General features: G+C 39.1%; 1 protein-coding gene across 1 annotated transcript; it reads right to left on the bottom strand.

Annotated features, from left to right (window-relative positions):
- Positions 1-14,747: 14,747 nt before the first annotated feature.
- On the bottom strand, positions 14,748-107,394 carry hfm1 (helicase for meiosis 1). The gene is made up of 37 exons (XM_052013230.1): positions 107,391-107,394; positions 95,732-96,062; positions 92,803-93,038; positions 90,804-90,851; positions 90,218-90,288; positions 83,503-83,635; positions 82,938-83,089; positions 78,885-78,962; positions 77,651-77,809; positions 77,337-77,537; positions 77,161-77,249; positions 76,431-76,474; positions 76,251-76,352; positions 74,559-74,704; positions 69,846-69,940; positions 64,675-64,808; positions 63,913-63,960; positions 62,930-63,010; positions 62,746-62,837; positions 55,236-55,342; positions 52,520-52,567; positions 49,843-49,940; positions 49,310-49,444; positions 46,291-46,376; positions 45,185-45,268; positions 44,762-44,919; positions 42,540-42,643; positions 40,617-40,766; positions 39,374-39,436; positions 38,377-38,504; positions 38,215-38,297; positions 38,013-38,116; positions 35,130-35,366; positions 32,796-32,898; positions 28,636-28,702; positions 21,693-21,853; positions 14,748-14,871 (listed from the first exon to the last, which is right to left on the bottom strand). Exons 1-37 carry the CDS (start codon positions 107,392-107,394, stop codon positions 14,748-14,750), a joined length of 4,284 nt encoding a protein of 1,427 aa, XP_051869190.1.
- Between the last annotated feature and the right edge of the window lie 1,226 nt (positions 107,395-108,620).

Raw genomic sequence — 108,620 nt, 5'->3', positions numbered from 1 at the left:
ATAGTAGAATTCTGAGTGGAACAAGGAAACCATCAAGCAAAGACAAAAGGATCATAAGAAAATAGAACAGGAATAATTCATGTAGCTCAGCCATGTGGCCTCAAGATTCGGGGAAGTAGATTTAGGATGGAGTTGAGGAGAAACTGCTTTTCCCAGAGGTTAGTGGATCTGTGGAATGCTCTGCCCAGGGAAGCAGTAGAGGCTACCTCATTAAATATATTTAAGATACAGTTAAATAGATTTTTGCATAGTAGAGGAGTTAAGGGTTATGGGGAAAAGGCCTGAGTTTGAGTCCACGACCAGATCAGCCATGATCTTATTGAATGGTGGAGCAGGCTCAATGGCCCAGATGGCCTACTCCTTCTTCTATTTCTTTTGTTATGTTTTTATTCAACGAGATCATTGGTGATTTTCTAGTACCACACCATTTTCTTGCCTTTTCCCCATTTTTTTCTGTCCATCACCTGCCTGAATATACTCAACAACTGAGCATTTACAGTCCCTGAAGTTAAGAATTCCAAGAATTTTAATCCCCTGTGTAGAGTAATTTCTCCATATCTCAGTTTTAAATGGCCTACCAGGCAATCTTCAGGCATGGGAAATAATTTCTCAGAATCTACCCTGTCAAATCCATTATATACAAAAATTTGTTAACATTTTCTGTTTCTATTTAACATTTTTATACACTTCATTGCGATAACCTCTCATTCTACAAAACTCCAGAAACTTCTCCATTCTTTTTTACCTTGCCAAAAAGCACAATCCTCTCTGTTCTCAAATGCTACTAAACTTACATTGCATCCCTCTAAGCTAGAAGTATGTCCTTCCTTTGGAAGGAAGATAACCAATCAAATTTAATTTAAAAAATTGTTAAATGAACAAATATCTTACTTTTCCCATTTGAACTGGAAACCCACTGCAGAGTTTAATGAATATAATTTTAAATTTAGCAGTGTGGTAATAAAATCAAAGTACAGGTGATTATAAAATGATTTTTTTTCACTTTAGTAATTAAATGTATGAAAGACTAACAATTAAAAGTTAGATCATATATTTGTTTACTACCATTAGTAAAATGGTGAACAGTAATTAAAACCTGCAGTTTAACAATGCCTTAGAGTAGAGAAAGATGAAAATCTAATTAACTAATTGGATTAATACTAAACTAGCATGTGGTTTAACCATTTTAACCATGTCTCATTTAAATTCTGATTTCTCAAAGCCTGGTTTTCAGCCTCTCGAGGAGAAACTGAATAAAAACATGGAAAATAAACCTCCTGGCCCCTTGAAGGCAGTGAAATAATATAACCTAGTATGAAACAGGAAAAGCTCACTGTTTCCAACAGTTTTTATAATTCATTTCATTTCCTGAGGAAAATGGGTAACTAAAGGTAACATTTCCCACAAAGCATTGACTCTGAAGTGACCCTGACCCATAATGCAAATTGAAAGCAAAATCAAAACAGATCTGGAAAAAAAACTATTTAACGTATTGAATCTCATTCAATAAAGGTTATATACAAATGTTCAACTTGCTTGTGTAATATGTATTTCACTGTGGTGCATACTGATTTTAAACATGGATTAACTTGTGTTAAAAAAATACAAATAGGAATATTGTGGATCAAATTATGCATTTTTATATTAATATCACCACCTGGAAATTCTATTCATGCTCTGTCAGCTGGTTATCTGTACTGAGCTTATAAACTATTTATTTGTCAGTTTATGTCCTACTCTTTGATTGAAAAGCAGTCACTCTTGGGTGGGGTAAAATGTTTGACTGCAATTGAGTTATAACTTATTTAGATACTGTGCAATAACTCAATTTAATATAGTGAGATATATAAATTCCCCACCCAAATTCAAATTATTTGCTTTGGTCATAGAAATCTGTACGTCAATAGTTACCAATAATTTCAATTAAGGTGAACTAACTGGCTTAAGCTCTGCATAACAAGATATCTCTATTAACTAGATTGCAACAGCACATCTATTGAAACCAATTATGAAGAATTGATTGTAATATACTCCCAATAATATTGTCTTATTGGTTCCACTATAATATTGCAAATCAAATTTTACTTTTGCTCCAATTAATTAGGATAGTTTAAGTTTATTCACTTTATAATATGCATCATATTTAAATATCAGGAAGTGCTGGAAACACTCAGCAGGCCAGGCAGCACCTGTAGAAAGAAAACAGTTTGAAGATCCTTCATCAGAATAGGAGATCTCTTCCCTCAGGCAGAGATGCTTTTTCTCTTCCAGCAATAAGCTAATACAATTCACCCATGCCAAACCTTAATCCAAGTAATTTATATGTGAGATTGAAAATCACAACACTGCCTTTGCCAGAAATCTGGAATAAAAACAGAAAATGCTGATAGAACAGGAAAGGTTGATTTGCTGAAAATGTCGCATTCATAATTGAGTTAGAATATGAGTGAAGTGTGGAAATGAGTCCTTGTAGGTTTGCACTGAGATAGCAGTGGCAGCAATTGAACGCCACTTCCAAAATACAGTTCCATGGAATTTAATTACAAAAGTGGGTCACTATGTGCAGCTGATGCTTTAATGTCCATCCACTAAAGTCACATATCTTCCTTTTGATGGGTAAAGTGCAAAGCTCAGGAGATGCCACAGTAAAATCCTGAACCATGCATGGACTGTCATTGCACAGTCAACAGACCAAAAGATGCTGCACGTCCTCACACTGCAGCTGCAGACCACAGGTATGGTAGTACAACCACATTTTACCAGTTACTGAAAAGCAAAAACTTTCGATGCTGTAAATCTGAAGCAAAAATAGAAACTGCCAGAGACACACAGGTCAGGCAGCACGTGTGGAGAGAAAAACAGAGTCAACATTTCAGGGCAAAAATACTTTAATCATTTCACCATGTTGGTTCTTAACCAACTGATTTGGGTGTGGAGGCAGGTTATGACCTTCCCAGTATTCATTTCTCCTCTGCCCCTCAGGAAGGTGTTCTGTAACCTTTATGCTTATGCTGATGCCACTGTCAAGGTTATGCTTATGCTGACCCTACTGTCGCGGTCTGCTCGTCGCATCTTCGACGGCTCCTGATGGGTGGTTGCAGCAGAAGTACTGACTACCTTGGGTCTTGGGAAGCTCCTGCACAACTTCAGGTGTTCATAGAGTTATACAGCATGCAAGCAGCTCCTTCAGCTCATCAAGTCTGCACTGAGCATCAAGCACCAATCTATACTTGCCAGCTCTTGCCCCACTCTCCCCTCACCTCCACACTAGTTATCTCCCCTCCACTCTTTCAATCCAGATGAAGAATCTTGACCTGAAATGTCAACTGTCAATTTCCCTCCATAGATGCTGCTTGACCTGCTGAGTTCCTCCACCAGCTTCAAATTCCAGCATCAGCAGTCTCTTGTGTCACTAATCAATACTTGCTGACGAAGGGTCCCAGACATGCTGTCTAATCTGCTGAAAACCTTCCAAAATGTTCTGTTTTTATTTCGGGTTTTCAGTGTCTGCAGTTTTTTAGATCCCCATCTACGAGAGGGCATAGCTTTAAGGTGAGGGGGGGAAAGTTTAAAGGAATTTTAAGAGGTAAGTTTTTTTTTAACACAGAGTGGTAGGTGCCTGGAATGTGCTGCCAGAGGAGATGGCAGAAGCAGGTACTATAGCAACAATTAAAAGGCACTTAGGCGGGCACATGAACAGGCTAGGGAGTGGAAGGATAGGGATCATATGTAGGCAGATGGAATAAGTTTAAACTGGCGTCATGGTCGGCACAGACATCATGGGCCAAAGGGCCTGTTCTATGCTCGACACTAATCCCACTTTTTTCTCCCCACATTCCAATCTACATGCCCAAGATTCTACCTATCACTGGGACAATTTACAGTGGCCAATTAACCTACCAATCCACATATCTTTGGGATGTGGTCTCCAATCCACATGATCACAGGGAGAATGTGCAATGACTATACTGACAGCACTGGAGATCAGGATTGAAGCCGGGTCACTGGAGTAGTGAGGCAGCAACTCTACTGTGTCACTGTGCTGCTCAAGTGGTGGGGAACTAATTTCTGCCCCATGGGAGTGAATGGATAAATAGCAAAATGGATAACAAACTGGCTATATAAAGCAGGAAATATAGATGGGAGGTTCAAGACTGTTACTCAAATGGCAGAAGGTGAGAAGTGGTATTCCACAAGGGTCGCTGCTGGGATCACTGTTCTTTATCAATTACATAAAAGATCTGGATTTGGGTATTGGACATATTATTTACATATTCACAGCAATATATTGCACTGCACGTTCTCTGTAGCTGTGACACTTTACTCTGTACTGTTATTGTTTTTACCTGTACTACCTCAATGCACTCTGTACTAACTCAATGTAACTGCACTGTGTAGTGAATTGACCTGTACGATCGGTATGCAAGACAAGTTTTTCACTGTACCTCGGTACAAGTGACAATAATAAACCAATACCAATATTGAGGAAGATATTAAAAAACAAAGAATGTGTAAATTATTGGCAAATGAATATCAACATAAGATTAGCATAGGTGCATTTAAAACTAAGTTAGATAAATACTTATGGAAGGAAAGGAAAATAAATGAAGAAGGGTATGTGCCTGTGAGCTGAATAGCCTGATTCTGTGCTGAAAAGTAATAATTCACTAAGGCCAAGATGTTGTTTTTGTGGGCTGTACTGGCTTGCTGCTGGTACAAAATAATTACCATCTCTGCTGGAACTAATTTCCCTTTGCAGAGAGAGGCTTGCTATCAACACTACCAATTAAAAGAAAGTTACAACTCAGTTCTGGCCCAATGAAAAATCTAGAAGGAATTTCTGTCTTCCAAATTTGTCATTCAAATATAAAATTGGAGTTAGGGTTCAATGAAAACATAACTCCAGCTGTTTCCACTACAAAAACATAATTTTCTAAAAAACGTAATATAAACTTCCTGGTTGTTATCCTCATGGGTAATCAAAACATCACCACTCTCTGCATGCCTTCTACAAACAAAGTGCGAGCTAAAAATGATGTTGAATGGTGCAAAAACAAGGTTGTGAAACAACAAACATGGAAAAAGCTGGAACTGCAAAGCAAACCTGTCAGCATTGGGGGATAAAAAATTATGCTAACGTTTTGACTGCAGCCTTCAGTCATGGCTTGTCGTTGAAAAATTAACTCACCCTGCTGTTTAAAATGCTGTATGATCTGCTCTGTTTCAGATTTCCAGTATTTGTGGTTCACTTTTTTCTTTGATATTATACAATGTTTTAAGTGGTAACTGAAGTTTGAAGTTTCACGGGTCTTACTCCTTAAAGGATTACAGCCCAACTTAAGAAAAATGTTTTGGGTGGATAACACTGTTAAGATGCACTTTGGATAATGTTCTTTTTGTACAGCAGTTTTTCCAAAACCTAAATTACCAAAGATTGCAGATGTGAAACTGACTGAATTATATGACCTCAGCTTTCTTTATTCCTCACCATTCAGGTTGCCCTCAATGGTATTTATTGTTTCTTACACAGAGGATTGAAATAATGATCTCCTATGATGGAATGGGACTAAAATTCAGCCCTAGCATTTATAAGACACAGCTCAAATTCAAGCTTTAGGCTCTATGCCAAAATATTTTTCTGTGCTTTATTTATATGTGTTTTGAGCGCAAGTATGGGTTTAATAAAAGAAACCTATAAATAGTTAAACATAGTTTATTTTTATTCATCTATGTTAATTATTTTATTGTATGTAGGCCTGCCTATCTCTCCTAGTAAATTTTAACTGATTTTCATAACATTTTCAAACAAAACAATACAAACAGAGCAGTAGAACAGTCTGCATTGCATTACTGGTTGTTTTTTTTTAACCTGACATTTCTTTACCACCTGTTCTCGCTTGCTTGCTTCAACATTAACACTTATCTCTTGCTGATCATTTTGTGTTTTGGGAGCTTTTTTCTTCAGCAGATGTACTCATTTTTCTAGGCCCAGGAACATCTTCGGCGAGTGTGCTCTCTGTAGCCTAACTTTGATGCGGTGAATGAGGAAACACATTTCACACATTTAGTGACATTGCTCTCTGGGGTCTTTTTTTTGTTGCTTCCCTTTTTGTCTTCTGGGTGGTTTACTGTCTCTATTTGTGACAGCTACTTGAGGTTTATCCACTTTTTCCCATCACCAGACAACTAATTAGGCCATTCAATGAAAATCACAGGTGAGGCTTGAAAGATGAGGCTTTGCATGATTTTTAGCAACACAGCAACGTCATGAATAATGTATAAAATAGGAGTGAATAAAAATAACTAAAAACAAAGAGTGGACAGAGTATTTGCTGTTTTGACATTGATTACATGTGCTGTTTCATTTAAGTTTTACAGAAAGATCAGTCCACCAGCCCCTCTGGCATTTGCCAAGATGGCCAGATGACCTTGTATGGACACAGTGCATGCATTTTTCCCTCCTCAGGAACGGCTAGCTCTCATCAGCTGTCTTTCTAAAATGTAAACAAGATTCTTACATTGGAATGAACCAATTACCTAAAAACCCAAACTTCAGATTAGATGGTCTGTCTTTTACTACTGGACAATGTTTTCTCTCTCGAACATGGAGGTACATTATATGGATTTACTTTTTATTTACTAGTATTTTAAATGTTGCTAGTGTCTTATTCCGATCTTGCCAATGAAAAATAAAAAAAACCTGCAGATGCTGGAAATCTGAAACAGAAAAGGCTGGAAACATTCAGCAAGTCAACCAACATCTATAGAAAAAGAAACAGTTAATGTTTCAGGTCTGAGACCCCTCATCAGAACTGGGAAACTTTGCCAGTTCTGACGAAGATCCTGAACTGTAAATATTAACTGTTCTTCTTTACACAGATGCTGCCTGACCTGCTGAATGTTTACAGCCTTTGCTGTTTTGAGATCCTGCCAACCTTGATTCCATGATTACCTCCTCAGCTTAAATTTCTAGCATTTTAGGTCTTTAACATTATGCTTGGTTCCAATGCTGTGAAATTAATCATGTCATGTTTTTTTTTGCTTTGGTATACAATAAAAACCTGAGTGCTTATGTTTGGAAAAATCTTGTTCTATTTTAAAGGTTATTGTTAAAATTCTTTCCGAGCATATTACTTGACAAGCCAGTTGAAACATTAGTGAAGAAATGCTCAAATTGTAAGTGAATTAAAAATTTATTCAACAAATTAAATGATTAAATGCAGGCAACCAAGCTAATGCATCAATTTAACCATTACATGTTTGTCAGTACTTGAACAACTTAAACCAGAGGTGCGGGTTTTAACAAAGTAAACAAAATCCAACAAGACTTTAAACTGAAGTCCCATTTTCTTTTTCTGGTGGATGTAATAGATTTCCTAGAGAAACACATAGGTTTCCACTGTGTTTGCTGGTTTCCTCCTACATTTCAAAGACAAGCTGGGGTTAATTGGCTGCTGTAACCTGCCCCTTGTGTAAGTGAGTGGCAGGAGCAGTGGGGAGAGTTGATGAGCATCTGAGAGAGATTAGGTTGGAGGGAGATAAGTAGGGGAATACGACTGAAGGGAATGCTCTGGGAGCTGGCGTTGACTCCTTAAATGGCCTCCTTCTATGTCATAAGGAAATATTAAATATATGAATTATTTCTAAGGAGATTGGGGAATTTTTCCAGTTTCCTAGTCAGTTTTTATTCCATAATTATCATTACTAAGAACAGATTATTTTGGCATTACCACCTTGCATTTGTTCCATCCTTTCTGCATGTAATTTTGCTGCTCTATTTCCTTAATTACTGCACTTCAATGTCCCGAAAGGTACTTTATGAAAGTAAGTCTATTTTTCCTTTAAGCAACCCAAGGCATTAAGACACATTGACAGAAGAATTTGGAGATATGCTTAATGTAAGGGGAAGAAGCTATTTTGTTTTATGTATGTACTCATTCTCAGGGTGTGGACATCACAATGTCAGCATTTATTGTCCTGAACTGAGGAGGCAATTAAGAGTCAACCACATTGATAGGTCTGGAGTTACATATAGGTCACATTAATAGGGATGGCAGATTTCCTTTCATGAAGTACACTAGGGAGACAGATGAGTTTTTACAACAATGAGGTGGTATCATAGAGTCACCCTCCTGAGATTAGCATTTTTTTAAGTTCTGAATTAGTTCATAAAAAGTTATGAAACAGAAGGAAGCTGGTCAAAAAAAGAGCTAAAGTCTTCTAGTGATCAGTGCATACCTATAGAGGTCGTGGCTCTCAGGTGCACATCCAAGTACTTTTTAAATGTGATGAGGATTTCTGCCTCCATCACCCTTTTGAAGAGTGAATTGCAGATATCCATTACCTTCTGGATGAAAAACCTTTTGGTCATCTCTCCTGAAATCCTTCTACCAATTACTTTAAAGGTATGCCTTCTGGTTTTTGACTCCATTGCCAAGTGGAATAGATCATAAGAACATGGGAAACAGAAGCAGGAGTAGGCTTCTTCAGAGTTAGAGTTGAGTTTATTGTCATATGCACAAATATATGTGTGCACAGGTGCAATGAAAAACTTGCTTCAGCAGCATCACAGCCACAAAGTTTCATATAAGCAGCATTCACAAGAAAAACAAACTAAACATAACTCATGCGCAGTTTTTATGAGAAAGAACACAATTAGAACTGAAATAAAAACAAAGTCCATTTTAGTGCAAAGTGATCAAAGTGGTCATAGCGTTGCTAAACTGTAGTGATTAGGGTTTTGCCGGTTATTTCAAGAACTGAATGGTTGAAGGGAAGTGGCTTTTCTTGAACCTGGTGGTGTGGGACTTCAGGCTTCTGTACCTCCTGCCCGATGGTAGCTGCGAGCAGATGGCACGGCCCAGATAGTGGGGATCTTTGATGATGGATGTTGTCTTCTTGCGGCAGCGCCTCCTGTAAATACTACCAATGGTGGGGAGGGATGTGCCCGTGATGTATTGGCAGAGTCCACTACTCCCTGCAGCTTCTTATGCATGCTCCAACATTCAATGAATCAAGGTAGTTCTTCTCCCTCAATACCATTCCCTGCCCTATCCACCTATCCATTGATTCCTCTAACAACCAGGTCAATTTACCTCTGTTTCTTGTGAACTTAATGACTGAGCCTCTAGTGCCCTCCAGGGATACAGACTTCCAAAGATTCACCTCCTGAGTGAAGACATTTTCTCTTCATTTCAGCACTAAATGGCCCATACCTTATTTTGTGACTGTGATGCCAAGTTCAGATTTCTCAGCCAGGGGAAACATCCTCCCTGTATCTACCCTGTTGAGCCCGCTAAGAATTTTCAGTGTTTCAAAGTGGTCTTCTCTCATCTCTCTAACCTCCAGAGTATAGAGAACTAGCCTCTAGCCTACTCAATCTCTCCTCATATTACAGACCTGCCATCTTAGAAACCAGTTTCTCTATGGCAAGTATCTTTTTTTAAGGAGAGCAAAATTGTACATACTATTCCAGATGTGGTCTCGCCAAGATTCTGCAATTGTAGTAAGATTTCTTTACTCTTGTACTCAAATAAGCCCAACATACCTTCCTAAACATCCCTCCCCACCATCGGTAGTATCTACAGGAGGCATTGCCTCAAGAAGGCAACATCCATCATCAAAGATCCCCACCATCTGGGCCATGCCATCTTCTCACAGCTACCATTGGGCAGGAGGTACAGAAGCCTAAGGTCCCACACCACTAGGTTCAAGAACAGCTACTTCCCTTCAACCACTTGGTTCTTGAAATAACCTGCAAAACCCTGATCACTACAGTTTAGCAACACTATGACCACTTTGACCTTAGGAAGATCTGTATGTTATATCTGTATGCTACCTTTCAGGGACTTGTGTACAAGGACATCCAGGTCTCCTTGAACATCAATATTTCCCGATCCTCATTTAAAAAAAATCACTATTTCTGTGTTTTTTTTACTGAAGTGGATAACTTCACATTTTTTCCAGCTCAACTATATGCTCCTGAAGCCTCTTTGGATCCTCATTCACTATTCTCTCACGTTCTCACTTAGTTTTGAGTCATGAGTAAACTTGGGAATGTTACATTTGGTTCCATCAGCCAAATTGTTGACATAAGATTGTGAAACATTGGAGCCAAAGCACTGATCCCTGTGGTACCCCACTGGTCACAGCCTAGCACACTGAGAAGGTCATGTTTATTTGTTTTCCATCTGTTAATCAACTCTCAATCCAAGCTAATATATTACCCCCTATCGTTCGTACTGTAATTTGTTCAGCGACCTCTTATCTGGGATCTATTTGAAAATCTTCCAATAGATTAATCAAACATAATTTCATTTTCATAAATCCATGTTGATTTTGCACAATCATGTTATTATTAGTGTCCTGATATCATATCTTTTATTATAAATTCCAGTATTTTTCCCAACTACCAAATTCACTGTTTCCCTGTTTTCTTAGTCCCTCGTTTCTTAAATAGTGGGGTCACATATGGTAGCCTCCAACCTGCAGAAATCATTCCAGTATTTGGAAGATGATAACCAGTGCATCTCCTAACTCCATAGATATCACTCATTTCAAAATTCTGGGATGTAGATAATCAGTCTTTAGGATTTGTAAGCTTTTAAAGCTCAATAACTTTCTAGTAGTATTTCTTTACTATTTTTTCCTTCCTTGTTTGCATTGAACCCTCTATTTTCCAGTATTTCTTGGAGGTTATATGCATCATCTCCCATGAATTCATACACAAAGTATTTGTTTAATTCCTCTATCATTTTCTTATTACCATTATACATTAGGGCAATTAGAAAGAAGACAAAAAAACATGTAAAACCGGTGAGACGCAGTTCAGTATAGGAAATATTCAGCAGATCAGGCATTGTTGATGGTGAGAAAAAAACTTACTTAATATTAAAAATCGATAACCTTCAGTAGAACTGGCCAGTTCTGACATAAACAGAAAAGGAGAGTCATCTGAGACTGTTGAATTCTGTGTTTCTTTCCAATGATGCTGCCTGATAGAACCTGCAGTTTTTAATTTTCATTAATCTATAGTTGGACCTCTTTCTTTGTTGTGTTTTTGTGACTGAGAGGAATGTATATTTCTTTAAATGCGATCCATTGCCTATCCGCTGTCACAACTTTTAACAGAGATTTCCAGTCTCTCAGAGCCAACCTGTCCTTCATACTTAAAATTTTTCTTTGTCTAGATTGAAAACCCTGGAACTACATTATTTCTAAACAAATTAATATACTATCATTTTAGTTCAGTCTTTCATAGGGGCCCCTTCTTAACAAGATTATTAATCCTTTCTCATTGCACAATACTAGATATAAGATAGTCTGTTCTCGAGTCTGCTACTCAACATACTGATCTAGAAATCCATCTTTTGTACATTCCAGGAATTAATCCTTTACATTGTTAGTACTAATTTGATCTGCTGGCTCTCTATGATTACTACATTGGCCTTATTACATGCACTTCTAATTTCGTTATTTGTATCACCATTGATCCTTCCTATGAAGTCTGTCTAAGCCCCTTATAATTACTTGTATTTAAATTTGCTAGCTGCTATGATGGGATTTAAACTTACGTTTCTGGATATATATTCCAGACTGCTATCAGCCAGTCCAATATTTTTAACCATGACAACACTGTCAGAGAAATTCAATAGAGTAGGACCAAGGCAGCTAAAGGCTCTGCCCTCAGTGAGGTCTGGATGAAGTTGGTGAGCAGGTTACTGTGGGAGAATTGAATGACAGAAGTGAGATGGGGCAAATATTGTAGGTAAGGACAACATGTCTTCATGTTGGGCAGAGAACCAATACAAGCCAGCGATGACAGTGTTATGGGGTGATTGAGGATAATGGAGGTTGGAACAACAAATCAAGCACCAGAGAAGGTATTGGTATTGGTATTAGTTTATTATTGTCACTTGTACCGAGGCACAGTGAAAAGCTTGTCTTACAAACCGATCGTACAGGTCAATTCATTACACAGTGCAGTTACATTGAGTTAGTACAGAATGCATTGAAGTAGTACAGATAAAAACAATAACAGTACAGAGTAAAGTGTCACAGCTACAGAGAAGGTGCAGTGCAATAAGGTGCAAGGTCACAACAAGATAGATCGTGAGGTCATAGTCCATCTCATTCTATAAGGGAACCATTCAATAGTCTTATCACAGTGGGGTAGAAGCTGTCCCTAAGTCTGGTGGTACGTGCCCTCAGGCACCTGTATCTTCTACCTGATGGAAGAGGAGAGAAGAAAGAATGACTCAGCTGGGTGGGGTCTTTGATTATGCTGGCTGCTACACCAAGACAACGAGAGTAAAGACAGAGACCAAGGAGGGGAGGCTGGTGTCCGTGATGCACTGGGCTGTGTCCACAACTCTCTGCAGCTTCTTGCGGTCCTAGGCAGAGCAGTTGCCATACCAAGCCGTGATACATCCAGATAGGATGCTTTCTATGGTGCATCGGTAAAAGTTCGTGAGAGTCAAAGGGGACAAACCAAATTTCTTTAGCCTCCTGAGGAAGTAGAGGTGCTGATGAACTTTCTTGGCCGTGGCACCTACGTGATTTGTCCAGGACAGGCTGTTGGTGATGTTCACTCCCAGGAACCAGAAGCTCTCAACCCTCTCGACCTCAGCACCATTGATGTAGACAGGTGCATGTACACCACCCCCTTTCCTGAAGTCAATGACCAGCTCTTTAGTTTTGTTGACATTGAGGGAAAGGTTGTTGTCATGACAGCATTCCACTAAGCTCTCTATCTCCTTCCTGTACTCTGACTCATCGCTGTTTGAGATACAGCCTACAATGGTGGTATCATCTGCAAACTTGTAGATGGAGTTAGAGCAGAATCTGGCCACACAGTCATGAGTGTATACTCTACGTAGAGGGCTGAGGACGCAGCCTTGTGGGGCACCAGTGTTGAGAATAATCGTGCCGGAGGTATTGCTGCCTATCCTCACTGATTGTGGTCTGTTTGTTAGAAAGTCAAGGATCCAGTTACAGAGGCAGGTGTTGAGTCCTAGGTCTCGAAGTTTGGTGACAAGCTTGCTTGGAATTATTGTATTGAAGGCAGAGCTGTAGTCAATAAACAATAGTCTAACATATACGTCTTTACTGTCCAGATGCTCCAGAGCTGAGTGTAGGGCCAGGCAGGTGGCATCCGCTGTAGGCCTGTTTCCGCGATAGGTGAATTGCAATGGGTCCAGGTTGTCTGGTATGCTGGAGTTGATGTGTGCCATGACCAACCTCTCAAAGCACTTCATGATGGTGGATGTCAGAGCCACTGGTTGGAAGTCATTGAGGCATGTTACCTTGCTTTCTTTTGGTACCAGAATGATAGTGGTCTTCTTAAAACAGGAGGGAACCCGAGATTGAAGCAGGGAGAGGTTGAATATGTCCGGAAATACTCCTGCCAGCTGATCAGTACAAGATCTGAGCACGTGGCCCGGGACACCATCTGGGCCAGGTGCTTTCCTCATGTTCACTCTCCGGAAGACTGACCTTACGTCCTCCACTGTGATCACAGGTTCAGCTGCATTGGTGGCTGTCAAGGTGGATGGTGACAATCCACTTCCCTTCTGTTCAAAACGCGCATAGAATGCATTAATTTCATCAGGAAGGGATGCGCTGTTGTTAGCTATGCAGCCCGACTTTGTCTTGTAGCCTGTTATGGCATGTAAGCCATAACTGGCGGCCGGTCAGGGACTCTATTTTGAGTTGGTATTGCCTCTTGGCATCCCTGATAGCTTTCCAAAGGTCATACCTTGATTTCTTGTACAGATCATGATCGCCAGGTTTGTGTGCAGCAGTCCTCTCCTTCAGTAGGGAGTGGATCTCCCGGTTCATCCACTGTTTCCTGTTTGGGAACACCCGGATTGTCTTCTTTGGTACACAGTCGTCCACACACTTGCTGATAAAGTCTGTGATGGTGGTGGCATACTCATCAAGGCTGGCAGCTGAGTCTTTGAACATGGACCAGTTCACTGACTCAAAGCAGTCACGTAGGAGCTCATCTGCTTCCTCAGACCGGCACTGCACGACTCTCCGTACCGGATCCTCCCATTTCAGTTTCTGTTTGTATGCAGGGAGAAGGATTGCAGCCTGGTGGTCTGATTTCCCAAAATGAGGATGAGGGGTGGCTCGGAAGGCATCTTTGATGGTTGTATAGCAGTGGTTGAGGGTGTTGGTGCCCTGGTGGAGCATGAGATGTGCTGATAGTATTTTGGTAACACATTCTTGAGGTTGGCGTGATTGAAATCCCCTGCGATGATGAAGAGGGCCTCAGGGTATCCTGTCTCAAGGTTGTTGACCACGGAGTATAGCTCATTGAGTGCAGGCTTCATGTCCATCTGTGGTGGGATGTAGACTGCCATCACGATAGCTGAAGCGAACTCCCTTGGCAGATAGAATGGTCGACAGTTCACCGTTAGATATTCCAGGCTGGGTGAGCAGGAGCTCGCCAGGACCGTCATGTCTGAGCACCACAAGTTATTGATTAAGAAGCAGACCCCTCCACCTTTAACTTTGCCTGAGGACTCTGTGCGGTCCATTTGATGAATTGAGAAGCCGTCAGGTTGAATAGCAAGGTCAGGTGAGGCAGGTGTGAGCCACGTTTCAGTGAGACATAGTACACAAAAGTCCCTCAGTTCTCTTTGGTAGGTCAGTCTTGCCCTTAGTTCATCAACTTTGTTCTCAATGGACTGGATGTTAGCTAGTAGTATGCTGGGGAGGGGGGGGTCTTGTAACCACGCTGTTTAAGCCTCATCTGCAGCCCAGCCCTCTTGCCATGTTTCCGAGATACGCGGCGGCGACTCTTCGTTCTTGAAGGCAGTGGTGGAGAGCTTGTAGAAACTGGTACTAAAAACTTCAGCATAGTAGCTTGTAGAGAAAGAGAAATGTTTATGCTCCGACATCAGAGATTCTGAGGAACAGTCTTTACTGTGGAAAATGTCCCATAACTCACATGTATTTCAAATGATACAAATGGAATTCTCAAAAGCTTCCACTCCCAGTGATTTGATTCCCTAGTCTGTGCCGAGTTGTCTGATAGTAATGCAATTAGCCTCAATACTCCTAGACTGTGGAGATTAAATACAAGATCCAGGGTTTTTGCTACTGATCATTGTTCAATGACAATTCCCTGCACATCATTAATCCTCTCCCAACCTCACCCTTGGTCCTCCCATCTTCCCATCCGGTACAGAAAGTCATACAGTGCTGGACTAAGGAAAGAGATGTGCTTCTATGCAACTACTTCAAGTTGGTGGACTGGTCCATATTCAAGGACTCAGTGTTCAATCTAAATGATTATGCCATGGCCATCACAAACTTCATCAACAAGTGTGTAGAGGACTACATACCAAAGAAGTCAATCTGAGTGTTCCCCTACCAGAAACCATGGATGAACCGAGAGATCCATTCCCTACTGAAGTCCTGGTCTGAGGCATTCAAATTGGGTGACCCTGACCTATACAGGAAATCTAGGTACGACCTTTGTAAAGCTATGAGGGATGCCAAGAGACAATACCAGACCAAACTACAGTCCCAGACCAAATGTCAGTTGTGGCACGGCTTGAACACTATAACAGGCTACAAAACTAAGTCCGGCAGTATCGATGGCAGCAACGCATCCTTCCCCAATGAGCTCAATGCATTCTATACACAATTCGAACAGAAGGTTAATGAAATGACACCATCCGCCCTGTACCTGAGATGTACATGTGACTAATAAAGATATCTTAGCCTCCAATGCATCTGTACCCATGGTCACTGTCGCAAACGTTAGATCAGTCTTCCTGAGAGTGAACCCACTGAAAGTGACTGGCCCAGATGAAGTCCTGGGGCATATCCTCAGATCCTGTGTGGATCAGATGGTGGGAGTATTCACAGACATCTTTACCTACTTCAATTTGAGGTTCCCACCTGCTTTAAGAAAACCACTATCATCCTGGTGCCAAAGAAAAATAAGATAGCATGGTGGATCTGACATCTATCATTTGAGAGGCTGTCTATGGCACACACCAAATCCAGCTCCTAGACAACCTTGACCCTCTGCAATTCACCTACTGCCCTAACAGGTCCACGGCAGATGCCATCTCCCTGCCCCTACACTCATCTCTGGAACACCTGGATAACAAAGACACCCATGTCAGACTCCTATTTATTGACGACAGCTCTGCCTTCAATACTATAATCCCAAACAAACTCATCTCCAAACTCCTAGACTCCAAAGCACCTCATCTCCAAACAAACTCATCTCCAAAGCACCTACCACTGCAACTGGATTCTTGATTTCCTGACCAACAGACCACAATCAGTAGGAATAGGCAGCAACACCTCTGCCATGATTACCCTCATTATTGGTGCCCCACAAGGCTGCATCCTCAGCCCTTTACTCCCTATACACACAAGACTGTGTGGCCAGATTCTGCTCTAATTTGATTTACAAGTTTGCAGGTGACACCACCATATTGGGCCAGATCTGAAACAGTGACAATAGCATAGGAAGTCCATAAAGAGCCCAGTGCCATGGTGTCAAGAAAACTACCTCTACCTCAATGTTAGCAAAACAAAAGAGTGTGCGGAATACACGCCCCTGTCTGAGTCAATGGTGCTGAGGTGGAGATGGTTGACAGCTTCAAGTTCCTAGGTGTAAATATCATCAACAAGTTGTCCTTGTCCAGCCACGTGGAAGCTATGGCCAAGAAAGCACACCAGCACCTCTAACCGGAAGGCTAAGGAAATTCAGCATGTCTCGGATAACCCTCACCAATTTTTACAGATGCACCATAGAAAGCATCCTATCCAGATACATCACACAAGACCACAAGAAATTGCAAAGAGTTGTGAATGTAGCCCTGTCTATCAGGAAAACGAGCCTCCCCTCCATTGACTCTGTCTACACTTCCCGATGTCTTGGGAAAGCAGCCAACATAGTCAAGGACCACTCCCACCCCAGGTCATTCTCTTTTCTCCCCCCTCCCAACAGGCAGAAGATACAAAAGCTTGAGAATACGTACCACCAGGCTCAAGGACAGCTTCTACCCAGCTATTATATGACCCATGAATGGACCTCTTCTATGATACAGATGAACTCTTGATCTTTCAGTCTACCTCATCATGACCCTTGCACTTTGTTTTTTTTACCTGCACTGCACTTTCTCCATAACCTTAACACTATATTCTGCATTTTGGGTTTTTTTTCCCCACTTTTGTACTACTTCGATGTACTTATGTATGGAATGATCAGTCCAGATGGCACACAAAGAAAAGTTTTTCACTGTATCTTGGTACACGTGACAATAATAAACCAATTACGATCGGCCCTCCAGAAAGTGTACACATGTGGATGTTGGATGAGAACAGTATTTGGCTCAGCTTTGCTGTTCCCAGTTGAAATATAGCTAGTTGGCAGTCTCTAATTTCATATGTGGAAAAGCACCAACTTGTGCAATCAATACCCATAGGACAAGAATGGAACTAGAAACTGGAAAAGTAGAAAAAAAGGTGGATTTATAACAAAGAAATCCTTTTGCCAGTAAGCAGGCAAAATAGAAATCCAACAATCATTTCTCCCAACCATAGAAAATATTAGAACATAGAACATTGCAGCACAGTTCAGGCCCTTCGGCCCATGATGTTGTGCTGACATTTTATCCTGCTCCAAGATCTATCTAACCCTTCCCTCCCACATAAGCCCCCATTTCTCTATCATTCATGTGGCTATCTAAGAGTCTCTCAGATGACCCTAATGCACTTGCCCCCACAACCTCTGCCGGCAGTGCATTCCACGCACCCACCACTCTCTGTGTAAAAAACTTACCTCTGACATCCCCCTTATACCTTCCTTCAATCATCTTAAAATTATGTCCCCTCGTATTAGCCATTTTCGCCCTGGGAATAAGTCTCTGACTGTCCACTCGACCTATGCCTCTTATCATCTTGTACACCTCTATCAAGTCACCTTTCATCCTCCTTCTCTCCAAAGAGAAAAGCCCAAGCTCACTCAGCCTATCCTCATAAGACATGTTCTCCAATCCAGGCAGCCTTGTGGTAAATCTCCTCTGCACCCTCTCCAAAGCTTCCACATCCTTCCTGTAATGAGGGGACCATAACTGAACACAATACTCCAAGTGTGGTCAAACCAGAGTTCTACAGAGCTGCAAAATTACCTCGCAGCTCTTCAGCTCAATACCCTGACTAATGAAGCCCAACACACCATATGCCTTATTAACAACCCTATCGACCTGTGCGGCAACCTTGAGGGATCTATGGACATGGACCCCAAGATCCCTCTGTTCCGCCACACTGCTGAGAGGCCTACCATTATCCTTGTATTCTGCTTTCAAATTCAATCTATCGAAGTATATCACTTCACACTTTTCTGGGTTGGACTCCATCTGCCACTTCTCAGCTCAGGTCTGCATTCTATCAATATCCTGTTGTAATCTACAGCAACCTTCTATACTATCTACAACACCACCAACCTTTGTATCATCAGCAAACTTACTAACCCCCCCCCCTTCCACATCTTCATCCAAGTCATTTATAAAAATCACAAACAGGAGGGGTCCCAGAACAGATCCCTGTGGAACACCACTGGTAATGGACCTCCAGGCAGAATATGATCAATCTACCACCACCCTCTGTCTTCTATGGGTGAGCCAATTCTGAATCCACACAGCCAAGTTTCCCTGGATCCCATGCCTCCTGACTTTCTGAATGAACCTTCCATGAAGAACCTATCAAACGCCTTACTAAAATCCATGTACACCACAACCACTGCTCTACCTTCATCAATGTGCTTTGTCACATCCTCAAAGAATTCAATCAGGCTCGTGAGGCATGACCTGCCTCTCACAAATCCATGCTGACTGTCCCTAATCAGCCTATGCTTCTCCAAAAGCCCATAAATCCTGTGTCTAAGAATCTTCTCCAGTAACTTGCCCCCCACTGAAGTAAGACTCACTGGTCTGTAATTCCCAGGGTTATCCCTACTCCCTTTCTTAAACAAAGGAATAACATTCGCCACCCTCCAATCATCTGGCACTACTCCTCTGGCCAGTGAGGACGCAAAGATCATCGCCAAAGGCTCAGCAATCTCTTCCCTCGCTTCCCATAATAACCTTAGATATACCCCATCCGGCCCTGGTGAGTTATCTATCCTAATGTTTTTCAAAAGTTCCCGCATATCCTCTTTCCTCACATTGACATGCTCTAGTGTATCAGTCTGTCGTATGCCATCCTCACAAACCTCAAGGTCTCTCTCACTGGTGAGTACTGAAGCAAAGTATTCATTAAGGACCCCCGCTACCTCTTCTGACTCCAGGCACATGTTTCCTCTTTTATTCCTGATCAGTCCTACCCTCACTCGAGTCATCCTCCAATCCTTCACAGACATGTAGAACGCCTTGGGGTTTTCTTTAATCCTACTCGCCAAGGCCTTCTCATGCCCCCTTCTAGCTCTCCTAAATCCATTCTTAAGTTCCCTCCTGGCTACCTTGTAACTCTTCAGAGCCCTGTCTGATCCATGCTTTCTAAACCTTAGGTAAACTTATTTCTTCCTCTTGAAAAGATATTCTACATCTCATCAACCACGGTTCTTTCACTCTACTATCCTTACCCTGCCTCAATGGGACAAATCAATCCAGAACCCCATGCAAGTACTCCCTAAACAACCTCCACATTTCCACTGTGCACTTCCCCAAGAACATCTGTTCCCAATTTACTGTCCCAAGTTCCTGCCTAATAGCATCATAATTCCCCCTCTCCTAATTAAATACTTTCCCATATCATCTGCTCATATCCCTCTCCAAGGCTATGGTAAAAGTGAAGGAGTTATGGTCACTATCTCCAAAATGCCATCCCACTGAGAGATCTGAAACCCTTCCTGTTCCTGACTTCTACCCACACTGGCTCAGTAGATGATACCTCCAGGACGTCCTCCATTTCTACAGCTGTGACACTGTCCCTGAGCAACAAAACCACTCCCCCACCTCTTTTACCTCCGTTCCTGTCCCTTTTGAAACATCTAAACCCCGGAACATCCAGCAGCCATTCCTGCCCTTGCAACAGCCAAGTCTCTGTAATGGCCACCATGTCATAGTTCCAAAGTACTTACCCATGCTCTAAGTTCATCACCCTTGTTCCTGATACTTCTCACATTAAAGTAGACACACTTCAGCCCATCCAACTGACTACAATTTTGCCCTTTCAACTGCCTATCCTTCCTCACAGTCTTTCTACATTCTGCATCCACTTGTACACTAAATGCACCAACCTCTGACCTATCACTCTGGTTCCCATCCCCCTACCAAGCTAGTTTAAACCCTGCCCACAAGAATATTGATCCCCCTCCAGTTCAGGTGTAACACGTCCCTTTTGTACAGGTCTCACCTTCCCCAGAAGAGATTCCAATGATCAACAAATCTGAAACCCTGCCCCCTGCACCAATCCTCAGCCATGCATTCATCTGCCAAATTTTCCTATCCTTACTCTCACTGGCACGTGGCACTTGCAGCAATCCAGAGATTACTACCCTTGAGGTCCTGCTTTTCATACTGAATAGAAAATATTGTATTATGTTGAATACAGGTCTTCAATAAACTGGACTGACACTTGAAGGAACAAACAACTTTATTCATGCAATTAGCTTTCCTGGAGTTAAATTTGAACAATTTTCAATACAATAAGGTGACCTCAATGGTAGGACTCTAATTATTAAATCATTAACTTAGTTTACATTTGTCAACATTTATGTTTACAAGTAATTATTTTGGTATTTAAACCCTCAAAATGCAGGTCAGGTCTTGAGCTCCCAGGTTTCTGCTAGTTACATCTCAACTAGTCAGTAAGTGCCGCACAAAAGCAGCCTAGTCCACCAGTTCCCAAGTGGAATTAGAACATCTCTACACCTGACATAAATTAACTGTCATTAAGGTTTGAGAATGAAAGGAAATATTTAACACTTTACATTCAGTTACAAGTGTAGGGAAGATCACAGATGTCAACTCTCCTTCATACAAACATAACAGTCATTATTTAATAATAAAGGAATGTAATCTCATGGTTTGACCACAAACTTCAGGAAACTTGCAAAAATAACACTTTCACTTGAAAATCTTTTCCGTTTTTTTTAAACTAGAAATACCAATCAGTCAAATTAAATAGAACAACACCTCTGCTAAATAATAAAGGGGAATTTCAGGCGCACAATTTAGTTTTTGTTCAGTAGTATCTTACAGTATTTATCTTTTCAGGTTAGAAATATAATACTTAAAATATTTGATCTGTTGACCAAATAAAACACCAAGTTTAATGTGAAAAGTGACAACGAAAGCAGATAACATTTTTTGTCTTATTTAGCTTTCTCAATTTGTATTCTAGTTAGCACATACCAGTAGCAATTAACAAATTGAAAGCTTTTGTAATTTGTTGATATAACAAGAACATATTTACAACTCCCCAAATTTTAAGTGCTGTTCTAAAATATGCCATCAAAAATGCTAAGCAGAGCATCGTACTCTTCTTCTGAAGCATATCTGAAATATATAAAACCACAGTGACAGAAAATAGTCTAAAATACACAATAAAATAAATCTGATAGTGATTATCATGAAGTATCCTAGATTTTCACAAATTTAATTCACTAACTGATTTCTGTCCTAAGGAGCGCACACAAATGAAATACAGGCTCCTACCTGGGTTTTCTTGCAGTAGTTGTTCCAAAGTGATGGAAGCAGTCCAAGGGCCCACTATTTTTGGAATATTTCAGTGCATTCACTTTGGATGATGCAGAACTCAATTCTTCCTCTGAACCTTGGTTAAAGGTTGTGTGGTGAGTAGTTCCAAGGATTTTAGGCTGCAATATAAGATTAACATTTTTGTTAAAAATAAAATCACTGAAAATGTCTTACTTTTATTCTAATTAACTATGTGCTTTAGAAGCCTTTACATATTGCAATTATTTAGCATAATTCTATTAGTTTCAAGATAGTTATGAAAAAAGATAGGACTGGTTCATGTTAAAGTCATATATTAGGAAAAGGCTAATTTTGATGGCATTAGTCAGGAACTAGGTTTATTGGGAGAGGTTGTTAGCAGGTGAAGGGATTCCTGGCAAGTGGGAGGCCATTAAAAATGAGATAGGAAGAGTTCAGGGCCAGCATGTTCCTGTTAGAATGAAAAGCAAGCCTGGAAGGGTTAGGGAACCTTGGATGATGAGGGATAGGAAAAAGGAAGCATATGTCACGTAACGGGGTAGCTGAGGTCAAGCATGTCCCTTGTGGAGTATAGGGGAGGTAGAAGTACATTTAAGAAAGAAAACAAGAGGACAAAAGTGGTCTGAAGGACCTGTTCCTGTGCTGTACTGTTCTAAAAAAGGGGCCATGAGATATCCCTGGCAGGTGAGGTAAAGGAGATTCCTAACTGATTCTACAAGTATATTAAACAAAAGGGGAACTAGGGAGAGAGTAGATCCCCTTAAGGATCAATGTCGTAATCTATATGTGGAGCCATGGGAGATGGGTGATGTCTTAACTAAATACTTCTTGTTCGTATTTACTGTAGAGAAGGACATGGAAGCTAGTGAGTTCAGGGAATATAAAATATCTTTATTAGTCACATGTACATCGAAACACGCAGTGAAATGCATCTTTTTTGCGTAGAGTGTTCTGGGGCAGCCCGCAAGTGTCGCCACGCTTCTGGCACCAACATAGCATGCCCACAACTTCCTAACCCGTACATCTTTGGAATGTGGGAGGAAACCAGAGCACCCGGAGGAAACCCACGCAGTCATGGTAAGAACATACAAACTCTTTACAGACAGCGGCCGGAATTGAACCCGGGTCATTGGCGCTGTAATAGCGTTGTGCTAACTGCTACACTACCGTGCAGTGCTATCCTAAAGTATATCAACATGAAAAGGAGAAGGTGTTGTGGTCTTGGAGTGCGTAAAGGTGGATAATCACTGGAGCTTAACCAGGTGTACCCTAGGATGTTGTGGGAAGCAGGGAAAGAGATTTCTGGGGCCCTGTCAGAAACTTTTGTATTTTTGTTCGTCTCTGACGAGGTACTGGAAGACTGGAGGATGGTTAAAGTTAGACCTTTATTTAAGAAGGGCTGCCAGACCAAGCTAGGGAACCACAGGCCAGTGAGCCTAACAACAGTGGTGGGAAAGTTACTGGAAAGGATTCTGAGAGACAGGATTTATTTGCGTGTGGAAAGGCTAGGGCTAATTAGGGATAGTCAGCATGGCTTTGTTTGTGTGAGACCATGTCTCACTAATTTGTCTGAAGAGGTGCCATGAGGATTGAAGAGGACAGGGCACTGGATGTTGTCTATATGAGCTTTAACAAGGCCTTTGACAAGGTCCTGCATAGTAAGCTGGTCCAGAAGATGAGAATACTTGGGATCCAGGGTGAGATAGCAAATTGGATACAAAATTGGCTTGGTAATAGTAGGCAGGTGGTTGTAGTGGAGGGTTGCCTTTTTAGATAGGACACCTGTCGTCAGTGGTGTGCCACAGGGATTGGTGCTGGATCCTTTATTGTTCATCATATATATTCGTGATTTGGAAAAGAATGAAGGTGGCATGATTAGTAAGTTTGCAGATGACACCAACACTGGTGGTACAGTGGACAGTGAAGAAGGTTGTCTAAGGTTACAATAGGATCTAGGTCAACCAGGAAAGTGGGCAAGGGAATGGCAAATAGAATTTAACCAGACAAGTGTGAAGTGATGCATTTTAGGAAGTTAAACCAGGCCAGGAAATACACAATGAGTGGCAGGACCCTCAGTAATCAGAAGTTTACATGTCATAGACATCTTGTTAAGTTTTTCCAATGTACTTCTCCAACACTCTCTTTAACACTCTTTGCCACTGAAATTGCATAATGTGATTCTAATGTATAAAGAATGTATTCATACGAAGATTATTTCCATATTATTGTAAGCACTTTGGCTTTTGTTAAAGTGATTAATCAATTAGGTCCTGCATGAAAGCAACCTTGGTTAATTCACTAATTCTCTTGGAGAAATTACAATACTCACTATCTACATGAAGAATGAGTGGGAGGGGAGGTGGGGTTGGGGAGGAAGGCTGAGGTGGGAATTATCATTGGACTTTGATCAGAATCAGAAACACTGAACGATCAACTCAAAACATAATTTCAAATCAGAAATTCAAACATAATTTTAAATTTCATGTTATGGAAATAGAACATAGAACAGTACAGCACAGGAACAAGCTCTTCAGCCCAGAATTTTGTGCCGAACCAATTATATTAGTAATAAAATACCCAACTAAACTAATCCTTTCTGCCTACCCAATGTCCATATCCTACCATTTCTCTCACATTCATGTGCCTATCTAAGAGCTTCTTGAACGCTCCTACCGTACTTGCCTCCACCACCACCCCAGGCAGTGCATTCCAGGCACCCACCACTCTCTGTGTAGAAAAACTTGCCCCACACATCTCCTTTGAACTTACCCCCATCACCTGAAAGGAATGCCCTCTGGTATTAAACATTTCAACCCTGGGAAAAAGGTACTGGCTGTCTATTCTATCTATGCCTCTCATAGTCTTATAAACCTCTATCAGATCTCCCCTCAGCTTATGCCGCTCCAGAGATAACGACCCAAGCTTGTCCAACCTATCCTCATAGCATATGCCCTCTAATCCAGGCAGCATCTTAGTAAACTTCTTCTGCATCCTCTCCAAAGCCTCGACATCCTTCCTATAATGGGGTGACCAGAACTGAATGCAATACTCCAGATGCAGCCTAACTAAGGTTTGATAAACATAGAACATTACAGCACAGTACGGGCACTTCGGCCCACGATATTGTGCCAACATTTTATCCTGTTCTAAGATCTATCTATCTAACCCTTCCCTCTCACATAGCCCTCCATTTCTCTATCATTCATGTGGCTATCTAAGAACCTCTTAAATGTCCATACGGTATCTGCCCTCATAATCTCTGCAGGCAGTGTGTTCCACGCACCCACCACTTTCTGTGTAAAAAAAACTTACCTCTGACATCCCCCTTATACCTTCCTCCAATCATCTTAAAATTATGGCCCCTTGTGTTAGCCATTTTCAGACTGTCCACTCAATCTATGCCTCTTGTACACCTCTATCAGGTCACCTCTCATCCTCCTTCTCTCCAAAGAGAAAAGCCCTAGCTCACTCAGCCTATCCTCATAAGACATGCTCTCCAATCCAGGCAGCATCCTGGTAATTTTCCTCAGCACCCTCTCTAAAGCTTCCACATCCTTCCTATAATGAGGCGACCAGAACTGAACGCAATACTCCAAGTGTGGTCTAACCAGAGTTCCATGGAGCTGCATCATTACCTTGTGGTTCGTGAACTAATGAAGGCCAACACTCCATATGCCTTCTTAACAACCCTATCAACCTGCGTGACAACCTTGAGGGATCTATGGACGTGGACCCCTCAATCCCTCTGTTCCTCCACACTGCTAAGAGTCCTGCCATTACCCTTGTATTCTGCCTTCAAATTCGATCTCCCAAAGTGTTTCACTTCACACTTTGCTGGGTTGAACTCCATCTGCCACTTCTCAGCTCAGGTCTGCATTCTATCAATGTCCTGTTGTAACCTACAGCAACCTTCTACGCTATCTACAACACCACCAACCTTAGTATCATCAGCAAACTTACAGACCAACCTTCCACATCCTCATCAAAGTCATTTATAAAAGTCACAAAGAGTAGAGGTCCCAGAACAGATCCCTGCAGAACACCACTGGTCACTGACCTCCAGGCAGAATACGTTCCATACACCACCACCCTCTGTCTTCTATGGGCAAGCCAATTCTGAAAATAAACATCGCCAGGTTTCCCTGGAATCCCATGCCTCCTTACTTTCTGACTGAGCCTTCCATGAGGACCTTTATCAAACACCTTACTGAAATCCATGTACACCACACTCACTGCTCTACCTTCATCAATGTGCTTTGTCACATCCTCAAAGAATTTAATCAGGCTCCTGAGGCTCGACCTGCTTCTCACAAAGCCATGCTGACTGTTCGTAATCAGCCTATGCTTCTCCAAATGCCCATAAATCCTGTCACTAAGAATCTTCTCCAGTAATTTGCCCACCACTGAAGAAAGACTCACTGGTCTATAATTCCCAGAGGTGTCCCTACTCCCTTTCTTCAACAAAGGAACAACATTTGCCACCCTCCAATCATCTGGCACTACTCCTGTAGCCAGTGAGGACACAAAGATCATCGCCAAAGGTGCAACAATTTCTTCCCTCGCTTCCCGTAAAAATATTGGATATATCCCATCTGGCCCTGGTGACTTATCTATGCTAATCTTTTTCAAAAGTTTCAGCACATCATCCTTCCTCATGTTGACATGCCCTAGCGTATCAGCTTGTCATACGCCATCCTCAGAAACGTCAAGGTCTCGTTCACTGGTGAATACTGAAGCAAAGTATTCATTAAGGACCGCCCCTACCTTGGGGTTTTCCTTAATCCTACTCGCCGAGGCCTTCTCATGCCCCCTTGTAGCTCTCCTAAGTCCATTCTTAAGCTCCCTCTTAGCTCCCTTGTAATTATCCAGAGCTCTGTCTGTTACATGCTTTCTAAACGCTAGGTAAGCTTCTTTCTTCCTTTTCTACATCTCTTGTCAACTACGGTTCCTTCACTCTACCATCCTTACCCTGCCTCCATGGGACAAACCTATCCAGAACCCATGCAAGTACTCCCTAAACGTCAGCCACATTTCCGCTGTGCACTTCCCTAAGAACATCTGTTCCCAATTTACACTCCCAAGTTCCTGCCTAATAGCATCATAATTCCCCCTCCCCCAGTTAAATACTTTCCCATATTGTCTGCTCCTATCCTCCCGATCCGCTCCTCAGTGTCTCTGCTGCTAATAGGGGGGGGGGGGGGGGTTCTGTAGAATACTACCAATAGAGTGATTGCTCCCTTCCTGTTCCTGACTTCCACCCACACTGGCTCAGTAGACGATACCTCCAGGAGGTCCTCCCTTTCTACAGCTGTGACACTGTCCCTGATCAACAAAACCACTCCCCCACCTCTTTTACCTCTGTCTCTGTTCCCTTTGAAACATCTAAACCCCGGAATATCCAGCAGCCATTCCTGCCCTTGCAACAGCCAAGTCTCTGCAATGGCCACCACATCATAGTTCCATGTACTTACCCATGCTCTAAGTTCATCACCCTTGTTCCTGATACTTCTCACATTAAAGTAGACACACTTCAGCCCATCCAACTGACTGCAATTTTGCTCTTTCAAAATGCCTGTCCTTCCTCACAGTCTTTCTACACTCTGCATCTACTTGTACACTAAATGCACCAACCTCTGACCTATCACTCTGGTTCCCATCCTCCTGCCAAACTGGTTTAAACCCTCCCCAATAGCTCTAGCAAACCTGCCCACAAGAATATTGGTTCCCCTCCAGTTCAGGTGCAACCTGTCCCTTTCGTACAGGTCGTACCTTCCCCAGAAGAGATCCCAGTGATCAACAAATCTGAAACCCTGCCCTCTGCACCAACTCCTCAGCCACGCATTCATCTGCCAAATCATCCTATTCTTACCCTCACTGGCATGTTGTACAGGCAGCAAACCAGAGATTACTACCCTTGAGGTCCTGCTTTTCAGCTTCCTACTTAACTCCCTATATTCCCTCTTCAGGACCTCATCTCTTTTCATATATATGTCGTTGGTTCCAATATGTACCATGACCTCTGGCTGTTCACCCTCCCCCTTCAGAATGGTTCCTGATTCTTGAACTCAGTGCCTCGACTAATGAAGGCAAGCATGCCATATGCCTTCTTTACTGCCCTATCAACCTGTGTAGCCACTTTCAGGGAGCTATGAACTTGGACCCCAAGATCCCTCTACTCATCAACACTGTTAAGGGTATTGCCATTAACAGTGTACTGTCTCTTTACATTTGATTTCCCAAGGTGCAACACTTCAAATTTGGCCTTTTCTGCACCCATTTCAGCAACTGATCTATATCTCGTTATATCCTTTGCCAGTCTTCTACACTATCCACAACACCACCAATCTTCGTATCATCTGCAAACTTACTAATGCACTCATGTACGTTTTCATCCATGTCATTTATATACATCACAAACAGCAGAGGTCCCAATATGGATCCCTTAGGAACACTACTAGTCACACACCTCCAGCTAGAATAAGTCCCATTGACCACTGTCTTCTACAAGCAAGCCATTCTGAATCCAAATGGCCAATTCACTGTGGATCCCATGCACCTTAATCTTCTGGGTGAGCCTTACTAAAATCCATGTAGACAACATAACAAAATAACATGTTATTTTATCATATTTGAAGATATATAAATATTTTTCACTCCATATATTCTTAAAAAGTACCAATTCAATGCTAAACCTCTGCAAGTACTGGTATAAATTCAACAATGAATAAGCAGCAGACTTTCTCTTTGTTCGCAAACTGGAGTGTGCCAACACTGTGGCAAGTCAGTTCATCAAGTGAAAAAGACACTGGCAAGTTTGAGCGGTATTTGGGATTCAAACTACAAACTAGGCTGAAAAAGCTGAATTGTTTGTTATACAATGAGATGGTTCAATGTGTTTAATCTCTTTTAAATTGTAACTTACTGTTTCGTTAACTGTTGAGTCAACTGCTAAGGAGCAGGACTGTTCCATTGTTGGCAGGTGTCTATGCCTAAAAGCATCAATGACAAATATGTTTAGAAAAACATAATCATTATATACATTAGAAGTATCACATTTTAAGAATACATTTGAAGCTGGAAATCTGAAACAAAGTCATAAAATATCAGAAATATTCAACAGGTCATACAGCATCTGTGGCGTGAGAAACAGAAACAACATTAATGTTTCAGGTCAATGATCATCAGAATTGGAAAAATGAGAAAACAGGTGTGTTTTACATTGTAGAGAGGGGTAGGAATGGGGACCGCCAGTGAGAGAATGGACATCAAGGTTGTCCAGGTAGCAATTACTTTTGATGCCAGCAGTTAGAGAAAGAGAGAGAAAAGAAACAAAAGAATATGTTGGGATGCACAACAGTTGCTGAAAATCTGGAATGAAGAAGGAATGCTAGAGATCTGTAGAAAGGGAAAAACAGAGTTAATGTTGCAGATGCATGACTTCACATCAGAGCCAGCCAGCTTTGCCACAAACCAGATAGGCTTCCTCCCTGAAATTATTCTCCTCTGTAGTGGAGAATCCAAACCCAGATTGGACGACTGCTTTGCTGAGCACCTCCATTCAGTTTTAGGGTGACCTGGAAATTACGGATTCACGTTAATTATCCATCCCACTCTGAGCTCTGTGCTTTTATCCTCATACAAGTTTGCAACAAAGCCCAATGTAAGCTTGAGGAACAGCACCTCATATTCTGTCTGGGCACACTGAAGCCCTCAGGACTCACAGTGGAATTCAGGAATTTCAGGCAGCCAGCATTTGTGTTGTATCCACCCTCCCCTTCTCTACAACTTAACACATACTTGTTTTTCTACAACTTAACACATAATTGTTTTCTCAATTTTCCAGTACTGATGAAAGGTCATTGACCTGAAACATTGACTCTGTTTCTCTTTCCATTCCCTGAAATACTTAGTATATCTGTTGCTTGTTTCAGAATACAGTACTACTTAAAACACAATTATAGGAGTATTTCTTGAGTAAAATTGCACAATACCCCCCCCCCCCCAAAGTATCATGTAGTTCTTGGGAGCCGCAATTTTTATCTCTTATGCAAATATACTCACAATAATGTGTTTTGAAATCTTGGTTTTGATCATCAGCCTCACTGCAACAAATTCAAGAACTATAGTCTCTACATTCCAATCCGGAAAATTTACATAAAATATGTAAAATGATATTATTAACTGTGCACTTCTTTTATGGTGGCATTAATTCTTTCAATTTAAATTCTGCTGATTATAACAAATCCTTATTGTTTAAACCTTCTAATGTTCTGCCATCTGAATACGTAATTCCTAAATGGGTTATGCAAACAAGAACCTAGTTACTAAACTGGTGATGCACCCTTTTAATCCAGACAACAGGAGTTCAAATCCCACCATAATAGTTTGAGAATTGGAAGTCAGATAAAAAGACAAATCTGGAAATAAAAAGCTGACATCACAAACATGAGCCCAAAACTATCAGACTGACATAACAACCTGATGGTTTGACTATTTTCCTTGGGGATAGAAACCTGCAGTCAATAGCCAATCTGGCCTATTTGTTGTTTCAATCCAATTTATGTAGTTAACTCTCAGCTTTGCTATGAAATTGATTTGCAAATTGTATCTCTTTTTTTTTCTGGGCAAACAAGGACAGACAATAAATACTTATTTGGCAATGAAACCTACATCCCAGGAATAAGTGGCCCTGATTCTATAAACTGGGAGTTGTGCTCAGACAAGCTAGGCTTTACCCATCTAACTGGGTGGCAGCTCAGGACTCTTGAGCAGGGACTGAAATCCAGCCTTCTACTCTGGTTAACTGCCAGCAGACTTCCTTGGATTTTCTAGTACTTAGGCTGGGAAATCTGTCTGCTGAGTCCATGCCAGCTCCAGTGGGTCCATTTAAATCAATGGGGAAAAAAATACCTGTGGTGGGAATGGTAAGTAAAATGTTAATATGCTTCTTATTTGATCTAATTCACTTTAATTAAAAAGTATTTATTTGCCTTCAAGAGCATTTTAATTTTTCAAAAATTTAACAAATTTTAATATTATTTTATCTACATTTGTCCGAGTATTTCTGGATGCTTGTGAATGAAAGTCAATCACATGCATTCAATTTAAGCATCAGCTTTGACTCTGATGAGCTAAAGTGGGGCCTCACCAGCAGTCAAAACCACTATGGTGCCTTTGCTGGGCCTCTCTGATTTTGTAGTGTGGCTCCAGTCACAGTGTTAAGCCAGGATATCTCTGATATTCCAGCCTAACGCTATGACTGGAGCCACACCACAAAAAAGACTCATTGGTCAGAAAAAGATTCTTCCTATTATTTTTTTTCTTTCCTAAACCAAGATTAAAAATCAGTCCAGGCTGATTGAATTATCTGTGAACTTCCTTTGCAATTTGCTATATTCACAAGAATTCTTTTCAGCAATCTGCAACTAAATCCTGTTTTTGACCTAATTATTTAATACTAAACACTATTAAATAGTTAGATCAAAAATTGGATTTTATGTTTTGATGTAGAGTAGCAAAAATATGACACTATTTGAAACAATATGCAGTGTTGAATGAAAACAAGATGTTTAATTCACAAGAAATAGTCATCTTCATCTTAATAAACACAATGTTTACTGGATATTTATTTTTATATGAGGTGGTAATATCTTTAATTATATATTTCTTGGAATTAAAATCTACGATTATTCATTTTTTTCTGTTCTGTATACATTAATCTGGAATCTTATGTATTAATGTACCCTGTAAAATAACAATGAGGCGAAGTTAATGTGAGAATGTTTTGTATTTGTCGTGTAACATTCCTAAGATGTGTATATATCCTAAGGTGTGTGTGTGTGTGTATGTACATATATATATATGTACCCTGTGAAATATATATACACTGACTTTTAATATATCATTCCAGTACGAGATATTGCAAGAAATGGGTTTATTGAATTTTTTAAAAATTGCTTTCACGGGATGTGGGGATCACTACAAGTCCAGCATTTAACGCCCATCCCTCACTGCTCTTGAACTATGAGGCTTGTTTGGGTATCTCAGAAAGTATTTAAGAATAAATCACTTTATTGTGGGTCTGAAGGCCAGAATTGGCAAATTTGGCAGATGTTCTTCATAAAGGCCATTACTGAATTAGACCTTAAACAATCTGGTAGTTTAACAGTTACTATTAGTGAGACTATCCTTCTATTTCAGATGAAGTAATTGGATGTGGTGTGGTGGGATTCAACTCATGTCCATTAGTCTAAGCTTCTAAATTGTTTGTCCAGTAAATTACCCACTACCATTATCCGACATCCAATATATAACATACATTGACGGAGCTTTTGATGCTGTCTGTTGGTGAATGCACAACATTCATGAAGTTTCTTGCCTCTTCTCTCAATAGTGTAGACATTGGCACTTTGAACAGGAATTCAAAACCGGCTATTCAAAACTGTCCACACACTGAGAATTGACACCTCCTCTTCCCCTCTGAGCTACCTTCTTCTGGGCTCAGAGAGAGAAGCTTGGCCACCAGTAAAACTCAGACAATCCCACTATTCAACCATTTGGATATCCCAGCAGCTCAGTACCTTGCTCACCAGGTGATATTTGTCACGCTTTCTTTCAATTAACTGGAGTTCCAGTTCCCACACTTCCTTTCTACTCACCAGAACTCTGGTTTTTGCACTCCCTTTAAACTTAACTGGTTCACAGGAAATTTATTACAATACCATGTAACACTTAAATAGAAATAACATCCAATAGTCTGGAAAATCTGCTAGTCTGATGCCACCAAAGTCCCAAACATGCTGCATTATCGAAGTTTTACCGACTGAATCTGCAGCCTGCTAATTCCTTGTCAACAAGGGACAGACCTCAAACTGGATCACACTTCCTATTGCTACTATTTTCCAGCTCCTTCAGTCTGCCTACCAGCTGCATGGTGTAAATATTTACACTATTTAGATCAGAAAAAAAGGAGAATGAATCTGATGTAAATGTGTTAAGCATTCATACAATAATGTCATTTTTATTTACAGACTACAGAAAACTAGACAACTAATCAATAGGCTTTTACTTTGTAAATCTTACCGATTGCGTTCACCGTTTACTGTTTGGTTCTCAAACTTTTTGTATGGACGTTCAGGCAGTCGGTTATATTCTGTAAAATTTGGATATGTACTACAGGAAGAATCTGTATAAATAATATGAAGATATCATTATATATTCAATTGACAATGGCAAAAAGACTACTACTCCTAGCAAAAAATGTTGAAATACTAATTTTTTTTACTCTTGGACAGTTAAGCAACGTGTACTTTACTGTCGAGGGAGACTCAGCAAGGTAAAAACATTCAAACATGGCTCAGTATGAAACCAAACTTTCTAAAGCTGACTTCAAAACCCACTAAGTAATCCTTGACTTATGAATTCTTGCTATAGTTCCATTGATTCTTTAGTGTATATTTCTTCCATTTCTTGCCATCATGAGTTGTGCATCACTCTCTGCCCAGATGAATACATGTGCCCAGGTACCCATAATGCTTTTCACCCAGCCTTTTCGATTTATGAAATTTCACTAGACAAACTGTTTTCCAGGAACATATCTTTGTTCTAAATCAAGGATAAATATAAAGTCATTGCGTTTTTAATAGCTATATAATAACATGACAGAGTGAAACTGAGAATGTTTCACCTACAGTATTTTCTGAGCATTACATCTTTCTAAGCAGAGTAGATAAATATATTTTTAGTATGGCAGAGTATAATGACACAGGCAGGAATAAATTCTGGAGACCAAACTGTTTCCAGGTTTAAGCTTCTTATGACTATTGAGGAAGAAATGCAGGTGTAAAATGGATGCTGCTCTGCTGCTTACTTGTTTTAGACACTAAAAATTCAATAAATTGATCCTGCAGGGGGTGAACTGGATCCCAGTAGGGCAAGCTCGAACACCCTGATCCTTTTGTCACTAAGAAATTTTAGAAAACCTAATATTTTAGACCTGCCTCCAATTATCTCTTTTATGATCAGTAGTTTAATCTCTCAACACCTAAAGAAAGTGGGATGTCAATTTGTTTCTTTTGCTTTTCTTACTGTGCCATGACAATCACAATCAGAATTCTACAACTCTATAATATCCTTATTTATGTGCTTAAACAGCAGAAGAACTGAAGGCCTGCTTGAAGGGCTAACTGAAAATTGAATCAGACAGGCACACAGAGTGTCCTTCAAACTCTCTTCTGCCAATTGCCAGTTTTTTTCCCCCACAAGAAATGATGGCAGGGAGTTGAATATGCCCATCATGTGGAGATTTCTCAATCTAAGTACATTGGTAAGTGTAATTCAGACTCTCTTCATCTTCACTCTATCATTGGTAAGGTGTAGCACAGTCTCTCTCTTCCTTCCCTTTCTACTCGACTTAAAACTTATTTAATTTCTGATTTTTCTCACAGCCAGGTCCTCTTGGCAGTAAGTTATCAGGAAGGCATCTGTGAAGACATGAGCGAAGGCTATGAATGCCCAGGTTTGGGGGAAGACTGCAATAACAGAAAATCCTGTCACCAGTTTGGCTACTCCTGGGAGTTGACAGAGAAGTAAATGAAGTCTAGTCTTGTAGAGCAAATAATGTCAATGCCCTCCCAAATATAGTGGTGATTAGGAAACTGAGACATGGCATAAATCAGCATAAAAGGGCTGGATTACGGAAGTTGAGTCAGAGTGAACTTGACTTACATGCAGTCTAGGCAGATGTATGAGACAACATGGTCAAATTTGAGTGCGGAATATCTTGTGGAAGTGTAGTCAGCATGGACATTGCTTTTCCAAGGTGAGACAAGACAGCCTGGGTGGAAAAGGTTTTGTGAACTGAGGGTTTGTGTGTTTTCAGCAACGAGGTCCACATGTATGCCTGTGGTGCCTGAAGAGTATTTTTGGGACCTCCATGTTATCCATGAAGAGGAATTTTTGATCCAGATAAATGGGCATTAGAAGATGGTATTGGCTACAGCAAAGTGTTGAAGATGCAAGGAAGGGTCAATGCTTCGTGTGGTCAGTCTGCAGAGTGACAGTGAATATGAATATGAATACAAGTTTAGTGTGCTTTAGCCTTCAAATAATATTATTTTTCAACCTCAATATTAGGAAAAGCATGTTCTTCTGTGACTGAACAATAATTGTCAATTTTCAAACCAATGTGAATTTTGGGTATCATACCACTGTTGTCATGATTTAGGTGAGTTTGATGGCATTATAACAGTGCTAGTGAACAGGAAGTCTTACCCAAAACAGAACATACAAATGGTACTGACTGGCATCAAGATACTCAGAAAAGTGTGCAAACTTGCTTCATTCTAAAATAGCTCTATTTTCAACTTTCACACACTATTTTTCTGGGTGTTGCACAGGCAAACAGTGCCATATTACCTTTTTGGTAATTAATGTTGGTTTCCTCTGAACTGACCAAATTGCTAGCTTGTACAAGTTTCTCATCATCAAAGTCACCCCATAAGTCATCTCCTAGGTCAAAAGTCACATTTATGCCTCCTGATGACCAGTAGCCACTTTCATTTGCATCAGAATTGCAGTTGAAAGCACTCGGCATATTCTGGTGTGGCAGAATCACAGATGAACTGGGTTTTGATGAAGTCAAAGAGTATTTTCCTAACAAAAAAAGGTAAACTAAACTTTAATTATTTTGACAAAAGTATATCCACACCAAAAATCAATCAGCAACAATAATAAATGGAAGATTCTCCTAGACCTCTTTTAGATCTTGATCCGTTTGCTTGATCCCGAGGGACCACTTAGCAAGAAAGAATATGCATGAAAGCTAAAGTCCTATCTGACTTGCAGGTTGAACTTCAAATATTTGGAGCTATGTGGCAGACAAGATAGACAAAATTGTGGAAAAGAGATGTTTACTTCTATTAATTACGCTAATTTGCAAAGGTCAGTTGACTTTCTTGAGGAAGTGGAAACAGCATAAATACATTTCATACTTCTTTGATGCATTTAAATCATGCCATTAAATCATGTCCATGGAGTGTTTAACCCAGTAATTATTGTTTTTTGCCCCCAGTATACATCCCTTGCTGCACTGCAGTTCATTGTTTCAATCTATGGGATCTGGGATTGATGGGTAGTAGCATGCCCCAGGAGAAGGCAAGAATGAGGTCAGAAACTTTGAGAGTGTCTGAGATAGAGGCCAGGCATCCTGGAAATAGAACCGAGTCAGACAATCCAGCTCATTGTGGTGGAAGCCTGATAATAGTAAATCTGCAATTTCCATAATGTAGACAGGGCCTTGTCGAAGGGATGGGGGTGGGGGGGACGGAGGGGTTGCATTCCTAGAAAACGTTCCACATCGCAATCTTCCGTAAATCGAAGCCATAACATCTGCACGTACATAAAGAAACATGGGTTGAAAAAAAAACTTTTGTTTATTTATTTACTTTTTTGTCCACATAATTTCTCTCAGAGCGAATTTTATTCCATATCTCAAATTTTTGGGTAATGTTTTGTGAATCCTGTAAGGGCGAATTTCTGTTACCCGAACAGCGTAATGAGGGGTTTGCCTGTGTATCTTTCTCTTGTTGTCTACCATCCACATTTAATTTCTGTAAAGTAACTCCAATATAAACCGATTCAACTGACTTGTTTCTGTACCATATTGACTCAATGTATGGATGACTCTCTTTGTAATATGGAAGATTTCCTATTAAGGCAATGCGTAAAGGGCTATATGTGGGCTAGAAATCCATAAAGTCGTAAAATTATGCAGCATGTGGGACCCTTCTCAGCATATACAGGTGCCAGGAATTTGTGATTTCTGTGCACACATCTTATGCAAGCATTTGTGTGCTTCAGAGGTGCCATTAATGTCTGTTAGACATGAGTAATTTCAGAAGTCCTGCTCTGCTATTAAGATTAACCACTGATGGCTGACATCTTGTTGCACCACTTAAAAGGAGGAAATAACACAGTCCAACACTGTTGGAAGTCAGAAGGCAGCTTGGGTGGTCTTGAGGGAACTGTGATAGCACAGGTATAAAAGGGGCATCTTGATTCACCAATGCCAACCTCATAACTATATTGGAAGAGGTAGATATCTGCAGGTAGGTCCTGCACGTTAAGGAGGCCCCAAGGGAAGAATTAAAGCTTCTTATAGGTAAATGTACTCTTACTGGGCAGTAAATTAAAATGTTTCTAACTAAATTATAACAAACAAATCAATGCCTTTGTTAAAATAATGCAAAAGGAATCTTCATACAATTGTGTTAATTCCAAGCAAAAGCTTCAAAATTAAAGTGCATTATATTCCAGGCCTGTGTGATTGCTTTCTGCCATTTTAAAACAAAGATGATCTTGACAGTGTATAAAGCTGTGCAGTTCACTGTCAATAACATTATATTGTGGAAAGTGAGGAAGGTTGTCAAAAGATAGAACAGGATATAGATCAGGAAGAATATAATAAATGGCAATGACCCTTAGGAGAATTGATGTACTGAGGGACCTTGAGCTGCAAGTCCATAACTTCCTGAAAGTGGCAATGTAAGTGGATAGTGTGGTAAAGAAGGTGTACAACATGCTTGCCTTCATCAGTCAGGGCATTGAGTATAAAAGTTGCACTTGTACAAATATTTAGGCCACATTTGGAGTATTGTGTGCAGTTCTGATCACACACTATAGGAAGGATGTGGAGGCTTTGGAGAGGGTGTAGAAGAGGTTCACCAGCATGTTGTCTGAGCTGAAGTGTATTAGCTATAAGGAGAGGTTGGACAAACTTGGATTGTATTCTCCGGAGCATCAGAGGCTAAGGGACGACCTGATAGAAGTATATAAAATTATGGAAGGCATAGTGGGTAGATTGTCAGAGTCAGGATGGAAATGTCAAATCCCATAGGGCATAGGTTTAAGGTGAGAGGGGAAAAGTTTAAAGGAGATTTGTGAGGCAAGTTTTTTTTGCATAGAGTGGTAGGTGCCCGGAACGCCCTGCCAGGAAAGGTTGTGTTAGCAGCTTCAATAGCAACATTCAAGAGGCATTTAAATAGGCACATGGATAAGGCAGGGAATAGAGGGATATGGACCATGTGCAAGCAGAGGGATTAGCTTAAGTTGGCATCATGGACAGTGCATACATGGTGGGCTATAGAGCCTGTTCCTATTTTGTATTCTTCTATGTTTCAACTTGAAAATAGTACTGTTGATAAGCCAAAACTTAACTCTCTCTCTTTGGCATACAAAATGGCATAGATGGTATGACTACCAGCATAAGTAAAAGAAAATTCTTCCTTTTCACTAATATACCTTCATCATCATGTGTCTGCTGTTGTTGATAATTGCTTTTACAGATGTCTAATTGATCCCAGTTCTGTGCTTGAGCTGTTGGAGCAGGTTTTGTTTCATAGTACCTTGAAAATGATTGCACATGAAAAGTATAATGTGATAAAATTTAACCTTAATGTCAAATGTATAAACTTCTTTTTCTTTACAAGATGAATCTTATTACCTTGGTAATGTTGACAATGGATGTTTGGGCATGTAAGCAAACTGTTGAAGATTTACTGATCCTAATTCATTTAGCATCTCTACCTATTATAAGAAAATGCAATTTTTAAAACTATTTGAACCTTGTAGTTTGTTGAAACTTCACCATGCACAGAAAAGTTACCTTTAGTCGCTTAACTGATGGAGCGGAGGAAGTCTCACTTCTACTTTTAAGGTCACTGAGATAGGAAGAAAGTTTTGTTGTTGCCTGTGGTGTAATACCACCCTGCACAACTGATACACCAACTTTACCTGCAAGCAAAACAAACATCACAGGAATGGCAAATCACACCAAAAATTAGGAATTAATCAAGCTAAAGCGATAAGACCTTCTGGGATATATCCCAGAGCATTGAAAAAAATGTGGAGAATGGAAGTTAGTTATGATATTAATTTGGAGTGAGGTTGAAGAAACTGGCAGGATCTCAGGTAGCGGGAAACTATCCTAACAATGGTGGTATGAGGCCCGAAGGGTTTAACTCCTGGGCTCTATCTCAACAATCCTGGACAGGTTCCTAACCAGAACTGACGGCAAATGACAACTGGCCCAACAGGAATGCAGATTCATGCAGCAGGATACTATATACAGAAGGAGCAAATAAGTTGTAAATAAGGGTTGCCAAACTTCCTCTTAGGCTAGAAGCATAAATTTTCTGCTGCTCCCAGGTTTCACAAGGGAAATTTAAAAATATAAAAAGACTAATCTTTTTTAGCTTCTTTCTTCAAACAGATTGTTCTGATAGAAAAGGCCCAACCCCTTTCTGTGCAAGATTGCCATTAAAACAGAAGTCTGTTCCCAAGATTTCATTTGAATCTTGTTACATACTTAAAGGACCCCAATGGTATCCACAATGCATTCTTCTTGCCTGCTCATAAAAGAAGCTTAAGGTGAAGACTGTGGGAAGACAGTAGGATCGTGGCAAGCAAGCCCCACCCCCACCATGAGAATGGAGATGAAATACCTCTTTGCAGTTCAGGCCTGTGTGTGTGTGTGTGTGTGTGTGTGTGTGTGTGTGTGTGTGTGTGTGTGTGTGTGTGTGTGTGTGTGTGTGTGTGTGTGTGTGTGTGTGTGCGTATGCGCGCAATAAAAAAACTAACAGTGTCTATATTTCAGCACTTACAACATTCATGACCACATTTGTCTTTATTCTTGCAGTAATGATTACATAGTCTTTTTCGAGGTTCTACGCAGTTGACCTCATTGGTAGATCCTGTATTTATAATTAAGATACAATGAAGATAAGAAAGTTTAATGCAAAATTTATCTTCAAATGTCAGATTGTCTCAGAATTATTTAAAAATGCCACCTTAGAGATATTGATACCATATTGATTTGAAGATTATTGTTTAGTATTGTTTCTAAATGGCCCCTCAAGCCCTGACTGAACTGATCAAAGGCTCAACTCCATTCTCCTGTCCAAACTCTATAGAGTCAAAAAATGTATCTCAGCCTTTAAATGTACTTAGTGACAATATATCTCAGCTTCTAAGGGTAAAAATTCCAAAGATTCATAACCCTAGAGTAGAACTTTCTCCTTATTTCTGTCTTAAGTGACCAATTCTTATCCTGAGACTCTGCCCCAAATTCTAGACCCCCTGACCAGCACCTGCCTTATCAAGCCTCATCAAAATCTTATGCATCAATAAGGTCAACCTCTCTTTCTTATAAATGTCCTTTCAATCTTCCCTATAAGATAACTCCCTTATTCTGAGAATCAGTCAAGTGACTCTAATTGCTGCAATGCCTTTAAAGCGAAGTATGTCCTTCCTTAAAAAATGACCAAAATCATAGACAGTACTCTACTGGGGTCTCACCAAAGCCCTGCATAGCTGTAGCAAGATTTGTATTCCATTGTCCTTGCAATAAAGGCCTAAATACTATTTGTCTTCTTAACTATTTGCTGTGACCACATTTTAACTTTGTCTCTGTGTTATGAAACAGTCTATGTGCAAACTTTTTCATGCCTCTTAGACTCTAAGTATCTGATACCAGCTGTTCTGCATCTCAAACATTAACTCCTAGTTAACAAGGCTAACAGTAAAAGTTTTTACAAATATATATTGTGAAGGGAAATGTAACCTTATTAAATTCACATATAGGAACAATCATAGCTGACAATAAAGGAAAAATTGTATCCTGAGAAAAGCAGCAGAAAAAAATTATTTGTGTGTTAGACTTAATTTTCGAAGTAGGAAATGCTTCCTGGAAGGCCTTGGAACAAAACATCCTGCACTCAGCTGCCTCACTCTCTCCAACACAAATGAATAAACATAAATAGCTATCCTGTAAAAAAAAACTTCTGTGATTTAAATCATTTTCTACATGACCTTAAGAATTAATGAAAAAAGTACCTTTAATTGCACGGGTAGAGGGAACTGTTGATGAATTCTCTATGCTGTTTTGTTTTGCTAATTGAGTGTTTTGCACATCTGATTTTCCACGAATAATGTGTGTTCCAAACCTCTTTGGTCCTGAGTAAAAGACGGTATATTTTTGCTGAATATCCAATCCAACTAGGTGGAAAACGTAAAAACAAAATATTGTTAACAACCTTCTCCTAAAGTATGTACAAGTGAAAACAGCTAAAAGTCAATGCATTCCTGTAAATTCAAGTATAGGAACCTCAAGATAGCTTAAGTGAATTTGCTGGTGGGTTGGATGGCATTTGCAGGCCAGGTGAATGGCAGGGCCAATGCTGCCTTAACCCCACTATGCAAAGGCAAGTGCCAGTGATACTACCTGCAAGGAGCTGTGCTTGCAACAGCCTTAACTGTGCAAATTAGGTACATTCTGGTCCTTTTTATATGGATCTAGTCATTACATCAGCACTGTATCTACTAAGACTCTGCAAACTTAGTAGATTTTGTGTGTTTGTGTTGGAGCGGGCGAGGGTGCTGAGAGCAGGGGGTTTTGTAGTCAGGGCCAGCATATAGGGAGAATGTGGAATTGATATTGAATGTCAGCCAAGATCTTACTGAATGGAAGAGAATCCTTAAATCACAGTATGGGTTAATCCATTTCTTCATTAATCCTGTGGCAATATGGCAAACTGCTCTAATTCTTTTATTTACACGAGATTCTTATATATTGATTTTTTTCATTAAGAAAGGATGAACTACACTCATATGAAACTCAATGATAAATTAGAACTGTAATTTTTTAATATCAGATTTATCACTGCTTCTATATAATTGTGCTATTTAATAAAAATAAAACCTGGGTGTTTAGCTTATCTTTTCCCAACTACCCTAGCCGATCTGGAACATACAAGAGACACATGAGACTGCAAATGCTGGAATCTGGTGCAAAAAAACAAATGCATGGAAGGACTCAGTGGTCAACTATGGAGACAAAGGGGTGGTCAACATTTTGGGTTGAGAGTCCATCTTCCTTCAATGTTTTTCCCCCATTCTTTCATATTCTATATTCTGCACAAGGATAGTGTTTCCCTTGTCCTCACCTTTCATCCCACCACCCCCTAATGTAGCATTTTTACAAATGGTCTGGAATACTAAGTTTGCACCAACAACTTTGAGACTCAATATGTGAATCTTAAGTAGGTTATCTTGTAAATAAATTACTGCTTTTTTGGATATATATGCTGTATCTACATGTATTCATGAAACCATGGTATGAATCTTCACACACCTGCAGCATACCACCACAAAATCTAAAACATAATTCACATTAATTTACAAACCCTTTTTGTTTCATAAAAAAGTAAACATTATACAAAAGGTTTCAGTCTATACAAATTATCTACTATTTTTGACAGTTTAAAAAAAAATAAATTCTGCAGGGACTGGAGGGTATCAGAATATTATCCCAATTTATAACTGCAAATGTATGGAATGGATTTCCATCAAAGGAAGCTAATTCTATCTCAAATGAAGAACTGGCTTATCATTTAACAATGAAGCTGGATGAATACAAGTGGTGAAATACAACACAGAGAGTCACTGAGTCAGAATGTGCAGCAAAGGAATATGCCCTTTGACGTACCACCTCCCACACCTAATGTTGCACCATTTTAATTAAATTATCCATTTATGCGCATTAGGTCTATAGCCTTCTATGCCTTGGTAGTGATGTGCAGTCTCAGAGTTCTGATGCTTTGTAATGATTCACAATGGTGGGTTTGTAGAAACATCAACTTTTTAAAGAAATAGATCGCAATAGTGTTTAGATAGAAATTCTCATAAAGGAATTGGTGTCCTCTAATTTCATCAGGCTAGCAAAATTGCCGTTCTTGAATACAAGGTATAAAAATATAAAACTCGACTTACCATAGTCTGAACTGATAAGATTAATACTTAGTTCTTCACCTTTAAGAGGTCTTTTAACTTCAATTTTTTTTGACCAACTTCCAGTTTTAAGTAGAGCTAAATCTCTATTTTGAAAGAAAATAATGTCAGCACCTTTTGAGACTAGTGGGTGTGGTTCTGAGTTAAATGGAAGATAAATTGTAAATCACAATATTCTTTGGTGCCTAGAAAGGTCATTAAATTGACAATGCATGGCAGGGAAATAACACTTCATTCATGGGGTTGCCACTGAGAAGTTTTATAGGGCACAAAGTCCATTACTTCACATGCTATAGATTGGCTTTCACACCATTAATGCATTCAAATGGTGTAAGACCTAATCCTCTATGAGGGCTGTCATTGTGGAGTGTACGGAGAAAAACAGGTGGGTTGTGGACTGGGAGAGAGAAATCAGGACCTCAGAGTTCATTATCAGAGGATCATTAGGGAAGAGGGAGTTGTGGTCACCATTAGATACTTGGATGTGGGTTGCGATCAGGTTGTGGGTAAAGAGTTGGGTCATGAGTGGATTATGGGTGGCTTGACTGAAAGCTGCCAAGAGAGATCAAGTTTTTAGCTTAGTGGACAAATCTATAATGGATTCCCAGCATTAGAACCCACAGTTTAAGACCTATTCCAGAAAGTTTCCTTCACGAACACCAATCATGCCACACATATGGTGTGAAACCCTGCTTCTGTTGTATGGCCTGCAGGATATACCACTGAAAATCACAGAACCCGCATCCAGCTATAAATTGCTCACTACTGAATACCACTGCTCATCCTGCTTTCCTCTGTATGTTGCTCCATCAGACTGATGGAGGTAATGGAAGGAAAATCAATTACCTGTGATTCACGCAGTGTATCCTTACTTTCTTTAACAAACAAAAATATTTTCATAGTATTTCATTTTGCTAGACAAAAATAACATTGAACTTTTGATAGAATATATGGGCCTGCATCTTTCATCTCTGAGCTTGAACTTTCCTTCATAATCTTCTGAATATTAGGTGAGATAGCCCAGGAGATTGAAGGGTACTCAGATGGCAAGGCCTACTGCCACCTCAATGACTGACAGAAAAATTCTTTCCCCTGCCAAGACTGCCACTGGCAGTTCTTTCCTCATTTGCTGCAAAAAAAAGGTACAGGTGGAGCATGAAGCCCAGTTACTGCTGCTTCTGAAGGCTACCACTGGCTACCTCAGAATCACAGGATAAAATGGCACTAAGCAAAGAACAAAAGGACTTTCAGAGAGCCTACTCTCACTCTATTCCATCCCTAAAAATTATTGGAAAAAGACCCAACCTTTTTCATGCTCGTCATTGCATATCTATTTACTTCGTTTCATTTTCAGCTCTTCTGTAGAGATGATAGAATTTTTCTCTCTCCTACAGGATAGCTTGACTCCAGACACTGGTAATCCCAAGAGCAGCCTGTCTCGCAAATCAACTGGTCTGCAGCCCAGAGAAGTGCGTTGGGTTCACATGGTGCTGACACAACCACATCAGTACACTGCCAGTGTTTTCTGTTTATTCAATTAATATTAGCTGGATCTGCAGGATGGTTCTAAGTTTGGCCTCAGTCTTCCATGGAAAGAAATCATTTTTATTTTATTTTTTGAAACCACTTCAACATTTTATCCCCTTCCCCTTTCTAAATTCCATCAACTCCATGTACAGTATCTAAACTGGGCCATCCAGTTCATCATCATTCATCTGCAGAGAAACACAGCAATGTGAACATAAAAACAGATAATTGTCAGAATATTTTATCTGAGATAGTTGTTTGGGAACAGCATGCAGTCTTAGAGCACATTTCCTTGTGGCTTTTTCCCCACAATTTCAACAAAAGCTATCCTCTTGTAGCATTGCAGATTTTCACTGTCGTCTGATGAACCTCAGGCTCTGGAGAAAATATTATATTGAGTTGTCAGCTGTACTATAGATTGAGTTTAAATAATTTTAAATCCTTGTTAATGTCACCAGGAATTAATATCATAAACAGGCAAAAACTGGATTCAATGTGGAATCTATAGAGGTTGCTCGGATATGTATCAGATAGCTTGGGAGAGGTCTTTAGCAAATTTAAGATTTTTTAAATACTTAATGTTGATTGAACACAGACACTGGATTGAGACTTTAAACATCAAAAATTCACTACTTTCATAGTCTGTATTAGGTATTTTAATAAATTTAGATACTTGCGTGATTTTTTGTTTGTAAGTAACTTGGTTGTCTGCATCTCCTATGATGAGAGAGGTGTGGTGATTGTCAGATGCTGTTCTCTTTTTCTGCAGTTGCTGATAATTTGTTAAGGTAATTGTCACAACAATTTCTGCCACTGAAGCATGGTATTTTGCAAGCTTCAAAAGAAAAATACTCCAAATGAATGAATGAATTAAAAATCATTACAATCAAACACATAAGTACAGCTGAACTAATTTCAATGGGGCAAATTTTATGCTGTTTGCTATTTATTGCAAAGTTATAAATATATAAGAATCACATTTCACTGTATATACTGAATAATTAAAAACTCCTATGGAGGGAATTTAAAACATAAATAATTGTCAAAACATTTGCCAAAAGGGAGTGATTCCTTAATAAGCAAACTAAAAGAAGTATCACCTGTTCAACACTGAGTTCGTACTTTGGGAGATGAATAACAGATTCTCTTATCTGGTTTCCAAAAGGAGGGTGTCTGTTCACAATCTACAGAACAATAATGACTGTGATTCTCTTTTTAATATTCTTCATACATTTAATTACATTATAATCAAGGTAAGCAAAGTCAAACAGAACCAGTGTGCAGAAGTGTCAGTACTTTTATAATGTCTCTAAGGTAAAATGCATTTAAATTCTAACATCTTTCACATCTGCAGTATGTAGTTGTTAGTGCTTTACTAGTATTGTGAAGAAATGTAAATAGATAAATTCAGCAACAGATAAGTTGCAAAGAAAAATGTTCATTATGTGTTCCTGATAGAAGCAGTCAATATCAGGTGCAGAAGTTTGCAAGTTTATCCCACAATATTCACTTTACAAGATATTGTTTAATCAATTAAGTAGAAAAACAACTGTAGGAAAAATAACAAAACAAAGTTCTTCAATCTAACATTCATTTCATCCTATTTCTGCCAAATTCAGACGTTGGGGTAAAACATGATTCTGTGGTCTGATATTAAATTCACAGGTCCAAGCTCTCTAAAGGTCCAAGTAAACTGAAATTTATAGAACTTTTCTTAAGTGTACAATGCAAAAGCATTGATTATAGCCAGGACAATAAGAAAGCTGCTGTAATGATAATCTTGGTGGACTACCAATTTAAAGGCCATAAAATTCAATCCTACACCACAGAATTGTATTCTATGTCATATGATCTGAGCAAGAAATGGCAAAAGTAACAGTGGAAGCTGTTGGACTATAATCAGAACCTTTCATGGAAATGGGTTTCTCATTCCTGCTTTGTCAGCCTAAACATGACCCTGTCCACATTAATTGGGCAACCATAAGTTGTCCTTTGGGAAGCTACTTTGAGGTATAAATATAGCCTTGCCAAATATGGCCTCACATCCTTCAAGCTAAAATGACACATCAATCTTACTACCCAAGCAATACTAGAGAAATAGAATGGTTGGAGAAAAAAAGGTGAGATAGTGGGTACATAGGACACCATGGGAAACATCAGGGACGATCTATTAAGATATACAAATATTTGAAGAAAAAATGGATACCAATTCTAACTCTCTTGAATTTGTATCTTCTATCTTCTGAAATGTGGAGAGACCTGCATTTACCATAGCACAGGACAAAGTAGCACCTGTAAATACAAAAACAGTGGTAATTGCATTGTGCATTTTTTTACCAAATACTTCAGAAATGTTTATTTATGTCTATATGAAAGCCGACAGCTAGTCCTGCACATAATGGGCCTTTGAAAGTAGCGGGCTATCATTACTTCCAGGTTTGCTGAGCTTTATGGACTCACAGTTAGGTAATCCCTTACTCTTAAAATTCTCATCTTTTTTTTCAAGTTCCTCCATAGTCTCCTTCCTACCTACCTCTGGACTTTCCTCAGTTGTGTAATACCCAGAGATATCTGTATTTCTCTAATTCTAGCCTCTTAAGCAGTCCTGATTTTAAATGCATCATCATTGGTGATAGTGCTTTCAGCAGATAAGGCTCTAGGCATTGGAGTTCTCTTCCTTGGCTTCTTAAAAGTTATGGCCCATGATTTTTGTTTTATTTTGCACTGCACAAATACATTTGATCAAAAGTTCACTCTCTGAACATGGTTAGGCTCACTTCTGCATAACTTAGAGTGGAATGATCTGATCTGGTTTGGGGCAGCGGAACCCGGCAAATGGATATTCCTACAGTTAGATTCTGTTTAAACTTTGTACTTATCCCTTGCAAGAAATGTCCGTCAGGCCCCTTAACAACCCTCATCCTTAGCCCATCAAATCCCCAAGCCCATATCTGACCAAGTGCAAAGTCTAATCTAACGGTTCTTAGGCTTCATGTACAATGAAACACTGCTGTGGTGAATGGGCTTATACATAAAACATATTTTGGTTGGCCCAACCTCACCACTGCACACTTCCCTTCTGAGGCTTGGAACAATCTGTAGAGTCATAGAAGGAAACTATATGCAGTACTTCAGGTGGAAACTCATCAACGTAGAACTTCTCAGCATGTTCTTAAATATATAGTTTTCTTGCATTGTATTTGCCAACAACAACTTCCATTTTAATAGTGTCTTTAGAAAAAAAGTCCCAAGAATCCTCACACATTATGAAACAAAAAAATGACACCAAATCACAGAAGTTATTAAGCTTGATCAAAGACTTAATATTTTACTTTTATAATATATAGGACAAAGCAAAATGTTTCTGGGACTACTGGAGAGTCAGGGGTTATGGAGAACAGGCAGCAAAGTGTAACTGAGGCCAAGATTAGATCAACCATGATCCCATGATCTTATTTAATGGCAGACTGGCTCAGGAGGCCCTGCTCCTATTTTTTATGTTAAGTTCTTATGAGAAATGGCTAAACTAACACGTGACATTAATGAACCTTGGATGTAATATTCTGTCTGTTTGTCTGTCTGCAGGGCAAACTAAATAGCTTGCAATAGTTTACCATCTTGAATTTCTCCTTGAGAAATATATCTGCAAATGGCATCACTCATAGACTAGGCCCTGAAACACATGAACTCCACGAGTATGGAGTAGTTGATTTTTGCCTTAGGGATAAGGAATTGGAACAGTTCCTGGGCTACTCTGGGAATTTTGCCATTTACTGCTTAAAGGCCTCAGATCACTTGCCAATTTCCCCAGTGGGAACTGATTATTTTCCCCAATGGGTGTTGCATGCTCCATTGGGGGTAGAAAATTGTGGAAATGACATTTATATTGTACCCTTTCCAGGCCTCTTTTCCAATGTTAAGCTAGCATGGTGTTGGCTGGAACCAACTTTTGGAATGCCTAAACAAGCTGATTTAGTGCACAAAACACTAATCCTCCATGTGTCAGCATGGTTCAGTGGTAGTACTCTTGCCGCAGACCTAGACAAGGTGGGCTGAGGCCCCATTGCTAAGACTTAACCATATAATCTAAACTGATTTTTCAGTGCAGTATTGATTCAGTCCTGTGTTTTCATTAACATATTTCAGCCGGGATGGTAAATTGACACTCCACCCGCTCCTTTCATTCCCCTGCAACACATACCTATGCACATAGAAGGGCTCTATTGATGTCTGGAAAAACATTTACCCTCAAAAAATACCACCAAAATAGACTACCTGGTCAATTATTCCATATCTTATATGGGACCTTGAGCTTATGATATGTTCAAAACAGCTGCTGCTTTGACTACATAACAACACTTGGTGATGAACAGAAAAGTTATTTCAGTGGGAAGTTATTTTAACAATAGCTTGACGATATTTGGCACAAAGTACATAGTTCTTGTTTACATATTGTGCAAAGAATATAGATGCATGAGAAGCTGCAAAACAGCTCATGAACATTACAAGAAAACTTAGAAATTGTAAATATCAAAAAAAAAGAATGGACAGATTGAGTTTCTTTTCTTCAGAAAGAGAAGGGCGACATAATGATCTTCACAACAAGAGGGTTTAATAGACTAGACAAAAGAAAATATTCCACTTCTGGGATGTCCACAACCAGAGGCTATTAAATACAAGATAGTCAATAATAAGTCTAATAGAGAATACAGGATGAATTTCTTTACCCAGAGAATAGTCAGAATATGAAACTCATTACCATTGAGAATAATCAAAATGTTAAGAATTTAAAAGGAAGCCTGTGAGTGAGAAAGAGCATGCTGAATGGATGCTCTTTCTCACTCACAGGCTTCCTTTTAAATACTTGTGTGAAACAGAAACAGTTGCATTGGCCGTATGGGTCATATGCTTGATATCTGGGGTGTTGTTGAGAAATGTATTCTTGTCTGTTAGCAGCTGTGCATTCTAGTCTGTTTCCAAAATTTGATTCCATTCTGGGACAGAGTTTCAAAAACATTGGGGAACATACAGTCGGTCCTAAACACTGTGTTTAGCGCTACTGACTGGAGATGATTTTAGATCCAACATGATTTATAGTCAATCAAAGAAATGTAATGTAGAGTTTACTACCGGTAACTTTAATTAATTTATGAAATATAAATGATAAGAAAGTAAAAGAATAAATGCTTAACCTTTCTAACAACATTATTTTGATATAAACATACCGATTTTTTCAAGTTGTCTTGATACATAGGAGGAGTTCTCCCAAAGTTTAGCCCTAAAACATTTGGCTAATATCAGTGAGTTCAACAATGCTGAAAAGTTCTTCTTTTCTTGTTGCATGAGCAATTCTGAAAGGCCTATTGATTAAGCATTTACACAAGATACTTAATTAGGAGGCACAGTATATGTTTCACTCTTTAATGTTCCTTCAAACTTTGATTTTTAAGTATTAAGGATGCAACTAAACAAACATGGATGCATTTCCAGTTTCAATATCTAATTTCCATTCATACTTTTTAAATGTTTATAGACAGTAATTAAACTGGGAGAAAAAACAAATTTAGGAAAATTGGGGTGAAAAGGTAATTTTGTGATAGCACCACTAACCTGTTTGTATTCATAATTAATATTATAACACCAGTACTCCTGATTAATATTTAAAATTTAAGTGATCATGCAACTTCATTTTTTTTGTTCAGTCAGCAATTAGGAAAGAACAGCAAATAATAAAAGGTAACATTTGGTTTTTGCTTACATTTGGTGACTCTTATACCACACTTAAATATCTTGGCTATGTCTTGAGTTAATGCAAATTCTTGAACTGGAATACATCCTAACTGGGCTTGTATTAGACTGTAAAAAAAAATGAAATAGATTATATTTAGAGCAAAAGTATTATTTTAAAAGACTAAAGGAATAAAAGTAATAGCAATCCAATGACCAGAAGAAAGGTACAGTCCGATGAAGTGGTTACCAGACCAGGAATTCAGACATCTGGACTAAAGAACCAGAAATATGAGTTCAGATCACAGCATGGTAACTGTGAAATTTAAATTCAGTTAATAGTCTGGAATTTAAAAACAAGTCTGAGGAACAGTGACCACAAAATTACTCAATGTTGTAAAAACCAAATGATTCACAAATGTTATGCGGAGAAGGAAATCTGCCACTCTTCGTGGCAAGTTTGGCCCATACTTACTGGACTTCAGTCTTGGATGATCTCCAAACTTAAATGGCTCAGCACTAAGTTTCATCAATCTGCTGCATTAAAGCATTGACTAAGGCAAGTTTGCTCCAGCCCAGTTAATCCCTGAGGCCCTCATAAGAAAACTCAGTAGAACTTTATCTCTTGGTTGGACATGTGGCACGGTCCTTGTTACCGTCCTATTTCGGGCGCCTCCCTCAATTCTTCTTCCATTACATTGGTGCTGCTTTCTTTACTTGCACAGAACTCAAAAATTTCATTACTTTTGCTCACAATTTTCATCATGCTCTCAAGTTCACATAGTCCATTTCTGACACTTCCTTTTCATTTCTTGAGATCTCTACCTCCACCTCAGGGATAAGTAAGCCACCAACATCCATTATAAGCCCACCATCTCTGACTGCCAGCTCTACTAAACCTCCTCCCAACCTGTCTCCTCTCAGGACTCCATTCTTTTCTCTCAGTTTCCCTGTACATCTCTTCTGAATTGAGCCTTTGCTCACAGGTGTCTTTAAAATGTCTTCCCTTCTCCTTAATTAGGGCTTTTACTCTACAATGGCTAACTGGGTTCTCAATCCAGATTTCCCACTCTTCTGCACTCAACCTCCCTTCTCCTAGCCAGAACAAATATAGGATTCTCCTTATCCTCACTTTCCATCCCATCAGCCTCCATATTCAATGGATCACGCTGCATGATTTCTGCCACCTTCAATGAGATTCCCCCATCAGACTCACCTTCCCCTACCCTCCGGTTTCAGCATTCTGAAGGGACTGGTCCCTCTGTGACTCTCTCCTCCACAATTCCATCTCCACCAATCTCACAGCACTTCTTCATGCAACCACTGGAGATGCAACACCTATTCTTTTACCTCTTTTCTTCCCACCTTCCAAGGAACCAAATAGCCCTTCCTGATGAAGCGGCAATTTACTTGCATTTCTTCCAATTCAGTGCATGGTATTTGGTGCTTACAATGTTGCTGGAGAAACCATCACAGATTGGGTGACTGCTTTGCAGAACACCTCCAATAAATCCACAAAGGCGACCCTGAGCTTCCAGTCACCTATCAGTTAAATTCTTCTCCCACTCTGATCCTTCTGACTTCACCGTCTTGTATCGCCCCTATGATGCCCAGCACAAACCCATAACAGCAACTCAACTTCTGAGGAGCATGTTGCAACCCTTATACAGATTAATAATTTCAGGTAAATCACCCCCTACCTTTATTCCCCCATAGATATTGGTCTACCTGTCTGTCTCAATTATGCTATTTCTTTATCACTTGGTTCTAACTGCCAATTTTTAAAACAAATGTTACCTTGATAACTTTGTTCTGCACCCTAACACAGATATTGCCTCTGTTCCTACCACCTTCCCCTCTTTGTAATTTAAAACAAGCTTATCTTCTTACTGTTTTATTTCTGATGTAGCTCCTTGACCTGAAACATCAACTCTGTTTTTCTCCCCATTAATGATGTCTGACCTCCTGACAGCTTCCAACATTTTGTGTTTTTGTTTCAGAGTTCCAGCATCTGCAGTTTTTTTTAAACTCTGCACATGCTGGCTTTTGTGGCAGAGAATCACGAAGGGTTGGGGTGGACAGTGTATGGGAGGTGCAAGGATATGTTTGGGAATAAATCTTGATTTCACTCCAAACACATGACTAGAAATCTGCTGAAGGGCTAGTAGGAAGTAAGAGATGTCACATGCTTGCCATCCAGCAGAAAGTATCCTCACTTGAGTTTTAGCCTGGTCCCATAAAGACCTTAGAAATTGTTTTTATTTATTTTGTCACCCTTATACAAATATAAGGCACCAATATTTGGGAGAGGGTGTGACAGCATTCTGAAAGGGTCAGCAGACACAATAATTAAGAACCTCCCCTTGCGATGGCATAGCTGCAGCTTAATGAGCTGTCTTGAACTTGTTCACCCTAGTGTGTTTTGGCTACTTCTACTGATAGTAATATCCTGTGCTGGGCTGAAGAACTATTAACTGATCTATTTAATTCAACTCCAGAAACAGTCTTGAAGTTAATATCCACCTGGATTTATCGCCTGGAATTAAACAAATCTGATACTTTGCATTTGCTAATGCTATACTGAACAGCTTATCCAGTAATTTATAGATTGTGAAGTTTGTATTCTTATCTTTTAGACACTAGCAATCTGGAGAAATGTGAGCATCTAAATCTAAACAATATATTAAATAATTGCAAAATTTTCTTACCAATTAACTTTCATTTCATTTGTTTTAATCTTTCCTTCTATAGGAAACCTATATTAAAGATTGATGGAACATTAAGACAGTCAATGTTTAACTATTCAAAAGAAGTAACTCTATCATGGAGAAAATATGGTGATAAACTTTTCTGAAAATAATTATTTTTCTGTTACTACCTTTATGAAACACTTCCAATGGCTGATCTTCTATCTAAACTCCAGTTTTATGCAATATCCCCACATCCCTCAAATTTTTTTTTAACATCCAGGAATGTATTGATCTCTGTTTTGAATGAAAAAAATTGAACCTCTGGGGGAAGAGAATTCCAAAGACTCACCATACTCCTTAATGTCCCACCCCTAATTCTGAGATTGTGACTCTTGCTTCCAGGCTCCTCAGTCAAAGGAAACATCCTCCCTGATTCTAACCTGTCAAGCCCTGTAAGAATTCAGGAAGTTTCATTTAAATCTCCATTCATTCTCCCAATCTCTTACCATTTAAAAAGCACGCTAGTTTTCTATTTTGTGAAAACCAAAGTGAATAACTTCACGTTTTTAAACATTATATTCTACCCCATTTACTCAGCTTGCCTATATTCCCTTAAAATCTCTTTATATTGCCTTCCACACTCACAATTCCATGTTGTTTTATATTATCAGCAAACATGGAAACATAACATTTGGTTCCCTTGGCTAAATTGTTGATACATGTTGCCTCTAGAAGGGGCCCAAGTACTGATTTCTGCGGTACAGGACTTGTCATAGCCTGCCATCCTGAGAATTGTTGGTTTATTCCCACTGTTTGCTTTCTGTTTGATAATCAGTTTTCCATCCATGTTCACAGAGTGTTCAGAGAGTTCACAACCACCTCTTGCCATAGCCACTTCTTTCAAAAATTTAGAATATAGATAATCGAGTCCATAGGATTTATCAGCTTTTATTCTCACCCACTTTGCTTGCACTTTTTAAAAAAAAATTTCCTTCAGTTCCTTTTTCTCTTTAGATCCTTGGTTCTCTGGTATTTCTGCCAAGATGTTTGTGTCTTCTTCTGTGAAGACAGACATAAAATAGTCATTCAATGTCTCTGCCATCTCCTGATTTCCCATTACTAATTATCCTGTCTGTCTGTAAAGGACTTGCATTTGTCCTTGTTTTTCTGTTTTTATATATGTACAGACAAGAGGCCACACAGCAATGTGTACTGGATCTATTTTCAAGCCCGTTTCTAAAGTTGGTTGATAATTGTTATTTCATGCATGCTATGATGAGTTTTCTCACCAAACCACTGAGCTTTAAAGAGTTTGTTGGGAACTGCCATCAAGAGGTTAAGTAAAAAATCTTTACTTACCTCGATGTACAACTAAAATGATTAAGTGGGTTGCTTTTGTCTCACATACATCAGCAATTGCTTACCCAAATGTCCTGATCACACAACATGCCAACCTTTTCCTATTGTCATGATGTGTTCTATGTTGATTTCCTATTCTACTCATTTCTTGCTACCTGCAGAAATCCTTTCTAAAAAGAATCCCACATAAATCCATCAGACTTTAGAAAGGCAATGTTTCTGAAATGGCAGGAGATTGAATGGTGTTGGAGTCCTCATACACAAATCAATGGGTTAATATTCAGCAAGTAATTAGTAAAGCAAGTAGCATATTGGCTTTTATTACTAAAGGATTTGAGTAAAAGAATGATGACATCTTGCTTCAATTATATACATCTATAAATACTCTGTAGAGATCTAGTCTCCCTATCTGAGGAAAGATATAATTTTGCTATAGGGAGTGCAGCAAAGATTCACCAGATTAATTCCTAGTATGATATGTTTGTAGTATGCGGAGAATCCTGTACTTTCTTAAATTTGGAAGAATGAGAGGTGATCTTATTGAAATGCACAAAATTCTTAAGGGGCTTGAGAGGATAGATATGGAGTTGATGTGGAGATTCCCCTGGCTTTAGTGTCTTGAAGTAGGGGTTACAGACTCAGAATAAGGAGTCAGCTGTTCAGGACTGAGACAGAGATAAGAAATTTCTTCATCCAGAGGGTGGTGAATCTTTGGAATTAGCTACTCAAGAGGGCTGTGGAGACTCAATCATTGAGTATTTTCATGACAGAGATACATTTCCAAATATTACAGGAATCAAGGAATATGGGGTTTGGGCAGGAAAGTGATGTTGAGATAAATGATTAGCCATTATTTTGTTGAATAGTGCAGCAAGCATAAGAAGCCAAATAGGTCATTCTCGTTACCATTTATTATGTTCGTATGTGTTGCTTCTCTTCATTCTTCTGCCAAAATGCATTATTTCACACTTTTCTATGTTAAATTGTATCTGCTATGTATCTGCCCATTTCATTAACTATCTATATCCTCCTGAAGTTCACTGATATCCTCCTCATGGGTTGCCAAATTTCCATGTTTTGTGTCCTTTGCACATTTCAAAATTGAAGATGGCAAACTCTATGTAGACATTTCAAAACCGGTAAAGCTAAATTCACCATTGAAGGAGCTCTAAACCAATCACTTACAGAATACTTTCTTAAATTGTTAAGGTTGTTTGGTAGTGCAAAGGCAATTCACATGTCAAAGCATCTCACAAGTAGACTTGTCAACATCATCTGATGGTAATTCCCATCTTCGTTTAGTGTATGTTTATCTGAGATACTGTTGTCAGAGCGTCTGTAAACACCTTGGAGTTGCAAATATGTCTCGCATTACCTGATGGTGATTCTATTTTTGTCTTTATTCAGAGTATTAAGAACCTTCTTCTCATTGATTCTTAGTTGAATATCTGCAAACTCTTTGCATCTGGAGATTATTGTGACCTATTATATAAAATATAATGCAAGATTTAAAATATCACAAAAGATAAACTTTGATTACTATATCATACCAAATTCTCAATTGCAGCTGAAAGATATTAATTTTTACAGGCCATTCATTGACAGGGGAACTACTTTGACTTATTATTTCAAATACATTAAAGGATATTGCCACCTTAAATCCATTCTGATGTATAGATGCAACACATAGATGTAAATAAATAGAGTAGGAGATCAGCCGTGATCTAATTAAATGGCAGAATAGACATGAGAGAATTAATAGCCTATTGCTATCCCTCTTATACTATCTGTGCAATTTCAAAATAATTTTACAGCTTTCGTATCTGAGTAACCCTACTAGCATACATATTGTTTTCCTGTAAGAGGTCATTTTAGACAAAGTGAGCAATGAATAAATTGTAAATATTTCCAAAAATATTGAAGTTTTGGGCACATTTTAACCTTGAACTGCAATATCAGTAACAACGAAGTGGATATAATTGCTCTCTACTTAAGCATTAGCCCAGAATTTCTGCAAAGCTGCCTGTCAGCTATGGCTGCAGGTTGTCTATCTGCTGCACCTCTCAGACCTGAAACAAGTCCCTTTCATGAACCTCTGCAAAGAAGCCTTCTCTGAGCTGACCAGTAAGATTCTGATCATAACTGGACCTCAGCAACTGAAAATTTTTTGAGAGATGGTCAATGATGCCCAGGGTGAACCACCTGTCACAGACCTTGATTGATTGCGAATATTTTTGACAATTTCCATTAATTCCATTATTCAGAAGTTATCAGAAAGTAAGTGTTACTAAGAATGTAAAACATTGTTTAATATTAAAAAGTGATGACACTTAAAAGCACCAGAAAACACTTGAAAATAATTGAATATATTTGAATACTTTTAATTAAATAAAACATGTAATTTGCTTCTAACCCTTACAACCATTCCTTTCTGCAGAAATGAACATTGTCAGTTCTAATCTGGCACTGGTTCATCAGGCAGATAACCCGATGCAAGTACTGGGAACTGTAAAAGTTCATGTTGCAGCACAGTTGGTGCATTTCCCCAATTATCAGTGTTATAGAAGTTTGGGACTTGTATTCATACTCAGCTGCCAGCCTTGATGAATATGTCACCACCATCACGGACTTTATCAGCAAGTGTGTTGAGGACTGTGTAACAAAGAGGACAACATGAATGTTCCCAAACCAGAAACCATGGATGAACTGGGAGATCCACGCCTTACTGAAGTCGAGGACTGCTGCATCCCAATCACGTGACCCTGACCTTTACAAGGAATCGAGATACGATTATCAGGAATGCCAAGACTCAAGACCGGTTCAAAATAGAGTCCCAGACCAGCCATCAGTTGTGGCAGGGCTTACATGCTATAACATGCTATGACAGGCTACAAAACAAAGTCGGGCAGCATAGTCAACAACAGTGCATCACTTCCTGATGAGTTTAATGCATTCTATGTGCATTTTGAACAGAAGGGGAGTGGATTATCACCACCCACCCTGACAGCCTCCAATGCAACTGAACCTGTAGTCACCATCAAGGACACAAGATCAATCTTCTGGAGAGTGAACCCAAGGAAAGCATCTGGCCCGGATGGTGTCCCTGGACGTGTGCTCAGATATTGTGCAGATCAGCTGGCGGCAGTATTTGCAGACAAATTTAACCTCTCCCTGCTTCAATCTGAAGTTCCCACCTGTTTTAAGAAGACCACTATCATCCCGTTACCTAAGAAAAACAAGTGAACATGCCTTAATGATTACTGACCGGTGGCTCTGACATCCACTATCATGAAGTGCTTCGAGAGGCTGGTCATGACACGCATTAACTCCAGCCTCACAGACAACCTCGACCCACTGCAATTTGCCTACCACCAAAACAGGCCTACAGTGGATGACATCTCCCTGGAGCATCTGGACAGTAAAGACACCTATGTTAGATTATTGTTTATTGACCACAGCTCCACCTTCAATACTATAATTACAAGCAAACTCATCACCAAACTCCGAGACCTGGGACTCAACACCTCCCTCTGCAAGTGGATCCTTGACCTTCTGACCATCAGACCGCAATCAGTGAAGATAGGCAGCAACACCTCCAGAACAATTATTCTCAACACTGGTGCCCCACAAGGCTGCATCCTCAGCCATCTACTCTACTCCCTATATACTCATGACTGCATGGTCAGATTCTGCTCTAATTCCATCTACAAGTTTGTAGATGACATCACCGTAGTAGGCCATATCTCAAATAATAATAGGATAAGATATCTTTATTAGTCACATGTACATCTAAACACACTGTGAAATGCATCTTTTGCGTAGAGTGTTCTGTGGACAGCCCGCAAGTGTCGCCACGCTTCCGGCGCCAACATAGTATGCGCAGAACTTCCTAATCCGTATGTCTTTGGAATGTGGGAGGAAAGCGGAGCACCTGGAGGAAACCCACGCAGACACAGGGAGAACGTACAAACTCCTTACAGACAACGGCTGGAATTAAACCTGTGTCGCTGACACTGTAAAGCATTATGTTAACCGCTACACTACTGTGAGTCAGAGTACAGAAAGGAGATAGAGAGCTTAGTGACATGGTGTCATGAAAACAACCTTTCCCTCAATATCAGCAAAACAAAAGAGCTGGTCATTGACTTCAGGAAAGGGGGCGGTGTACATGCACCTGTCTACATCAATGGTGCTGAGGTCGAGAGGGTTGAGAGCTTCACATTCTTAGGAGTAAACATCACCAATAGCCTGTCCTGGTTCAACCACGTAGACACCACGACCAAGAAAGCTCACCAGCGCCTCTACTTCGTCAGGAGGCTAAAGAAATTCAGTATGTCCCCTTTGACACTCACCAACTTTTATCGATGCACCATAGAAAGTATCCTGTCTGGATGCATCACAGCTTGGTATGGCAACTGCTCTGCCCAGGACCACAAGAAACTGCAGAGAGTTGTGGACACAGCCCAGCTTATCACGGAAACCAGCCTCTCCTCCATGGACTCTACCTCTTTACCTCTCACTGCCATGGTGAAGCAGCCAGCATAATCAAAGACCCCACCCACCCGGGTCATTCTCTCTTCTCTCCCCTCCCATCTGGCAGAAGATACAGCAGCTTGAGAGCACATACTACCAGGCTCAAGGACTGCTTCTATCCCACCATGATAAGACTATTGAACGGTTCCCTCATACAATGAGATGGACTATGACCCTGCGATCTACCTTGTTGTGGCCTTGCACCTTATTGCACTGCACTTTCTCTGTAGCTGTGACACTTTACTCTGTACTGTTATTGTTTTTACCCGTACTACCTCAATGCACTTTGTACTAACTCAGTGTAACTGCACTGTGTAATGAATTGACCTGTACGATTGGTATGCAAGACAGGTTTTTCGCTGTACCTCAGTACAAGTGACAATAATAAACCAATACCAATACCAGTTACAGAGGGAATTCTGCACAGAACTGTCAGCTTTTTTGCAGAAATTCTGGGCCAATGTATTGTTGTCTTCTGTTGCCTCATTATTTGTTATCCCTTTGCTAAACCGAAGACTTTGGCCACTGAGTCCGCACCAACCATCGAGCACCTATTTATGCTAATCTTACATTAATCCCATTTTATTCTCCTTACATTCCTGTCACCTTCAGTGGTCAATCTTTCCACCTGAATCTTTCAGGGCTTTTGGCTACTTTATTAATACTGATGGACTCAAAATCCTCTAAAATTTCCTCTCTTATTTGTACATACCAAATATGAGAAGTTGGACATATGGGATAGGATGTTGTAACTGATTATGGACTTCAGGAAGAGGAAGTCGGGAGAACACACATCAGTCCCCACTGAGGGGTCAGCGGTGGAAAGGGTGAGCAGCTTCAAGTCAACATCTCAGAGGAGCTATCCTGGGCCAAATACATTGATGCAATAACAAAGAAGGCATGCCAGCGGCTCTACTTTATTAGGAATTTGAGGAGATTTCAGGAGATTTGGTATGTCACCAAAGACTCTTAATAATTTCTATAGATGTATGGTGGCGAGCATTCTGACTGGTTGCATCACAGCCTGGTATGGAGCCTCCAATGCACAGGATTGCAAGAGGCTGCAGAGGGTTGTAGACTCAGCCAGCTCCATCACGGGCACAACCCTCCCCACCATCGAGGGCATCTTCAGGAGGCGGTGCCTCAAGAAGTCGGCATCCATCATTAAGGACCCTTGCCATCTGGGACATGCCTTCTTCTCATTACTACCATCAGAGAGGAGGGACAGGAGACTAAAGACTCAAACTCAACAATTCAGGAACAGCTTCTTCCCCTCCACCATCAGATTTCCAAATGATCCATGAACCCGTGAACACTACCTCATTATTCCTATTTTTTGCACTATTTATTTACTTTTGTAATTTATAGATGTCTTTGCACAGTACTGCTGCCACATAACAATAAATTTCACATCATATGTCAGTGATAATAAATCTGATTCTGAAATACAAACAGTCAGTTATTATATGTAACGGGAAGAGATGGGATTTTGATACCGAAGGCGTTTAACCCTTGAAAAGATAAAAAGCCAAAGAGAAATAAGAACATTCAACCACAATCACAGAGGTGAATTGGAAGGGTGGCACAAATTTAAATAAAACCAGCAGAAAACACACATAACAGGTCAGGCAAAGAGTAGAATATGCAGTGATGAGAGACGGAGATAAGACATACATCAGCAAAGGAAAGACATAGCAGTTGAATGTAGGAGCAGCAAAACCACATAAGTATTAATGCTGATAAAACATGGACACAGACTTACATGCCAAACTCAAATGAATCCATATCCATGTCCTCTGGGCAAATATTTTGTAAAAGACATAAAAAATAACAAAAAATGCATTTTTGCTAATTTTGTTTTGATATGATGAGGAAGTTGCAAGGACCTACTGATCTGTTAACTTCCCTCAGCAAAAACTATCCAAGTATGTTAAACTCAACTGCTCATTTTCAGTAAACATGTAGGACACAATACAGTATTTTAGCTGCTGTAACAAAAAGTAATATTGCCCAACTTCAGTACTTAATGTCACAGAGAACTTGCTAAATTTCTTTATTAATTTTTCCGTACATTAGAAAAATCCCAGAAGTCAGTAATATGGTCCAAATTAGATTTTTCTAAACACTCACTTGGGAATCAATCCTATCCCTATCCCAACCAGAAAAAAGCTAGCAGTAGATGGTGCATCTCTCCTTCACAGTGGTCAGAAAAATTATTTAGATTTTCAAGATCTATATAGTCCTCAAATATTTTCTCATAATACAGGAGGCCATTTGGCCTATCAAGTCTATGCCAGCAATCCCATAGAATTCCATTCACCTACTTATTTCCCTGTAATATTCCCCAGAATATTCCCCAGGCTGCTTTGTGAGGCGAGGGAGGAGATTGCTAAACCGTTGGCTAGGTCCTCGTTGTCCACGAGAATGGTACTAGAGGATTGGAGGGTTGCAAATGTTGTCCCCTTATTCAAAAAAGGTAGTAGGGATAGTCCAGGGAATTACAGACCAGTGAGCCTTACGTCTGTGGTGGGCAAGCTGTTGGAAAGGATTCTAAGAGATAGGATCTATGAACATTTAGAGAATCATGGACTGATTAGGGACAGCCAGCATGGCTTTGTGCAGGGAAGATCTTGTCTCTCAAGCCTGATAGGGTTCTTTGAGGAGGTGACCAGGAAGATCGATAAGGGTAGTGCAGTAGATGTGATCTACATGGGTTTTAGTAAGGTGTTTGACAAGGTTCCACATGGTAGGCTTCTTCAGAAGGTTTGAGGGCAAGGGATCCAGGGAGGCTTGGCTGTGTGGATTCAGAATTAGCTTGCCTGTAGAAAGCAGAGGGTTGTGGTGGAGGGAGTGCATTCAGATTGGAGGGCTGTGACTAGTGGTGTCCCACAAGGATCGGTTCTGGGACCTCTACTTTTCGTGATATTTATTAATGACCTGGATGAGGGGGTAGAAGGGTGGGTTAGCAAGTTTGCAGACAACACAAAGATCAGTGGTGTTGTGGATAGTGTGGAGGGCTGTCGAAGCTTGCAGAGGGATATTGATAAGATGCAGAGCTGGGCTGAGAAGTGGCAGATGGAGTTCAATCCGGAGAAGTGTGAGGTGGTACACTTTTGAAGAACAAAATCCAAGGCGGAGTACAAGGTTAATGGTAGGATTCTGGGTAGTGTGGAGGAGCAGAGGGATCTGGGGTTCATATCCACAGATCACTGAAAGTTGCCTCACTGGTGGATAGCGTAGTTAAGAAAGCATATAGGATGTTAGCTTTCATAAGCCATGGAATCGAGTTTAAGAGCCGCGAGGTAATGATGCAGCTCTACAAAACTCTGGTTAGACCACACTTAGAGTACTGCATCCAGTTCTGGTCGCCTCATTGTAGGAAGGATGTGGAAGCGTTGGAAAGGGTGCAGAGGAGATATACCAGGATGCTGCCTGGATTGGAGAGTATAGATTATGAGGAGAGACTAAGGGAGCTAGGGCTTTACTCAATGGAGAGAAGGACGATGAGGGGAGACATGATAGAGGTATACAAAATATTAAGAGGAATAGATAGAGTGGACAGCCAGTGCCTCTTCCCCAGGGCACCAATGCTCAATACAAGAGGGCATGACTTTAAAGTAATGGGTGGGAAGTTCAAGGGAGATATCAGAGGGAGGTTTTTCACCCAGTGAGTGGTTGGTGCATGGAATGCGCTGCCTGGGGTGGTGGTGGAGGCTGATACGTTGGTCAAGTTCAAGAGATTGTTAGATAAGCATATGGAGTAATTTAAAATAGGGGGATATGTGGGAAGGAGGGGCTAGATAGTCTTAGGTGTGGTTTAAAGGTTGGCACAACCTGGTGGGCCGAAGGGCCTGTATTGTGCTGTATTGTTCTATAACCTATTCTCTCTAATGTGCTCATCAACTCCCACTGAATTCTCCTGCCACCCACCCATACTAAAAGCAATTTATACCAGCCAATTAATCAACAAACCAGCACACCTTTGAGATGTGGGAAGTAACCAGAGCTCCCGGGACAAACACGCGCAAAGGCAGAATGTGCAAATTCCACAGAGACAGTGCCAGAAGTCAGGATTGAACCCGGGTTATTAGAGGAGAGCAGGAGCAGCACTACCTGCTGCGCCACTGTGCAATCCCTTATAGATTTGCATTTAAGTTCCCCAGCTACCATAATGTAACTTTTAGAACTTGCATCTCTACATCAATGACCCAAAACTCTGGCTATTAACCTAGTAACTTAACCACTATACTACAACACTCACTCTTTTAACAATATGCAACACAAAATAACTGCTTCAACATTTCAAAACAACTTCAAACATTCTAATATTTTGTTTAAAATTAGCAAATTACCAGTTCACTTAGAGTTTCATTTCCACTGACCAAGCAGAAGAGCTTCATTGTTTCAAATGCAATGGAATAGCGGGCCATTAATTTCCCAGTTTCTATTAAGCATAAAGGAAAAGGTTACCAATTTTCTTTGATCAGTACAGATGCTTTGTTAAATTTATCAGGAAATATGTACATAAATTTTCACCTGTAGGTTTGAAATTGATCTCTTCATCCATCCTTAACAAACCAATAGAAGACAATGCTTGCAAATTCTTCAGGCATAGTTCTGTTTCAATAATAAGAACTGCATTTTATTACACATTTATTGACCTGTCTGTGAAATTTTACAAATAAATTATTTTCATTCATGCACAGATCTCATCTTAGTACTGTGAATAAGTCTATCTTTGAGAAAGTAGTTTTGTAATGGACCATTGCAGTGATCTTCCAGTAAAGCTCCACCTTCTTGGAATGGATATTATAAATTAGGCATTTCCCTGCATCAACAATAATAAAATCTTCATTAATGTAGCATTTCAGACATGGCAAAATGCTCCAAGGTGCTTTATATCCTTGTTATCAAATAAAATTTGACACTGAGTCATGAAAGGACAGATGATTAAGAGGTTTTTAAACGATGAAAGTATGGATCAAATAAGTTCAAGAACAAGCAACAAACCAGAATTAGCAGAACACAAAAATCTCAAAGGTTTATGGGACTTGAATAAATTACAAATTTAGGGAGTAGAGGGGCAAGGATCAATGTGATGACATTAATTCTAAATTCACATGTTAAATTCCATTCCCATCATTCTCTCCCCACCAAAGATTTACCACCTGTTAATTCAAAGGTGTGAAAATGTTTGCAGTTTTCCTGACATTCAGTCCTAATGGGCAAGCTGTTGTGTGTACAAAGTGCACACTAATAAACTGGAAATTTTCAAAATTTCGGCCAGTTTAAATTCAGCTGTGTCAAATCAAAGTGAAATCTATTCGCATTATGCTGCATCTGTTGGTATTGTTCAATGTAAATCAATAAAAATTATGATATGAACAGAAGAAATTAGGAGTCCAACAATTACTCTCCAGATTTCTTTCATCAAAACTAATATCTTATTGATTTTTATAATGTTTCCTGGTAAGTAGACTCCCACAATCTGTTTCAATAGCAAAGATTAAATAGAGTACCTTGCAACTTTGCTTCAATTCCAGCTCTGTCAAGACCAGTAGCAAAACCTCAGGACAAAAAAATGTTTGAAATCATTGAACTCTTGGTAAGTTTAAGTTATCTTCACTTATTTATCCATATACACATTACATTTAATTATTAGATTGTAATAAAAAATCCATTGTGTAAATTGTGGTTGGTTATTAGTTTAATGTAATAACTTTGAAATTCCTTTTCTGTTATATTACCAGAGATAACTTAATTAAATTAATAAATACTTTTACTGACATTATCTCTTCATGAAATTGTACTCTTCACTGTCATTGTGCTTATTTCATTGTATGCAAGACCGATTTTTGACTATAGTGCAAAAAGTAGGTAAACAAACGTGGAACAATTTATATTTATACCAGCATGGTCAGAGTCATCAGTGTAGTGATGTCCATGCTGTGCTTCCCATCAGATGCAGGAGGTCCAATATATTGTGGACATGCCTTTAGACAATCTAGAAACCGTATGACTGCAACTTTAGAATAATATCTCCATCAAAATGATCTTCAGTTTATTATAACCAGCATTTTTATCCTCTTCCTAAAATGCTGAATTACATAAAGTTTGTATCCGTTATGAATTAGGTTTGCTAAATGTGTACATTAGCCGATCATAATTAGCAGATATAAAAATTAAATCTCATTGGTGTGCACACACTTTGAAGGCAAATCTAATTAATGAAAAGACAAAATTCTGTGGCAATTCATCTGTTAAGAAATATTAAATCTTACCATAATGATTTGGATTTTTAAGAGCTCTAATGTAAAGAAATGTTGATCGTATCCACTCCAAAGCCACATTGACATCAGTGATGGTGTTCAGTATTATCTCTGCATTCAAATGCTCAACAAGATGCTTGTGTAAACTACCAATAGAAAGAAGTATGAGATTTAAAAATCCATCAATTTCAATACTTATTATCTAGCATTTCCAGAAAAAAAATATTTTGGATCAGAAATTCATTACAGAAATTGTGAGTATCTATCAATATCTGATCAGCTGTGTGTTATATGTAGCACCTGAAATTTAATTTAATTACAGTAAAAAAAATAAATATCAGATGTTACATACAATGGATTTCTGTCCAAGCCAAAATTCTGTATTACATTTGATGATTTAGACTTTTTAAATATAACTATTAGCAATAGTTAAAATTGTTGGGAAGAAGATGGTCAGGCTGCATCTGTAAAGAAAGAACAAGAGATAATGTCTCAGGTCGATGACCTTAATTGAACATAGTTCTAGAAAGTCATTAGAACAGCCTACTGATTAATCACACTGCTTTCCTACTCCCTATCTGTATCTTATCCATCATGTAGAAAGATCTCAGTGGTGTTGTTCATAGTTAGCAGGAGGAATAGCTGAATGGCCTATGCTCAGATTTGGTGAATAGAAGTGAGCATGAGGCAAGATTGATAACAGGTGGCTTTGGGATGGATGTGACCTGGCACCCCTACCAGAAATCACTGCCCCCAATGCAGTAATTACATTGACTGAATGTGGAAGACAAATTACATTGGCCTTTCACACCCTGGAGTCCAGCAGAGGAATCTCAATAGCAATAGGGCTTTAGACACTGACAAGGCCCTGACACCAGAACAGCAAATAGCTGGCACAGCTGTGAGTGGAGTTTTGCTGCCTGTAAAAACTATCATTTACTTTTAATATTTTAAATATCTCACATTCAGAGACATTTAAAAACTACTAAATTTGAACGAGATACAAAATATTCAAAGTCTCAAAAAATAAAGTAAAAACATTTATAAATAATTAAAAGCATTAAAATAATTTAGAAAATGTCACTTAACTTTCCCTATGCCTCCTTTTGCTTTGCTCTAAAGTCCCCATTGAAATTTATGTGGTCTTGGGATCCTTCACCAGATCTGTGCCCTAGGGAGTTCAACAAATAGGCAAACTGAAAGATTCCGCCTCCCAAATCTGTCAGTAAGTCCTTGACTTCTGCATTTGACAGTATATGTATGGAAATCTAGGACTTATTGCAGTTTCAAAGGCTGAAAGTCAGCGGTTCCATTGAGCAATTTGGCCCAATGTTATGTTTGATACATGATATCATCCCTCAAGTTTGAGTTACAAAACAGGCTTGCACACACTTCTGCTTTTTTGAATGGAATATAAATTGTTCAGGTTAAAACAAAATTTACCCATGATATTGATTTATATTGAAGTGTGAAGGTAGAATCAAAATCAGAATCAGGTTTATTATCACTGATATCGTGAAATTTGTTGTTTTGCAGCAGCAGTACAGTGCAAAGACATAAATATTACTATATATCATAAAATAAGTAAGAATTGGGACATATAGGTGCAAAAAAGTAAATGACAACTTTTGAACTGATAAGAGGAAAAAGAATTCATCCAAAATATGATCAACATGTGACACAAATTCCCAGAAAAATCATGGAATTGTTCGAGAAGCAACAGATGCTGCATTGGATGACTTTGGAATAATACTGGATGGATGTAATAAGTTAGTCTTAGGATATGATGTATATCATAAACATCTACAAACTAAAAAGTGTGTCTTTAACTCACGACCCTGCACTGGGTGTACATCATCGAAGACAAATAAATTCTTAGCATTTGTGAACAAGGTTTTAATTCCATTTGTGTTATTTTAATAATTGTTTGCAGCTGTGCCTGGAGCATATGCAGCATACAAGTGACCTCCACATATTCCATTATCATCTCTAAAAAGGCAACATTATGAGCGTATGACTATAAACTCAAAACAATAAAATACAACTTTTTTTAAAAATCAAATTCAGAATGGAACATATATTTTCAAGATCCATCACCTTTGCTGCCAGTTTCCACTGGACTTTCATGTGGTCGTCTATCTATGGATTAATTGAGGCAAGCAACGCAGATATGTTAAGGACAATCATGTCTAATAAATTTGATGGAATTTTTTGATGAGGTAACAAATAAAGTTGATAAGGTAAATGCAGTCGATGTTGTAAGTTGTTTTCCAGAAGGTTTTTGATAAGGGTCACATTACAGCCTTGTAAGCAAAGCAAAAGCACATGACATTTGATAACATGAATACAAAATTGGCTAAGTAATTGGCAACAGAGGGTTGTGGCAAATAGTTATTTATCAGACTTGAGGAAGGTGAGTAATGATGTTCTCTAAGAACTGGTGTCAGCCCATTGCTTTCTTTCATCTATATTAATGACTTAGACTAGGGGGTGCAAACTACAATTTCTAAATTTGCAGATGACAAAAAAATGGGATATTGTTATCTCTAAAGAGGATAGTGATAAATTGTGTCACGATATATTCAGCTGGTAGAGTGGGCAGATTTGTACCAGGTGAAGTTAATGTGAGAAATGTGAGGTGATCCATTCTGGTAAACAGGATGAGGACAGGCAAATATAGAATAAGAAATACTGTTCTGAAAGGGGTGCAGAAGCAAAGGGTTTAGGGGCGGTTCTGAAAGTGGTAGGGCAGGTTGAGAAAACATTTAATAAGATATACACAATTCTGGGCTTTATCTATAGACAGTATAAAAGCAGGAATGTAATGCTGAACCTTTATAGGCAGCAACCTTTATAGGCAGCAATACCTCCAGCATAATTATTCTCAACACTGGTGCCCCAAAAGGCTGCGTCCTCAGCCTCTACTCTACTCCCTATACTCTCATGACTGTGTGGCCAGATTCTTCTCTAACTCCATCTACAAGTTTGCAGATAATATCATCGTAGTAGGCCGTATCTCAAATAACAATGAGTCGGAGTACAGGAAGGAGATAGAGAGCTTAGTGACGTAGTGTCGTGACAACAATCTTTCCCTCAATGTCAGCAAAACAAAAGAGCTGGTCATTGACTTCAGGAAAGGGGGCAGTGTACATGCACCTGTCTACATCAATGGTGCTGAGGTCAAGAGGGTTGAGAGCTTCAAGTTCCTAGGAGTGAACATCACCAATAGCCTGTCCTGGTCCAACCACGTAGACACCACGACAAGAAAGCTTACCAGCACCTCTACTTCCTCAGGAGGCTAAACAAATTCAGTATGTCCCCTTTGGCACTCACCAACTTTTATCGATGCACCATAGAAAGCATCCTATCTGGATGCATCACAGCTTGGTATGGCAACTGCTCTGCCCAGGACCACAAGAAACTGCAGAGAGTTGTGGACACAGCCCAGCACATCACGGACACCAGCCTCCCCTCCATGGACTCTACCTCTTTACCTCTCACTGCCTTGGTGAAGCAGCCAGCATAATCAAAGACCCCACCCACTCAGGTCATTCTCTCTTCTCTCCTCTCCCATCAAGCAGAAGATACAGGAGCTTGAGGGCACATACCACCAGGCTCAAGGACAGCTTCTATCCCACTGTGATAAAACTATTGAACAGTTCCCTTATACGATGAGATGGGCTCTTGACCTCACAATCTACCTTGTTGTGACCTTACACCTTATTGTCTACCTGCAATGCACCTCCCTGTAGCTGTGACACCTTTCTCTGTACTCTGTTATTGTTTTTTACCTGTGCTACCTCAATGCACTCTGCACTAACTCAATGTATCTGCACTGTGTAATGAATTGATCTGTACGAACAGTTTGCAAGACAAGTTTTTCACTGTACCTCGGTACAAGTGACAATAATAAACCAATACCAATAAAATACTGGGTCCAGCCTCAACTGGAGTATTGTGTTCAATTCTGGTTGCCTCATTATAGGAAGGATATAAAGGTATACAGAGGATCCAGAAAAGATTTATGAGAATGGATGCTGGGTTGAGGATCTACCATTACAGCAATACATTATAGTGGCTGGGACTGTTTTCCTGGAGAAGGCTGAAGGGAGACCTGATAGTATGATAAATGATGAATGGTCTGGACAGAGTGGATGCTGGGAGACAGTTTTCTTTGGTGGAGGGGCTGAGGATGAGAGGTCACAAATATAAACTAACAGGGAAGAGAGTTAATAGTGACATGAGGAAAAACTTTTTTTTAACATAGCATGTGGTTGGAATCTTTGGACACACTGCAGTTGTGGTGGAATCGGGTTCCACTGTGGTCTTCAAGAGAAATTGGATAAATATATGATGGAGGAAAACCTGTAAGAATATGGAGAGAGGGACAGGGGGTGGAATTAGAGAGTTGCTTTGGTAGAGAGCTGACAAGGACACTAAGAGCCAAATGGCTTCCTTCTGTTCTATAAGCAGTATATCATTTTTTGATTTTTTTCACAAGAGTATATTATCAACAAAAAATATCTCCCGATGCTTGGGTTAGAAAATGTCAAAATTAATGCCACCTAGTCTGTGCTAGTTTCCAGTATCTTAACCACTCGGGCTGCCAAGTCCACACTGACAAGTAGGCACTCATCTGTTTTAATCCCATTTTCCAGCACTTGGTCCATAGCCTTCTATGCCTAGGTGGTTTAAGTGCTCGTCTAGACAATTTTTAAATGCTGTCAGCAATTTATCATCATGGACTTCTTGTCCATATTAATGTCAAGCAAATAAAAGCAATAGATAAAGCTTCAATTATTCATCTTCAGAGCCTGTACGTGGGCAGATTGCAAAACACATGAAATATGTTAAACCTCAGTGATAAAGTAATCAGGAATAGCATTTTTTATAAAAGCTATTTCTTTGTAGAAAGAACCTTCTGCAAGCTTGCTGCGGTATCATTTAATCCAACCATAGAAAGTAGAGTTGGAGCATAAAACAGCAGATGTGAGAAAACAAAAACAGAAACAGAAAATGCTGGAAGTACTTGGCCAGCCAAGCAGCATTAAGGGACAGAGAAACAGAGTCGACGCCTCAGATGAAGGGTCCTTGACCTAAAGTCTTTCATCTATTTCTCACCCCACGGCTGCTTGATGGTCTGCCAGGCACTTCCAGCATTCTCTGTTTTTATAGAAGAGTACCTGCTTTCAATGGTATATGCTCCATTTAACATCTGTGTGTACTTGTCCTTTGTTTGATTTCTTGTCATTATGACTACCGTGGCAGTGGTATCAAACTGAAAGAAATTGCAGAAAATATTCAAGAACTGTGAATATTCTTCATAGTTTTATACATGAACATGCAGAACATTGAAGTGCATGGAAGTCACCTCTACAAACTAAATCTTCCCATACTTTTGGTCCTGCAATAATCAGAGTCCACTTTTCTTGAGTCAGGGATCAAATCTCCTCCAGGATTCTGCTAGGTCTAGGGTAGCCAACTATTTTGGATGTAATTCTGGAGGTTTAATTGCCTTGATTACAATATCCGACCATGACTTTTGATCATGTGACTTCTGGTTGCCTCACTACAGGAAGGATGTGGAAGCCATAGAAAGGGTGCAGATCTACAAGGATGCTGCCTGGATTGGGGAGCATGACTTATAAAAACAGGTTGAGGGAACTTGGCCTTTTCTCCTTGGAGTGACGGAGGATGAGGGGGGACCTGACAGAAGTGTATAAGATGATGAGAGGCATTGATCGTGTGGATAGTCAGAGGCCTTTTCCCAGGGCTGAAATGGTTGCCACAAGAGGACATAGGTTTAAGGTGCAAGGGATTAGGTATAGAGGAGATGTCAGGGGTAAATTTTTAACTCAGAGAGTGGTAAGTGCATGGAATGGGCTGCCGACAACAGTGGTGGAGGCGGATATGATAGGGTCTTTTAAGAGACTTTTGGAATAGGTACATGGAGCTGAGAAAAATAGAGGCCTATGGATAAGCTTAGTAAGTTCGAAGGTAGGGACGTGTTCGGCACAGCTTTGTGGACCGAAGGGTCTGAACTGTGCTGTAGGTTTTCTATGTTTCTATGTGACCACATTGAAGGACCACCCTGTTCATTATCCAAAAACCAGTTTAAGCTCAACAGGGTGCACATCACCCTAAACTTAAATTCTGTTGTTTCAATTTTGCATCAGATTTACAATTTTCTGTCACTACCTATAGTTAAGTAAACATTTGCACCACTGTACTTCCATCATGTTCTTGGAATTTTGTTCCAGAGGAATCTTTCATAAATCCATTTTGTATTTTGCATGTGAAAACAATCACGCAAATTCTGTCCCAGAGTGTTTTTACTGGTGCATCAGTAAACCAAATATTTCTCATGCCAATAAACAACTCTGTACATAAAACAAAATCATTTTTCAAGACTCCTGGCAGGGATCCATGTGAGCAAATATTGGTTCAACAATGTTATTAAGAGACAGCACTTTACTAAATGCCACCACAATTGTAGGCGCCGTTGTGTAAAGTTGAACATTAGCACTTATCTTTCACAAGCAAAAATGCAATTGAACTGTCCTGCAGAGGTACAAACTACAAAGCAGACACACAGATCCTCTTTCTTCAGACTGAGTTGAAGTTCAGCAAAGTTTATAGATTGCTTTCAAATATAAAAGTAAGTTTTCCAAAAAAATTTTAACTAGTTTCAGGTAAGTACAGGATTTAATGCCAAGAATTAAGAATAAAAACCTGGAGGTCTCTCCTTTTTCTTAATTACTGAAACTTGATGCAACTTCAAAGTATCATCCCACAATGTGTGGAGCCAATTAATTCTTATAAACTTTAATTGCTCCTAATCTCCAAAAGATTAGAGATTCATCTTTGAATAACTATTAGGGTGATTAGGTTTTCATCAACAAAAGAACTGCAGAGTAATGTTCTGGATTAATGAGGAAAGCTTGCAGAAACATCCAGTAAAAGTGCCGGTAGCAGTGCTAGGCAGATTGATCCTCAGTTCCAAAGACTCATAGTCTATCTAGCAGTGTTGCCAATCTAAGACACTCTTTTCCATCCCAATAGTAGAGAGAGCCTGAGATTTACTGGGAGGAATCCAAATCCTAACAGTCTGCTGTGGAGGAAAAAGAAAGCATAAGGTGGAAAAAGTTAGTGGTAGACCCAAAGAACATAGAACATTACAGCACAGTACAGGCCCTTCTGCGCATGATGTTGTGCCGACGTTTTATGCTGCTCTAAGATCTATCTAACCCTTCCCTCCCACATAGCTCTCCATTTTTCTATTATTCATGTGCCTATCTAAGACTCTCTTAAATGTCCCTAATGCATCTGCTCCTACAACCTCTGCTGGGAGTGCATTCCACGCACCCACCGCCCTCTGTGTAAAAAAAACTTACCTCTGACATCTCCCTTATACCTTCCTCCAATCACCTTAAAATTATGGCCCCTCGTGTTAGCCATTTTTGCCTTGGGAAAACGTCTCTGACTGTTCACTCGATCATTGCCTCTTATCATCTTGTACACCTCTATCAAGTCACCTCTCATCCTCCTTTGCTCCAAAGAGAAAAGCCCCAGCTCGCTCAATCTGTCCTCTTAAGGCATGCTCTCCAATCCAGGCAGCATACTGGTAAATCTCCTCTGCACCCTCTCTAAAGCTTTCACATCCTTCCTATAATGAGACAACCAGAACTGAACACAATACTACAAATGTGGTCTAACCTGAGTTTTATAGAGCTGCAACATTACCTCGCGGCTCTTGAACTCAATCCCCTGACTAATGAAGGCCAGCACACCATACACCTTCTTAACAACCCTATCAACCTGCACTGCAACCTTGAGGAATCTATGGACGTGGACCCCAAGATCCCTCTGTTCCTCCACACTGCAAAGATTTGAGAAATATTGAGAATCTAGCAAAGAAGGACTAAAAAAAGTAACCAAAAAGAAGAAAATAGACCAGGAGGCAAACTAGGACAAAATATAAAAAACTGATGGTAAGAGCTTCTTTAAGTACATTGAAAGGAAGAGGGTGGTCAAAGTGAAACTTGGCCCTTCAGAGAATAAGGCTGTGGAAATATTTCTGGGGAACAAGATAATGGCAGAGGAGTTAAACAGTTATCTTGCATCAGTCTTTATGGTAGAAGATACCACAAACATTCCACTTATGCTAAATTATAGAGCAAAGGAATTTAAACCATTAACATCCCTAGAGATTTATTATTAGACAAACTAATAGGGCTAAAGGTTGATGTCCCCTGAATTTGATGGCTTGTATCCTAGGATTCTTTACAATAAAACATGGTGATAAAGATAGAGTTACCAAAGGATTGGAAAACTACCAATGTGATATTCTTATTGAACAAAATATCCTTATTGACTATCCTTATTGAACTTCATTAACAAAAAGAAGGTAACTGTAGGGTGATTAGCCTAATATGTACAGGAAAATTGTTAGAATCAATTGATCTGGAGGTTGTAGAAGAACCTTTGGGAAGATATAATGTGATCAAGCAGAGAGAACATGGCTTCAAAAAGGTTAAATCATGTCTGACAAATTTATTACAGTTCGATGAGGAAGTATCAGCCAGATTAGATGGAAGAGAACTAGTGAATGTAATCTATTTGGATTTTTAAAAGGTATTCAACAAGGTCCTGCATGAGATTGGTTTGTAAGGAGGTGATACATGAGCATGGAAAATTAATAGGAAGCAGTGAGTAGTGATAAGGGGGTCAGTTGGCAATCTATAACCAGTGGGATGCCACAGGGATTAATACTAGGATCACCACTGCTTACAATATATATTCATGATTTAGAGGAAGGAAGTGAATGCATGTAGCCAAAGGTGTGGATGATACAAAAGCAGAGGGGGCGGTGGGGGGTGGAAGGCAAGTTGTGAGGAGAAGTTTCCAGTTTCCAGAAAAATATTGATAGGGTTGGCAAGAGTTGACAAATGGATTAAAACATGAGAAAATGTGAAGGTATTTACTTTAGAAGGAAGAACAATAAAAATAGGTCTAAATGAGTAAAGGCATTTTGGGGTCTTTGCTCGCAAAACATAGAAGAACAGCATAGGTAATTGGGAACGCTCATGGAATGCTGACTGATTTCAAAAGAGTTGGGATATAAATGTAGGAAAATCTTACTCCAACTGAACGAAGCACAAGAAAACCACAGGGAAACAAGAGACTGCAGATGCTGGAATCTGGAGCAACAAACCATCTGCTGGAGGCAGATTGTTGCTCCAGATTTCAGCATCTGCAGTCACTTGTGTCTCCATTGTACCACTCCATTGCAAAGTCTCTTCAAGGTATGCCGACTTTGAAGAAGTTTTCCTCGTTGCTCAACCCACTGAGTTCCTCCAGCAGATTATTTGTTGCACAAGTAAACCACATCCTGGGAACTTATGAGGCTTCAAGTTGGGCCAGATTCAGGAGCCAGTAGTAAAGAAGAGGGTATAGTGGAGACAATGGCAGCATGGAAGGGAGAGGAGGGCTGGCCAAGACAAGGAGCTCTTTCCTTCCCTAGGCTAGTTTCTTCCTTTCCTCAATTTTCCAACTGCTGTTTCAACTAAGTTGCTTCCTAGAATGAGAGGGACAGTCAAAAACACAGACTCCACATCTCAATATTATGGCACAAACTGTCCAAAATTTTTAATACTACTCTTGGAACCCTAAGCGATTAAAGAACAAGCATGAAAATTCAAGACAAATAACTTATAAATAGTAAATATCCAGACAGCCCCAATATTATCAGAACCTCTGGTGACCCTATAATAGCGTCACTGATATCCAGTCCTATGATCTTTCATTCATTATTACACATGGCGCAAAGCTGAGATTACAGTACAGATTCTTGAGAAACATTATTTATTACGTCACTTCCATTTCTTATCGTCTACCTGAGGTCGGCCAGCTCGACCCATCATTTGAAGTATATCAGTTTCACTGTATTCTTGAAACATTCCTCCTGCATAATGCATTGTTGATTTAATGACCACTAAGTGTGCTGGCAAGTTGACTCCCATGGCTAAAGTGCTGGTAGTAACTGAAAATAATTAAAGAACACTGTCAATCATCGCCTTGGAAAAGTTAATATATAAACACAAGTCAATGCCTCTTAAAAAATAAAACTGTGCTTAGTATTTAGATGTTAATGAAGAGACTTACTTTTGGGCAGTCCCTCGGGGAGGCAAATTACTTGTTTCCACTCCATTTCAGAGGAGTGGAAGATGTTGGAGCATGAATACTTTTAAGGTGTGGTTGTCATTGAACACACTACCACTGGGTTTTGATAAAGTGAGGTCATGCACTAATAGCAAGGAGGTCTAAGATGACTGGAGATCAAGGTCTGTTGCACAGATTTGGCACACAACTGCACCGCCATCCCCCACACCCCCTCCCCCTCCCTACCAGGGTGCTGTTCAAACGCAGCTGCAGCCAATTTTGGTGTCCTATTGCCCAGAAACATTCTTTGCACATCAACCTCTGACAGGGGAAAGTACTTCAAAATATGGAGAAAAAATATGCAGCAACGTCAACCAAAACAGACTAGGTTACTTGTCTCTGTGTTGTTCATAGGACCTTGTTGTGTACAACTGTGATAGCTCTTCAAAAAAAATTGATGAACTTTGGGAAAATTTGAGGATGTGAGTTATATATTTTGCTTTCTAGGAAGTTAAAAGGATTAAATGATCACAGATTTCACATTACATTGACTATGGATTTTCATGCCCAAAGAAGGCAGTCTGTGAATCTGAGAAGTTGATCACTAGGCCTCAGTTAGTTAATCTTGACAATCAGCCACTATCTGTTGTGCCTTCACAGGCAACTCAGCTAGTTGAAGAATTTTATTTCAGTATCGTCAGGGTGTTAGCTCAGATGTAGGAAGGCGGGGAGGGGTAAGGAAGGAGACCAGGGAAAACTGGACTGAGATGGAATGCAGTGGATCTAAGAGTGTCCTTGCTCTCCTTGGCTTCACAGCGAGTTAAAACAAAACTTAATTTAAGGGTAAGGTCACAGTTTTCTCCTTGGCTGCATTTAATTGATCAGGCCAATGATCTTCTTCTGAAAGGGAATCCTACTTTCCATAAAGTCACAAAGCAAGCTCTGATCTCATCAGTAGGCTCTGCAGCACATCTAATTCCTGTTTTATGCAACTGTGCATACACTTCAAAGATACCTAACCTAATATTCAATCAGATATTTTTAATGAGTTCAAAATATAGGTTCCCAAGATAGGGCATTTTTGTAAAGTGCTCATTTATCTGTTAAGTTTATAGAAACTATTTATTGCTTCCGAGTCTGTTGGTTGTTATTAGGTACAACTAATAGAATGGTTTGTCACATGGCAGCACATGTTACATTGTAGTAGCTGGTGCTTAACATAAAGATCCCTGTTACAATCCTCAAATCTTGCTATTGTTTTTCAGGCCATCTGAAAGTAAAAGTGCACTCTAAATCACGTTTGAAAGAATTGCCTCCTTGAACTATTTACGATTCTGCCTGAAAGATGTAAATAAAAAATTTAAATTAAAAAGTTGAAGAAGAAAAATACCATTCGAACCCAAAGATGGGACAAAAATATGACTTACAAAGCACAGGTAAATCTCCTGCAGTGAATGCAGCTTCAGTAGCTTTCCTATCAGATAGCTCCATGCCAGCGTGATGGTAACCAACTCCATATGTGAACAGATCTATTAAAATGCATGTACAGGTTTCAGAGAAAGTATGCAGTTTTATTTATAAAATAATGCAAAATATAAATAACTTACCTCTAAGCTTTGCATCCTTAATTGAGTTTGTATATTTTTGCAGTCTATTGTGTTAGGCGTTGGATAAAAGAATAAATCCATAAGTTACTTTTTGAAACAGCCAAACAAGTTTTTCTGTATAAAATTCAGTATGATCTTTTTTTAAGACTTACAAAGAGGTGTAAGTGCACACTTTATGTAGATTTCCTTAAGGTTCAATAATATGTAAAATGATAAGTCATGATGCAAATAACATACAATGTTATAGTACTCAAAATAGGTGTAGCAGGGCATGGGTTTTTCACGAGTTAAAGGGGAACAATCTACTAACCCCACAGTAGATTTATCTTTTCTTGCCTTCTTATTTCTATGCACAAATTATTCTTTACAAAAGAATAAAACAGTTTGAAAAGAAAAGGCAGCCTTTACTAGGCCAATACATAAACCAAGTCCTCAGCACACAATATTCTCCCCATATTTATATGCCACATACAAGGTATATAAACAGAAGTGACAAGTAGGTAAATACTTTGCCTAAAGCTATGATTGTCAGTTTCCTTTTAGTACCTAATATAGTCACTTTAACATCTCAACCCAAAAATAAATGACTTTTCTTAATTTATATTCACTAGTCTCATCAGAAAGTCTTATGATGTTTTATAATATTTTAGATTTCTTCCTGGTCCAGGAGCTTACAAATTCATCTTCCAAACTTCAAAAAATCTGCACTTCAACATGATTTCAATGTTACCTTTGCTTATGTTCCATGGTCATAATGAATCTGGCATCTTTTGCAAGTATGGATGCAGACTGTTGCACACCTTTCCTTGTAGCACAGAACTAAAAGTTAAAAATGGCTTTTAATAAAACATTATCAGACTATTGGTGAAAAACCTTAAAAAGAATTAGGATTAAAAAGATGAATACCACCAGAGTCGGCTTCTGTTCAGAGTATGTCTGTATAACACTAGCTATTCTGTAATTCAGACATAGGTCAAATTTGAATTCAGTTTGAGTAGTGGAGCAAGTAAATCCAAGTACAACTTTCCGGAGCTTTACAGGTCGATGACTTTCATCTATCTTCATGGAAATTCCTGGTCCCTTTCCATCAGATAACCATTCTGCAATCTTAGAAAGTAAAACAAAAGATGCCCAAATAAAATTAAATGCACACATCATGATAAATGATCTACTTTCCTTTTAACGTCTTATTTTATCCAGAAAGATGCGAATAGACTTACATCTTCAACATTTGGAATTGTTGCAGAAACTGCAACAAACCTCAGTGCTTTATCTGCAGGTTGCTTAGATGAACGCAAGACAGCTGACTGAACTGTTTTCATTCTGCTGACAACAACTTCAAGGGTTGCACCACGACTTTCATCTTTCACAACATGAGCCTACAGTAATAGAAATTTGCCAGTTCAAAAAATGGAAATAAATTGACGAATTTTCCTTAAAAAGTCTATGCATATAAAATGTCCACAATTTCTCAGAAGGTGAAATAAGTTACTAATCCAGAAAGGAACAGTAAATTATAACCTGGAAGTGTTACAATATATAGCAATACATTATGTGCCACAAACCAGATTGCTAAACACAGCAGAGTACATGATACATCGGACACTATCGGCCATGCAGAAGGATGGCAAATGGCATGCCATGCATGGTTTGATATAACCTGCACAAGATTCTTCTGCTCAAGAATGACCTTGGCCCTCATACTAAAACAAGCCTGAACAAAGGAGACCCGCTTTTGAGTTAGTTAATGTAGACTGACCTCTCCTGAAAATTCCACTATTTATCAGTTTCCTGGTAGAATGGCTTGCTTCATAGGCTGAATAATCTGGACCATGCAAACCCTGAGATTTGCCCCTAGAATACTCTGATAGCTTTTTGATAGCTTGCTGCTGTCAAAAGTCTGAATTATTTTTAAATGACTGATAATCAGACATATAACAACAGTTCAAATAGCCTTAAATTTATTTTTTGAATGATTATGAAAAGAAACCAAATCAATTTTGTAACAACGCTCTTAAAGTACAAGAGATCAATTAAAGATCAATTAAAGTAAAATAAGCAAAAAAAAACCAAACCACTTACAGGCATTTCACTTTGAACTTGAGTGTGAAATGAATAGGGTCATGATACCTACCTAGAACAGGAAGTCCGATGAGGCTGAGCAACCCCACTTCTTCCCTCCCCCTCACCATTCAAGCAACCCAGGCCTGATTCTCTGAAGCAAACAAGCAACCAAGGACCAACTCTTTACAAAACACCTACCTTCTTCTAATCCTCTCGATTACACCACAGCCCCATCCTCAGAACAGCTTTCTTTTGCTAGATCTCCAATGACACCTTGAGCTTCATTGCCACTGAACTTCATGCAGCAATACTCTGGCATGCCTTTTATACATACCACACTATTTTCAGCTTAATAACTTCAAATTCATGGTGTAAAATATAGATCATTACCTCATCGATAAGGAAAAGCTGCACCAGCTGTACTAATGAATTGTCTCTCCATTTTCTTGTCATAGTGTCCCATTTTTCCTTAAAAAATAAAATTAGAAACTGAACAAAAGGTGTCAAACATACATTTATATAAATCACATGGTTACAACTTTTGATAGGAAAATTATAACCTTCCCAAAATATGCTCAGTTTTGTCAAATGCATTTGAGTGTGCAACTTTCCTTATTTATCAATGGGAATATGCTCCACTCCATAATTATTGTAATTAGAAACTTATGCAGCAATACTATAATTAAACCTATATCCTATTTACTGGTATCTGAACATCAGGATTCTGCCGCAACAAAATATATTTTGTAATCAGGAAATAGAAGAGGTTTAGACTACAATCACTAAAAAAGCCTTAAATGCGTGAGAAAATTGGAAGGTTGTCAATTTAACACTTTTATTCAGAAGGCGTGATAGGGATAAAGAAGATAACTAGGTTACTTAGTTGAATGTTACTAGTGGATAACCTTCCAGAGGTCTTATAGTGTTATAAAATTTATACTCACCTAGAGTGATAACAGTTAATTAAGGACAGTCAAGATGAATTTGTAAAAAGTCAGTCATGTCTCATAAATTTAAGCAAACTTGAGGAAATAGTAGTATTGATAGAAGAAATACTTTAGATATGAATTTTCAAAGGCATTTGACAACATGCCATCCATAGAACATGTTGATAAAATGAAGGCATACTGTATTGGGGAGAAAATGGTAGGGCTTATGGTCAATGTACAGTGTTTAACTGCAGGGTTGTAAACACTGATATTTTTCAAGGCTCTGTTTTGTCTTGATTATTTTGCTTAATTTATGACTTGAACTTAGTTATTCAGATAAAGATGAGGATAAAATGCAATAAACAAAGAACATTGAACATAACAGCACAGTACAGGCCCTTCAGCCCACAATGTTGTGCCGACATTTTATCCTGCTCTAAGATCTATCTAACCCTTCCCTCCCACATAGCCCCCCATTCCTCTTTCATTCATGTGTCCATCTAAGAGTATTTTAAGTGTCCCTAATGCATCTGCCCCCACAACCTCTGCTGGGAGATTGCTCCACTCTCTCTGTGTAAAAAAAAACTTACCTCTGACATCCCCCTTACATCTTCCTCCAATCACCTTAAAATTATGTCCCCTCGTGTTATCCATTGTTGCCCTGGGAAAAAGTCTCTGACTGTCCACTCGATCTATGCCTCTTATCATCTTGTACACCACTATCAAGTCACCTCTCATCCTCCTCTCCAAAGAGAAAAGCCCTAGCTCACTCAACCTATCCTCATAAGACATGCTCTCCAATCTAGGCAACATCCTGGTAAATCTCCTCAGCACCCTCTCTAAAGCTTCCACATCCTTCCTATAATGAGGCGACCATAGCTGAACACAATACTCCAAGTGTGGTCTAACCAGAGTTCTATAGAGCTGCAACATCACCTCGTGGCTCTTGAACTTAATATCCCGACTAATGAAGGCCAACACACCATATGCCTTATTAACAACCCTATCAACCTGCACAGCAACCTTGAGGGTTCTATGGATGTGGACCCCAAGACCTCTCTGTTCCTCCACACTAAGAGTCCTGCCATTAACCTTGTATTCTGCCTTCAAATTCGATCTCCCAAAGTGTATCACTTCACATTTATCTGGTTGAACTCCATCTGCCACTTCTCAGCCCAGCTCCGCATTCTGTCAATGTCCTGCTGTAATATACAGCAACCTTCTACAGTATCCACAACACCACCAACCTTTGTATCATCAGCAAACTTACTAACCCACCCTTCCACATCCTCATCCAAGTCATTTATAAATATCACAAATAGGAGGGGTCCCAGAACAGATCCCTGCGGAACACCACTGGTCACTGACCTCCAGGCAGAACACACTCCATCTACCACCCTGAACCAATTCTGAATCCACACAGCCAAGATACCCTGGATCCCATGCCTCCTGACTTTCTAAATAAGCCTTCCAAGATGAACTTTATCAAATGCCTAACTGAAATCCATGTACACTACATCCACTGCTCTGCCTTCATCAATGTGCTTTGTAACAACGTCAGAGAATTCAATCAGGCTCGTGAGACGTGATCTGCCCCTCACAAATCCATGCTGATTGTCCCTAATCAGCCTATGCTTCTCCAAATGCCCATAAATCCTGTCTCTAAGAATCTTCTCCAGTAATTTGCCCACCACTGAAGTAAGACTCACTGGTCTGTAATTCCCAGATTTATCCCTACTCCCTTTCTTCAACAAAGGAACAACATTTGCCACCCTCCAATCATCTGGCACTACTCCTGTGGCCAGTGAGGATGCAAAAAATCGTCGCCAAAGGCATAACAATATCTTCCCTCACTTCCTGTAATAACCTCGGATATATCCCACCCAGCCCTGGTGACTCAACTATCCTAATGTTTTTCAAAAGTTCCAGCACATCCTCTTTCCTCATGTCGACATGCCCTAGCGTATCAGCCTGTCGTACGCCATCCTCACAAACATCAAGGTCTCTCTCTCTGGTGAATACTAAAGTATTCATTAAGGACCTCCCCTACCTCTTCCAAATCCAGGTACGTTTCCTCTCTTATCCCTGATTGGTCCTACCCTCACTCTAGTCATCCTCCTATTCTTCGCATACATGCAGAACGCCTTGGGGTTTTCCTTGATCCTACTCGCTAAGGACTTCTCATGCCCCCTTCTAGCTCTCCTAAGTCCATTCTTAAACTCCCTCCTGGCTACCTTGTAACTCTCCAGAGCCTTGTCTGATCCATACTTTCTAAACCTTAGGTAAGCTTCTTTCTTCCTCTTGACAAGATATTCTACATCTTTTGTCAACCACAATTCCTTCACTCTACCATCCTTACCCTGTCTCAATGGGACAAACCTTTCCAGAACCCCATGCAAGTATTCCTTAAAGAATCTCCACATTTCCGCTGTGCACTTCCCCAAGAACATCTGTTCCCAATTTACACTCCCAAGTTCCTGCCTAATAGCATCATAATTCCCCCTCCCCCAGTAAAATACTTTCCCATATCGTCTGCTCCTCTCCCTCTCCAAGGCTATGGTAAAGGTCAAGGAGTTATGCTCTCCCACCGAGAGATCTGAAACCTGAAAGCATACAGAATTCTAGGTGTTATCAACAGGAGTAAAGACTACAATGCTAAACCTATTAAATGACTGATTACCACATGGCTAGATTACTGTGCCCTGTTTTGGGTGTTTTTTTATGTAAAATAACTCCAAGGATGACATGGAGAGACTTAGTAACTGGTGCACTTGTTCATCCAATAAGATTGATTTAGGTATTTAAGATTATGATAAGTAAACTGAAAAGAGTTATTTCTACTGATCTGTGAGTCAGCAAGCGGAAGACATAAATTTAAAATTACTATGAAGAGAAGGATTAGGAATTATTTTAGGATACGGAATGTCTAATCAGGAACAGCGGCAAAAACTGTACCTATAACCTCTGTTTAAATAAAAATGAATACTGGAAACAGAAAGAAAAGGGCATAAGAAAAATTAAAAAGTAATGCAATTGAATGGGCAGTTCCTAAAGAGAATTAGCAAAGGCACAATGGATTGAATGGCTTCCTTCTTATCTGTAAGTTTCTATAATTCAGTAACAGCACTCTTCTATTTTCAAAGATTCTTCTTTTTGTTATTTGCTCTGAACAATTATAATCTGTATTCCAGACAATTTACAATCTGCACTGAACAATGCTATGAAAGAAGCAGAGAGCCTGAAAGTATTAGGGAGAATATTTTCATTACTAGAGTTTCTATTTATCCCATTTAAGCTAACACTTCAAAAGTATTTATTTGTCTGTAAAGTCCAATGGGACATCTTGTTGTTGTGGAAGAAGACAAATACATTCAATAATAAGGAATGCCAAGAAAATAAATTTAAGGAAATTTCATTGAAGGAAACATTCTTATGAAAGCAGCTTCTATTGAGTTATCATTACTTTTTTTTATTCTTATGATACTATTATTGATTCCTCAGTGTAGAAACCTACAGGAGTTGTTATGATAATATGTGCATCTTGGATCTCAAAATAATCATCCATTTCTGTATCTCCAGTGAGCTCTTTGCACATCAGTCCAATAGGTCCAAATTTTGCTTTCCAATCTTCGTATCGCTGGTTACACAAAGCTTTGATTGGAGCCACTAGGAAAATGAAAGATTCCATCACGTCTTGAAGGAAAGTCATGGAACAAATTCAACAAGCTTCTTTCAAAATTAATAGGTAAAGCACAATGATACATTGTATATCACTATTCAATTTGTAATTCAGATCAGAATTATTTTCTAAAAATGCAAATCATTCCTTCTCATAGGCAACTGCTATAATGGTTTGGCTGTATTTTTGCAATTGTGTGTCTTACAATCACTTCTATGTACAAATTCCATTGTGAATAAACCGTTTTTAGTTGAAATATGCCAGCTGAATATACCAACACAACTATCAATAGATGGAAATACAGCATTGGTTTTGCACTTGTTTTCAAAAATTATAATAGAAATAAAGTGTTTTGTATTAATATAAAAGGAATCAATTTAAACCTTTGTATTAAACTTACTGTATACAATTTTTATATTGGACCACGGTTTTGGAACTTCCATCAGTATTCTGACCACGGCTAGTTCAAATATCACGGTCTTTCCAGAACCAGTTGGGGAACAAATCACAAAATTCTTTTCACCATAAAGAAGCTAAAGAGAATCCAGAAACTTTTAGACCTACTTAATTAAATATCTGAAGACAAAAATCTACAACTTGTAGAACTTTTTTTTCATGTACTGAATTGAGCAGCTTATTCATGTTGTCAGAGGTCTGGACAAATAACTTGGAGACACGAGTTCAAATAATTAGAGGATGGGTAATAGCTGCATGTACAGCCAGTGAATGGGTAAAATTCTCCCCAACTAATCAAGTAGCACGATGCACAGGTACCATCTTCTAATGCATCATGCCACATTTTGATCACACATTTTTCCCTATCCTATTTTCCAAACAGCATGCATGCAGCAATCAACAAAAGAAAGAACGTGCATCATAATTGAGGAAACATCAAATAAATAATCTTAAAAACATAGCATAGATACATAATATGGATCAGAAATCTCAATCTAATATAAATATCCTTAAATAGATTAACAAATTATGAAATAAAGAAGAAAACCACTCTCTTTCAATATTGCATGGTGAAGGGGAAAGAGGTTTCTTTCAAATGAAAACAGGATGATTCAAAAATAAAAGATTTCATAACTTTTCATAGCAAAAAACAGATTACTCAGTGCAATTGTTCTCAATCACAGCGGTTCATGTTAACTCTGCTTGAGGGTATGTCCTCTCCATGTCAAGCCACCCTACAGAATAAGGAATTCTATTTATTGTGCTGTTTGAAAGTATTTAATTAATTGTGCTCATCTACCTTGAAAATTTGCCCTCAAGTATTTTTTCTACTTTTTCTTCTCTTTGTTTTCCCTTCTTCATTTCTAAAAAGACTAATTTCTTATCCAGACTGTGATGACTTTGGAGATTTTGGCCAGTCTATAATATTGTTCCTCTCCCAATCCCCATGCAATTTAAACAATGGATCATTTTTTTACAATGCCTATTTTGCTTTCTCTGCTCCTGCTTGGAGTTTCCAGCAGGGATCATTAAACCAAAGAAATCCCTTTATCTCCCAGTAGGCATCCGCTCATTCTTTCGTAATCTTAAAAACAGGCACTTTGCATGGTATACAACATGAGCATCATGATCACCTTGATGCTGTGTCTCTGACCAACCAAAACTACAACACTTGCAGATAACCGACACATATAAAATTAACGATGTATATAATGTCCACAAAATCCAAGATTAATGCAACATATGACTATCATTCGGTTATCCTGCCCTCAATCATCAGTTAAAGGCTGAAAACAATCATCAACTGTGCATTTAACAACACTTACTCCTATAATCTGCTTACAAAGAGTCTGCCTTGATTACTCAGCTTCAGAACTCATTGCAACTTTGGTCCAGAGACGAAAGAACAGAATTCCAGTGGTAAGGTCAGAATGACTGCCTTAACAACATGGCAGCATTTGACTGTGCGTGGCACCAAGATGTCCTGGTAAAACTGAACTCAATGGATATTGTGGGAAACTGTCCTGCAAATAGAGTTATACACAGCACAAAGGAAGATGTCTGTGTTTGTCAATCATTTCAGCCTTTGGAAATGACCGTAGGGCAGTGTCTGTTCTCAGCCTTTACGAGCTCCATCCTTATATAATAAAACAAGTCTGCATGTAGCTAAAGCTGGACAACATCTATTCTTCAGCTGAAAAGTGGCAAGTAATTTTTATCCCATGCAACTGCTGGGCAAGGGAGAATCGATCTCACATGACATTCAATCACATTTTAATCACAAAAACCCCCTCCAACATCTTGGGAAGTAGCTATTGACTAGAAACACAACTGAACCTAAATATCAAACCTAGATAAATCAATATAAATGCTACAGCTACAACACATGGTAAAAGTCTGTATATTTTTTTGCGAATGGTTTCTTCTTGACTCACTTCCTGATTCCACAAGGCCAACCATCATTTAAAGCACATGCCAAGAATGTAGTAGAATAGCTTCTTCTTTGTATCCAAAAGAACAGTCAAGAAACTGGACAATTTCCATTTGTTTCATAGCTCATCTACCAACTTAAATAGTCCTTCTTTCCACCACCAATGCACTGTGTTTACAGTATGCAACATTCACAGAAATGCACTGCAGCAACCCACCAAAGCTTAAATAGCACCTCAAAAACTTCTGAATTCCACCACTAGGGGAAGGGTAGCTGTTGGATTAGAATGCCAGCACCTTAAAGCTGCTCCCAAAGCCACACACCACCCTTACTTGGATACATATCACTGAGTCAAAATCTTGAAAATACCTACATAATTTCAATGTGGACTACCTTCATCACACAGACCATCACAGTTCATGTAGGTGGTTGACTAGCCAAGGTAAATTAAAGTATATTAATACTTAGCTTATATTGTCTTGCTATATCCTTGCTAATTGTTTACTGCCTTAGTATAGCATATATGGCATCCTAAATAACAGTTGCAGAAGTCAGAGAAAAACTAAAACAAAGAAGAGGGCCATTTGGATTGTGGAGTTCCTACCAGATGTATGCAAGAGCAATGCAATGAGTCTGCCTTCCCTACCTTCTCTCTAGAGGCCTGTAAATTATTTCATTTTAAGTACTTATCAGACTCATTTCTGAATGCCACAATTGACAATACCTCCACTGTTGCAATTGGCTGTGCCTTCCAGACTCTAATCATTCTTATTGATACAAAGCTGTTCCTCGTTTCACTTTTGGTTTCTTTTCACAGTCATCTTCATTCTATATACTCTGCTTCTTGATCATTCCACTAACAGGAATAGTTACTAACAACCCTGTTAAAACTCTTCAATATCTCCATGAGATCCATTCTCCATCTCATACATTCCCTGGAGAACAATCCCAGCTTCTCCAGGCAATCCTTGAAACTAAAGTCGCTCATTCTTGGAATCATTTTAGTAAATATCTTCTGTGTGCTTTGGAGCTTTCTCATCTTTTCTAAAGAGTGGCACCGAGAACTGGACATAATACTCCAGCCATAACTAACCCAACTGTTTTATAAATGTTCATCATGACCTCCTTGTTTTTGTACTCTATGCCTCTATTAATAAAATCCAGTGTCTTGAAAAGCTTGAGGTCATGCATCAGGAGCACAAAGAGGCTCTTGCACAGGTGGTGCAAGCAGTGGATCACTCCTCCCTGCTCTGTCAGCCACCATCTGCCCCATCTGCCCCATCTGTAGAAGAGTCTGTAGTTCCGGCATTGCCCTCATCACTCTTTTCAGAATCTACAAAACTAAAGAAGTAAGTCATCCTCAATCCTGAGGGACTGCCTAAGAAGAAAAAAAATGAAGCCCAGGATCCTGTATGCAGTTTTAACCTCAATCCTTCAAAGTCAAAATGCCATTCTAAAATAGTGGCAATGAATGCCTCCAAACTTTTAGCTTTAAAGTATGGTTTGGGTTTCAATTCATGGGCCACTAGGAGCAGAACCTGCATAAAGCAAATTACAAAGGCATGAGTTGGCTATGATAGATCAGGAAACTACATTAAAGGGAATTACAGTAAAGAAGCAATGGCCAACATTTAAAATATTAATAGACAATTTATAAGTAATGTGCTTCTTTAAAAAGAAGTTAAAGATAATGTGACAAATAAGGAAAAGATGTGCAATGTTGCCAAAAACCACTAAACCTGAAGATTGACTTCTGAAATTTTCCCAACAAAGCCTTTGCTAAGGAAGGGGAAAGTTGAATTAAATAACAGACTAGCGAGAAACATAAAAAATTTCTTTAGGTATGTAAAAAAAGTAAAGATTAGCAAAAATTAATGTGGGTCCCTTACAATCTGAGGAAGGAGAAATTACATTGGGGGATAAAGAAATTGTAAACAAATATTTCGTATCTGTCTTCATAGAGGACACAGAAAACTGCTGAAAATAGTGACCAACTACTGATATAGAGAGAATGGGGTGCATAAGGAAATTAGCATTAATACTTTATGGTGCATCTGTAGGTATTATCAAGTTCCTCAAGATGGTGCATGTTTTTTATTCCAGGATCACAGGGAGACAGTAATATTTTCAGCAGACTGTAATGGACCCTTGTGAAATCTCTCTGACAACTGCAGTACTGAAGAGGGCACAAAGCATTCTGGAAAAGGATTGGCAATCCAGTGCTAGGAATCTGTTCTACAAAGTGTAGCTATTGGGATACAGCAAAGGAGATTGGGTGGAGTTTGGAGAAATATGTTTGAACTATCTGCATGTGTGCATCAATCTTAAGAAGTTCCAATGTACTAGTATTGCAGAAATTAATGGGGCTGCAAGGTGATAAATACCCAGGACCTGATGTCCTCAATTCTTGAGTTCTGAAGAAGGCTATGAAGATAGTGGATGCACTGGATGTCATCTTCCAGAATTTCATAGATTCTAGAACAGTTCTCACTGATTGGAAGTTAGCAAATGTTATCACACTATTTAAGAAAAGGGTTAGGGAGAAAATGGAATATTTGACTAGTTAGCCTAACATCGGCAGTAAAGAAAATGCTGGAATTAAAGAAATGGGAACTGGACTGAAAACAATGATACAATTGGACAAAGTCAACATAGATATATGAATGAGAAATCAGGTTTGTTAAATCTCAACTACCAAAACAGATGCTGGCAAACCAGCTGATATGCTATATTTAGACTTTTAGAAGATTTTGAAAAGGTACAACTTAAGAGATTATTAAACAAAATTAGAGTGCATTGTACTTGGGGTAATATATTTGGATTTAGGATTGGTTAAGAGTCAGAAAACAGAATAGGAATAAACCAGGCCATTTTGAGGTCGGGAAGCTGTGACCAGTGAGGTGCGGCAGGGACTGACACTGAGATTCCAGCTGTCCACAATCTATATCAATGATCTGAATGAGTGACATCAAGTGTAATGTATCCAAGATTTTTGACGTTACAAAGCCAGGTAGCACTATGTGCTTTGAGGTGGATGCAGAGGGGTTTTAGAGGGATATACACAGGTTAAGTGAATGGACAAGGACGTGGCAGGGGAATATAACATGGTAAAATGTGAGATCATCCAATTTAGCAGAATAAGTAGAAAGGTAGGATATTTTTTAATTGGTGAAAATTGAAAGGTGTTCCAAGGGTCTTTGATGTTATTCTATTCAAACCACTGAAAGTTAATTTGCTAATACAGCAAGCAATTAGGAAGGTAAACAGTATGTAAGGCCCTGGATAGACTGCATCTGGAATCTTGGTCTGGTCTCTGTCTAAGAAAATATATACTTTCAATATAGGAATGCAACAAAGGTTCAATGGATTAATTCCTGAGAAATTAAGCAGAATGGGCATGTATTCAAGTTTAGAAGGATGAAACTACTTAATTGAAACATAGAAAAGTCTTAATGGGTGATGCAGGGTTAACATTTCCACCAGCTGGGGTCACAGTGTCAAAATAAGGTGTCAGCCGTTCAGGGCAGAGACGAAAAGAATTTTCTTCAAGCAGAAGGTCATGGATCTTTGGAATTCCCAACCCAGGAAGGCTTTGGAGGCTCTGGTACTGAGAATATTAAAGACAGAGTTCAACAAACTTTCACGTATTAAACAAATTTACTTGGAGTATTGTGTTCAGTTCTGTTCCCCTCATTATAGGAAGGATGTCGAAGCTTTAGAGAGGGTGCAGAGGAGATTTACCAGGATGCTGCCTGGATTGGAGAGCATGTCTTATGAGGATAGGTTGAGCGAGCTAGGGCTTTTCTCTTTGGAGAGGGGGATGAGAGGTGACTTGATAGAGGTGTACAAGATGTTAAGAGGCATAGATCGAGTGGACAGTCAGAGACTTTTTCCCAGGGCGACAATGGCTAACATGAGGGGACACAATTTTAAGGTGATTGGAGGAAGATATAAAGGGGATGTCAGGGGTAAGTTTTTTTTACACAGAGAGTGGTGGGTGCATGGAATGCACTCCCAGCAGAGGTTGTGGGGGCAGATACATTAGGGACATTTAAGAGACTCTTAGATAGACAGATGAATGATAGAGAAAGGGAGAGCTACGTGGGAGGGAAGGGTTAGATAGATCTTAGAGCAGGATAAAATGTTGGCACAACATTGTGGGCCGAAGGGCCTGTACTGTGCTGTAATGTTCTATGTTCTAAATCAAGAGATCTGGGGTTAGTGTGGGAAAATGGCACGAGAAAAAAGATCAGCCATCACTTTATTAAATGTGGAACATGCATGAAGGGCCAAATCTCCTGCTCATGTTTCTATTTCCTATGTTGAATGTTGAATTGTTCTTGTGTTTGAATTTTCTGTGATCTAGTTTTTACAAACACTGCAAAATCCAGAGCAAGATTACCAATCTTTACAACTTTATTCCAATTACATGATTTGTTAGATGCTTGGGAAGTGATGAAGATTAATCAGTAGGAAGGCTGCAATTGATAGCTTCTCTTATTCCCGCTAATTAAATTGTTTTCTCAGGAATCTCGTTTTTAAATTGTGTGTTTTTTGCAAAAATGCTAGCAAGTCATTATATTTTGAAAACTTTTCATTCTGTCAAGCCCTAGTCAACTATTAGTGTTAATTTTTCTTTTGCAATTCTTCCAAATATGCACATAAATTTTCTAAGAAGCCTTAATTTGCAAAAAGCATGCTTTATAAAGCTATTAATTACTGTACATACATCATCTAATACTCTGGACTGTATGTAGTTGAAATAAGGGAATTCTTTGAAAATGCTTCTAAATTGTACTGCTGTATACAATCTTGTTAAGGATTAAGTTAATGCCATTTCAATTACAGCATTTACCAATTGATACATTGTTAAATATTTAGTAATGAAACAGACAATTTAACATGTGCGGTCTGTTCTATTCTCAACGTACCTAGTTTCCAACAGCAAGCAAACATTTTTAAAATAATGCCATAACATGTGCAACTCTTGCCATCTAGTGGCAATATTTCCATCAAGAAACCAGAAAGCTTCTGTAGCCTATTTCTATTTTGGATCCTGTTACAGATTTTTAAGTCTATTCTACATCATTTTCAAATATTTATTCGGCAATGTATCTTTTCACCTTTATAAAATGTGCACAATACTAAGCTTCTTAAAGAGATCATGCATGCATTACTGCAGAAGGTATTTTAAACCCAAAGAAGGATAAGCATAGTGTTACTTCTATACAGAACCAAATTAAAGATTTAACAAATTAGTCCCCTCCTTCATTTGATCATTAACAATAAAAAGACCACAAATATTGAAAGGATACGAATTTCAGTAACTGCCCTCAGAGTTCCTGAACTCTTGCCAGTTGCATCTACAAGAAAGAAAAATTATAAATCTTTGAAGAATCAAGGAAAACTGTACAGTATTTCAGTCATCATTTTATTATGAGTTTTTTTTACAAAAGATATTTTTCATTTTTATAAAATTTGCTTCTTGTTCTTTCCTGCTTTTCCTTGAGAGGGCTAAAGATATATTTTCATATGTGGTCAATGTGTTTGTTAATTTACCAAGAACTAACTTTTTATTAGAAGTACATGTTAAAGGCTATACGATCGTGATAGTATACAGCCGAGTCCAATATCACACTCAGCTGGTATCCTTACAGCAGGAATTTCCAACAGTCAATGAAGTTACTGAAGAGTAATTGTGACTAATTTTTCCTCTATCAAATGACAAAGAGAATAAAGATACCATTCTCATCTTTCTATGTGACCGAGGCAGAAATTGGGTTTAATATCACATCATAAGGTACATTTATTGAACATACAACATTCTAGTTTAGCAATATACTGTATTGCATGTACTTTTATAATATACCAAATGAAATACTATGCTGCAGTACTTCGCTGAATTTCAACAACCATGCACTGGAATCAAAAGTGTAACTGGTTCATATTACCACTCAAATTACCATGATTGCACTTCAAACAAATTCATTGCATGCCAAGTGTTTGGAGGCCTATTTAATAGAATTGAATAAATAAATGTGAGTTCACTCTTTCCCTATTCTTTTGACAAATATTTACTGTAGTAAGTTATGTCATAACCATGATCCAAAGACTGGAAAAGGTAGTGTGTCAATGGTAACTTGCTTCGTTATATTTCATGTATTTGCATATTATTAAGAAGATCAGACTACAGAAATAGAATATAGTGTAGCTGTAGAAAAATGGTTACCAATATTTGCCAAGCACTGTTGTAGTATATTTCGCTAATATTTGTGAACCTAACATCTTATATTAAGTGTGAACATTGGTGATTGATACCTACAGCATGAATCAACTCTTCATGGACACTTAGTATCAGTTTCAAACAGCCTTACCATCGGGTATCTGCCTGAAATCCCTTCCTTTTCAAATTTCCCAAATGACATTTCTTTCTATTGCTACTGCACACCATCACTGATATACTCTTGGTCTTGTGTTCACAATGTAACAAAATGTTGTACTGCCTGTTATCTATTGATTCAATTAGTCCCGAGGTAGAAGGCTTTACCACCACAGCATATCCTGCTGGGACCAAGAAAATAGCTCACATCATACAAAAAACTGGTGTTTAAAACTACATGCAACATTTTTGAGGCAGAAACAAAATAAACAAGATAGGAAGATCACATCTTTTCCCATGCTTTTCCCGCCTCCCAACAACCATCCCATGAGATTCAAATAACCACAGGGATGGCCCCAGGAAGCCAACAGATATCTGCATTTTTACCTTCTATTGACACCAGGGAGATCAGGAGAGGAGAGGGTCATACACCTGGGCACTCCCAAAATTAGAGGATAAAGGTCCAGTAATGAGGACATTCTTTCTTGACTTCAGAGAACCCCTTGCACAGATGAGGCACTTCTGATCCTCTAATGATTAGCACTCTGTGAAACACTTCATTGGATATCCCATTAAAATGTTACTGAATTTTATTAGGCAGGCAGATCTCATCCATTGCAGTAAACAATTCACCTTTGATGAACCTGGAGTCAAAATGGGGCTGGAATGGCAGGTTGAGTCCTGTGTATGGGGAAGTCTAAACTAGACATCGCCATCGAAAGTAGGAAAATGGAAGAGGACTTAATGAGGTTAAAAAGACACTAAATTAAACAGAAGTTAAATAGCGGATCATATGAAGCTAAATAATATTAACAGTTTTTGCCTCCAAAGCTACCCGGATTTGTCATTACATCATTTGTAACTGGTGCCTTTACTATAATTCACAAAAAGTGAAAAATCTAACCAATTATATCTGCTATTATAATATCCCTTACCTTTTACATTAAACGAATGTGGCATCATAGGAAGTACATGTGCTTTTATCACATACTGAGTGCCATTCTGCTGTTTTGGTCTGACGTCGTCTGTTACACTATATTCACTGTGCTTTTCAGCAAAATTTATAAGTTCATGTTTTTCTTCATGTAACAGCGACTTATCAAGAAAAGTTGGACAGTTAACAATTGCTGGATTATTTGCTGCTTTGGTTGGCGATGACATTTTAAATAATCTGCCGGAAGAGTGACATATATTTACAAGTGTTGAATATTTAAGACTTTAAGAAACACTATTTTGATTTATCTACCAAATACAATGAAATTACTTTTCAATCTTCTTAAAATTCTAGCAAAACATTTTCAAATATTTTTTAGGCTTTAGATGTGTAATTAAGGAAAATGGTGAAAGCTTTGGTTTAATACTTCAAAAAAGAATCTACATCCCTGATATTTTCTCAGGAGTAGGAAAAAAGCTTGGGGTGGGACGGGGTCAGTGGGGTGGGGAGCTTGTGTGGGGTTTGGGTTCGTGAATGTGAGCTTTGGACTGGAAATCTGGAAGTGACCATTTCCAGCACATCCTGCAGAAATTAATCATGGAAGTATTTTTATAGAGTGGTTTCTCACCAGTCGGGCAGATTGATGTGCTGTCTATCTATGAATGGGAAAGCTGCACAGAGTGAATATGAGTTAAGTCTGCCAATGTAGGATGTTGGGAATTGAGAAGCAGTTGTGAGTGGATTGGTGATGACAATGAATGGGCATTGTGATACTTCTGCTGGTGGGGGGGGGGGGGGGATTGGGGGTAATTTGGTTGATTGCAAGAGAGATGGGACATTATAGGATACCTGGAAATCACACAAAGCTGCCATTGTAAGGTGGAGGAATTTGAGCACAGGTGCCCCAATGTATGAAAGAAACTTGTGGGTCCTGTGCAAAATATTTCTACTCCACTCAGCCAGTAAGCAGTCCAATAAAAGTACTTATGATAACTGGAACAGGTCATAAATAAGTAATTTGATTCCCATGATAAAAATAATAAATTCATCCACTTTTAGCTTGTATTTTAACTTCTTAGATTAATATTTATCATGAAAACTACCTATGTAAACTCATCAATCTGTAATTATACCCTACTGCCAGTTGCAGTGTTGTGACACCATCATAGAGCCCTGCCTCAAGGAGGTGCTCTTGTAAGGCACGATGTCATTCAGAGGTACAGTTGGCCTGAAGAAAAAAATCTGGTTCCAGTGGATCTTTCTGGGCAAAGACAGATAATTGATTTCATTAGGAATGTATGCAACTTTAGGTAGCCTGAGACTTAAGTCAGGTTTCAACATGTGTGAAATGTGCTGTGGCATTTGAAGGGTGTAAAGTGAAAAAATGCTAGGGAGACTCAGGAACTAAGGCCTAATACACCCCTCTTAATGTGGTTGGTAGGGATGAGGGGATAGTTTGCAGGTTGAGGATCTGCCCACATAACTCTCTACAGAATTAAATATTCTCATCCAAATGGATTATGGTCCCACCCCAGTCACTGATGTAAATGGGTATGATAGCCTCTTCATTTCAATATCAAGAGGACTAAGCCCAGTTCTAAATTTCGACATTTTCATTGAAAATTCATCAATGTCATAAACTTGTGGTCATCGAAGAAGACACCTGGAAACTTTGACAGTAAGCCATGGTATTTTATCAGAGGGAATACCAGAGCTGATTCTGTTCTTTCTGCAAATGAACATAGGAACATTTCAAGCAAGTATGGCAAACATTTTGCCAGTAACCAATCTAACCAGCTTTCCCTAACCTTGCCCAAAAGGAATACGCACCAACTGCAGTGCTCTAACCACTTCCCTAGTTGAAGTCAATTTACACACCTGAGAGCACATCTTGGAGACTTGAGGTTTATATGACTTACTACTCATTAAATAACACATCCCACCCACCTACCTTCCCCCCTCACCTGGACTGCTTTGTGCACCTGCCGGCTTGTGTTCCTCCACCTCCCCCCACTTCTTAATTCTGGCTTCTGCCCTCTTCCTTTCCAGTCCTGATGAAGGGTCTTGAACCAAAACATCGACTGTTTATTTCCCTCCATAGATGCTGCCTGACTTGCTGAGTTCCTCTAGCATTTTGTGTGTATTGCTCCAGATTCCAGCATCTGCAGAATATTGTGTCTCTGTACTCATTAGATAAATTCACTTGGGAAGCAGAATGTTTATTAACAACCAATGGGCTGAAGGGGTGGATGGATTTACAGCAGAAGTCTTATCAAATAATATTTATTCAGCAAACAGTACATTTAAACCACATGCTGCAATAAGCAGTCCACCGAGACCACTTAAAAAGGACATGACCTAAACTATTAAAATTTCTCCCGATATAAACAGGATTATTTTCTCATCAAAATTTTGTGAGTTGCAGGTACAAACTGTGTTCATTGTATTAATCTCAGTCACTTACTCCCATGAACTGGACAAGGATGATTGATGGAAAAATTAATCACTAATCTCCATTCCAGATTTACTACATGTTCTCAAAGTATAATAGCATGCTTGGTGGAAACAAACAGAATTGGACCCACAACTCATTTTACCATTATTCCTTCCCCTTTGTTATTTTCCAGTGAAATCAACAGAAAGGGAAAACAGGCAGGAATGCAAAGGAGACAGATGCTCCAATCTTAGCAGTTAAAAAAAATTAAAATCAAGCACCTATTCCATTTACCAAAGTCTGAACATGAGTGACTGAAGTACTTATTAGTATATATCCTCAGAATAAGCTTTCTTGATGGTGCATTTTGACACATACTTCCTAAAGCAAAACCCCTTTCCTTTGGAAATTCATTTCCAGAAGGGAACAGTCATTGTCAAGTTTTGTTTCAAAAGAACACTGGGTGTCCTGCATAATACAAAATGAAAAAGATTACCTTGTTCTGAACAAAGAGTTATCACTTTCATCTTTCTCTTCAGGGTTATGATGTGAAGTACTAAGACAATTCAAATTATCAAATGTCTCTTCATTCTGATGTCTGCTGTGACCTTTACTGTTGTCATTTAACAGGATGGTTGAAGGAATAGAATTGTCACTTCTGAATCTAAACTGAGATTGATCTTTTAGGGAGTTATTTAACCCTATTTCAAATGTTTTACGTTTGATTGGGGTATGCATATATTGGGAATCAAAAACCATTTGTGACGGACAATCATTTTCAGTTTTCTTCTTTAAAGGTGGCACAAATTTCTTTGACTGCTTGATGCCTGAAAGGATAAAGCAAAAGGTAAGATATAACCTGAAAGAGCAAGCACACATCAGGATCAACAGATTCCGCAGAGTAAAAATTAGAAAATGTTCTCAGCCAAATTAATGGGTGAAGAGAATTTTTGAAAACTTTTACACAATATATATTGCTTTGGCATCAGTGCAGCAAGTTTGCCTTTAATCTGTGAATAAAGATTAAACAACAACTCAACAACATTAGCAATTGACGCTCTTCTTCCACATTATTATATTTTAGATCCAAGTTTCCATGCAAGCTGAAATCCAGGGCTCGATTGATAGTTCTACAAGAGAGCACAGAGGAAGCAGAGCTTATTATAACTTTTAAATATCTTAAGTTAAACGTTGTGGAGAGAGGACAGGAGAATGAGATTAAGTGACTTGCACTTTCAGAAAAATGGTGCAGTAATCACTGACCTAATTATACTGCAAAATTTTGAGAGTTTTTGGTGATACACTTTTTTTTACACAACTATACACAGTAATTTCAAAGAAGCACACTAGTACATTGGAATTATTTATATATATAAAAAACAGGACTCATTCTTGTAGCTTGATCACCTTTGATTCTTTTTATTTCAATTATTTCATTTTTAGGCTTTCATAAAATTCGCTGTTAATCATTTATGCATTAAATTGAAATTTCACTTGGAATTTATTCTTGTTTTCCCTCTATCTACTTAACATTTGGCCTTTTCTTCTACACTATCAGTTAGATATATTTCAGACTTAGACACTGCTACTGCATCTGTGATGCAAGGTTTCGACCCAAAACATCGACGATCCCTTTCATCCCACAGATGCTGCTTGACCCACTGAGTTACATAACACTATACCCATAAATCTGGTTGTAATATATTAAAACACCAAAACTGAATTGTAACAAAGCACAGCTCAAAAGAAAGTGACACTGTAATAAAAGAAGTATTTTGGCAAGAAAAGCAAATCTATAATCAGTTCACAATGCTGCACTTTCCTCTGCATCTTCATCACATATATAAATCAGGCCAGGTTTATGAGGTCCTGTTGATGTGAGTGCAGGATGTAAACCTGACCATTTAGGCTAGCATGCCTCATTCACAGCAGGCTGCATTTCCTAACCAGGAGAAACTCCAGTATTTCTCAGTCTGCAGTTGTGGCCAGCACAAACCTCCTAAGGCTTATGAAGTTATTCAAATAAGTTCTTCATTGATTTTGTGGTTTCTTGGTTGTTTTTTTTTCCACTGGCAGCAGTACTTTCCCATTTGAATTAATGCTGCAGTATGTCTACAGCCTGGCCTATGTAAATAGCTTCCTAAAATGTGAATATCACTGTCATTTTGGTTATATTATTGATGTCACTGTTTGCTTCTAGTTGCTATTTTTTCACAAAAATCAAAATGAACAAAGTGGATGCTGCTTTGGGAGTTCAAAGAGAACCAATAAATTTGAGAAAAGCACAAGGATTGCAGATGCACAATAATTTAACCATCATGTTCACATTTTTCCAATATCTGGATACCATTCATTTTCAATTAGCACACAATCAAGATACGCGCTGTACATCAAATCAGTCAATCAATTACCCATAGAAGCCTCAAATAGTTGACACAGATTTTATTTTGGAATAAACAACATACTTATTACTTTCCTGTGGAAAGTAGACATCATCTCAAAAAGCCACATAACATTTCCTAAATCCCAAGCTCCTAAGATTGGAGAGCATCAGTCACATGGACTACAACATAATGCTTAAATTACTGGACTATAATCCAGAGACCTGGACTAAAAATTCAGAGATACAAGTTAAAATCTTACCATACTACCTGGGAGATTTACATTTTAATTAAATAATCTGCATTAAATTTAAACAATTTATTCTAAGTAATGGTGACCATGAAAATATAAACCCAACTGGTTCACCATTGTCCTTCAAGGAGGAAAATCTGTCAGCCTGCACTATTTCTGACTCCAGATCCACAGCAATCTGGTTGACTCTTAGCCCATTAAGTCTCTGAGATGTACAAAGATCACATATTAAAACACAATTAAAATAAAACCAGATAGACCACCTGGCAACAATATCAGCATCAGATCTGGACATGCCACAGTCATTCCATTGACAGAGCTGTCCCACGGACTATTCAAGCAATAGTCTAGCCAATATCCCAGACCCCTCCATTAAAATTTCTGGGTAGGTCCTGTCTCACCTACAGTGCAGACCCACCAGAGGTGGTGTCACTTTGTATGCAGTCAGTAGGAGGAGCCTTTAGAGTCTTCAACATAGCCAGAGGCCTTCATGAAATTTTAAAGCATCAGGCCAAAGATGGGTAAAGAAATCTCCTGCAAATTACCTGCAATGCTCCCTCAGATTGATCAGTACTCCTTCGCACTGAACATGACAATAGAAGAAGCACTTAAGTGTAGCGAGGGCACAGAATGTACTCTGGATTGGACACTGCAATGTCCAATCCCAAGAGTGGCTCAAATGTACAATTTTACTAATTGAGATGGCTGGATTTGAAGAATCCAGCTGCAGCTGTTAAGAGAACCAATGGAAACCTACTTGAGCTAATCATCACCAATCTATCTGTTGCAGATGCATCAGTCAATGACACTACTAGTAGGAGTGACCACCACATAGTCCTTGTGTCGATAAGGTCACATCTTCACTCTGAGGACATCACTGTGCTAAATGTGATAGACACAGAATATGGCAACTCGAAACTGAGTATCCGCAAGGCACTGTGAACACAGCAGCAAAAGCATATACCAACAAAATCTATTATCTCATGGATGGTACACCTTTTGTTCTATCATTACTATCAAGCCTGTGGACTGGACTTGGTTAAATGAGACATATAAAGGGGCACCAGTTATACTTAAATATTCTGTCCCAACCTGTTGAAGCTGCGACAATTAAAGGGGAGCTAAATCAACAAAAGTGACATGCCATAGACAGGGCAAAGCAATCCCACAATGAATAGATCAGATCAAAGCTCTGCAGTGCACCACATACAGTAGTAGACAACTGAAAAGCTAATAGGAGATGAGGATCCAAGAATTTACCTATCCTCAAAGATGGCAGACCCGGCACGTGAATGTTGAAGATAAAGGTGAAGCATTTGCAACCAGCCAGAAATGCTGAGTGAATTATCCATCTTGATTATCTCCTGAAGTCTGCACTTTCACAGTCTGAAGCCAATTTCTGATTTCAGGAAATGACTGAGAGCACTGGATAAAACAAAGGCCATGGGGCCAGACAACATCCTTGTCATTTCACTGAAGGCGTGTGCTATTGAACCAGCAGCACCTTTGGCCAAGCTGTTTCAGTCGAGTTAAAACACTGACATCTACCTACAATGTAGAAAATTGCCAAGATATGACCTGCCTACAAAAAGGACATATCCAATACAGTTATTTACTACCCTCTCATTCCACTTTCAATCAATGAGCCTATCAGTCTATGTTCAATCATCAGAAACATGACAGAAGTTGCTGACAGTGCTTTCAAGCTGCACTTGCTTACCAGTAACCTACAGACTAATATTTTCTTTTGTTTTCAGGGTCATGCACTGAATCATTGTTGCACAGGCCATTCAACCTATCATATCTATGCCTGCTTTCTATAGTGCAATCTGATTGGTCCTATTCTGCTGCTCATTTTGTGCCTATCCAATTCCATTTTGAAATCATTAATCTTCTCTACTTCCACTATGCCTATTAGGTACAGTGTTCCAGCTCATTGATATTGCAGAAAAAGTTCTTCCTTGCATCATCCCATATATCTCTTGCCCAAAACACTAATTCCCTAGTTCCTGGACCATCAGTTTACGGATATAGCTTTTCCCCTGTGTAGATTATCTAAACCTGTCATAATCTACACCTCCAACAAATCTCCCCTCAGTCTTTGTGCTTGAAGGAGAATAATCCTAGTTTATTCAATCTAACCTTGTAGCTAAAATCTCTTAACCCTATAACTATAATGGGAAATCTCTACACTCACATGTACCTTCACATTCTTCTGAAGGTGTGGTGACCTGAACTGGACACAGTACTCTACCTGTGGTCTAATGGTAGCATTATAAAGGTTTGCCAGGAATACTCAACTCCAGATATCATCACAGTGGTAGTCCAAACATAAACTAAAGGGCTAATTTCCTAAGGTGGGGCGAAGGTGATTGTTTATTTGACTAACTCCAGTTCCGAGGAGCTCTGGTGAAATCAAAAGAAAAATTCTCCACTGGCTGGAGTCTCAACTCCCTCAAAAGGAAACAGTGTGGTTATTGGATGTCATTCATGATGCTCCAAGATATTATTGAAGGAGTTCCTCAGGGCAGTGTTCTCGGCCAAACTGTCCTCAGCTGCTTCAGAAATGACCTTTCTTACATCATATGTATGGATGCTTGCTGATGATGGTACAATTTTTGATTTCACTAGGTTAATTCCAGGGATGAAGAGATTGATTTATGAGCAGGTTGGAGTTTAGTAGAATTATAGGTGATCTAGTTTTGAACATTTGAGATTCTGAGAAGGCTAGACAAAGTAGACACTAAGATGCTGTTTCCCTTTTTGGTGGAGTCTAGAGCCAGAGGACATAGTTTCAGAATAAAAGGTTGTATATTTAAGGTGGAGGAGAGGAGGAATTTTTCACTCAGAGGGCCATGAATCTCTGGAATTCTCTACCTCCCAAGAGCTATGGAGATTGAATCACTGAATATATTCGAGATTGAGATGATTTTGAGCCTTTAAGGGTTATCAGAATAATCAGGAAAGTGAAGCCAAGGCCAAGATCAGATCTGCCTTGATCTTACTAAGTGATGGCCTACTCCAGCTCCTCTTTCATGTTCCTATGTTCTTCTACCATGCCTCAGACATTGAAACATTCCATACCCATGCAGTAAAACGTAGTCAACACTGGCAAGTAATATCCATGCCACACAAATGCCAGACAATGATGGTCTCCAACCAAAAAGAGTCAAAGACCTAAACTTTGACCACTGGCGTTAGCACTGAAGAGTCTCCCACCATCAACATCCTGGGGTTGTTCACCAATGACAAGAAACATAACTAGAGCAACCAAATACATGCAGTTGATGATGCAAGAACAAATCAGAGGTTAAGCATCCTGTGACAACTTGCTCCCTAAATCCTTTGTTTCATTTGGAAGGCATAAGTCAGGCATGTAATGGAATATTTGCCTGGATGAGTATAGCCCCAACAACATTCAAGAGGCTCAATGCCACCTGAGGCAAAATAGCTCATATACCATCCTAAATATTCATTTCCTACACCCATAGCATACCGTGCATGCACTGTGCTCCTTCTACAAAATGCATTGCAGTGACCCTTGATAGCTACTTCAATGCTCTTCCAAAACCTGCGACCTCTATCACCAAAAAGGAAATGGAATAAGACCATCTGCAAGTTCCCCTCCAAGTCACACACAATACTGACTAGATACTATATTGTCAGTCTTTCATACTTGCTGGATCTAGATCCTGTAATTCTCTAACCAACAAAACTGCATAAGTACTTTCACCTGAACAACTGCAGTGATTCAAGGTGCAACCCACCAGTATCTTCCCAAAGGCATTAAAGATGGTCATCAGATGCTGGCTGTGCTACTAACTGCACTTCTTACAAATGAATACAAAAAATGCAATGCAGACATTGCATGGATAGTTGAGCCTGGCCACCATCCATTTAAAATCCAAGTATCCTGCTGTGTGCTGGAAAGGATGCCTTTATCTAATAAAAGGGCAACCCTCTGCATCACCTTATGGGAAAGCCTTATACTGTGAGGGACATAAAACTAGAGTCAAACAGTACATCACTTGATCACTTGTGCATCTAGAATGGATTTCCTGTCCTTTCAGATCATTTGAACTGATTGTTTTATACATTATGAAGCCTAAGACTGTATTTTTCCCTTATCATTCCACAATCAAATTTTACCAGCAGCCACAGCAAGCAACTGGCTTAAAGCCAAAGTTTTGTTGCAAGGTTATATTCATATTTCAAATGGCCTGATCTACAAAATTAGGCAGCCTATGATGGCACAAAATATGGCAAAAGATTGACTGATAAAGCAATCAGCCTTTTCAGTGAAGATTTTACTGTAATTATAAAGTACGGGCATGCACAGAGACACTGTCACTCATGAATTAGAACATACAAAAATGAAATTCCCTGGAAAGATTAACGTGTAGGACATAATTTACATTTGATCATGCAATACCAAGTACAGAATAATCATCATGCAGAAGTCTTGGAGGAGGCAGCACCATTTACATTATTGTATATTAGCTATTCAAAGAAAATATTCAAAATGACACCAATGAGCTATTTTGTTACTGCCAACGGTTGCAGATCACAGCTGTAGTGGTGCTGGACCTACCAAATCCTGGGTGGTAGTTTCTATGCGTACATTTCACTTATTTAAGAGGGGCTATTCAGAAGTGTCTTCCTGATAAAACTGAGTTAGTCATGATCACATTTACTTCCATTGATCCAGTCTCATTTTGTTTGATTTTCCTTGATCTCAGAAATATAAGCTAAACTGTATGTTCGTCATTGAATCTTGAGGTCACAGAATCCACTGATCATATGATAATTAAGCCATTGCTATGAATTTACCATGCTGTTTGAAAAGCCCTTGTCTGCTTGACAATACAAGGGCCATGATTTGGCTATCAAGTGACAGTCTGTCAGTGCAGACAATTATAAAAGGTTGGAATGTTGAACTTAGGAAATGTGCTGCGTTTCCTCCACAAAGTACAAATATGACCATCTTCTAAGGATTGGTTTGAAGGTAGAGACTGCCATTATCTGTAAGAAGTAGTCATGCAGTCTACATTGACCCTAACTACAATAAACTTAAGAGATTTGTGTTGTCCCAAGAATGGGAGCAAATATATATTTGGCTTTGTCTCGAATTCCAGCACAACACTTCATTATATTTGCTTATATATAGAGAAAATATAAATATAGCTATCATAGATAATTCACAAAAAAGACAGCTCTTCTCCCATTTTCCAACCACTTGGAGCCACCGCAAGAACATCAAATAGCACTCTGAGGGCAGAGTTTGGTTACATGAAACTGCACTGGTTTCATTCTGAAGATGAGAAAAATTAAAATCCAAAAAATAGTGAAGATCTTGATCATATTGATAAAAACAAATGTAAGTAATCAAAATAATAAAACAGTAATGGAGTTCCAGTTGTTAAAATTCAGAAATAAAATATTTATAAATGTGATAATTAATTCTCAATCATGAAGAAGGCATGCCAGCGGCTCTACCTCATTAGGAGTTTGAGGAGATTTGGTATATCACCAAAGACTTTTGCAAATTTCTGCATAGAGAACATTCTGACTGGTTGCATCACTGCCTGGTATGGAGGCTCCAATGTGCAGGATCGAAAGAGGCTGCAGAGGGTTGTAGATTCAGCCAGCTCCATCACGGGCACAACTCTCCCCACCATTGAGGACATCCTCAAGAGGCAGTGCCTTAAGAAGGCGGCACCCATCATTAAGGACTCTCACCATCCAGGACATGCCCTCTTCTCGTTATTACCATTGAGGAGGCGGCACAGGAACCTGAAGACCTGTACTCAACATTTTAGGAACAGCTCCTTCTCCTCCACATCAGATTTCTGAACAGTCCATGAACACTACCTTGTTATTCCTCTTTTGCACTATTTATTTATTTTTTGTAACTTATATTAAGTGTTATGTCTTGCGCTGTACTGCTGTCGTAAAACAACAAATTTCACGACATATGTCAGTGATAATAAACATGATTCTGATTGTACAGATGAACAAAGAAAATATTGCAGTAGCGTAGTGATTAGCATAACGCTATTACAGCGCCAGTGATCAGTGTTCAATTCCCACTGCTGTCTGTAAGGACCTTGCACATTCTCCCCGTGACTGCGTGGGTTTCCTCCGGGTGCTCTGGTTTCTTTCCACATTCTAAAATCGTACAGGTTAGTGGCTTAACATGGGTGTAATTGGGCAGCGCGGGCCCATTGGGCTGGAAAGGCCTGTTACTGTGCTGTATAAATAAAGTTTTTTTTAAAAGTTGTAAAATCTGAAAAAAATGATACATACTGAAATGCACAGATGCAGACAGAGAAATTAGAACATAAAATAATATAATCCTTTTGTCTCAAGACCTAAATAGTTATATTAAAAAATTTTAAAGCAAAATACTAGAATTTTTTTTGATACTCTTGCAGGCCTAATGTATATTTTGTAATATTTTCAGATTTTGATCTTGAAAGTCAAATAAGTTGATAACATTGTAACAAACTTCACGATAAAGAAATTAGCTTGCTGCATTTAAAATTGGTATTTTAAAACTGAAAAGATATTCCTTTGTTGGTGCAGTCAATTTTTCAATTTATATTGACTGACTTATTTATTACAAAACAAGAGACAGTCATTAACCCCATTCTGTCTGTGCCATTTGCTAACAATCCCATTAATCCTTTCCTCCTCCCTTTATTTCCGAGTACTTCCATAACATATTTTCTCTCACATGCTCACTGACTCTTGCCAATCATTTACTGTAAGGGGTAATTTACAGTAGTCAATTCACCTATCAGTATGTTTTTGGGACGTGGAGGAAATAGGATCACCCAGTGGAAATGCAGGTGGTCACAGTGAGGAAGTGCAGACTCCACACAGACAGCACCTACGGTTAGGTTTCTGGAGCTGTGAGGCAGCAGCTCCAACTGTTCTGACACCCTGCTACTGTGTTTGATAGCTCTCAACAGTTGGAACCACAGATAATTTTTAACAGGTTGTAATAAGATAATAGTTAAAGTAATAAAAATCTATAATACATTTTTTTAATAATAAAATAATACCCATTAAAAATGCAACTTTTTCTTCAGTGCAGAGTATCTTGATTAGCTATGAAACTGATATTTGGATTGTATAACCTAACTTTGCTTTCTATTCTAAAGAATGCAAGGTCAAGAATAGGGCTAAGTGACTAACAATGGAAATAGCTGGACATGATTTTAAAAAGGAGACACAAGAGACTGCAGATGCTAGAATCTGGAGCAACAAACAATCTGCTGGAGGAACTCAGTGAGTCAGGCAACAACTGTGGAGGGAAATGGTTCGGGTGGTCCAGATGAAGGGTCTTGACCTCAAACGTCGACTGACCATTTCCCGCCGCAGATGCTGCTTGACTTGCTGAGTTCCTCCAGTAGTTTGTTCTTTACAATGATTTTTTTGAAATCTTTGAACTCAAAAATTTCAAAAAATTACAAAAATAGCAATACATTTTAAAAAGTAGAAAAATGGGTGTTGAAATGCTAAAGTTGTACATTATACCTGATGATCTTAGCCTTTCTAGTTCTCTCTCCAATTCCTGAGTAGCCGGTATTTCAGAAATTGGTGGAGGGGGGGCTATCTGCCAACTTGTTGCTTCTTTATTGATAAGTTTCCTACCAAAATATTAATGAAGTACAACATTTACTTTAGTATGTCAAATATATGCTTTTCTAGAGATTAACATACCTTCACCTCAGTATCATCAGAAAAGAAATTAGATAAAGAGTTATGGGGAATGTCATCACCACTTAAATAGTTCCTGCTCTGTTTCATCAATAACCAGATGTTTTACCACCCACCATATTCAAAACTCTCCAAATTATGCTCATTTCAGATCTACATAGAAGTTTCTACAATGAGAACTTTACATTCCTAAGTTTGGAATGTTTAATTCATTTGCATCGCAAATATTATGAGTTAAGGCAGAACATAGAACAGTACAGCACAGGAACAGGTCCTTCAGCTCATGCCTGTGCCAAATTAAAACTAAATCCCTTGTGCCTGCATTCCTCCTTTTCCTGCATATTCATATGTTTATCTAAAAGCTTCTTAAATGTCACTATTGTATCTGCTTCCACCAATAACCCTGGCAAACCATTCTAGGCACCTGCCACTCTCTGCATTTTATAAACTTACCCCACACATCTCCCTTAAACTTTGCCCCTCTAGTATTTGATCGATGATGGTAGAGCAGTGGATGTTGTCTATGTGGATTTTAGTAAGGCGTTTGATTAGGTCCCTCGTGGTAGGCTCGTCCAGAAGATTAAGATGCATGGGATCCACGGTGACTTGGCCATTTGGATTCAGAATTGGCTTGCCCATAGAAGACAGAGGGTAGTGGTTGATGGGTCTTATTTTGGCTTATGGATCCGTAGTGGGACCCCTGCTGTTTGTGATATATAAATGACTTGGATGAAAACATGGGTGGGTTAGTAAGTTTGCAGATGATACAAAAAGATTGGCAGTGTTGTGGACAGTGTATAAGACTGCCAAAGGATACAGCGGGATATATATCAGTTGTAGACAGGGGTGAAGAAATGGCAGATGGAGCTTAATCCGGGCAAGTGTGAGGTGTTGCACCTTGGGAGATTAAATGTAAAGGGAAAGTATACAGTCAATGGCAGGACCCTTAACAGTGTTGATGTACAAAGGGATCTTGGGGTCCAACTCCATAGCTCCCTGTAAGTGGTGCACAAGTGGTAAATCTAAGTGGTAAAGAAGCTGTATGACATGCTTGCCTTTATTAGTCGAAGCATTGAGTTCAAGAGTCAGGAAGTTATGTTGCAGCTTTCTGGTTATGCTGCATCTGCAATATTGCATTCAATTCTGGTCGCCACATTATAGGAAGAATGTGGAGGCTTCGGAAAGGATGCATAGGAAGTTTACCAGGATGCCGCCTCGATTAGAGGGCTTGTGCTATAAGCAGAGGTTGGACAAACTAAGGTTGTTTTCTTTGGAGTGGTAGAGGCCAATGGGAGATCTGATAGAAGTTTAAAAAATTATGAGAGACACAGATAGAGTAGACAACGGGTATTTTTTTCTCATGGTCAAAATATCTTATACTAAAGGGCATGCATTCAAGGTGAGGGGGGTAAGTTCAAAGGAGATGTGCGGGACAAGTTTTTTGTTACAAAGAGTGGTGGGTGCCTGGAATGCACAGAGGTAGTGGTGGAGGCAGATACAATAGAGGCGTTTAAGAAGCTCTTAGATAGGCATGTGAATATGCAAGGAATGGAAGAATATGGACCACGTGCAGGTGGACGGAATTAGTTTAATTAGGCACCATTAGCTTAATTAGTTTGGCACAGCATCATGGGCCACAGGACCTGTTCGGTACTGTTCTATTTGACACTTCTACCCTGGGAAAAAGATTCTGACTTGCTGTCCTATTTATGCCTCCCATAAATTTATAAACTTCTATCAGGGCTCCCTTGAAGTATGTGACTAAGCAAATGTTATGGCTTACAGAGCTTTCTTACCCATGTCTTTAGATGGCACAATAGAAATTTCAATTTATGGCATGACTTTACTGTTGCAAAATATCGCAAAGCAGTTCAGGGAACATTAGCAAACAAAAATTAGCATCAAGCAAATTACAAGGTATACAGACAGGTGAACCAAAGTGAGGATAAAAAAGGCTGCTTTTAGAAGCTCTATATTCCTTAAAGACACCAGTGTGCTCCTCTAACTCTATTTGCTCATCAGTCTATCACTGGTGATCTGCCAAAACTCTGAAATTCTGTCCATCTCTTTCATTTTTAAGAGTAAATGGCCAGAATTATAAGAGCACACAGATATTTTCAGGGGTTATAGAGTTTGGGAGATTAGAAATATAGGTGAGGGTGAGATCATGAGGGGTATGAAAATATTGATGAAAGTTTTAAGATTGAGGTAGTATACAACTAATGAAGGCCATGGGATGATGGAATGATGAATTAACAACATTTGCTTTGGGTTAGGATTCACACAACAGTTTTGAATGGCCTCAAATTTACAAGTAGAACAATGGAGACTGATCAGGAGTCTACTAGAATAGTCAAGTTTAGAAGCAACAAAGGCACAGATGCAGATTTCAACATAAGATGAGGTAGGAACAGTGTTAGGCCATATTACAGAGGTAATAATAATTGATCTGATGGCATGAGAATATTTTCCAAAGCTTAACTCAACATCAAGGTTGCTGCAACATGGTTCAGGATCAGACAGTTGCCCCTCCCGATGGAGCCAACTGCTTTGGCCTTTCGAGTTTTTAGGTCACTAATTTAACTCCATGTAATTTTTTCTGATGAGGTTTATTGTCCTTGTGTAAAAGTAAAATGCAGTTTCTCAATTCACTTCATTCAAACTAAAATATTAAAAGGATCCAAGCTAACTAATTTTGGAAAATTTGGTCCTTCATAAAATTTTGGTATTACTCTTCCTATTAATTATCTTTCCATCATAACCTATAACTGCAGATAGAAAGGTTTTCATTTCTCATGCCTCATCAGACTGATTTTACAATGTCTTCTTAGAACATCGTCAACATCTTCATGACTGCCGATTAAAATCTAAAAAAAACTGTACATCTGTTAGCTATCTCAACTCATAAAGCTCTGAAACAGGCTTCAGTAGGATCTCAACTTAGACTCCCATTTCCTCAAATCTTCTCCTATTCCGTCCTTACGATAAAGCAATCTCTGATGCTGCCGCTTTTAATAGTCCCATCT

This window comes from Pristis pectinata, chromosome 3 (genome assembly GCF_009764475.1).
Source record: "Pristis pectinata isolate sPriPec2 chromosome 3, sPriPec2.1.pri, whole genome shotgun sequence".
Taxonomy (NCBI): Eukaryota; Metazoa; Chordata; class Chondrichthyes; order Rhinopristiformes; family Pristidae; genus Pristis; species Pristis pectinata.
This window is presented reverse-complemented; position numbering and strand designations above follow the sequence as displayed.

Bases quoted from the DNA above. Each gene is read 5' to 3' on its own strand.
- hfm1 (XM_052013230.1), bottom strand. The intron at 90,289-90,803 runs GTATCCTTTCAA...GATTGTATACAG, and splicing joins GAGGGCAGTTACTGAAATTC to CAGTACAATTTAGAAGCATT. The intron at 77,250-77,336 runs GTATTCATCTTT...TTTAACTTTTAG, and splicing joins AACAGAAGCCGACTCTGGTG to TTCTGTGCTACAAGGAAAGG.